At 43.6% G+C, this 134,348-nt stretch overlaps 1 protein-coding gene across 5 annotated transcripts; it reads left to right on the top strand.

The window, feature by feature from the left end:
• Positions 1-25,195: 25,195 nt before the first annotated feature.
• DIDO1 (death inducer-obliterator 1) lies at positions 25,196-134,103 on the top strand. 5 transcript variants are annotated; one of them, XM_084854369.1, is made up of 18 exons: positions 25,196-25,362; positions 59,048-59,230; positions 60,852-61,059; positions 62,730-62,828; positions 64,872-65,745; positions 68,522-68,840; positions 73,284-73,490; positions 80,761-80,986; positions 100,045-100,531; positions 101,379-101,538; positions 102,533-102,649; positions 102,894-103,001; positions 103,610-103,745; positions 104,511-105,054; positions 114,116-114,269; positions 117,066-117,155; positions 118,048-118,243; positions 128,830-134,103. In XM_084854369.1, exons 2-18 carry the CDS (start codon positions 59,063-59,065, stop codon positions 132,141-132,143), a joined length of 7,407 nt encoding a protein of 2,468 aa, XP_084710495.1. In that variant the 5' UTR covers positions 25,196-25,362; positions 59,048-59,062; the 3' UTR covers positions 132,144-134,103. The 5 variants fall into 5 exon arrangements, with proteins under 5 accessions (XP_084710495.1, XP_084710493.1, XP_084710496.1 ...); XM_084854367.1 differs by having other exon boundaries at positions 25,196-25,729; XM_084854370.1 differs by lacking the exon at positions 59,048-59,230.
• The last annotated feature ends 245 nt before the right edge of the window (positions 134,104-134,348 follow it).

The following is a 134,348-nucleotide window of genomic DNA, read 5'->3' as shown; positions in this document are numbered from 1 at the left end:
GGGGGGTGGCAGGCCCGCCACAGATTTCGGGGGCCGAATGCCCTGGCATTCGGCCTCACCGAGATCCATGGCAGAATTCTTTGACATCCCTAGCTAGAGGGTGTTGCTGGGTAATGTTGAGTAACAGTGTCATGACAACAAATTTTTGGAGGGAGGGGGCAGGTCACTGACAGCTTCTGGTGACTGTTTCTGCCTCTCTCTCATCCCATTACAAGCTCCAAGATCACCTTGAACACAGCAATGCTTACATCTGAGTAAACTCATCAGCTGTAAGGCTTTTCTTTCCTGGGAGTAAGTGCCATTGAAATCAGTGGGGCTTGCTTCTGAGTAGGCATGCATAGGAGCACATTGTATGTCTACTTACAATTACCTTAGCAGTCGTAAGGTCTCCCATCCCCTTCCATGCATTTACTTGGAACCTCCCCCTCCCATTGACTTCACTGACAGTTTCTTCTCCCTTTTGCTCACCAGACTGATGGGCTTTTTTCCTCCCAGAGTGGATGGGGGAGTCTCCCTTCTCAGCCATGCAGGACAAGGCTTAACAGTTAGGATTTCAATGGGTATTAAAAGTGCCTTTTCTCCTCCCCTGAATAAATTCGTCATGCAGAGCTTGGAATGGTCATTTTTAATAGTTTCCTTTTGGGGTGTAGAGTTGTTTTAGATAAGGCAGTAATGCTGAGGTGGTTTTCCATAGTACTCCCTCCCACCTAGCCAGCCACTATCTCTTCTCCTAGCCCACCTTGCAGTGTTGTTGGGAAGCCAGCATAAAGGGGAAGAGCAACAACAGCATGGGGGGTGGGGGGAAGCAAGCCTAGTCTAATGAAGAAGGTGTCCCTCATGAAGCGGTCGCCAGGGGGTGGGGCTGCTAGGGATGGCTTGGTGCATTGACTGTATACAAGTCCATTTGTGGATTTCTTACTTCTGTAGTTGGGAACCCAGAAATCAGCATACCCTTCAAACTCAGTAGTGCAAAAAGCATACTGCATTTAATTCCATCACACACTGACACATTTAGCTGAGGACTAGCAGCGCCAGCAGCCTTGGGGTAAGCCACCAAGAAGACTCTCTCTGCCTTGGAGGAAGGAGGGGACAAGCTCCCATAGCCTGCTATCCAGATCAGTGGAAGGGCTTGCGACTTCCCTCCCGCTGTGGAAGAGTGGAGGGATGGGGCAGAGCCATCAATCATGTTACAGGAACCAATGATCAGGGGAGGGGAGGGGGTATGGAGCCAGCAGCCCCCTTCTGTCCTGATTGTTCCGTGCAGCTTGGCCCAGCCATGAAAAGATATAATGTGGAGGGACACGCTATGAGAGATGCCTGTATACAGGGCCGGTGTAAATCCCAGAAAGGCTATGGAATCAAAAAGACTGGTTTGTAGTGGGATAAAATGCCAGATGTGAAGAGAGCTCTAGTACAGGAGGTGGAAAAGTGCCCCAAGGAACAAGCCATTTTCATAGGTCCACAGGTTTTTGACCATTGGTGCAGGATGCTATAGAGCAGAAGTGCAGAACCTCAGGCCTGCCCTCCGGAGCTCCCCAGAGGGCTACAGCCCTTCTCCTCCCCCTGCCTCAGATCGTGTGGTGGTTTCTTGGCTTTTGTGCAGTCCCCCCACCCTTCTCAAAGGTTGAAACACCTCTCCTAAGGTTTAGTTACTGGCAGCAAGTTCTGCCTTTGGCCCCACCCACCCCTGTAATGCAGCCCCCGAGACTTTCTCAAAAATAGAATCTGGCCCTTGTAAGTGCACTTAGGACTGCTGTCTTACACCGAAGAAGGCATAAGAGGAATGCAGTCTTGCAGCCTGATCCTATGCATTATTTGGAAGTAAGCCTAACTATGATCAGTGAAGCTTATGCCCATTGGGGGCAGACCATAGGTCAGTGGTAGGGCATGTGTCTTCAAGCAGAAGATCCCAGGTGCATATGTGTCTATATATATGTATCTGTGGCCCCCAAGCTACTATCACATACAGCCACTGGGGCCAAAAAGGTTGTACACCCCTGTGCTAGGCTTACTTATAGCCTGATCGCATGAACCGACCCGTACATTACGCTCAGCTTCCAAGGCCCTACTCCAAGGGAGGCGCAGAAGGTGCAACAAGGGAGAGGGCCTCCTTGGTGGTGGCCCCCCAGTTATGGAACAATCTCCGCGATGAGGACCGCCTGGTGCCAACATCGTTATCTTTTTGGTGCTGTTAGATAAAAAGTTCTTGCTTTCGGTTTAGAAGAAAAGGATGCCAGGCAGGCAGCAGTGGATCCAACACTATTTTATTGAACGTTTTGCAAAACGGGTGCAGAGCAGTCTGGACCCCGAGACACGTGTGCAAAAGCCTTTTATACCATATCACTTCTATTGTTCTTGCCAGCAACCAATGAAACAGTCAGCATCAGCTTACCAAGCCGTTAGTCATGAGCGCGTCAGTATGATTCCCTTTTTGCTCCGCCCACATTTTTCCCGCCACTCGGGCTCTTACGTAACTGAGGCGGCAACCGGTTATGGAGTCTCTTTTTCTAACAATTCCCTCCTTTAAGTCTTTACTCACGTCTTAAAGCATTTAAAACGGAGACTCTTTATTGATACAATAAAGCAAGAGCATCTGTTTTGACAGAGCAGTTTCAATTAATTGCTGGGATAAGCCTCTGACACAGGGGATAATGCAGCAACCAAATAATACCAAGACTCCGGCTGTTACTGCAAGCGAGATAAGGATCGAGGCCACTAGGTGTTTCCGTTTTCCAAACCATCTTTCCAGCCAGGCAGTCACGGGGTTGTTAATCCCTGAATTCTCGGCTAGCTCCTCGGATAAGGCGGTGGGGCCCCATAAGGCCCTCGTTACCGTACCATCTGGAGCAGTGTTGTTAGGGATGAAGGTGCAACATCGCCCACCTAGCATAACACATACCCCTCCTTTTTCTGCTAACACCATATCAAGAACATGCCGATTTTCCCAGGCCATCTGGCTAGTGGCATCTAGCTGCTCAGCCAATCCCTTTACAGCATCACGGGTGTAGTTTATAAACCTTTGTTGATTGTAATAAATGTAATTGATCCAATCTACATTCTTGTTAATTGTCACCACCAAAACAAGGTAGACTCAAATCCTGCAGCGATTTGATTCCTCCCTTTAAATTCATCTGGTACTCCCCGTGGCACCCCTATAGAGTCAATGTATATTTGATCATCAAAAGGGGTTACCAACCGCTTCCGTCGGGGTTGGTTAGTTCTCTCTACTGGATGATATGCAATTGAAAAGGGGACTGCCAATTGAACTAATCTACAAGCTCCGGACCAATTGGAGGGCAGCACTTCATATAACTCTAGACCCCCACATTACCACCAGAGATCAGCCCGTGGGATTGGAAGGGATTTATTCCTAAAGCGGGTGGAATTAACACATTTTATTTTGCTTGTCAGGTTCCCTAACTGCTCCCCCATCCCTGCAAGGTCCCGGTGTATGCATCCAGTATGATTTCTTTGTTGCAAAAAGACTATGGAGGGTCTAACGCGATTTTCTAATTTGAGAGGAGGGTATAACTTATTGAGAGTCTGGCACTCCTCTTCTCCCCACGCGTCAGGGTGTTGGAACAAGCGGATCATACAGGTGAGGAGGGAAGGAGTGTCCCATCCTAGAGGAAAAGGCATCACTTTCGCTACCGACCTTCCTGCGGCACAAACAAAACAGACTTATTTAAGGACTTGGCGGTATACTTTACACATTCTAACCACACATTATCAATTTCCTCTGTTATTGGGATTCCTAACCTGGCTTTCCAGGGACGCTTCTCTTCCTCGGGGATTTGCACCAGAGGTGGTTTGGGAGGCGCAAGTGTGGCACTTTGGGGTTTTACTTTAAAGCTGTCAAGCTTAAACCCTTGAGGTATCACCACCCATGTTAATATTTCTTTAACTAGCATTATTAACACCACCCACAATACTTGCTTCATATTACAAGTTTTTTGTAATTCAAACCTGAGCTTTTCCCAGATGTTGTGACTTGTATATTACAGGCGATTGTGGCTCCTGGATGGCTTCTTCGCCTGTGTCCCTGGCAGCTTCCGGGGGGGTGTCAGGGAGCAGAGGACCGTTGCCCGTGTTCTCCTGTTCTTTCTGGGTGACAGGAGGAAGCAGGGGTCGTCTAAATGGCTTCAACCGGCTGCAATGTGTCCATTTGCTAGAACCTACAAGTTTTACACATGAATGGCTGGTTGGTCCCACTAGGTAGAGTCCTTCCCACCCTTCCTTTAAAGCTTCTTTATTCCATTTTTTCAGCAATACTTCATCTCCCGGTTGGAAAAGATGGATGGGGGCATCTAGCGGCAATCTCTGGAATGGGACAGAGTAGGCTCGTAGCTGTGAAAGAACAGACTGTAGAGAAGTCAACTGGCCCCTTAACATTTGATCTCCCATTTCCCATTTGACCTCCTCCCTCCTTCCACAGTGTACCCGAGGCGGAAATCCAAACATTAGCTCCAAGGGGGACAGTTTTATGTCTTTTCTTGGCATTTTTCGAAGCTTTGTCAGGGCTACTGGCAGAGCCTCAACCCAAGTGAGTCTTGCCCCCTGCTGGAGCTTGGTTAGAGTCTCCTTGAGACTCCGATTGGTTCTTTCAACTTGCCCACTCGCCTGGGGTCTCCAGGGGCAGTGTAAGTGCCACTCTACCCGCAGGGCTCGTGCCAACCCTTGTGTAACAGCTGAGGTGAAATGTGAGCCCTGGTCAGATTCTATAACTTCAGGCAAGGAGAACCTGGGCACCACCTCCTGTAACAACTTAGCAACTACAGTTTTTGCTTGACAGTTTCTGCATGGGAACGCTTCTACCCAGCCCGTCATTTGACACACTATTACAAGCAAATACCTGTAACCCCTACACGGTGGCATTTCAGCAAAATCAATCTGTACCCTCTGGAAGGGATAGTACACCCATGGTCGCCCTCCTTTTGGTGGAGGGGGAGCCCTGGGGGAGTTAGTTTTCTGGCAGACCTCGCAGGTTGTGGCTAGTCAATGGGCGCATACAGTTAGGCCAGGAGAGACAAATAGCCTCTTGCAATAGGCAATCATGGCTGATGCCCCAGGGTGTCCAAGAGAATGATGCACTTGTTCCAGGATAGCTCCCTGTAGGGTCTGCGGGAGAAGCAGTCTTCCATCCGTCATCTGGATCCATCCATCATCGCAGGGACTCACTTTGTGTTCTTGTGCCATTTGCAACTCAGAGGGGGAGTATGTGGGGCGCTCTTCCCTTCTGGGTAAGACAAGGAATGTTCCTTGGATTCCTTCCCTGGCTGCTCTCTTTGCTGCCTCATCAGCTCTTTGATTTCCTTGCTTCCACTTTTCCTCCTTTTCCCTTCCATGGGCTCGGACGTGGATAACAGCCACTTGTAAGGGTAACTGGAGGGTATCTAGGAGGTCCACGATTAAGCCGCCGTTGGCAACTGGGGATCCATTTGCTGTAAGGAATCCCCTCTCCTTCCATAACTGTCCGGGAGCGTGCACAACGGCAAAAGCATTTTTACTGTCAGTGTAAATATTTACCCGTTTTCCTTTGCCTGCCTGCAAAACTCTTGTCAGGGCCACCAGTTCAGCGGATTGAGTGGAGAAATGAGGAGGCAGTCGTTCTTCATGGACACTCTCGCTTTGGGTGATGACAGCCGCCCCAGTGTAACGCTTCCCGTCTAGCATATAACTGGACCCGTCCACAAACAAATCTTCGGCCCCCTCTAATGGTTCATCTTCAAGATCTGGCCGACCCTTGGTGTCCAAGTCTAGTACTTCAAGACAATCATGATCTGGGAGCCCCGGCCCACGTGTGGCCTGTATTGCCGGTAACAGGGTGGCGATATTGAAGCTAGAGCAGGCTTTGAAAGTGAGGCTTTCGTTTGTTAGCAAGCCTATTTCATATTGGGAGTGCCGAGCCGGGTTGAGGAATTTGCTTCCTCCTCCTGACCCTAGGATTTGCGGCACCCCATGTGGCACCCAGACCTCGATGGTCCCTCCCATTGTCATTTTTTCAGCTTCAGTGCAAATTAAGGCTGTCGCCGCTACTGCTCTCAAGCAGCTCGGCCATCCTCGTGCTACAATATCAAGGACTTTGGAATAGTAGCCCACTGGCCTCCAGGAAGGGCCCGTCCGTTGGCAGAGTACTCCCGAGGCTACGCCCTTATTCTCATGCACGTAGAGTCTAAACGGTCGACTGGGATTTGGCATGGCGAGGGCCGGTGGTGACACAAGGGCAGCTTTAAGGCTGAGGAAAGACTTATTCATTTCTTTAGTCCATTTCCATTTGTCTAATTTATCCTTTTGCAGTGCCTCATATAATGGCCGTGCTATTTCCCCATAGTCGGCTATCCATAGCCTACAGAATCCAGTTAATCCCAGGTAGGCCCTTAGCTCATGGGGGGACATAGGGACAGGAGTGTCACGAATGACTTCAACTCTTTCTGACCCCAAGCTTCGGGTCCCCTTTGCTAAGTGGTAACCTAGGAATTTTACAGTTGGTCGAACTAGCTGCACCTTTTCCCTTGACACCTTATAGCCCCCTTCTGCTAGATGATTAAGGAGGGAAATTGTTCCATTAAGGCACATGTCCTTAGCCTTGGCTGAAATCAGGAGGTCGTCACAGTACTGGAGGAGATGCACCTCAGGGTGTTGATGGACCCAGGGCACGAGGTCCCTTTGAAGTTGCTGGCCAAAAACGACAGGTGAAAGATTAAGCCCCTGAGGGATCACTGTCCAAGTTAATTGAACCTTCGACTCACTCTCTGGGCTTTCCCACTCAAAGGCGAACAAAGGCCTCGAATCAGGGTGGAGTGGGATGCTAAAGAAAGCGTCTTTTAGGTCTATGACAGTGAACCACGCATGATCTTCTGGAATTCTTACGAGAAGGGTGTGTGGGTTAGGGACCACAGAGTGGGGGGCCTCGATTTGCTGGTTAATGAGGCGGAGGTCTTGCACAAGGCAAAACCCTTTGCCCCCTCTTTTGACACAGCGATAATGGGCGTGTTGTAAGGGGACATTGTTTCGATGAGTCGACCTTCCTCTCGGAGCTTCATTATTACTGGTTGTAGACCCAGCTTCCCTTGGCGGGAAAGAGGATATTGTTTCATATGAACTGGTTTCGCTCCTTCCTTGAGAGGAATTTTGTACGGTGTTGCCAATTCGGCATGAGAGGCCCCTCCAACCCCTGCCCAAACCAGCGGGTTGACTCTGTTTTCTATTAAGCACCAGTCTTCATTTGCCTCTGAGGTGGGTTCCTCTATGGCTTTAAAAAGGGCCATTTGATAGTTGCTGCTCTGTTGCTTGGGGAGTCATACTTCCATTCTTCCATCAGGGGTGAAAGTGATCTCAATTTGGAGCTTAGTCAATAAGTCCCTCCCTAACAGTGCCACCGGACAGGAGGAGGTACAGACAAATGTGTGTTCTAGGTGTGTTTCTCCAATTTTGGTAAACAAAGGGCGAGAAAGGGGCACTCTCGTTGCCCTTCCCTCGACCCCCATTATGGTGGTAGTTCCCCCACTTCCCGTTGGTGGCTTGTTAAGGGGGAGTATGGACAAGGCAGCCCCTGTGTCTACAAGGGCATCATAGGAGCGGCCCCCAACTTTAATTTTGACCATGGGTCCCATCTTGCCTCGGAGACAGCCAAGAGGGGCCGGGCCCCGGTCTGTCCTAATCTCTTTCTTGTTCATACAACACTCTTTGTTCTTCCCCCCTGCTTCCTTTCTCTTTCTGTTTTAGGGCTTCACAGTCCTGCTTCCAGTGTCCAATCTTTTTACAAAAAGCGCACTGATCCTTTCCTAAGGGAGGCCCTTTTCTGTTCCCTTTTCTGTTCCCTTTTCCACCCTTCTTAGTCCCTCCCTGCTCTGGCTTGAGAACGGCAGCAAGTAGTTTTGCCTGCCTCTTATCTTTTTCTTTTTCTTCTTCTTCCTCTCGTCTTTCATAGACCTTCTGGGCTACCTCAACCAGGACTCCCAAATCAGCCACCACTCCTCCTTCAACTTTTTGTAACTTCTTTCTAATATCTTGGCAGCTATTTCCTACAAACTGCGTTGTGAGAATTCGTAGGTTATTTGGGTCATTCAGGTCGATGCCAGTATATTTAGCAAAGGCTTCTCTCAGCCTTTGGAGGAAGACGGTGGGGGGTTCGTTTTTGTCTTGTTTTAATGTCAAGACTTTTTGCAGATTGGGGGCCCTTCGAGCGGCCTGTTTCATTCCCGCTAAGACAAGCCGAAAGTATTCGGCATGTAATTGCCTTTGCGCTGCTGTGGCCACTCCCCAGTCAGGCCTCCCAATGGGCAAAACCTCTGCCACCCGCTCTTCAGTCACCTGGGGGTTCTCCTCTCTAAATCTAGTTCGCGCCCCCGCAAGAATAGTCGGTTTCTGACTAAGGAAACAAGTGTTCAACAACATCTGTGTGTCGTCCCAGGTAGGATTGTGTGTAAGCCTCACATTTTCCATTAAGGACAACAGTGGACCAGGGTCCTCCTCAAAGGGAGGATTGAACTGTTTCCAATTGTACAAATCAGATGTCATAAAGGGGACGTAAACAAACATTGTCCCCTGAGGGTGTTGGGCGGTAGGATCGGGGACCTCTCTAATAGGGAAGGTCAATTTTACTAATGGTTGAGGGTCCTTTCGTAAATTATAATTAGGCCCTCCTTTGGTTTCCCCCTCTTTATCAGGCGCCTTTTCCTGGGTTCGAGGCCCCCAAGCACCCTTCATCTCTTTAAAATCTTTCTCGAGGGCGTCCAAACGATCTTGGAGAGTGTCCTCAAACTCAGTCATAGACCCAATCTCGGGAATTTTTAATGGTTGGAACTCTTGGGCAGGCTCCCTTGGGGGAAATGGAGGTTGGGGCGGGCGTGGTCCCCTCCCGACAGCCGTCCCATAGGGAGGAGGAAGCAACAGATCCTCGGGGGCCGTAGCTACCACCCTAGGTGTTCCCTTCCTCATCAGTTTTTTCTCAGTCATCACAGGGAGGGCTAAGGACATGCATTTAACTACCCACGGGGCGGGCCTGCCGCTGAGGGGTACGCAAGTTGCCCATGGATCAATATAGGGGAACTGATCCCAACTTCCCCTCTGTGTTACTATTATATGCACAGCAGATACCAGGGTTGGGTCAAAAGACCCCTCGGGTGGCCATTTGGGTTCTAGTACTGGCCATTCCTGGGCACAAAGAAGGACAAGTCTATCCTTCGTCATCTTAGTTCCATAATCTTGCTTAAAATGTGACCAGTTGCGCAAACAACACTCCAAGGGCGTATGGGACTCTTCCGTGGGCCTGGATTGGGACCCACCCATGACGGTGGGGTTTCACTCTACAAATCTCGCGCTTTGCCCTCCTCTGACCCAGCCCATCGCCGGGACAAGGAAATGCAGATTGGGGCTCCTCACTCGCTTCGCCCGTAGGCGTCTCACACAATCACAAACGTACCACTATCCCGCGTGTATCCCCTAAAGTAAGCTGTTTCACTTACCCCAAGGCCTCCTCTGTCCCGCCCGCAGCCGCGTCCAGCTGCCTATTGATCCACTGCCGGTGCCAAAAAGGAGTGATCACGTCTCCCTCTGGCGTTGGTCCCCAAGCGCCTTCGCCGACGACGACGTGAGGAGAAGGCAGTGTAAAACAACCGCCTGTGGCCTTTCCTTCTCCGCGGCCCCTCGGCTCAGCGCGTAGGGGACGCGCCCCGAAGCAGGATCCGAGTCACGGCACCAAATTGTTAGATAAAAAGTTCTTGCTTTCGGTTTAGAAGAAAAGGATGCCAGGCAGGCAGCAGTGGATCCAACACTATTTTATTGAACGTTTTGCAAAACGGGTGCAGAGCAGTCTGGACCCCGAGACACGTGTGCAAAAGCCTTTTATACCATATCACTTCTATTGTTCTTGCCAGCAACCAATGAAACAGTCAGTACATCAGCTTACCAAGTCAATAGCCAATAAACAGTCAGCATCAGCTTACCAAGCCGTTAGTCATGAGCGCGTCAGTATGGTTCCCTTTTTGCTCCGCCCACATCTTTCCCGCCACTCGGGCTCTTACATAACTGAGGCGCCAACCGGTTATGGAGTCTCTTTTTCTAACAGTGCCAGCTTAAACCTGCCCTCTTCTCTCAAGCATTTGGCAGAATATAATGAGTTTTAATTAGGTTCTGGATCGTCTTTGGCTGATTGCTTAACAAATTGCTTTTAGATATATGTTGTCTGTGTGTGTCTTATCTGTCCATATGGTTTTTATGTAAATAGTTTTTTTGTACCTCGTATAATGTGTTTTAATGGTTTTTAATTTTTGTGAACCACTCAGAGCTTCAGCTATGGGGTAGAATAGAAATATAATAAACGAAATGAAATGAATGATACTACGTAATTTAGTGGGAAGTAACACCCACTGATTTCAACAGGAGTTATTCCCATGTAAATTAGTATAGTATTGCAACCCTAGGTGTCTTCTTACTTACAATCAAGCAGCCCTTCGAACTCAGTAGAAAAAGTAAACATGCAAAGGAGAGGGCTGCAAAGGGAAAAATCTTACAAAAGGGTCGCTATAGATTCCAGGTTTCTGAACAAAACTCTGCAGATCTTCCATATGCTGGTTTCCGGTGACAGCAGTACACAGGAACATTGGATCATCCTTCCTTCCCCCTTCCCCCAAAAAGGACAAATAAGCCAAAAAATTTTTTAATCCCCCTAGACTTTTGGAGCATTGTGTCAGCTCTTTTCCACTATTGGTGCTGATAATGGTGCTTGAATTAGGGTGCAATCCTATCACTTGCGCCCTCAATGATCGGAAGCCTACAAAAATGGAGGCTTCTGATCATCCAATGCAGGGTGGGAGGAACAGTGGAGGCAATGTCCCCCCCCACACACACACACACCCTGCATTCTTTGCTAGATAGGCCTTTTTGCCTGTCTAGCACAAGGGCGCTTCACAGGGGAGAAAAGAAGGCTGAAGGAGCCTCAGGTTAGCTTGTATCCTGGGCTCTACTGTCTTCTCCCCTCCCTGCCCACCGAAACACCCCCCTTTCCCCCCTCCAAGGTAGTTTTCCCAACCTTGGAGGGCAACCAGTGTGGTTCTTTTCACACTGGCTGTGAGGTGTGTGTGGGGGGGTCGGATCTCAGGGGGAATCCCCAGTATTCTATAGCCCCTCAGACAAGGGCCATAGGATTGCTCCCTCCGTGATTTCTTATTTCTTCGCAATCATTTTATTCTCCTGATGGATTTATTTTATTGTGTGGAATAACTGAAAATAAAGACACTTTAAAAAAATTGTGTGGCATTTTTATTGTTGCAAGCTGCTATTAGGTTTTCAGTGAAAACTCAGGATAAAATGAAAACAAACAGATGTTGGTTTGGATATTTTTGGACTATTTTTTTTTTATTCTGGGGTGTGTTGTGAACAAGGAGAAGGTCCATGAAACCTAGACATCCTTTGAGCTGAAACATTGACTCACAAATGCCATGACATATTTTTCCTCCGCTTTGCTGGAAACAAGGGGAGACCAAGAAAAACTGAAGACAGGTCCTTGAGAAGGATATGCAGGGAATACCATGAGAAGGGCCTCAGTGCAATAAAGCATGGAAGTATGAAGGGTATGATAAAGCATGGATACTGCTTTCATCTGGGAGCCATGAAAGCTGCGAAGGCTAGTGATTCTTCCCAAAGGCAATGCAGCACCTGAAAAGTCCTCCCCCACCACCCCAATTAAAATAGGCATAAAAAGATTAAAGTTTATCTCTGAACTACCTTTGGGTGCTTCCAGATGAAGGGATCCTAGCACTACCAATTAGAAGACATTGTGCAGCTCTTCCATCTTTTTCCTTAACAGATTTTCTGTGTTAAGAGAAAAGACGGAAGCGGTGGGAAAACACAGGAGAGTTATGGATGGAAGATGATTTTGTGGATGAAGTAAGGCGGTGGTGCGATAAAAGCCTCGTCTGGAAGCACCCCAGGTCTGGTTATGGAATAATACAGATGCGAAGGGGCTTGCGTAACTGAGTGAAGCCATAAGCTATGCCGTGCAGGGCCACCCAAGACGGAAAGGTCATGGCGGGGGGTTCTGACAAAATGTGGTCCACTGGAGAAGGAAATGGCAACGCACCCCAGTATTCTTGCCAAGAAAACCCCATGGAACATATCACAAGGCTAAACAGGAAGGCCTCGTGTGCTATGGTCCAGGGGGTCACGAAGAGTCGGACACGACTTAACGACTGAACACACACACAATTAGAACTACTTAGCAAAGGAGCAAGCACAGTAGAGTCAAGAAATGATTTTTACAGTGGTTTTGGTTAAACACATTTAACTTTGATTTTTAAAACATATTTTACCTATGAACTTTTGAAAGTTAGTACTTAGTTTCTTAAGGGCACAATCCTCTGAACTCGGAGGCGACCATCTATCCAATGTGGGGCAGGAGCAGCGCAGAGGGGATCTTGTCCTCCACAATTCAGCTGCCCTGCATTTGTGGCTAGACAGCCAATTTTGGCTGTCTAGCCACGGGAAGTCAGAGTGGGGTGGGGGCGGAAGCCGGCGACGCCTAGGAAGCGTCAGAAAGGCACTTCCGCCCGCCCCGCCCCTCCCCCAGGAACATCCCATTTTCACTGTCCTGTGCTGTTCTTTCGAGCACGGGGCCAATCCGCGCTGCCTACAAGGCAGCGCGGGAGCGGGTGGAGGTCAGTTCCCGGGAGCTAGGGCTGGCACGGGCGCCCGATTCAGTCCAGGACTCCGGTGGACCTGCTCCTGCCCGCACCCCCGAGCCCTGCTCACGGAGCCCCTGCCCCTGCCTGTGCTCAGCGAATGGCCTGCACTCACCTTGGCAGCCTTGTCGAGCTTCACGGTTGTCATTTTCTGAGAAATAAAATAGCGATCACAAAAATGTGCAAATTGGGGTTATGATGAGGTTTTCTATTAGGGCAGTGATCTTCACTGTTTTTCAAGCAGGAGCCTTTCCTTCTCTGGGGGGCCTTTCCTGGGCTGTAGGAGGCCTCTCTCCTCCTCCCCCTCAATTAGTGATGCTGTGAGATCTCCTCTTCCCTATCCACCTCTATGTCATCCAAACAAGGCCTCGTCAGTCAGCCAGCCAGCAAGTCACCAGGCAGGCAAATCCCAACAGGTTCACTTGGTGTTGGTATCACTCTACTCTGTGCCGCCAAATCCTCCAGCACAAGTGCGTAGTTAACCTGTGGAATTCACCTCCACAAGACATAACGATGGCCACCAATTTGGATGGCTTTAAAAGGGTGTTAAACAAATTCCTGGAGGAGACGGCTATCAATGGCTACTAATCCTGATGGCCATATGCTACCTCCAGTATCAGAGGAATTATGCCTGTGCACAGCAGTTGCTGGGAAGCATGGGTGGGAGGGTGCTGTTGCACTCGTGTCTCGCTTGTGGGTTTCCTGTGGGCAGCTGGTTGGCCACTGTGTGAACAGAAGGCTGGACTAGATGGACCCGTGGTCTGATCCAACATGGCTCTTCTTATGTTCTGGAGTGTACATTGTGCTCTCGCTCTCTCGCTTTCCTCTGCACATTCAATTTCGCCTCCACCACCAATGCCTGTGCAATGCACCATTGCAGTGAGCCAGTCATGCCGCTCTTTGCCCCTGGGGCTCCCCTACCCACACAGCTAATTGGTGATGGCGCCTACATTCTCCTCTCCCTCGCCCCAGCCACCTTACAGCTGATGAGCAGCAGGTCTCCTGACTTCCCACTCCATGCTATTTGGGCTGATGGGAGGGCCACAAGTTGCCCAGCTCTGCTGGAATGTGAGCAGTACAATGAGGAAACCTAGCAAGAAACTCTTCAGAGAAGCAATGCAATGTAGTGTTTAGGCTGTGTTCGAGTTGGATCCAGCTCACATCCCTGCTCAGCCATGAAGCTCACTGGGTAACCTTGGGCAAGTCGCTAATCTCTCAGCCTAACCAACCTCACAGGGTTGTAGTGTGTGAGGGTAAATTGTGTGTTTGCGTTCATTTATATCACTGTGACATCCTTGAAGGGAGGCAAGATATATATACTTTCTCCAACTTGCAATTAAATTAATCATACTGCTCCATCTTACTGCTCCTTGTATTGCTCTGACTGTAATTGGAATGGTTTTAATACTGTATTTAAAATATGATTGTAATATTTATATGTAAACCACTTAGGGATGTTATTATATTTAACGGTATATAAATACCACAGATTAATTAATTAAATAAATGAAATCTAGACTAGCAACAGAGTAATTTCAAAATATATTTAGAGCTAAACGTTTCAGTCTATCCATTGTTAGTCTATCTATTTTTCTTATACATTTTAACTTAAGACTTACTGCATCCATAATGGATCCAGAGCCTCCTTGCTCCTTTGCTGTTGTGCCATTTTACACCCCTCTCTCTCTTTCTCTCATATAATAAATACACTCCCCCCATGAATCGAAAAACATGGCAGAAGCATAGAAGTCAGGATTATCTACCCAACGCCACCGTACGGGAAGTGTGCAATGAATGAACATGTACAGATCCCCACACACAGGCTGGGGGGGGGGGGTTAAATAGCTTAACCATTTCTCTGGCCATAACAGCCCCTAAACCTCACTCCTAACTCTGGTTGTTTATACTTTCAAGCTGTGAATCAGAACTTGAAATAACAGTTAACCAAGGGTCACTATACCTTAAAAAAAAGATATTGGAGAGCTGGAAAAAGGGCAGAAAAGGGCAACTAAAATGATCAAGGGGGCGGAACAACTCCCCATTGAGGGAAGGTTACAACAGCCAGGATTGTTTAGCTTGGAAAAAAGGAGGGTAAGGGGAGACAGAGGTGTACAAAATTATGCATCACGTGGAAAATGTGGATAGGGAGACACTTTTCTCCCTCTCTCAAAACACTAGAACCTCGGGCCATCCCATAAAGCTGATTGGTATTCAGGACAGACAGAAGGAAGGGCTTCTTCACACAGCACATTGTTAAACTATGGAATTCACTACCTCAAGATGGCCATCAGTTTGGATGGCTTTAAAAAGGGGTTAGATAAATACCTGGAGGAGACGACTGTCAATGGCTACTAGTCCTGATGGCTATGTGCTACCTCCACTACCAGAGGCAGTGAGCCTATGTACACCAGTTGCTGGGGAACATGGGCAGAAGGGTGCAGTTACACTCATGTCCTGCTTTGGGGTTTCCCATCTACAGCTGGTTGGCCACTGTGTGAACAGAATGCTGGACTAGATGGACCCTTGGTCTGATCCAGCAGGGCTCTTCTTATGTTCTTAAGAGGGCTCTTTGCACGCCTCTCTTTCATATCTTAATAAGTAATCAGTAATAGCTGCAGGGTTGTTTCTGATGGGTTGAGTTCAGAGGTCCATAGGAAATACAGTGTCCTTTGTGAATGACACAAAACAGTTCTGGCAGGCATCATCTCATCACTGCAGGATAGCACAGGGAATATTGCCCTCCTGCATCCTGCCCTCTGCTTTGCCCAGTCTTTCAGGGCCCAAGGATGGAAACCTGCCTAGACCCTGCTTTCTGGGCAATGGGGTATTTCAGGGATTCCTGTTTGTTTTTTTGTTTAATACTTTTTATTCTATTTTTATCTTTATAAATGAAATAAACGGTACCAACAACCTAATCAGTATCTAGAGTTTCCCAACAATACAGTATTCTTAGGAGGGCACAGCAATAATGAAAAAGAGGGGAAAAAATGAAAAAAGAAAACAGAAGGAGAAGGAAGAAGAAAGCAAGAAAGAAAATTAAAAAATATAAAGAAGTTACTTAAAAGGATTAAATTTAAACTCCATTACACACAAACTTCAAATACCATTCTACTTAAAAGTTATACCTATAACATTGCCAATATTACAATTCAGTACAGCATAGATAATCAACATTACATTTCAATATCATATCATCAGTCTTAAAACAAGGAAGCAGGCCTACAATTCATTTCCAATAACCATATATTGCCCTTCAGTTAACATATAATAGTAGAACTTAACAATTCAACCAGTCTAAAATATTACTAACCAGTCTCATAATAATGATAGTAATAATAAAAAAGGAAGGAAATTATAAAGGATAAATAATAACAAGTCACTAATAAATTTTATATTGTTGTAAAATAAAGCTTAAAATCAACCTTACAACAATCACTAATGTACTTTGTACTAGATATATAAATGAGTGTGCACATTTCTATACACCCTCAAACCGTAAATTTAAGCACAGTATTTCATATCCATTTAAAGAGAAGGATTTAAAAGAAAAGGGGGAAAAACAAGAGAAAAAAGATGACTATATACGAGCAATTATCTCTGGCCTAGCCTGGATCTTACAGACTAAACATAGCCAGTTGACAAAACATGTTTATCAATTCCAGTTCATGGGGCTAGAACAGAAGTCTTGCGTGTTTTTCCGATTAGCCATGCCTCCGGCATTTCGTGATTTAGAAACTTCTTCATCTGACCTTCAGAAAAAAATGCAAAATGTAGCAGGATATTTTAAATGATATTATAAGTTCATTTGTTTTGCCAGGTTTTTCACCTTGGTAAATTGCCTTCTTTTATCAGCTATTTCTTTGGTGTAATCTGGAATAACATGACTTTTTCTTGTTTTGATCCCCAAACAAGACTTCCGCCCCCTCTTGCCAGACGCAGGATATAATTTTTTGTGGCAATTCTTGCAAATTGGACTATACTCGTATAACCAGTCCCTTTGGCATTTGGCACCTGGAATGCCTGCTCAATGTCAAGTCAATAATCAGATGACACAGGGAGTATCTCATGCAGAAGCTAAAGGCCCTTGTCTGTCAAGGGATCAGGAGGGGGTGTCTTACAGTCACGCCTTCCCTTTTAAGCCGATGCAAAGGTGAAGAGCCTTTCCTAGGAACATCTCGTCTTCGTTGCCTGAAGCCTTCTCTGTTTGGATCCATCATTGTCTGGGCTTTCGAAGGCACACTGCACACACTCTGGAATTCTGGATTGTTAAGGACTTGCCATGAAAAGTAGTCTGAGGCTTTTCATAGACTTGAACTCTCGTTTGTTGTGGAAGGTGTGTCTATGTTTGGAGTCACCTCAGTGTACGGCAGGCTTGGATTACACCTACCAGTCTTTCTTTCTATGAACAGGTGTCCCTTTTGAATTTAAACTCTGGCTTAATAAAAGCTGCTTGAAATCTTGGCTGCCGAATGAACCTTCTGAATGTGACCTTAAGGTATTGTATTCTCATAGTGCACCTTCCATTCTCACTCACTCATTAAGAGCAGAAGCCTATACCTGTCTACTCAGACATAAGTGCCACTGTGTTCAATGGGACTTACTCCAGGAAAGTGGGTACAAGATTGCACTATAAGTGTCCTGAATGATCTCAACCTCTGTTTTGTAATGGGGGAAATAGTAGTACAGGTCTACTTTATTGAGGTTTTTCCAGGTGTAACCAAGATAATGTATGTGAGGTTCTTTGAATATTTGAAAAACGGGAAGAAGTATTAGCAATAAGATGTACATTTTTATTATCAAAGGCGGGAAACCCCAGCTACCCTTTACAGGCCCTTCAGGAAGGGCAGGAATGGACTGGAAACTTATATGCCTTTGTTTGTTTACAAATGTACATGTTGCAGGCATTATTGGGATGCAGAAGGAAGCCCACATGGCAGCCTCAAGCAGAATCCCAGAATCCTTAGCAACACTAGCAAGCAAACCTTTGCACCCCCTCCCCAACCCTATCCCACCATCAATTATCCAAGTGCATAAAATGCTCTGCTGCTTGCTCATTAATTAGCATCCACTGTTAATTACAAAACTGCACCAAAGATAATATGGAGAGGGGGCATTATAAGAAATTACCATAAGAACAGTGTTCTTATGTGTTTTGTAAAACTGTTACTGAAGATACTGTATATTATGTTACCCAATGTCCTCTTTATAAGGATCCACATGAAAAAATATTTATCTTAGGCTTAGGAATAATGTTGTTACATTTAATGAATATGTATGTTTTTTCTGTTTGGTTTGTTTGTATAATGAACATTATGTTACCTTGCATGTTTCCTTATTTGAGGGAAATTGAGAGGTATGGTTGTTGCTAAGCTCTGAACATTTCTTCTGTTTTTGTTATGGCTTTTAGCTAAACAAGACCATTATTACTACTAAAATTATAGGAGACTCTGACTAGTAGGGTTGCTTCCAGGATGTGCTTTTTCCTAGAATAACATTCCGCAGTTTGTTTCTTTAAAAACACACACACTGATATAATACTTTAAAGAATAAATAAATAAATTTGTTGTTGTTTATTCGGTCAGTCGCTTCCGACTCTTCGTGACTTCATGGACCAGCCCACACCAGAGCTTCCTGTCAGCCGTCGCCACCCCCAGCTCCCCCAAATTTGAGTCCGTCACCTCCAGAATATCATCCATCCATCTTGCCCTTGGTCAGCCCCTCTTCCTTTTGCCTTCCACTTTCCCTAGCATCAGCATCTTCTCCAGGGTATCCTGTCTTCTCATGATGTGGCCAAGGACTTCAGTTTTGCCTTTAATATCATTCCCTCAAGTGAGCAGTCTGGCTTTATTTCCTGGAGTATGGACTGGTTTGATCTTCTTGCCGTCCAAGGTACTCTCAGAATTTTCCTCCAGCACCACAGTTCAAAAGCATCTATCTTCATTCGCTCAGCCTTCCTTACGGTCCAGCTCTCGCAGCCATAGGTTACTACGGGGAATACCATTGCTTTAACTATGCAGACCTTTGTTGTCAGTGGGATGTCTCTGCTCTTCACTATTTTATCAAGATTTGTCATTGCTGTCCTCCCAAGAAGTCAACGTCTTCTGATTTCCTGGCTGCAGTCAGCGTCTGCAGTAATCTTTGTGCCTAGAAAGACAAAGTCTGTCACTGCCTCCACATTTTCTCCCTCTATTTGTTGTTGTTGTTGTTGTTCAGTCGTTCAGTCGTGTCCGACTCTTCGTGACCCCATGGACCATAGCACGCCAGGCCTTCCTGTCCTGCGCTCTCTCCCGGAGCGTGCTCAAGTTCATATTCATTGCATCCGTGATGCTATCTAGCCATCTCATCCTCTGCCGTCCCCTTATCAATCAAGCTGGTTGCCATAATCTTGATTTTTTTGAGGTTTAACTGCAACCCGGCTTTTGCACTTTCTTCTTTCACCTCAGCTCCTCCTCGCTTTCAGCCATCAGTGTGGTATCATCTGCATATCTGAGATTGTTAATGTTTCTTCCAGCGATTTTAACTCCAGCCTTGGCTTCATCAAGTACAACCCTGCCGTACTCCTTTCCCAATCTTAAACCAGTCCGTTGTTCAGTGGTCTGTTCTTACCATTGCTAGTTGGTTGTTATACAGATTCCTCAGGATGCAGACAAGATGACTTGGTATCCCCATACCACCAAGAACTTGGCACAGTTTGTTATGATCCACACAGTCAAAGGCTTTAGAATAGTCAATAAAACAGAAATAGATGCTTTTCTGAAACTCCCTGGCTTTCTCCATTATCCAGCGGATATTGGCAATTTGGTCTCTAGTTCCTCTGCCTTTTCTAAACCCAGCTTGTACATCTGGCAATTCTCGTTCCATGAATTGCTGGAGTCTACCTTGCAAGATCTTGAGCATTACCTTACTGGCATGTGAAATAAGTGCCACTGTTCGATAGTTTGAACATTCTTTGGTGCTTCCCTTTTTTGGTATGGGGATATAGGTTGATTTTTTCCAATCTGTTGGCCGTTCTTGTGTTTTCCAAATTTGCTGGCATATGGCATGCATCACCTTGACAGCATCATCTTGCAAGATTTTAAACAGTTCAGCTGGGATACCGTCATCTCCTGCTGCCTTGTTATTAGCAATGCTTCTTAAGGCCCATTCAACCTCACTCTTCAGGATGTCTGGCTCTAGCTCACTGACCACACCGTCAAATCTATCCCTGATATTATTATCCTTCCTATACAGACCTTCCGTATATTCTTGCCATCTTTTCTTGATCTCTTCTGCTTCTGTTAGGGCCTTGCCATCTTTGTTTTTGATCATACCCATTTTTGCCTGGAATTTACCTCCAATGTTGCTAATTTTCTGGAAGAGGTCTCTTGTCCTTCCTATTCTATTCTCTTCCAGGGCTCTTATAGGGTTTGCAACAAAGAGAACAAAGAGCTTAATGGCTCAGAGGCTGGACCCCAAAAGGTTAAAACAAAGGAAACAATAATGTGGTTCTGGCTACTGAATGGAAAGCTCAGGGGGGTTCCTTGCCTCTTGAATAATGTTCTATTCAGTTGGCTATACAGCCTAGCACAGCACAATCTCCAAAACAAAAGATGTAGTTAAAGGTACTCAGGTAGTGCTTGGCTGACCTGGCTCTGGCTGGGAGGTGGGGATGCCTCAGGACTGGACCATTTTTCCCACCAAGCCTTTTGACTGGCCAATTCAAAGGTACCACCAACCTGGGTTAGTTGGCTGGGTGCTGGTGTAGCAGTCAGGCAGGTGTTTGTGTGTTTTCCCTGGATACAGGGAACAACCTTGTTTTATATAACCATAGAATCATAGAATAGTAGGGTTGGAAGGGGCCTATAAGACCATTGCGTCCAACCCCTTGCTCAATGCAGGAATCCAAGTCAAAGCATCTCTGACAAGTGGCTGTCCAGCCTTGTCTTGAATGCCTCCAGTGCGGGAGAGTCCACCACCTCCCTAGTGACTTGGTTCTATTGTTGTATTGCGCTAACAGTCAGGAAGTTTTTCCTGATGTTCAGCCGGAATCTGGCTTACTGTAACTTGAGCCCATCATTCTGTGTCCTGCACTCTGGGATGATCGAGAAGAGATCCTGGCCTTCCTCTCTGTGACAACCTTTCAGGTACTTGAAAAGCGCTATCATGTCTCCCCTCAGTCTTCTCTTCTCAAGGCTAAACATGCCCAGTTCTTGCTGTCTCTCTTCATAGGGCTTTGTCCCCTGATCATCTTGGTTGCCCTCCTCTGAACCCTCTCCAGCTTGTCTGCATCCTTCTTAAAGTGTGGTGCCCAGAACTGGACACAGTACTCCAGATGAGGCCTAACCAGTACTGAGTAGAGGGGAACTAGTGCTTCCCGAGATTTGGAAGCTATGCTTCTATTAATGCAGCCCAAAACAGCATTTGCCTTTTTTGCAGCCATATTACATTGTTGCCTCATATTCAGTTTGTGATCGACAACAATTCCAAGATCCTTCTCGCTGGTAGTGTTGTTGAGCCACGTATCCCCCATCTTGGAACTGTGCATTTGGTTTCTTCTTCCTAGGTGCAGAACTTGGCATTTATCCCTATTAAATTTCATTCTGTTGTTTTCTGCCCAATGCTCCAGTCTATCCAGATCACTTTGAATTTTGTTTCTGTCTTCCAAGCTATTAGCTATCCTGCCCAATTTTGTGTCATCTGCAAATTTGATCAGCATTCCCTGCACCTCCTCCTCCAAGTCATTAATAAAAAAGCAAGGAAGCACATACATTGTATGGCTCCTTTGCATCTGCAGTGGTTATAAAGCCTTAGCAGCATTCCTGGCAGCTCCTGGAACAAAATGGATTCTTGAGCCAAGATGTCAGGACAAGGCCAGTTAAATACACAGCACAGGATACACTTGACATGCCAAGGACCAGTGCATCTGGAGCACAGCCCAATGAGGACTGAGCGTGCTCACTGGATACAGAATGCTGAGTGTCGAGGCGGGGACAATGAAACGAAAAACTGAGGGAGAGGAAATTGAATGGAGTATCCTGGAAGAAGGCATGGCTGGCTGACTGGAACACTTCACGCTGCAACATTTTGTTGCAGTTACTTGTGGAGATAATGCCGCCTGACCTTACATATTGATGTCAGAATGACAGCTAGTTAATGCTTGTGAAGCACTGTGACCACTAGTAGCATACATGTGTGTATATAAATATAATACTGATTTTTCTCCAGAATAACATCAGTGGACGAGGGCTACTTATTTATTTTATTTCATTTATTATTACATTTATATCCCACCTATTTCCTTCCAAGGAGTCCAAGGTGGCTCGCATGTTCCTCCTCCTCTTCATTTTTTCCCCTCCCAACAGCCCTGTGAAGTAGGGTATTTATTTTATTGCATTTTTATACTGCCCAATAGCCAAAGCCCTCTGGGCGGTTCACAACAATTAAAACCATAAAATACAAGACAATAAAATATAGATAATATACAGTACAAAAGTTTACATGTTTAAAACTACAATATAACAATAACCAAACAGAACCTTGCAGCAGTGCAAAAATTTAAAATACAATTTTAGGCTGAATCAATGACTAGCCCAAGGTCACTCCATGGCTGAGGGGGGACCTGAACCCAATTCTACCCAAGTCCGAGTCCAACACTCTAACTACTACACCACACTGGTTATGAGCCTTGTTACAGCCTCTCATCTTTTTGAAATAGGCCTCATGATTTGTGGCTGCACCTTTAAGCTAGTTTAAGTATGGTCTTTGGCTCTGTTGCCAGGCCAGTGCAGTTTTGACTTTGGAATATAGGAAACTGCCCTACACCAGATAATACTTTTGGTCCATGCAGCTCAGTCTTGCCCACCCAGCACTGGCTGGCAGCAGCGCACCAGGATTTGAAGCAGGTGCTTTGCCCAGCCCTACATGGAGATACTAGGGGTGGAACATGGGCACCTTTTTTATGCAACACATGTGCTCTGCTGAAGCACAGCCCTCCCCCAAAGATAAGGACAATCCATTCATATCCTCTGACTGACATCTTAAGAACATTAAGAAGAGCTATGCTGGAGCTATGCTCTTCTTACCTGGCCATGCTTTCTTTTCTTACTCTTTCACTTGCCCGACAGTTTGACTGTAGTTGCTAGGAAGAATGATCTCTTACCTTGAAATGCCCCAAGCTGCACTGATTATGCATATTGTGCATCATTTGACTTTGTCAACTGTATTAACAAAGCCAGTGTTACAAGTTGGTGCCAGTAGCTTCAAATCTGTAACATAGGGATCCATGTTTCCCCCTTCTTTCTGGGCTCTGGGAAAGAGTGCGTGTCTTCCATATGCAATATTCTGTTTTGGAGTACAGTAGGCCTCAAAGTCACCGCTTGCTCGTTTAGGGTGCAATCCTATGCACGTTTAGACAGAAAAAAGTCCTGCAGCTCCCAGCATGCCCCAGCCAGCCATGGCCCATGGCTGGCTGGGGCATGCTGGGAGCTGCAAGACTTTTTTCTGTCTAAACGTGCATAGGATTGCACCCTTAGAGAGGGAAGACAAGCAAGCAGCCACAGCAAGGCAGTCAGGGCCAGCGCAGCCAGGAGCTCCTTTGCATTGTCAGTGGCTCCTTTCCTGAGGCGTGAGCCTAACCAAATGCCTGACAATGCTGGGGTTTCATTTGAACCAATTTCCTACCAATTGGGGGTTAAACGTTAAAATTCTTTAAAGCATGGGTTTAAAGCAACTCGTGGCCCTCCAGATGTTTTGGCTTACAACTCCCATCAGCCCTAGCCAGCATAGTTCAGGATGATGGGAGCTGTGGTCCAAAACAAAGCCACAAGTTGCTTTCAACCCATGCTTTCAACTCTATTTCTTATAGGTCTTTCCTCCCTCCCTGTCCCAACACCTTTAGGTTGTATGAGGAGAATTTAGCTTGTATGAGGAGAAGCTCATACAAGCTGGGGTTCAAAGAGGCAGAGGAACTAGAGATCAAATCGCCAACATTTGCTGGATCATGGAGAAAGCAAGAGAATTCCAGAAAAAAGTCTATTTCTGCTTCATTGACTACGCTAAAGCCTTTGATTGTGTGGATCACAACAAACTGTGGCAAATTCTGAAAGAGATGGGGGTACCAGACCACCTTACCTGTCTCCTGAGAAACCTGTACGAGGGTCAAGAAGCAACAGTAAGAACCAGACATGGAACAACCGATTGGTTCCAAATTGGGAAAGGAGTACGACAAGGCGGCATATTGTCGCCCTGCTTATTTAACTTATATGCAGAGTACATCATGAGAAACACTGGGTTGGATGAATCACAGATCAAAATTAAGATTGCCGGGAGAATGATAAACAACCTCACATACGCAGATGATACCACCCTAATGGCAGAGAGCGAAGAGGATCTAAAGTGCCTCTTGTTGAGGGTGAAAGAGGAGAGTGCAAAAGCTGGTTTGAAACTCAACATGAAAAAAACGAAGATCATGGCATCTGGCCCCATCACTTCCTGGCATATGGAAGGGGAAGAAATGGAAGCAGTGACAGATTTTATTTTCTTGGGCTCCAAGATTACTGCAGACGGTGACTGTAGCCATGAAATTAAAAGACGCTTGCTCCTGGGGAGGAAAGCTATGGCAAACCTATACAGCATAGTAAGTAGCAGAGACATCACCTTGCCGACAAAGGTCCGTCTAATCAAAGCTATGGTTTTCCCAGTAGCAACATATGGCTGGGAGAGCTGGACTATAAGGAAGGCTGAGTGCCAAAGAATCGATGCTTTCAACCTGTGGTGCTGGAGAAGACTCTTATGAGTCCCCTGGACTGCAAGGAGGTCAAATCAGTCCATCCTAAAGGAAATCAACCCTGAGTGCTCATTGGAAGGACAGATCCTGAAGCTGAAGCTCAAATATTTTGGCCACCTAATGCGAAGAGAAAACTCCCTGGAAAAGACCCTGATGCTGGGAAAGACTGAAGGCAAAAGGAGAAGGGGACGGCAGAGGATGAGATGGCTGGATAGCATCACCGATGCAGTGAATATGGACTTGAGCACGCTCTGGGAGAGAGCGGAGGACAGGAAGGCCTGGCGTGCTATGGTCCATGGGGTCACGAAGAGTCGGACACGACTGAACAACAACAGTGAGGAGAAGAGGACCGGTTTGGGGACACCCAGGTGTTTCCTTCTTCTCGCTCCGTCATGGGCCTGAGCAAAGCCACTTCCTCCTCCCGTCCAGAGGGGGCGGGCGAGCGCCTAATACTCAGCGGAGGCGAGGTATTGCGCGGGCAGAGGGTCTCTCTGGCAGAGGAATGCACAGATTCTCTTCCCTCTGCCAGTGTTCTCTTCCCGCTCCCGTCAAGGGGGGAGGCGGAGCCCTCCCCAGTGCCAGTGTGCAGCTGGGAGAGAGCGGCCGCCTCCCGCGCTGCTGCTGCTGCTCCTCCTCCTCCTCGGCCGTCTCGCGGTCTCTCGCCCGCGCGCAGCCTCCTCAGGCGGCCATTTTGGCGACGGGTTTTCCAGCCTCGGCGCGGGCGGAGCAACAGGTTCCCCGCCCAAGCGCTGTGGCGAGGAGCCGTGAGGAGGAGAGAAGGAGGAAATGGCGGCCGCCGCCGCCGCCGCCGCGCGTCTCGGCTGAGGCGGCGAGGACAAAAGAGGCGGCGACACCGAGGCGGGAGCCCGCCCCCTCCCCCCAAGCCCCCCTCTGCGACCCCTCTTTCCCTCCTCTTCGGTGAGTGAGGGGAGCCGGCGAGCCCAGCGCGTCGGGCCTGGCTGGGCAACGGACGAGGCAGCGCGAGCGGGGGGGGGGGAGGAAGGAGCGGCCTGGAGGCCTCGAGGCCTCTGGCTGCCGCGTTTCTCCTGGCTCCCCGACATCCTGCAGGACTCGAGGCTTGAAACAATCACGCGCAAACCTGCGGTGATACCATAATCAGATGGCGTCAAAACGCTTCGTGACGTCGCTTTGGCCGCCCGTGAAAGTGTCTAAATTTCTGGGGAGGGCGCCCAGAACACCTTGGGGGCTCTTTGTGTAAGGCGCGAGGGGAGCGGAGAAAGAGGAAGTTAACGACTCCATCGGCCTTCCGGGCGATCGTTGTAGGGTACGTTAAAGTAGAATTAGGCCCCGGCCAGACCCTGCTATTTGTGGATTCTCCTGCCTTCCCCTCCGCCCTCTGTGCCGTAGAATAGGAAAGTACCTTGATTTAAACGCGCCTTCTTTTTCTGTAGTAGCAATCTGACCACGCCTTGGAGTTACTGATTTCTTCGATTTAGGTATATGACGTGATTGGTTGCTTGCTTACCACGATATTTCACTTTTTCTCCACGGTGATAGCTGGTTTCCTTCCTGGAACTGCGCCTGAATTTGTGGCTTTACTTATATGTTCAACTTACCATGTTCTAGAAAAATTTTTTAGAAAAACGTCTAGCATCCTATACACGTCTACCCAGAAGTAAACCCTATTGACTTTAGTGGGGCTTTTTGTTGTTGTTCAGTCGTTAAGTATATACTAAAGGTTACAATGCTCTATATACGCTTACCTGGGAGTAAACCTCATCGAATTAAATGGGACTTCTGAGTAGACAAAGGATTGTACTGTAAGTAGTTTAAACTAGCTGTACCAGTGATTTTGCCATCTTGCCTGTTGTCTATTTTTTAAAAAACCCATAAGGCTTATTCTGTCATCAGCAGTGCCCCCCCCCCCCTTACCCCATACCATCTATGCTTGGCTTTGCTAGTCACCATTGAAGCCTGTTTGTTTTTCAGTGGCTGAACATGCTTCTGTGTCACCCCCCCCCCCAATATTTGGCAGTTAATTCTTGGAGATTGGTAGTTCATGGGAAACCCACAAATGGCTTCTGTGCTCAGTCTCATTATTCTGTACATGGTTGGTGAAGGTTACAACTCTTACTTTGTCCCCAGCTCCATTGAATATTTAAAAATGAAAGACATATGCTATTTCAATAATAGCATGGATAAGGTGGAATGTATTGTATGTATAAAATGTTTGAAAGGGAAAAACCTTCACAGAAAATTGAACATGTTTGTAATATTAAAATACTTGAATATACTTGTGCAGCTAGGTCCAAGCTGTAAAATAGTATATCCTTTGTTCTTTATGTTTACAAGTGTAGAAGACTTTCATAGCTTACATACACAAATCTGTAAAGTGCCATCAATGTACATGGTACTTTGCAGAATTTTATAAGCCCCCCATGTCCCGCCTCCAAAGAGGTATGATCTCTTTGATCTTTTTTTAATTATAAAATGTTTAAAATGTTTTGTGCATAACAAAATCCAGGTTCTTCCTGAGTGCAGCTCATGGATTTGTTATATATGGAAAATTTCATATCCTACCTTTCTGTCTTTAAAAATGACCCCCAAGGCTGCTAACAAATTTTGTTTTAAAAGAAAATAAATCAGAATACAAAAAGTTGTCAAATTACAGGATATATAAGTATCTCATTGTTTTACAGCCCTCCCCCACAGTATTATGGGAAATGTGGTGGAAGGGCAGCAGCAATTGGGTCATATGGGCCTCCTTTTCAGGGGGCCGTTCCACAATTGTGGTCCCATTCTATAAGTGGCAAAGAGCCCTCCTCGGGTTTCAGTTTTCTATATGAATTAATTCATTGCTTAAGATGGAAAAAGTTTCTCTGGTAAACCAACTCACTAGTACTAGTACTCCTTGTAAGTGAGAACAGAACTACTTAGAGTGTAATCCTGTGGCTGCTAGACAGCCATTGGTTTGGTTGGTTCCCAGAGAACTGCCTCCCCCCCCCCCATAGGCAGCACACATCATCCCCGCACTTGGAAGAGCGGCACATAGTGGGGGGAAAGGGGGCGTTCCCGGGGGTGGTGCCAGGCACTTCCTATATGTTGTCTGGCCTCCTCACCCCATGCTCCGATGTCCCGTGGGTAGACAGCCAAAATTGGCTGTCTAGCTGCGAATGCAGGGCGGCTGGAATGCAGATGAGACGATCCCTTCTGCGGTCCTCCCACCAATCATTGGAGGCGGGCTGACTGTCCCCATAGGATTGCTCCCTTAATTTGTGATACGATTTTCTTTTCTTTGTAAGGGAAATTAATAGTGTAGACATAACTGATGCACAGTCTTGGTTATATTTAACTTTTGTGTGTTTAGAACGTCATACAATAATCAATCATATTGCAAGTCATAGTTGTGTGGAACACATTTTTAAAGAATCACAATACATGACAGAGTGACCTGGTTCACATCTAATTCCTGGGTTAAACAACTTGGGAATTTGCGTAGTGTTGCAGGAGCGAGCGCAGTGCCTCCTGCCAGCTCGCCACTTCTGCTTTGAATCAGCTTTCTGAAACAACCCCGGAACCAACCATGGGTTATTTATTTATTAATCGCCCATCTGGCTGGTCACCCAGCCACTCTGGGCGATGTACAACATATAATAAAACAGTTTAAAACAATAAAATTCTACAATAAAAACATTTTCTAAAATACCCTAACGCACCCCAAATGCTTGCCTGAACAACCACGTTTTTAATGCACGGCAGAAGCTCATTAAAGAGGGGGCATGGCAAGGGAGTTCCACAGAGTGGGGGCCACCACAGAAAAGGCCTCTCCCTCGTCCCCACCAGTCTAACTGTCCTGGCTGATGGGACAGAGAGAAGGCCATCCAAGGTTGATCTCGTTAAGAGGCCTGTCTGGTGTTGCTGGAGGTGCTCCTTGAGATAGGCTGGGTCAGAACCATATAGGGTTTTAAAGGTCAAAACCAACACCTTGAATTTGGCCCGGAAAACAACTGGTAACCAGTGCAACTCCTTCAGCACTGGAGTGATGTGATCTTGCCGGCGGCTGCCTTTAATCAGGCGAGCCGCCGTGTTCTGTACCAGCTGCAGCTTCCGAACCGTCTTCAAGGGTAACCCCATGCAGAGCGCATTACAGTAGTCTGAATGAGAGGAGAACAGGGCATGTACTACCGATGGGAGCAGATGGTCGGGAAGGAAGGGGCGCAGCCGCCGTATCAGGTGGAGTTGATACAGCGCTGTCTGGCTCACAGCTGACACCTGAGCCTCCATGGACAGCTGGGAGTCCAAAATGACCCCCAGGCTGCGGATCTGGTCTTTCAAGGGTAGCCGTACCCAATTCAACACCAGGTCAACATCCCCCAGCCTCGGTCTTGTCAGGTTAAAACTGGGTTGTTTAACCCTAAACAACCCAGAGTGCCTGGTTCACATGTCACAACAACAACCAAAGAAGGGGCATTCCTGGATTGTTTCACAAAGCAGAAGCAAGGAGGTGGGAGTCAGCTTGCACTAATGTGCGTGCTCACAAACAATGCATGGTTTGTTAAGCATTAAGCATCGGTTTGATGATGTGAACAGGGCAATGAGATATTGGTAGTAGAATCAAGCACTCTTGTCCTTGCAGAATCAGATTATTGTGTAAAATGCATCAGAAGTGGAGGTATTGTTCTATACAAGGAATATAAGAATAGGTATAGCGTTTAGAGTATTAGAGAAAGCCTTGTGGCATCGTTAAGGTCTTTAGCTTTCGATGTTTTTAGGCAGTTTCATCAACATAGCACAGTGACAACTCCTTTGCTTCAGTTTGGAGAAGACAAAGGATTGTTGGCCTTAAGAACATCTAGGGAGCAGTCCTATGCTACCTAGGAGGATGCCTCAGACCTCCCCGTCTACAGGCAGAGAGGGAAGTTTGAGACCTCCCCAGTGCAGACACCAAATGTCATTGCTTGGTATTCTGCAGGTGATAGGGGCCAAAGCAGTACATTCTAGGGCTGTGTTAGGAGAGGCCATCCTAAGGCCCCTTGTCCTCCAACGCACCCCAAAACTGTGCCAGACCTGGTATAGTTCATTCTTTCTCATCCATTATGAGGAGAGGGGAAAGCTTTCTGTTTTATGTTAATTCTGTCAAACTGCCCTCCCCACACGTCCCCGCCTAGTTGCTGTGAACTGGCAGGTGATGCATCAGTTGCTCCACTGTGATTCTCTCTCCCCCATCCCTCCACTTAGGATTGCTTAGTCTGGGAGTAATCCTTTGAGCTCAGTGGGACCTACCTATGAGTAGATGTGCAGAGGGTTTTTCTGTTTTATGGTTTCAGTAATGTGGGGGCAATTCTGAATTACATCAATGTTTTGCTCCCTGAAAAGAGGACTGGGACTTTAAACAGGGATAGGTATGCTCTTTAAACTTCATTTATCGCCAGTGGTAGATTTTGAGTGTTGGAACTCTTTTTAAAGGTAGATTTTAGAAAACTATAATTTCTTTTCTTGATTACAGAAGCAATGTAACACCCTGGATATCATGCTGCTTTGTAAATTGTAGATAGTATAAGACTTGAGTAAGGCTGAAACAGTCTCATCTTCTTTCTTTTTAGAAGTATTTTGAATTGCTAGTTCTGTAAGTTAAAAAGATGGCATATATTGTCTCACCAATGCACTCTTATGGTTGCTAATTCAGTTACAACATCTCTTGTGTTTTAATTTTAGAATCGGCTTTATTTTCACAAGTGCAACATATATTTCCCTTGAATGACAGACTTTGTTGCATTTTGATGGTAGTTATTCTCACCAATACTGTTTTATTTCTAATGAGATAATAAGGTTTAAAAAATAGTACCTGACATTAGGAGACATTGACATATAGCATAGAGATCAATAGTGCAATCCTATTCATATTTACTCCATAGTAAATCCCATTTGTGTTACTTACTCCCTATAAGTGTATTTAGGATTGTAGCCTAGGTGATTAGGATAAAATGTGAGAAATGGAAGAACTGGCCATTTTCCAGGAGCAAGAACTCTTATGTGGGATATGTCTTGATTAATATTGCACACCATCCCTTGTGAATGTGTAGTGTCTTTATATTTTAACTTTTACAGCTGTAAATATCTGACTCTGCTGTCCTACTGATGTCTGTAGTCTACTGCACTTTGCTTTGTGGTAATGGCACAGAAAAGCGTTGAGTTTCTGGTTTCCCTGTCATAATTTTTTTTTATCAGGGTAGTAAAATCTGGATGTTATTATTTTAACATTGTCTCAGTATAGAAGATGCCAAGCCTTGAATTTGGAAAAGAGAACAAATTAAGTTCAAGTCATCTAATTCCCATTGATAGAACTCCTATTCTGAGAAGTCCATTACTTTGTTTGCATGTAATAGTGACATTTGGTGGCAAATCGTGGGATAATCAACCCATAAATTATGGGAATGCATGCCATATATGAGCCATTTCCAGTTTGCAGAGACAATCTATGAATGCTGCATTGATAAGTTGTTATCATGACATCTGAATGTGGGTACTTTGGGTTATATGTGGGTTAACAAACCCAAAGTTAACCCAAACTGAACAACCCAAGAGTGCCCAGGAACAGATGTCATGGTAACATCCTATCAGTGTGGCATTCCCACAATTCATGGACTGATTAACCCACAATTTGCCACCAAATGCCGCCATTACATGTGAACAGCTCCCATCTGTTGCTTGTGTAAAATCTCACTCGCCCTTGAGTTTTCCTTCTATAGCAGATGGTACATTTCTATGTGACAATCTTGCAGTCCCTGGTATCATACGATATCCTGCCATGGTGTGATATGTCAGCATGAAATCAGAATTGTATAACAACGCATGTTTTATTCAGTTTGAGACTTTACCACAGAAACAGTACCAAAGTGCTTCTGAAGATACTCTTTTGAGTCAATGAGGATCTAGCTAGCAGTACATACAAGAGATACACACTTTGTTTTGAATGTAGTTTGGCAGATTGCAAGATAACACTTCGCCCAAATTCTGTCGTCTTGTAATTGATCAAAGTGGGAAATATGCTTCTTTTAACTTCTATACAAGTGCTAGCACAGTTCTGATAGTACAAACCTGTACAGTAGTATTGTTACTTAAATTTATATATTGATATTCACTTCCTTTTGATTACCTTGGTTGCTGATTTCAGAGATAGGGTTTACACTGAGGCAGCCTTCCCCAACATGGTGCCTTCAAATATTTTGGGCATCGACTTGCATCAGCTAGCATGATCAATGGTCAGTAATGCTGGCTGGAGTTGTAGTCTGAAACATTTGGCAAACACTAGGTTGGGAAAGGCTGCACTAAGGCATTCCCAGAAAGATTGACTGACCTTCTGGAAATAGTTGCAGTTTAGCAGAAGTGAAGAGAAACACATCTTATATGTATAGATTGTTGAGCTACTTAAGTTGGCATTTTATGAACTGGCTTACTGGTATGTGTTGGAGATGCATGGAGCATAACTGGAATTAATCCCAGGCATTTCTAGGTTCATAGGAATAAGTCTTCATAAAAGACTACATTCTGAATAATTATATGTTGAAGTGTAGGGATTTTAAATATTCCAACTTTGGTTAGTGACATATTGCAGAATTGAAGATTTGAGTGTACTCATACATAAATTGTCACTTCATTCTTAAAATTCAAAAACCATGTCTTACAAAAAGCATGGTCCTTAAAGACTCCCCAACCTGGTGCCCTGCAGATGTTTTTTCCTGCTCACACAAGACATCTTTGGGTCCAAGGCGATATGTAATGAATCAGAATAGTAGGGTTGGAAGGGGCCTACAAGGCCAATGGGTGGAGAACCTGATGGGGGGTGGGGGGATTGTCTTTCCACCAACCCCTCCACAGGGTGGCTGACATTAGGGTCCGGGCCATGCCCCTTGAAGTCATCCAGTCCCTGACTGAAATGGTGTCTGGAGCTGCTCCATATGGCAGTTTGGTTGGGGCTCTAGCTTCTCTGCATGTGGGCGTTCCTGTCCCGAAAGCACTCTTCCAGCTGACATCTTAGTTGGGCTGGTTTTGCCTGCCCTGAACCTTCCACCACTGGAGAGGATGTGGGGCAGGCAAAGCAGTTTGCTCACCCTCCCAGTTTGGATGGCGAGCAGTGCACGAAGTGGAATCTCCGCTGTTAACTCTGATCAGTGTAGTATATGTATTTATATAAAATCTGTATCTATATAAACTGTTAAATAAACAGTTAAATAGTGATAATCAGTTGAACGTCTCTTATACTGGATTGTTTAGTGATGATCAAGTGGCATATAGATTTATCAAGTGGCATATAAGAATTGGAGAATACGACCTTCCAAGAAACACGTATCACCCAGAATGGGGCTGAGATGAATGTTCTTCAGAGTATGTGTGGTGAAAAAAAGCAGCTTGGGAGCTAGAATGTAACCAGCAGGAGAAACTGTTCTGCAGCTGGGTTGAAAGTAGCATCTGTAGCATGAACATCAAATTCAAATGGGTTGAAGGGCCAAATTCCCCACCCAGCAGATGTCATTGGGCTACACTGTAAAATTTGCAATGGTATGACCTGAGCATTTAAAAAAATACCCTTCACCATCCAATCCCAGTGTACCACCCTTCTATATATTGGCTGTCCCCAGTCTTTTCACTGACACCGCTGTTTCTGCTTAGATTGCCAGCTGCCCTGCCATGCTTGAATATTTTCTTGCAGGTCCAAAGTCCTCACAGCCAAAGCCACCTTCCCACATGCCACTGCTTGCTTTCCAGATTCTTTCATTTGCCAAAACATCTCTCCCCCACTCCCATACTGCCAGATTGTACAATACTATCATTCAGATGTCCTTCACTGGTCACAGTTCACCATAACCCATTCCACACCATTCTTTTTTTTCCAGAATATTTTTAGTTTGTCCCTCCACTCCATAAGCACACAAGGAGATGCACAGTAAAATAGAGATTAAAATACATAATACAAAAACCTAAAACATATTTTTAAGACTGGAGATTAATGATAAAAAACAGTGGCATTAACTGTTAAAAGCTTGGTGGAACAATATTAGCGTTCCCCAGACATATCAAGGACATGAAGAAGGAGGCTAGCCTAACCTCTCTGGAGAGGGAGTTCAGCAACTGTGGTGCTGCTACACAAAAGGCCTTGTTATGAGTGCCAACCAACTTCACCTCTCAAAGAGCTGGGACATGTAACAAGGCCTCAGATGATAAGCACAAATTTTGGACAGGTTCACATGGTAGGAGGCAGTCTTTTAAATAACCTGACCCCAAGCCATTTGGGCTTTTATATGTAAGAACCAGCATCTTGAATTGAGCTTGGAAACAAAGTAGAAACCAGTGCAGCTCTTTCAAAACCAGTGATATATGGTTGGTCAAACACACAGCAGACAAAAGTCTGATCACTGCATTTTGCACTAGCTGAATTTTCTGGACATTCTTCAAGGGCAGCCTCATGTAGAGTGTGTTACAGTAATTTAAATGTGAGGCGATTAAGGCATGGTTCACTGTGAACAGATCCACCTTCCCCAGGAAGGGACACAACTGGTGTACCAGCTGAAGCTCGGCTGTGGCACCATCTCCCTTTTCTGCAAATACAGGGAAATCGCAAATTCCATGTTTTTCTCTGCAGTGTACTCTCTTTTACTCCACATTCCTTGATAAACTGCTGCTAATTAAAGGGAATGGCAATGGTCCCAAGAAGCTGATGTTATGGCAAGATCTTCCATTGCTGAGTTCGTTCCTCCACCTTTCTAAAGACTAGTTTTCTAGGTCTTATGATGGTTTAATAATTTCTTTGGCATATGGTTTTAGGGCAAGGGTCTCAAACCTTTTAGGGCTGGTGGGCACATCTAGAATTTTGAGAGTGTGTCATAGGCACCATTGCAAAATGGCTGCCATTGGGGAGTGTGCCCATTCCTAAAATGGTGGCCATGCTGGGCACAGGCAGTCACAAAACATCCATTACACAGAAGGCAAACCCATGATGCTAAAAGACAAGTAACTTTCCCCAGAATTCAAGTACAAGGCAGAGGTGTGGTCTGAGTACAAACACACAAAACCACTCCGTTAAACCCACTATTTTCTGCTCCAGTTGTATACCCAGTTCACAGAAAGCAAACTTTTTCCTCCCTCCCTCCCTCTCATTGTGCCATGCAATTCACTCCCCTCTTTATCTCCCTCTTGCTCTGGCCCCCCCAGACAGCCTTTCTCATCCTAAATAGTCATGCATACAGCCCACACACACCTGTTATCCATCCATTTGCAAAAGCACACACCCCGTGTGCTCCTAAAGCAAACATACATGTCTGCATGTACATGTCCCTCTCTTCTATCCCCACCACAAGCTTAGGTAGCAGCTGCAAAGTCCTCCCACCCCAACCCATAAGAACATTTTTACTGGGTGGCCAGAGCGCACTGCAGAGTGAAGCTGTGCACCACCATCTTCATTTTGTGAGAATGCTTCGGGAGTAAAGGTGATGGGCTGGAGGCTATTGTTTGTTCCAGTGAGCCCAGCCATCATGTTAAAAGATACATATTAAACCTTTTTTTAAAAAAAAGTTTTGTAGGGGCAGGGGGCCTTGGGCACTAGAGGAAGTGTCTGTGGGCACCATGTTGGGGACCCCAGTGTTAGGGACTTGAAAGACATGCTGTTTAGATAATTTATACTTTTTTATGACTAGTACCATTTAGCTAGTTCTGTTTCCTTTATGATCGATATGTGTATTTGTAGATGTATAGATATTATAAAGTTACTATATGTTTCCATGGTGCACTCTTACCACAAGAAAACTTCTTTTGCTGGAACTTCTTTTGCTGTCTGAAGCAAAACACTTTAAAAAGACTTGCTGCACTATTCAGACACAAATTCCTACCTTCACTGATGTCACCGCACATACGGGTGTGTGAAGCACATCACTTCATTCGGTTGCATGGCAGGGCCAGCTCCACTTTTTAAAACAGTCCAATTGAGTAGAAAATGGCTGAGAACACACTAAAATATAGAATACAGATTATATTACTTAAAAAACAGAAAGCTCTTATCTCCCTGTGACATCTGGATCAGTACCTAGATGCAGTAATGGGCTGGATGAGGGCCGGTAAACTGAAACTGAATCTTGGGAAGACAGAATTCCCGTGGGTGAGAGATACCCGCGTCCAGGAGATAGGCTCGTCGCCTGTCCCAGACAGGGTTGTGCTCCCTCTGAAAGATCAGGTTGATAGTCTGGGGGTACTCCTAGATTCATCACTGTTGCTGGAGGCCTAAGTGGCCATGGCGGCTCAGAGTGCCTTCTACCAGCTTCGACTGGTTTGCCAGCTATGTCCTGTCTTGGATAGGGATAGCTTGGCCACAGTGGTACAGGTGCTAGTAACCTCAAGACTAGATTACTGCAATTTGCTCTGGTTGGGGCTGCCCTTAAGGCTTCTCCGGAAGCTGGAGTTAGTGCAGAAAGCAGCAACTTGGCTGTTATCAGGAGCTGCCCCTTTTCAGTATGCAACTTCTTTGCTGAAGGAACTGCACTGGCTGCTTATTCACTACCGGGCCAGGTTTAAGATTTTGGTACTAGTGTACAAAGCCCTAAACAACTTGGGACCAGGATACCTGAGAGAATGCCTTCTCCCTTACCAACCTGCCTGATCACTGAGGTCATCAAAGGGCATGCTCTTGGTGGTTCCACATGGACCTATGTGGAGTGGGGCTGCGGCTGCGTCCCCGTTTAGAATGTGACCTGTGCCAGTCATACGTGGAGCTGTAGCTGGACAAGTGGGAGTGCAAGCGGGTGCGCCACTTGTGTTGGGCCCTTTCTCTGCATATGCTCATGTGGGAATGATCTTTGGGCCTAGTCCCCTTTTGTGGGGAGGCCCTATGCCTGATTTTGCAAATGGCCTCCTCTAGGAGTTGCAGCATGGATCTTTCCCCCTCATGGAGCTGGGGTAGAGGTTGGCCCTGCTGGGTTGGCCCTACCTGCACATCCCCATCTGGCCATCTCACTGCAAGTTCCTATGCTTTAGCTACGGAACAAAACAATTCCAATTCAAGGCCCTCCCCTTTGGCCTAGCCACATCTCCGAGAGTGTTCACAAAGTGTCAGGGTGGACACTGAGCCCGTAGAATCCCAGAGTAGTTCTGATGCTGAGGAAGAGCAGTCGCTCCTTCGGGAGAGGAGTGCGCTCCTTTTTTCCCCGGACCAACAGCTGACGGAGCTTCCTCCCACCCACATTCCTAGTTTAGAAAGCAGTCTAGGGAGTGACTCAGCACAGATAGCAGACTGGGGGGGATGCGCGGCGCAGACGCAGAGAGCGGTGCCAAATGGTTCACCCTCAAAGAACGGTTGCGCCCAGAGGATCCAAGGGTAAAGGGGAGGGATTCTCCCTAGTCCTTATATTCAGGGGTCTGCCAGTAATTGCCTTTCAAACGGGGACCAACTGTTCCAACTTAGGGCATAGGGATGCTGCTGCTCAGATCTAGTTGCTACCTGTAGAGTTGTTAAGTTGTAAAAGAAGAATAAAGCTTTGAAAATAATCCCTTTGTCTGCGTCTGGACTTGGCTAACTGAATTAGACTGAGAGAGCCCTCCAAGGAGCCCTTGACACAAAGGTCCTCGTGGCCCCAGTGGCCCACCTGAGGTTGAAGGGAATCCAATTGCACCCCTATCTGGATGACATCCTGATCTGCTCTCCATCATGAGAGCAGTGCATCCAGGACACCAACAAGACTCTTTCAACCCTACAGTCTCAGGTTTGTCATCAATGAGAAGAGCTCCCTGTCACCCTCACAGTCCCTGCTCCATCAGGAGGTGACTTTGGACACAACCAAAGACACTATGACTCTCACCAGACAGGCAGGCCGCAGTAAGCAGGCTGGCAGCCCGGATTCAGACTAAGAAGAAGCTCCATCTCAGGGAACTGGCAAAACTGCTGGGCATGATGGTTTCATGCCAAGAGACTGTCCAGCGGGGAAGATTCCACATAAGGTCTCTACAGTCGTTCCTCCTGGCCTTCCAGAGGAAATAGAGCACAAACACAACCCAGTGGTGACACTCCCAGTGGAAGTCCCTCACTCCCTGTCCTGGTGTTCACACCCGCCCAACCTGATGGAGGGTGTTCCCATCCAGACTCTGACGTTCACCATGCTAACCACAAACACTTCCCTCATGGGATGGGGTGCTGTCTGCAAGGACCAACACATCCAGGGCCTGTGGACCAAGGAGGAATCTCACCTCGGCATCAATTTCTTGAAACTGAGGGCCATCCATCTGGCATTGAGACACCTAGCCCCACAGCTAGTGTCACAAGATGTCCTAACACAGGTAGCGTGTTAGCGAAGGCGTACGTGAACAAACAAGGAGGAACCCGGTCCGAATCACTTCAGAGGGAGGCCATGATACTATTCAGGTGGGCGCAGCAGCCCCTCTGCTCTATGAAGGCGGAGCACCTAAAAGGTGTGTTGAACGTCCAGGCTGACTTGCTCAGCTGGACGTCCCTAGATCCAGGGGAATGGTCTTTTCACCCAGACTCATTCAAATGGCTAACGAGCCAATTGGGCCTGCCCTGCTTTTACCTCTTCGCCTCTCAGCAAAATGCCGAGCTCCCCAGGCTTGCCACCTGCTACCTCACGCGAGGCACCAAGTTACAGATGCCCTGGCCAGCAGATGGCCTGGGGGACTTCTTTACTCCTTGCCCCCCTTGCCTCTCATCCCAAAGGTGATCCAAAAGTTGAGGGACCATCGGGTGGAGCTAATCTGGATAGTGCCCTATTGGCCAAGGAGGCTGTGGTATGCCAACATTATAAACCTGTCTATAGACAAACCACTGATCCTCCCAGCCCAGCATGACCTGTTGACACAGGGGCCAATCAGATTCCTGAAACTGACCACCTGGAGATTCAGTGGGAACTGCCAGGGGTCTGGGGCTACTTGTTAAAAGGTTATCTCCACCCTCATGGCCTCTAGGAGGTCCTCCACTAACAGGTCATATGGGCGCACCTGAGGGCCTTCCTCAAATGGACTCAGGCAGCAGGGAGGGGCCACTAATATAGGCAACGTCCTGGAGTTCCTCCAGGAGGGCCTGTCAGCAGGACTCAAAACAAACACTTGAAAAGGCAGGTTTCTGCCTTGGGGTCCATCGTAGGAGAGTTAGACAGGTGGCCCTTGGGGATTCCCTGCCACGTTAAGAGATTCCTAAGGGCAGCCTCACTGATCAGGCCTCCCCCATTGTGAAGGTGCCCCACATGGAGCCTCAATGCTGTCCTCAAAGCACTAAGCAAAGCTCCATTTGAACCCCTTGGGGCAGCCACCCTTAAGGTGCTGACCCTCAAAATGATTTTCCTAGCCATCATGTTGGTCAAAAACGGAGCCCTTTTGGCAGAGCTGGGAGCTCATTTGGCAGAAAAGGAGCTTTGTGTTTTTCACAGAGACAAAGTGGTCCTGCACCCAGACCCTACCTTCATCCCCAAGATCAACTCAGACTTCCACAGAGCCCAGGAGCTAGTAATCCCATCCTTCTGCCCTCAACCTTCCAACCCCCAGGAGAGGGAGTGGCACTCTCTGGATGCTAGATGGGCACTCAAGTTCTACCTAGATAGGACCAGGCCCCACAGCCAATATAGCGTCCTATTCATGTCCCTTAGACCATCCTCCATGGGCAAGAAGGTGTCAGTAGCCTCTTTGGCACGTTGGCTACACAAGTGCATCGCGCTAGCATACGCATCCAGCAACCTAACAGTCCCAGAGGGAATAGTGTCCACTCAGTGAGAGGGATGGCCACATCAGCAGCCTTCTGGGGGGAGAGTTCTGCTAGAAGAGATCTGCAAGGCAGCCATATAGTCATCTATACATACATTAACAAGCCACTGCAAGATCAACCTATTTGCCTCTGTGGAGGGCGCCTTTGGCAGGCAGGTCCTCCAGAGAGGGTCTTACAGTCCTAACGGGGCTGGCCTGTGGGTTTGTTGGCACACCCGGGAATGAACTGCTTTTTTACATCTCTGCTGGCTGGCCTCCTGCGCTTAGTGGGAGAAATGGGAATTCTTTACTCACCAGTGAATTTCTGTTCTCATTGCGTGAAGGAGGCCCGCCCAGGCTGGCCTCCTTCTAGGTGACTCATAGGCTAGATAGGCGTCACCATTGTTGCTTCCTCAGCCTGATGGACAGTCAGGGTACCCAGTCGAGGGTCGTTGGGATTGGTGGCTTCCGAGGAGATACGACGACTTGGAAGACTCAACTGGCAGACTTGGGGGAGGCCCTGCCTCCTCTAGAAGATTATACTGGAGACTGCCTCTCCCCATACTGGCTGGCCTCCTTCACTTGATGAGAACAGAAATTCACCAGTGAGTAAAGCATTTCCCTTTCCACATGGACCCATGACCTGACTGGAGTCCACCTGGAAAAGAGCCTTCAGTGTGGTGGCTCCCTTCCTGTGGAATGCCCTGCCTCTGGAGGACAGGCAGGTGCCAACACTTGGTTGATTTCGGCACCTCCTAAGAACAGCTTTTTTCCAGGAAGCCTTCCTTAGTTAACCAGCCTTGGTTTTATTGGCACTCTGTTTTTAAAAATAATTTTAACATAATGTTTCCTTCTTGTTATATTTTGCTTATTTTATCTGTTGTTCACCTCTCCTGAATCTGTTTAGATGTGGAGTGATATACAAATGTTGTAAATAAATAATAAATAAATATTCAGGCATTTATATGGGAAATCTTGGTCTGGAGGTGGGGCTACAGAGCATGCATGGTGGCTACATATCACAGTTACGGTGTCTTCCATACAAGTCAGTGGTGCAGAATGGTGCTTGGTGGCTGTATCAAAAGACTCTGTGGCTGTATTTGAAAAGCATTCATTTAATGACATTTTTGTAGGAAATAAGTATAATTATCTTCTAGAATATAAAGACTTATCAGGAAGTTTCCTAAACAAGTGCCATCACCTTAGTCGGTTTAAGTGACAACTAAATATAGTCATAGTGAATATCATAGACCATAAAAATTGTGTTCTTAAATGTCTCCTATTACAGGTAACAAACTAACCTTGCTGTACCACTGAAAGGAGTCATGTACACTTTTATCTCGGAATATAAAACTTCACACTGAAAAAAATTCAAAGTAGTGTGTTATGGCGACCCAATGTCTTCATTTCTATTGAAATGTTCATACTTCCTGATGATGAAACCAGTTTGGTCTTTTGCTATTACCAGGATATTTGTGTCAGCTCTGAATAATTGCATGTATACATAACCAAAATCAGCAGATGAACTGGGGTAGGATAGATACAAAGTAATGTATAAGGCACGTTCCTTAAATGCCTTTCTATCAGCACGTTGTCAGGATGGCTGATGTACATGTATTTTGGGCAGCTAGTAAAAATTAGTTCAGTCTAATCAAGAGGATGGGATAATTCCATCTGGAAATTGTCACTAATATATTCTGCTTACGATGAAAAGTACTGGTGCAGCTTACCTTTGCAAAGAAGCAAGAAATGATGTAGGCCAGGTGCATACACCACAGGAATGAATAGCTCATAAATTCAACTAAGGGCACAATCCTATGCAGATAGGCAGCCACCTCCAAAGTCGGAGGCGACTGCCTATCCACTGCAGAGCAGGAGAAGCACGGAGGGGATTGTTCCCTCCGTGCTTCTGCCCTGCATGGCTAGATAGCTGATTTCGGCTGTCTAGCCGTGGGAGGGCGGAGCGGGGGAGGAAGCTACCGGACGACACAGAGGATGTGTTGTACCGGCATTTATGCCCCCCTCACCCTGGAACGCCCCCCAGAATGCCCCGTTTTGGTCGCTCTGTGCTCCTCTTGTGAGCGCGGAGCACAGGGCTGTTCCATGCTGCCTGCAAGGCAGCATGAAAGGGGGGAAAGGTCGGTTCTCCAGGTACCGACCTTGGAGCACAGGCCCCAAGGCCGGTTCCCAGGAAACCAGATACCTTGTGGCCGTCTAGCTGCTGACTAGCGGCCATAGGATTGTTCCCTCCAGTGTATGAAAACATATGAAAGAAATAGCTGAATTGGTATTTTAACTGAGAGAAAAGAGATTTTTTCATACAAGCTGCACGTTTGGATATAAGTTGCAAAGGCTACAAGATATATGGACAGAACTGAAATAAAAAGGACAATTCACCACAAAGAGGAAGTTAAATAAAGCTGAGGAAATGTGAGGCTTTTAGGCAGTAGTGGTTTTGATATATGAAGGGGCAATAACTTACTTTGCCTGTGTGAACCCGGCTTATTTATATTATTAGTATTATTATATCCATATCCCGCCTTTTCCCCTTCATGGATCACTGCCTTGTTGTGGCGAAGGGGCTTGCGTAACTCAGTGAAGCCATAAGCTATGCTGTGCAGGGCCACCCAAGATGGACAGGTCATGGCAGAGAGTTCTGACAAAATGTGGTCCACTGGAGAAGGAAATGGCAACCCACTCCAGTATTCTTGCCAAAAAAAACCCCATGGAACGTATCACAAGGCTAAAAGATATGACGCCAGAAGATGAGCCCCTCAGGTCGGAAGGTGTCCAATATACTACTGGGGAAGAGCAGAGGGAATTTCCAAGTAGCGCCAGAAAGAGTGAAGCGGCTGGGCCAAAGCCGAAAGGACACTCAGCTGTGGATGTGTCTGGCGGTGAAAAGAAAATCCGATGCTGTAAAGAACAATATTGTTTAGGACCCTGGAATGTCAGATCAATGAATCAAGGTAAGCTGGAGGTGGTCAAACATGAGATGGCAAGATTAAACATCGACATCTTGGGAATCAGCGAACTCAAATGGACAGGCATGGGCGAATTTAATTCAGGTGACCATCATATCTACTACTGTGAGCAAGAATCCCTTAGAAGAAATGGAATAGCACTCCTAGTCAACAAAAGGGTGGGAAAAGCAGTACTGGGGTACAATCTTAAAAACGATAAAATGATCTCAGTACGAATCCAAGGCAAACCATTCATCATCACAGTAATTCAAGTCTATGCCCCAACCACTGATGCCGAAGAAGCTGAGGTTGATTGGTTCTATGAAGACCTACAACACCTTCTAGAACTAATACCAAAAAAGATGTCCTCTTCATCATAGGGGATTGGAATGCTAAAGTAGGAAGTCAAGAAATCACCGGGATAACAGGCAAGCATGGCCTTGGTGTACAAAATGAAGCAGGACAAAGGCTAATAGAGTTTTGCCAAGAGAACACGCTGATCATAGCAAACACTCTTTTCCAACAGCACAAGAGGCGACTCTACACATGGACATCACCAGATGGTCAATATCGAAATCAGATTGATTATGTCCTTTGCAGCCAAAGATGGAGAAGCTCTATACAGTCAGTCAAAACAAGACCTGGAGCTGACTGTGGCTCAGATCATGAGCTTCTTGTTGCAGAATTTCGGCTTAAACCATTCCGGCATGACCTAAATCATATCCCTTATGAATATACAGTGGAGGTGAGGAATAGATTTCAGGGATTAGACCTGATAGACAGAGTGCCTGAGGAACTATGGACGGAGGTCCGTAACATTGTTCAGGAGGCAGCAACGAAATCCATCCCAAAGAAAAAGAAATGCAAGAAAGCCAAGTGGCTGTCTGATGAAGCTTTACAACTAGCTGAGGAAAGAAGGGAAGCGAAAAGCAAGGGAGAAAGGGGAAGATATATCCAACTGAATGCAGAGTTCCAGAGAACAGCAAGGAGAGACAAGAAGGCCTACTTAAATGAACAATGCAAAGAAATCAAGGAAAACAATAGAATGGGAAAGACTAGAGATATCTTCAAGAAAATCGGAGATCTCAAGGGAATGTTTTGTGCAAAGACAGGCATGATAAAGGACAAAGAAGGCAGGGACCTAACAGAAGCAGATGAGATTAAGAAGAGGTGGAAAGAATACACAGAAGAACTATACAGGAAAGATCTGAATGTCCCTGATAGCCATGATAGTGCGCTCACTGAACTTGAGCCGGACATCCTCGAGAGTGAAGTCAAGTGGGCCTTAGGAAGCATTAGTAACAGCAAAGCTAGCGGAGATGACAGTATTCCAGCGGAGCTATTTAAAATCCTAAAAGATGATGCTGTTAAAGTGCTGCATTCAATATGCCCACAGTTTTGGAACACTCAACAGTGGCCACAAGACTGGAAAAGGCCAGTTTATATTCCAATTCCAAAGAAGGGCAATGCCAAAGAGTGTTCAAACTACCGTACAGTTGCGCTCATTTCACATGCCAGCAAGGTTATGCTCAAAATCCTACAAGCTAGGTTTCAGCAGTATGTGAACCGAGAACTACCGGAAGTACAAGCTAGGTTTCGAAGAGGCAGAGGAACTAGAGATCAAATTGCCAACTTTCGCTGGATCATGGAGAAAGCAAGAGAATTCCAGAAAAATGTCTATTTCTGCTTCATTGACTACGCTAAAGCCTTTGATTGTGTGGATCACAACAAACTGTGGCAAATTCTTAAAGAGATGGGAGTACCAGACCACCTTACCTGTTTCCTGAGAAACGTGTACGAGGGTCAAGAAGCAACAGTAAGAACCGGACATGGAACAACCGATTGGTTCAAAATTGGGAAAGGAGTACGACAAGGCTGTATATTGTCGCCCTGCTTATTTAATTTATATGCAGAGTACATCATGAGAAACGCCGGGTTGGGTGAATCAGAGGTCGGAATGAAGATTGCCGGGAGAATTATCAACAACCTCAGATACGCAGATGATACCACCCTAATAGCAGAGAGCGAAGAGGATCTCAAGAGCCTCTAGTTGAGGGTGAAAGAGGAGAGTGCAAAAGCTGGTTTGAAACTCAACATTAAAAAAACTAAGATCATGGCATGTGGCCCCATTACTTCCTGGCATATAGAAGGGGAAGAAATGGAAGCAGTGACAGATTTTATTTTCTTGGGCTCCAAGATCACTGCAGACAGTGACTGTAGCCATGAAATTAAAAGACGCTTGCTCCTTGGGAGGAAAGCTATGGCAAACCTAGACAGCATAGTAAGAAGCAGAGACATCACCTTGCCGACAAAGGTCCGTCTGATCAAAGCTGTGGTTTTCCCAGTAGTAACGTATGGCTGTGAGAGCTGGGCTCTAAGGAAGGCTGAGTGCCGAAGAATTGCTGCTTTCGAATTGTGGTGCTGGAGAAGACTCTTACGAGTCCCCTGGACTGCAAGGAGGTCAAATCAGTCCATCCTAAAGGAAATCAACCCTGAGTGCTCATTGGAAGGACAGATCCTGAAGCTGAAGCTCCAATATTTTGGCCACCTAATGTGAGGAGAAAATTCTCTGGAAAAGACCCTGATGCTGGGAAAGACTGAAGGCAAAAGGAGAAGGGGACGGCAGAGGATGAGATGGCTAGATAGCATCTCTGATGCAATTAATATGGACTTGAGCACGCTCCAGGAGGGAGCGCAGGACAGGAAGGCCTGGCGTGCTATGGTCCATGGGGTTACGAAGAATCGGACACGACTGAACAACAACAATCCCACCTTTTTCCCAATACTGGGACTATAGCCTTAAATGACAACAACACACCTCTGTACTTGTATTCTTTGAAATGCATGTAGTCTCTGTGACATGCTGTGCTCAAATTGCATTATTTGATGTATCCTTCATCATGGCAAGGAGTTGTATGGGATAGTCTTATTGTCTCTTCCTCCTCTGACTCTGTAAACTGTTGGGCTTCAGTTAAGGAATTGCATGTATCATAATTGGGTAGACCCTATCTAAGATGTTGGAGAGCAGAGTTTGTTGTGGTTTTCTACAAGTCAGGTTTAACAGTGCTGACCTGGCTGGATTAGTGGTGCGACTCTGTATAAGGTAGATCAGTATAGCTCAATGTTCCTTGGGGGCAGTTTGGAAATGGAAATCTAGGCTAAACGTGCTGAATTGTTTACTTTTGTAGTTGTACAGAGCCAGTTGAAATGCCGCCAAACTTCTTTCTGAAATAGTTTATATTTATTATGAACTATGGATGTTTCAGAGATGGGTGTGACATTTTTTGTTTCTTCTGTGCTATACTTTGCATCCCTGACCAAAAGGCATTTTACACTGCTATGCACAGTCTTGGTTGCTAGCATCCTTTGTTATTCTCCAGTATGCCTCCTCCTTTTGTAATTAATTTGCTCTGGAAGCATTTATTTTTCTCTGGGAGCTCTTAGGAGAAAGCATACTCTGCTAGAGCAAGCAAGGAGTTGTTGAGAAAAAGTGTGTGTAAGCCAGGGGTGGGCAACTTCTAGGCATCATGGGGCAGATTATCTCCCCCCAGAACACACTGGGGGCTACACCCCTATCCACCGCTGAATTTGTTGCAGAAATTGTTGTAGCAGCAAAAAAGCGGTGATTTTGCTTGAAGACAAGGCGTGCAGGGAATGTGTGCCTTCTTTGGAAGCAAGATCATGCTCACAGGAGGTTTTAGGGAGCATGATTCTGCTTGAAAACAAAGCATGTGCTCTATGCATGCCTTTTTTTCAAGCAAAATTACCATTCCTTTGCCTTCGGGGTGGCATGTTGGTCAGGGGCATTGAAGGCCACAAAAAAGGTCATGGTGACCATGTGTTGCCCAGCCCTGGTGTAAGTAAATGGTGGTGGTAGAAGCAGGGACCATAGGTAGTAAATCCATCATGGCTGGGAGCACTGGGCACAGCAAAGAGATAGCTGTCAAAAGCAATGGCTGCTTATTTTGCTCACCAGTGGGAAATGACCCATCTCCCATCTGGAGGCCAGTACAGACAGAGATAGTTCAATAATATGATACCTCATTAAGAGGCAAATGTGTGAACTGAGCTTTATATTCTGCAGCTTTTGTAAAGTCTTTACAGGTTTTTTTCCCCCCTCGGGGCAATTTTTATCTGAGATTTTTTGGTACTCTTTCCTTTAAGTACCACAGTCATGACATCCCATCCCTTGCTTTTTGTATCGCCAAGCCTGATTAAGAGTTTTGGAGAACTTGAAAGCTTGTTTGCTGTTTTGTGACATTTTGGCAGGTCCTAATAAAGGTATTGCTTAACTGTAGATTATTGCACTTTCTCATGGAACAATATGGCTATCTTTGCTTTTATCCTTGCAAAGGTTTCCTTCATAAACAACTGATTCTTGAACTAGTCTGGTTTTGATTTGACTTAACTTTATATTTAAAAATGAACGCTTACTTCTGTTGAATTATATTTGCTCATTGGCAGATGTTTCTTACATGTTGCAGATAAAACAAGGGACCATAATTGTCTGACAGCCACTTTCTAGTGAATGTAGTCATAAAGCTAAACTCTCAGGTGATTTCGGAGAATATCTCTGACACTGATAAATTGTCATAGCCAGATATCTAAACTACAGGCAAGCTGCTTGGAATGTCCCTGTCAGTTTTGCATGTTTAATCCCATTAATTTAAAATGGAATAAGCATGCTAAACTAGATGCTTGAATTGGATGTGAATCCCTACACTACTTGCATGTTAAGAACAATAGGGTCTCATCCTAAATACTGCTTTGCTGGAATTCGCATAGGTTGTTGGCAGGAGGAACAGAATTCTTTAAGTAGACTTGTATGTGGAATTCATTGACAGATGTCTCTCCACCTATTCGCCTTTTCTTTGATTAAAGCCAATTCAAAGTGCAAAAAAGAATAATGAAAAATAAGTCATTCTGTATGTGGGTGGAGGCTTGCCTCGGCTCTCTGCTGGCCAAGCCTCCCGTCAGCTTTCCTGCCAAAGCCTGAATCCACCTTTCCCATCCAGCTCGGAAATGGAGGCATGCTGGATTGGCACAAGCCAGCCAGTGCAGAGCCAAGTCAAACCTCCAATGCCTTGAGCTGGATGGGGGGAAGCAATGATGTCTCGGCTTGGTTCTCCACTAGCTGAGTACTCTGAGCACCTGGCCAATGCAGAGCTACAGAAGGCCTTCACCCCCTCCATACCTCTGGTTTGGATAGTGCCAACGCTGACCTCCAGCTCCAAGCTGGAGGGAGGAGGCAGAAGCTTGTCAGCTTGGCTCTTCACTGGTCAAACATTTAGAGAGCTCAGCTAGTGCAGAGCCAAAATAAGCTTCTATCACCCTTTCAATCTTGGAATTTGATATGTGTATGTGGAAGCTTGCTTTGGTATTGTAAGTGCTCTCTCTAAAGCTGAAACCTTGGAGTTTGTGAAGGCAGCAGGAAATTGTCTCTGGCCTCTCATTGAGCATTGTGAAGTCAGGTATGGTCCTGGTTTTGTTGGCCAATACTATTTCTGCATTGGCCACCAAGAACAGAAAACATTTGTGGTCCCCAGGGATTTGGAATTCCTTTAGTGAATTGCAAGTTGAGATGGAATCACAACAATCCTACAAGCCATGCACTAGACCAATGCTTTTATATTTCATGTGTGAATACCTATAGAGCCTATCGTATAGGTAATAGGTATCTTCCTAATATTCAGAAGAATTTTAAACAGTAACTCAGGACACACACACAAATTACAGGCGTTTCTAATATGTTTATGAGACATCATAAGAGAAAAACTACCCAAACATGTGGTGGGGCATTGGTGACTGCTGTGGTATAGTATCAAAGAGAGAACATTAAAAATTGGATTATTAGAGCAATTTACATAATCTGATTTATTTTCATTGCTTGCCAAAGCTTCTATACATTGGCATTGTGTTTAAGTTATGTTGCACTTGATGAACAACATTAATAAGTTATAATTTCAACTTGATAGTCATTTTTCTAAGCAGATGAAAAAAAATTCTTGTGCACTCCCTGGTAAAAATTAGGATTTTGATAAGAAATGAGCATCTCTTTGCCCTTGATAACCTTTACATCTGCATTTCTTTTCTTTCCTCTTTCCCTCTTTGGGCTTTCGTTTTGCAAGGCTGTTTTTTCTGTTGTCTACTCAGGGCCTTCCAGTAAGCTACATTATTGCTTATCTTTTAATCTCTGTTCTACATACATTAACCCATCAACTGAAATTCTTATTTTTTATATTAACTTGGTAAATAATTTCTAGCTTTCCTAATTTGGAGAGAAACTTTGAAATGTCTGCTGATCTTTGATGTAGGTTCCACCACTGGTGAAACTTAGAGAGAGAGGTATGAGCTCAGCTGTGGACACACTCAGCTAACTGAAATGTTGAAATCTCGGGAATTTTTATCTTGATCCACTACCCTGTTGTTACTATACAGCAACAAAGGACTGATGGGTTGGGGTAGCTTAGGTTGTTGTTGTTTCTTAGAAACAGTGCTTTTCCAAAATCTTGCTTGGCTAGCATTAATATATTGCTGTACTTCATAGAAGTTGAGAGTATGGAAACTACCTTATCGTTGCTTAATATTGCCCCTTTCCTGTGATTCCCTTAGTGGCGCCATTTGAAATTCTTGGCTTATTCTGGCAGTTGCTTTCTTTTGAGATTTTCTTTGAAAATCCAGAAAAGTATTGAAGATGTTAGGATGTTTACTGCTTTACGTAAGATAGCCAGGCTAGATGTAGCAGAGTAGCAAATGATCTTACCTAATAGATTTGTAATGTTCCTGCTAGAAAATAGTCACTTTAATTATTTTCTTCAGAGATGTTACGAATACTAGATTAAGTGCAAGATTGTAATTATATGGTAACTTGATAAGTTTTGACGGTGATGCTAGTATCAACTGCTAGGCAATAAGCTGATGATGTTGCTGCTTAACATGATTCTCTTTTCTCCCTTTTTACATTGATAGATTTAATGGTCATGTGTGACAATCTAATATTTCTGTCTCATTACTTTTAAAAATAACAACTTTGTTGTAAAAAGTCCAGATTCCAAATAATTGCAACTATGTCAATTTGGCTAAGCTTTGGCCTTACGTTTCCTGAGCACGAACACACTCCATGCCATATGGCAAGCCACTGTTGTTAAAACCTAGGGGTGTGGGGTTCTTTTGTATTCTTAAAACCCGTTCTATTAGACAAGTTCTATTGTTGGATATACCGAAGGTAACTCTTTGGATCTCAGCCATGGTGTTTTTCACTTTCTGAAAAATGTACAATTCAAAGACTTCATATACATTTTACAGGATTAAAAAATGATTTTAAACATAAAGCCAAAAATAAGGTTTTTAAAATTTCAACTACAATTCACTCTAAAATTTAAATAGGTTTAAAATGAAATCAGCATTTAACACACATATGCAAAAACATACAATTATCTCCACCTTAATTCGTGGCCCTCTATAAAATATAGGAGTCTGAAAGCTTTTTTTAACCAAAAGAAGGAACTGTGGTGAAGTGAGAAAACATGTAACCTGACATCAGTATATTTATTGTTATGGACTTTGTACTGCTTACAGATTGACAGTCATCATAGGTGCTACTATCTAGGAGGTACTATCCTGTATCACAAGAGGATCACTGCTAAGCCCACCAGGGTGACCTTGTAGTCCTATATTTGCTATCATTCTGAGCTCTGCAAGGTGTTTGAGCTAAATCCAGCATTATGCATGGGCTTCTGCTCGGGCAACAAGTGTTTCCCTTTCCTTCGGCCCACCCCCCACACACATTCCCAGATCTGCTCTGGAAGGTCTCCCAACCCTCTGGAGTAGATTTGGGGCGCTGCAGGAGAGAAGGGGAGCTCGATCCACCAGTGGTGTCAGCTGGATACAACCCTTTGGCTAAAATGCAGTGTTGTGTGAGTGGATGTCCCCATCCTCTCTTCTCCCTGCAGCCCCCTGAAAGCCTCCACATCTGCTCTGGAGGCTTGGGTGACTTAAAAGTTTAACAGTAGCATGTAAAACCCAACAGCAGTTACAGCCCAGGGAAAACTTAGGTGAAAAGTTGTGTTTTTAGGAGGTATTTGAAAGATACCACCTTTTCTGCCTCCCGAACTGCAAAGGGAAGGGTTTTCCAGAGGTGGGTGCCGCTACAGAGTGTCTGGGTGACTGGCCAGATGGGCGATTAATAAATTTAATAATAAATAAAATAATAAATAAATGTGGGGTGCTGGAGGAGAAGGCTCCTGGAGTAGAAAGCTATCAATGTCTACTAGTCCTGATGGCTATATGCCACCTCCAGTATCAGAGGCATTATGCCTGCATACATCAGTTGATGGATAACATTTTTTAAAATTTATTTATTTATTACATGTTTATACTGCCCAACAGCTGAGACTCCCCGGGCAGTCCACAACAGTTAAAACCATAAAATACAACATGATATAATGTAATACAAAACTTAAAAGTTTAACAGTAGCATGTAAAACCCAACAACAGTTACAGCCCAGGGAAAACTTAGGTGAAAAGTTGTGTTTTTAGGAGGTATTTGAAAGATACCACCTTTTTTGCCTCCCGAACTGCAAGGGGAAGGGTTTTCCAGAGGTGGGTGCTGCTACAGAGAAGGTCTGCCGTCGGGGTTCTTCATGGCAACATTCCTTTTGTTTTGGAATAACCAGCAGTACCTCCTCTGATGATCTTAAATGTTGCCTGGGTATATATAAGGGAAGGTGGTCTGCTAGATATCCTGGTCCCAGGTTGTTTAGGGCTTTGTATGACAATAGTGTAATCTTCTATGTTGCTTGGTAGCTAATAGGCAGCCTGTGCTGTTCTTTTAACACAGGTGTTATGTGAGCATAGCTAGGTGTCCCAGTGAGCACCCTAGGTGCTACATTCTGCACTAGCTGCAGCTTCTGAACCACTCACAAAGGTAGCCCCACATAGAGCACATTGCAGTAGTGTAATTGTGAGGTTGCTAGTGCATGAATCACCATGGCTACGCTTTCCCTATCCAGGTGTACCAACCGAAGTTGGTAATGGGCGCTCTGGGCCACCGAGGCCACTTGGGCCTCCAGTGACACATCCAGGAGCACCCCCAAACTAGGACCTGCTCCTTCAGCAGGAGTACCCCATCCAGAAGGGGCCGTGGTGGCTTAGTGGTTAAGACGCTGAACTGCAGACTGGAAGGTCGGCAGGTCAGCAGTTCAAGACCCGAGTGCCGCGTTACAGAGTGAGCTCCCGTCTTCAGTCCCAGCTTCTGCCAACCTAGCTGTTCGAAAGCAAGAAATTGCAAGTAGATAAATAGGTACCGCCTCGGCAGGAAAGGTAACAGCGTTCCGTGCACCTCGGTGTTCAGTCATGCCAGCCACGTCACCACGGAAGCGTCTTCGGACAGCGCTGGCTCTTCAGCTTAGAAACGGGGATGAGCACTGCACCCTAGAGTTGGACACGACTGGTTGGGGATACCTTTACCTTTTTACCCCATCCAGAACAGGCAAACACCCCAATCTCTGGACCTGGGAACTGCCAACTCATAGGGTTTCTGTCTTACTGGGATTCAGCTTCAGTTTTTTGGCCCTCACCCACGCCATAACCGTATCTAGGCACCAGTTCAGAACATGCACATCCTGTCCCGTTTCAGATGCAACAGAGAAATAGAGCTGGGTGTCATCAGCATACTGGTGACACCTTGCCCCAAATCTCCTGAAGACTGCTCCCAATAGTTTCATATAGTTATTAAATAACATTGGGGCAAGATGGCGCCCTGTGGTACCCCACAGTTAAGCTGCCATGGAGCTGATGTGCAGTTGTCCAATGCTGTTCTCTCAAACTGGCCCTGCAAGTACGAGTTGAAGCACTGTAGAACAGTGCCTCTAACTCCCAACTCACGGAGGCAGCCCAGGAGGGTGCCATGGTTAACAGTATCAAAAGCTGCTGAGAGATCAAGAAGAAGTAACAGGGTTGCACTCCCCCATCCCTCTCCTGAAAAAGCTCATCCATCAGGGTGACCAAGGCCTGTTCCATCCCAAAACATGGACAGGAGGATGCTGTTGCACTCATGTCCTGCTTGTGGATTTCCTGTTGACAGCTGGTTGGCCACTGCATGAACAGAATGCTGGACTAGATGGACCCTTGGTCTGATCCAGCACGGTTCTTTTTATGTTCTTAGGCAGCAGGGAGGGTCCCCAGTGGTGGAACAGCTCTGTTAGATCCAAGGTTCTGTTCCTCAAATTTACGTTAAGACCATATCAACAAAAAAGCATGACATTTACTTTCTATCTCGTGGTGAAAGTGTTTTGTCCAATAAGCACTAGGCCTTGCTTCTGGAAAGTTTTAAGCACGTAGTCTTCCAGTAAATGACCTTGCTTAGAGTCCTTCTATATACATAGAGAGAGAAAGAAATCATTTAATTTCAAATTCCCTTTTCTTCTCTTCTCCTTTCCTTCCCCAGGCTCCACCCAGATATTTTATCTATTATTTATTTTATTTAATATAAGGATTTATCTATTATTTATTTTATTTAATATAAGGATTTATATCCCACCCTTTGAGTGCTTGCACAGTATTTAGGGTGGCTTTTAAGACCAATTATAAAGTAACATTCCATGACAACAACAAAATGTTGAAAAGCCAGATTCAGCAAATAGCAAAGACACAAAGTAGGAAATTATCTATCCAGTAAAACAAAGTCCTTCCAGAATAAAAAAAGTTATTACCATCTGAGGGAATGTGATGAGAGAAGGCCAACTGAGCCCTACCTGGTAAAGATTTCCACAATTTGGGTGCAACCAGTGAGAATGCTATCTCTTGTCCACATCAACTGGAACTAATTGGGGAGAATTTAGTACTAATTTTGTAGTGCAGAAGATCATGATGAAAGGTTTTGAAATACTTTGCAAAGCAGTACATTGGCATTGTTATGGAACATTTTAGTTTTAGTATTCTTGATTGTATTTTATGTCGCAAGTAGCCTTGGTGAACTTGTTGGAGTGAAAGATAGTTTCTCACATTTTATTAATGACCAAGAAAAATGCGAATTATACATAGATAACTAAAATCAATGGTTTAAATTGTTTATGGTAATTTTAAAACCAGTTGTTTTTCATCCCATATATTTTTTTTAAGCTTTTGTTGCTTGCCAGCTGCAGCAGAGGAGCTGACCTGGGAAGGGCAAGAGGGAAATATGGATTGGCCAAGGGCGCTAATCCCATCTGCATGATCCCTTCATAATTTGTTCCCATCCCATCCCGGAACTCTCAATGCTAAAGGTGCTGGGGCCCACTGGGGTTGTTGGTTCATGAGGGACACCCCCCCCCCCCGGAATCAGATTGCCATATGCATATAATTTTTGGAGCATTTATGAATGCAATAACGTATTCACAAATGTAAAAAAAAATACTCGGGGTCCTGCACAAGTCACAGGAGTGCAAGACTGCCTGTGAGCTATTTAGCTCAGCATATTCCCCTCTTGTCAGTGTCCTTGTCAATTTCATCCTCTACTTTGGTGCTTGCCTTGCTAGCAAACACCTATTTTTTAAAAGGCTGCTTCACAGACTACAGAAGCATTTATTTATTTATTTATTATTAAATTTATTAATCGCCCATCTGGCTGGTCACGCAGCCACTCTGGGCGATGTACAACATACAATAAAAACAGTTTAAAACAATAAAATTCTACAGTAAAAACATTTTCTAAAATACCCTAACCCACCCCAAATGCCTGCCTGAACAACAACATTTTTAACGCATGACGGAAGCTCATTAAAGAGGGGGCATGACGGAGTTCCCTAGGGAGGGAGTTCCACAGAGTGGGGGCCACCACAGAAAAGGCCCTCTCCCTCGTCCCCCCCAGTCTAACTGTCCTGGCTGATGGGACAGAGAGAAGGCCATCCGAGGCTGATCTTGTTGAGCGGCCTGTCTGGTGCTGCTGGAGGCGCTCCTTAAGATAGGCTGGGCCGGAACCATATAGGGTTTGAAAGGTCAAAAACAACACCTTGAATTTGGCCCGGAAAACAACTGGTAACCAGTGCAACTCCTTCAGCACTGGAGTGATGTGATCTTGCCGGCGGCTGCCTTTAATCAGGCAAGCCGCCGCGTTTTGTACCAGCTGCAGTTTCCGAACCGTCTTCAAGGGTAACCCCACGTAGAGCGCATTACAGTAGTCTAAACGAGAGGAGACCAGGGCATGTACTACCGATGGGAGCAGATGGTCGGGAAGGAAGGGGTGCAGCCGCCGTATCAGATGGAGTTGATACAGCGCTGTCCGGCTCACAGCTGACACCTGAGCCTCCATGGACAGCTGGGGGTCCAAAATGACCCCCAGGCTGCAGACCTGGTCTTTCAAGTGTAGCCGTACCCCATTCAACACCAGGTCAACATCCCCCAGCCTCCTCTTGTCTCCCACCAAAAGTACCTTGGTCTTGTCAGGGATCAGCTTCAGCCTATTCCTCCCCATCCAGCTACTCACCGTCTCCAGACATTTGGACAGGGATTCTACGGCCAACCTTGGTGAAGATTTAAACAAGAGGTAGAGCTGCGTGTCATCCGCATATTGATGACACTGCACCCCAAACCTCCTGATGATAGCCCCCAGCGGCTTCACATAGATGTTAAATAGCATCGGGGAGAGGATGGAACCCTGTGGCACCCCACAAGTAAGTGGCCACGGGTCCGAAACCTCCTCTCCCAGTGCTACCCTCTGGTACCTGCCGGAGAGGAAGGACCGGAACCACCGCAATACGGTGTCCCCAATGCCCAACCCCTCCAGGTGGTCCAGGAGGATACCATGGTCAACGGTATCGAAAGCCGTTGAGAGGTCGAGGAGAACAAGGAAGGAGCATTCACCCCTATCTAGAGCCCTCCTCATATCATCTACCAAGGCGACCAAGGCCGTTTCTGTCCCATGCCCAGGCCTGAAGCCCGACTGAAATGGGTCTAGATAATCACTTTCTTCCAAGTGTGCCTTCAACTGCACCGCCACCACCCGCTCAATCACCTTGCCCAAAAATGGCAGATTTGAGACTGGGCAAAAGTTGTTCAAAACTTGAGGATCCAAGGAGGGCTTCTTTAAGAGTGGTCTTATCACTGCCTCCTTGAGGGCTGATGGCATCACTCCCTCCTTAAGGGAGGCGTTCACCACCGCCTTGATCACCTCACCCAGTCTCTCTCTGCAGCTCATAATGAGCCAAGATGGGCAAGGATCAAGTAAGCAGGTGGTCGGCCGTACTGATGAAAGCACCTTGTCCACTTCATCAGGAGGAAGAAGCTGGAACCGATCCCACAAAACCGGTTTGCCACAGGCCGCCTCTTGCTCACTAACTGTATCCACAGCGTGCAGAGTAACACACCTAATCTGATCAATTTTATCTGCAAAGTGCCTTGCCAAGGCCTCACAGGAGGCCTTAGAATGCTGCAGTGGTTCCGGAGCCACAGGACCGACCAAGCTCTGGACCACTTGGAACAGCCTCCTGGGACAGCACTCTGCAGACGCGATGGAGGCAGCATAATATTCCTTTTTTGCTGCCTTCACCGCCACGTGATAGGCTGAAGATACAGCTCTAGCCCATGTCTGATCATCTTTGGAGCGAGACTTCCACCACCGGCGCTCTAGCCGTCTCACCTCCTGTTTCAGAGCTCGTAACTGCAGATTGAACCATGGTGCAGTCTGAGCCCTGTTCAGGGGGAGAGGGCGTTTCGGAGCCACCTGATCTAATGCCCCAGTGATTGCGGCATTCCACCCACCCACCAGGGTTTCGACCGAGTGGCCGTTGGCATGCCCCAGAGAATCCCCAAGCTCGTTCAGGAATTCATTTGGATCCATAAGACACCTGGGGCGGACCATTTTAATGGGTCCTCCACCCCTGCAGAGGGGTTGTGGAACCGAGAAGTCCAACGTCACCAGATAGTGATCTGACCATGACAAGGGGGTGGTGGATATACCCCCGACTTCCAGATCACTCCCCACTTCTCCAGAAACAAACACAAGGTCTAGTGCATGACTGGCTACATGGGTGTGCCCAGTTAGAATATGGTGCAGCTCCCAGAAGGCTATGGTCTCCATGAAGTCCCGAGGTGCTCCTGTGAGGATGGCCTCCGAATGTACGTTGAAGTCCCCCAACACCAGTAAGTTAGGGGACTGCACACGCACATCAGAGACCACCTCAAGCACCTTGGCCAGGGAGTCAGTCGTGCAGCGGGGTGGACGGTACACAAGCAGAATCCCCAGACTGCCCTTCGGGCCCAACCTCCAGTACATGCACTCAGCAACCTTGGTCTCCCGGAGAGGGGGTCTGGTGAAGACCAAGGACTCTTGGTAGATAACAGCCACTCCCCCTCCCCAATCCCCAGCCCTCAGCTGCTGTGCATACGAAAATCCAGCTGGACACATGGCTGCAAGGGTTGGAGCAGCAGCCTCGGCCAGCCAGGTCTCCGTAATACATGCCAGGTCTGCACCCTCATCCAGGATCATGTCATGGATGAGGGAGGTTTTCTGGGTAACAGACCTGGCATTGCAGAGCAGCAAACGAAGGCCAGAAGATGGGGTCACGCCTCCCCCAGCCATCCTTTGGCTCTGGACAGGCCCGGAGCAGGGGACAGATACTACACATCTCTCCCTTGTTCTCCTTACCTGGCATGGCCTCCCCCTAGCACTCTGCCAGCGCCTGCCGCCCAGCCTCGGTATCTTCTGGCCCCCAACACTCCCCCCACTGCCTCCATCAATTACACCCACCTGAAAAAATTTTCCTGCACCTGTCAGCTGCTTTCAGCGTACCCCACTCCACCCTTTGTGCTTGTTACTTACCTCCACTGGTCTCCCTTGTTAACTGCGATATACATATGGGTTACAGAGCAGTTACACGAATTGGTAGAAATAAGCAAATTTCAGGCAGACTTGAGGTGGATTGGTCAAGGTGGAGCAGGGACTTTTAAATATGTGCACTTGCTCTGGACTTTTTTTTTAAAGTTGCGAACGTGCTTGGGACCCTTTGGTCTTGATTTGTAGAAGGACATGGTGGAGGGCGCTGGCAGTGGCACTAGCGAGATTGCAAGGAGCGGCAGGGTTTTTTTGTCACTCTTGACTTGAGATGTAAAATTTCTGGAAATGTTGAGGCCATGGAGAAAAAAAACTTTTTTCCGGGGGGGGGGGGGGTCAGAAAAAATGGAAATTTTGGGAAAAATTGAAAAAAAAAAGCAATACTTTCAGCACTCTTTACAGATCTAAAGACGCTTTGTTGCTTTAAGACAGATTTCTCCAATCTGGTGCCCTCCAGACCCCGAGGCCAGTGGTCAGGAATGCTGGGCACTGTAGCCCTAAAACATCCGGAGGGCGCCAGGTTGGAGAGGGCTGCTTTAGGAACTTTAGCCTTTTTTCCTAAAGTTATTTTATATATAACTTGTGCTCATAAAATTTTCATTATATTTTAAAAGTTTTAAAAGTAAACTCAGATAGTACATTTGTAATTATTCTCTGAATAGATTAGAACTGCATTAAATGACTGCTACAGCTTCAGAAACAGGATGCCATAGAGCAAAATCCAAACTGTCAAGAATGCACATTGGTGACCCTAGTCACATGTTGGGAAACCAAGCATAACTGTCTCTCAGTAAAACATACTTTTGATCAATAATTTTAATAATGAATGAAAGAAATAACTGTCCTGGGAATCTTACAGATATTATTAATAACCATTTTTTTGCATGGCTTCATTATTTCCAGACATTTTACATCTCTAGTCTTTCTATTAAAGTGTGCTTATTATATAGTTTTTAGAAATCATTTTGGGGGATTAAAGGCTGGGTAACAATATATAAATACTTTATTTTAATTTCTAAAAGGAAATATTTCATAATCCAAAGTTGTTCGATTTTTCCTGTCTTTTGGAAAAAAACAAAAATGGTCCTTGGGGAAAAAAATGTTTTTTTCCAAATTTTTCTCCCCCCCCCCCCCCCCGGGCCTTCACATCTCTACGCTTGCCAGGCAGGTGTCTAGCCGTTCCTGACAACCCATGATGAAGACATCTTGCCAGGTTCGGACATCACAACAAGCCACCTTGAACAACCCAGCAACAAGCTATGGGATCTCAGGGTGGCCCATTCATGGAAAACAATCCACAATGAAAAAACGGCTCAGGGTTTGGACATCATGACACCCTACCCTGAAACAACCCATGGTGACAACTCACCATGGCTATTGTGTCATGCAAACCAGGTCATGAGTACAATACCTTCACGTCAAGGAGTTCCACAAGCCTGCTTTCTTTATTGTCCCAGCAGCTCAAGTACAGGCAAAGCAATGGAGCATTGCAGGGAGTTGAAAGTCTGTGCATGCCTCTCCTATTCTCATCCAGTCCTGTCTTTTTTCTCCTTCAAGTTGCTATGTTCTGAAAGTGTATAACTTGATGGGAGACACGTACAGACTTCACCTTTCCTTTCGGTGGCTTTGCGTGCTCCCCACTTTTGTGGGGAGATCAGAAAAGCCTGTTCTGAGCCGTGTGGACTTCTCCTCCCCATGTAGCAGCTGTGACTGCTCAACTAGATCAAGCTGATTGTATTTAATTTGTAATATATTAATTTGTTTTAGGGTAGAATAAAATTACAATCTATTCTCCAATTCTCCAATACAGTGGAGAATTTCAAGCAGAAGAAAGTAATCTAATTGTATGCTCAGTGCTCTTGATGATAGAGTAATGTCTGACTACATTTTCTTGAGATTGAGCATATTAGGAGTTTGAGTGTAAAATGTGCATGTTCCTTGGCATAAATAGTCCATGTTCTTCTGGGATTAATCTGATTGATGGAATATGGCTTTTAATGTTAATATATGTGTTTAGAAAGATGAGCTGCTGATTAGGCTTTTAGTTTTGCTTTAGAATTAAAAGGGATATTCTTTTTTTAGAATTGTACAACAAGTGATTAGCCGATTTTTCCCTCTTCTTCCCTCTTCCTTCTGGCAGATCTTTTAAAATTGCATGATGTGTGATGAGTTGGAGATTCTTAACAGGGAGATTGAGAGGTTATTACAAAGCAGCATCGTGGAACGAAGCTCTTTAAACTCAGAATATCTTCAGCCATCAAGCTCTGATTCCTGGGATGTAGCTACTGCTTCTGGAAATGAAGCACAAGGCAGTTTAGTGAAGGTATCAAATACCTTAATGTTACAGGACTCACAAGACCATCCTGTCTTTTCACTGTTGGCTTTATCTGCATAGTATTTAGAAAGCTATTTCGCATAAATGTTGACCCGTATTATCCATATGCAGTGCTGAATTTTAATATTGCTAAAGAGAGTCATTCAATTCAAGGAGGATTGTCATGACCACAAATGCCTTACTTAGCTGAGAAGGATACGTCTTAAATGGCTACATTAATTTAATTTCTCGTGAACTCTGAATTATAAATTCAGTCTTAAATTGGCAAGTTTAGATAACAAGCTTTTTGTAGCTGGCAAAATATTGGAGGATACAAATGAGATACAGATTTATTCGATGGGTTTTTATGTAATCATTTGAGTGGATTAAGATTTCAGTTGTGTGTAATAGTAACTTGAGGATGTTGCTCAGAAGCAAGTTTGGCAATGTTTAAGTAAAACCTAGTCTTCTCTGTAACGTGATTAGTTTCCTGCGTTTAACAAATGTCATTAACAGAACATTCCAAGTGTTGTCCCTTTAAATAAGATAGGTTAGAATCTTCAGGCTTTTGATTTGTGGTGGTTAGGATTTGTCTGTTAGGGAATACAGAATACAGGTTAGTGATGGATAGAGAGGAAACTGACAGATAGCAGAACAAGTAATGAAATGCTCGGAAACAAGGAATCCAACCAAATCAGAACAAGGGATTGTTGTTTGAATCACTAAGGGAGTAATCCTGTGTCCCCTAGATAGCATCCAGGGGACATAAGATATTTCGATTTCCTGCCTCTGCACTTGAAGACAGGGCTCAGAGCCAGGAAACTGTGCTCTCCCCCCCCCCCCAAGCTGGCTTGGAGAGAACTGCACTGGCTGCCTCTCCATGCTGGGTAAATGGAGCGCTGAGACAGGGGAAAGGTGGCATCCCTGGGGGAGGGGAAGAGGCCAGGGCAGCTGGTTTATGCCTTTTCCTATGGCTGTCCCAGCCTCCCTCTCCCTGAAGCCTCCACTAGACAGGGGACATCGCTTGGCTAGCCAAACTGCAGTGCGGGAGGCACTAGGCACCTCCCTCTCTGCACAGGATACTTGTAAGCCCCCGAGCTCAGAGGCTTACAAGTACCCAGGGCACAACCCATAGGATTACACCCTATAGCTCTTAAAATATCCTTAAAAACACATAATTTGTTCTTAAAATCATCTGTTAAACAGGAATATCCTACATTTTATGGGAGGGTGAACATGTGAGTTAATGTTATATGTAAGGAATATTTTTGTTTTGCAAATACTTGTTCTGTGACCCTCACAAAAACCTCTAAAGAAATCCAAGTTACTGTAAGGAATTGAAAGTAGGTAAATTAACTTGGAGCTACTTTTTATCTAAAAAGATACCTGTGCCCAATTAATTCCCTTCCTATACAATAATGACGAAGGGACAAAATGTGAAGGTTCTTGTCAAGTGTAGCATATAGAAATCATTAATACTTAATGAGTTCCACTTTGCCTATAATGTAATGAAATTATCCCTTTTAAAATTACCTTGATGGAATCTGTTAATCTGAATAGAACTATTTACCTGAAATGGTTAAGAGGTAATTCAATTGAACAAATATTTAAATACATTTTCCTGTAACAGGCAGCCATATCAAGTGGAGCATTGCTGGTTTCAGAGTCTTCAGGATGGCATCAAGATGAACACTGTGCTTCTGACTTCCCCAGAGCAGCCTGTGCTGTAGGGATTATGCTGAGTGATTCTGACTTACTTCTGACCTCCAGTGATTCTTCCTTTCGTTTGAGTCAACAGCAGGCAGAAAAAATCCCAGCAACCTCTAATACTGTGTCAGGTAAAAGCATTTAGAGGATATTGGAGAGTCTCCTATTTCTTTTGCTTTTTCTGGAAATTGGAATTCATCTGCTGTACTCTTAACCTATCTTCGCCTTCAAAGGTAAACACCTACATTAAGATGTTAATGTTGTGTTGTGTTGCAACCTCCTTTTCTTCAAAAATTCTAATGTTGAAAGGAGATCAGGGTCCTAAGTCACATTGGGAGCTTATTCAAGTAGAAAAGGTTTTCTGCTGCAGATATTCAGCCTCAGCATCTGAAAACCACCCCATAAGACGTGGGGGAGGGGCCACAGAGTTCATAGAATCATAGGTTTGGAAGGGCTGACCCTGGTTAGCTTCCAAGATCAGACGAGATCAGGCTCATCCATAGGCTTGTTCCTGCTTTCTCCCTTGTGCAATGGTAATTGTGTGGAAAGTGGGGGGAGAGCACCTGAATAGGGCTATTGCTCAAATAACATGTATGCAATTTGCTTCTCAAAGCAGAGGACTATGTAGATACATTCTGAAAAAGTGGAAGCCAAATCCTGTGGTTTGTTATGAACAGAATAAGTGATGGAACACCCTGTTATTATACCGTTTTATGTGGTTGCTACTTTCAGTGGTTGGTACTCCCAGTGTCTGATTGTGTAGGGCTGTTGGACCCATTTTCATACTGTAGCATAGGACAAAAATCATAGGCCAATCCAGTGAAGTTCTCCAAGAGAACTCTTGGGCAGGAGTCTTCCCAGTTTTTTCTACCTTGAGTCTTTAAATGGAAGGTTTCTGTGCTACTGTATGCAGTGACTGGTGAAAACTAAACTAATGTCAGAAGTCCTAATGGGCATGGATAGCAAGTCAAGTAGTCTTGGGATCGTATCTTGACTTCCGCCTGCCTAGATAGACACATTTGTGCAGCTGCTTATAATAATCTACTGGCTAATCTTCATGCATAATGAGCAGACGATGGGTGGGAGGCTACAGTACTGGTGGAGAGTGTGCATGGTAACAGTTCTCCATTGGGAGCAACAGAACTGAGGTCATAGGTAGAAAGCAGATTGGAAGCCAAACAGTTGGTGTCTGGTCCTTGTAGGTTTTTTCCTGTTAGAAGTTTTTCTAGCAAGGAGTACACCTGTGCAGTAACAGAGCAGAGGTGATCAGAAAGTGGCAAAGTAGGGAAGTAGTAAATATCTAGGCAACATGGAGTTCAGTCAGAGCCTTGAGAAGGGGGGACTAACAGTGGAAGTATGTTGTGATAAATTGCAGCATATCAGATACTGTTAACTCACTTTGAATGTTTCTGGAAGATACTTACTGTGGGGATGCGGGTGGGCATGCAAGTGTGGGGCTAAGTTTCAATAAGTGTCTGCTTTAATTGTGTATGTTGTCCGTTTCAAGATGTATTTGATGTAAAACACATCCTTCTCATTCTAGATATGGAAGATTAAGGTATGCCCCAAATTTTGGCTCATTAAGATTAAGCATAACAAATCATTCAAAACATGTAATAACTGTAGGACTGTTCTTTAAATATTGGTGTCAGCTTTTTAGTATTGATGATAAAATATCAGCCATTTCATATTTGACAAAAAACTATGTTGCTGCTGACAAAGCTTTTTCACTGATTATTAATTCATAGTGGATCTGCGTTATAAATCTGTATTTATTTTAATTATTTTGGTCTGTTTTCAGAGGTGACACTTGGGAGCAGTAGTATCTCTAGTATGGAAGAAGAGAATTTGGAATCTGTCACACTGGAGTCTGAATCTAATATGGAAAACACTTCTCTTGGTAAATTATTTATTTATACTACTTTTGTATCACTTGATATCCTAAGATCTCTAAGCAGCTCACAAAACACACACGTATAAAATACAGTATAAAACCAATATGCAAACAGTGACAGAATAAGAAAATAAATACATAAAAGCATTACAGCAAGACAATAATAAAACAGAGCAGTTTCATAATCCATTACAAGTCAAGGAAAGCCTGGGTAAAGAAATCTACATCTTCAAGGGACATTTCAAGCTTAACACTTTCTGCCTCTTGAACAAGTTGCAGGGTGTTCCAGAGGGTGCATGCCACTACAAGAAGACCTGCTTGTGTGCTGTTGCTTATTTTCACTCTGCTAGTTGTGGAACGACCAATAAGTTCTACTCAAGAGTTCTCAGGGGTTGAGATCTTCTGGGTGTATATAGGAGAAGGTGGTCAACTAGGTATCTTGATCCTGAGCGGTTTAGGGAAGTGAATAATTTAATAAAAACTTCTAATCATTCCCTCTATTTGCTGTGTCTAGGCTGTTAGTGCCATTGCTTATGTAACCAAAACTGCACTATTCACACACAAGTTACTGGCATGCTTGGGCGAACCCCAAGGTTTACAGAAGTACAAAAATCTTTAGAAAGAAGTGTTAGGAGGCAAAAAAAGCCCCAAATGTTTGAAAACAGTTTGGAAACCTTAGTTAGTTCAAAATAAAGCTGCTAGACTACTATCTGGGACTGGTAAATACAATCAGGTGAGACCAGTGCTTTTTCAGCTGCACTGGCTTCCAGTCGATTTCTGGGCTCAATTCAGAGTGTTGGTGTTGAGTGTTAAAGCCCTAAATGGCATGGGGCCAGAGTATCTGAAGGATTGTTTCTTCGCATATGTACGTGCTTGGATCATTAAGTCAGCTTTGGAGGCCTTCCACTGGGTGCCCTCCCCAAAGGAAGTTAGGTGGGTGGCTACAAGCGAGAGGGCCTTCTCAGTTGTGGCACCCTGTTTATGGAATGCCCTTTCCAAGGAGGCTTGCACCTACGCTGCAATGCCAGGCAAATAACTTGCGTTTCTCTCTAACATTTTAGGTTTTATGGCTATTTTTATATATATATTTCTTGACATTGCTTTTCCGGTGCTGTTTGTGGGGTTTTTGTATTGGATTTCATTCTTTTAGCTGTATGTAATCCGCTCAAAGAACATTTGTTACTGGGTAAATTTAAAGCGTAAATAAATAAATCTGCCCAGTGAGGACTGCGCATGGGCATGGAATGTGAACATAATGGAATAGAGTGGCTGGAACCCTGAACAGAAACACTCCTCACTGGAACGTTTTGTTGCAGGTCTTACTTGCAAATAATATTACTGATGTCAGTTTTCTTCAGTAACTTTGGCTTTTAAGAATCCAAATTCATATACTGCCATTACAGAAAGCAAATAGTAACTTCATCTAGGGCAGCTTTCCCTAGCATGATGGTGCCCTCCAGATGTTTTAGGCTACAACTCCTGATGAGAGGGGGGCGTTGTAGACCAAAACATCTGGAGGGTACAGTGTTGGGGATGACTAGTTGAGGTGAACACACATGGCTGTTTGCAGCTCTGAGTTCATAGCCCTTGAGCAGACTTCTACATAATAGAACAGGCAGCAGTTGCATGTCTTCTGTTCTGTTTATCTTACTGCTACCACCTATCCATTGCCTGGACAGGCAGTTGTCATAAAGGTGTTATAATGCAACTGCGCTGTCAGTTCCTCTTCACTTTAGGATCTAAAGCTGGAAAGGGGGCAGAGATGGGAAGCTGAACTTCAGAAACACATATTTCAGATGCAGAGGAAGAATGTGTAATTATCATCGTATACTCCAAGTTAAGTGGGAGATTTGCAGTATGCCTTATTTCTGTGATCTCCTTATATTCAGATTGGTGGGAATTTCAAGAAGAGATAAGTTTTTTCTTTTTGTTGTTCAAAGTCTTTACATACTATATTTTGCATTTCACCCTGTGTGTTACAGTTCGTGATAAGGAAATCAAAATATGTTTAAAATCTGAAAAAATAAAATTATTTCTCTTCAATATCAGCTTTGGATGACAAAGGTGAGCAAAGCAATGAGGATGAACAAAAAGCAATTAAACCCACTAGTAAGGAGTTCAAGAAAACGTGGGGGTTTAGGAGGACTACAATTGCAAAGCGTGAAGGCTTAGGGGATGCTGACATGGACATCACAGAGCAGTCATCTCCACAGCAGCAAAGCCTGGCTCTCAGGCGTAGTGGGCGACAGCCCAAACGCACTGAACGAGTGGAAGAATTTCTTACAACAGTAAGGCGCAGAGGAAGGAGAAATCTTCCTGCAGCTCTTGAGGACTTGAGCGAGCCAGCATCCTGCCATGTTACTGACATAGAAACTGCTTCTGAAGGCAGTGTAGAAAGCATACCAGATATAAAAACCATAACTCAGAAGTGTCGGTCCAAGGACAGTAAAGGCCAATCAGCTCGGAAATGTAGAACCACTAAAGAACATGAGGAAGAAGATGGGGAGGAGGATACATCTGACAGTGATAGTGATGGGTTAACATTGAAAGAATTACAGAACCGTCTAAGAAAGAAACGTGTTGAGGAGAAACCTACAGAACTAACACTGAAAGAGCTACAGAATCGCCTGAGGAAAAAACATCAAGAACAAAACCCCACTGAGATAGTTGATGTCCAAGCAGGCAACCAAATTAAGCATGAAATAGCTGTAAAGCAAGAACCAGAACGTACAGATAATACTGAGATTGGAGATCAAGTAACTGTCTCCAAGGAAATTACTGAAGCAGTTCAGGTTAAGAAAGAAATAAAATCTACTGTGCAGACCAGTGATGAACCTGAAGAATCTACAAAGAGCAAATCAGAATCTGAAGTTTATGATCCGAGTACTCTGTATTGTATTTGCCAACAGCCTCACAACAACAGGTATTCTTTACAAAAATATTCTCAAAATATTTCCCAAATTAACTGCACAAGTCATATACAGTTGTTATTTAGGAAGTTTGGCTCTTAAACATTGAATGGTCAAGTATGAATGTGAATTTGTCCATTAGCCATGAAAAATACAGTTTTCAGATTTGTGCTCTTAGCAGCAAAGTTTGTAATGTATGGGCATTTTTACAGAGGGTTGACACTATGCATGGACAGTGTTGAGGGAAGAGGGAGGTGAATTTAATGAGGTTCAAAAGCCATGCATATGAAACTGTTTAAAACAACTTTTTGTCGATTTACCTGTGATTTACATGTAATATGAAAATAACAGCGTAGAATTTGAAATGCTGCTATGCCACCAGAGGGCTGTTCTGCAACAGTTTCACATCCATCTACAACTGCTGTCATATCACAGTAGCCTGTGAGGAAACACTCAAGAATTCTGGGCAGAGAAGTCCACATGGTGAAAACGGTCAGAGGGAAGTTGTTGTTGTTGTTCAGTCGTTCAGTCATGTCCGACTCTTCGTGACCCCATGGACCATAGCACGCCAGGCCTTCCTGTCCTGCGCTCTCTCCCGGAGCGTGCTCAAGTTCATATTCATTGCATCCGTGATGCTATCTAGCCATCTCATCCTCTGCCGTCCCCTTCTCCTTTTGCCTTCAGTCTTTCCCAGCATCAGGGTCTTTTCCAGGGAGTTTTCTCTTCGCATTAGGTGGCCAAAATATTGGAGCTTCAGCTTCATTATCTGTCTTTCCAATGAGCACTCAGGGTTGATTTCCTTTAGGATGGACTGATTGGACCTCCTTGCAGTCCAGAGGACTCGTAAGAGTCTTCTCCAGCACCACAGTTCGAAAGCATCAATTCTTCGGCGCTCAGCCTTCCTTATAGTCCAGCTCTCACAGCCATACATTACTACTGGGAAAACCATAGCTTTGATTAGACGGACCTTTGTCGGCAAGGTGATGTCTCTGCTTCTTACTATGGTGTCTAGGTTGGCCATAGCTTTCCTCCCCAGGAGCAAGCGTCTTTTAATTTCATGGCTACAGTCACCGTCTGCGGTGATCTTGGAGCCCAAGAAAGTAAAATCTGTCACTGCTTCCATTTCTTCCCCTTCTATATGCCAGGAAGTGATGGGGCCAGATGCCATGATCTTCGTTTTTTTCATGTTGAGTTTCAAACCAGCTTTTGCACTCTCCTCTTTCACCCTCAACAAGAGGCTCTTGAGATCCTCTTCGCTTTCTGCCATTAGGGTGGTATCGTCTGCATATCGGAGGTTGTTGATAATTCTCCCGGCAATCTTAATTCCGACCTCTGATTCATCCAACCCGGCATTTCTCATGATGTACTCTGCATATAAGTTAAATAAGCAGGGTGACAATATGCAGCCTTATCGTACTCCTTTCCCAATTCTGAACCAATCGGTTGTTCCATGTCTGGTTCTTACTGTTGCTTCTTGACCCTCGTACAGGTTTCTCAGGAGACAGGTAAGGTGGTCTGGTACTCCCATCACTTTAAGAATTTGCCACAGTTTGTTGTAATCCACACAATCAAAGGCTTTAGCGTAGTCAATGAAGCAGAAATAGACGTTTTTCTGAAATTCTCTTGCTTTCTCCATGATGCAGCGAATGTTGGCAATTTGATCTCTAGTTCCTCTGCCTCTTCTAAACCCAGCTTGTACTTCCGGTAGTTCTCGGTTCGCATACTGCTGAAGCCTAGCTTGTAGGATTTTGAGCATCACCTTGCTGGCATGTGAAATGAGCGCAATGGTGCGGTAGTTTGACCACTCTTTGGCATTGCCCTTCTTTGGAATTGGAATGTAAACTGACCTTTTCCAGTCTTGTGGCCACTGTTGAGTGTTCCAGATTTGTTGGCATATTGAATGCAGCACTTTAACAGCATCATCTTTTAGGATTTTAAATAGCTCGGCTGGAATACTGTCATCTCCGCTAGCTTTGTTGTTAGTAATGCTTCCTAAGGCCCACTTGACTTCACTCTCGAGGATGTCCGGCTCAAGTTCAGTGACCGCACTATCATGGCTATCAGGGACATTCAGATCTTTCCTGTATAGTTCTTCTGTGTATTCTTGCCACCTCTTCTTAATCTCATCTGCTTCTGTTAGGTCCCTGCCTTCTTTGTCCTTTATCATGCCCGTCTTTGCACAAAACGTTCCCTTGAGATCTCCAATTTTCTTGAAGAGATCTCTAGTCTTTCCCATTCTGTTGTTTTCCTCGATTTCTTTGCATTGTTCATTTAAGAAGGCCTTCTTGTCTCTCCTTGCTATTCTCTGGAACTCTGCATTCAGTTGGCTATATCTTCCCCTTTCTCCCTTGCTTTTCGCTTCCCTTCTTTCGTGAGCTACTTGTAAAGCCTCATCAGACAGCCACTTTGCAGCGGGAAGTAGCTGCCTGGATCTGGAGGAAGGGGAAAGGCAGTCATGGGGAGGCTTGTTTCCATGTAGGCTATAGGGATACAAAGCTGGCAAAGTAAGACAGATACAGGTACTTTGGCACAGCAGCAGGAGTCATCTGAGAGGGTGAGGGCAATGTGGAATCACAACATTTACTGAGGCATTTCTGGAATGTAAGAGTAAGACTGGATAATGAGAAAGTTTAGTCTCATTCTGTGTAAATGTAGAAACTTCTATCTTGGTGGTAGTAGAATGTGATATAACTAATTTTATAAGCTACATTTGATTGCAGACATGCTGCATGTATAAGACAGTGGTAATATGTGTTACTAACATATTTTTGCGAACACTTTCCTTTTTAGGTTTATGATCTGTTGCGATAGATGTGAGGAGTGGTTTCATGGGAACTGCGTAGGGATTTCAGAGGCTCGTGGGCGACTGCTGGAAAGGAACGGGGAGGACTATATCTGCCCGAATTGCACTATTCTGCAGGTGCAAGATGAAACAGCTATGGAAACAGACCAACAAGAAACCATGTTGGGTCAGGTAACAGGTGATGGCACAGAGCTTACAAGCATAGGAACTGTTGAGCAAAAGTCCATTGAAGATCAAGGAATAAAAGGCCGGATTGAAAAAGCTGCAAATCCAAGCGGAAAGAAAAAGCTCAAAATATTTCAACCAGTGAGTATTCAAACTATTCAGTTTGAATTTATAGTAGTTAGGATATGTGTGTGTTTCTATAAAGACTCTGGTTAAAATGTAAGTAAATGAAGCTGTCATCTTAGATACAATCATTTTATATATATTTTTTGTGTTAGATATCTCATTAAGCACTAATTAGGTATTGATAATCTGTTACGCTTAGTGAATCAGGATACTAATATATTTTCTGAAAGGCTTGATTATGACATTTCAGAAAAGGAAATATGGAAAGTTTTAAAGTCATTCTTAACCTTATTTGCAGCTGCATCCTGGTCTGTCATTCCATCTCAGAGGCCCCCCCCCCCCCTTCTAGGTACATTTGCTAGGGCTATATTTTTATCTTTAAATTCTTTTAATTATTTAAATGTTACTGATTTTCCTAGACAAATCATTACCAGAGCTTCTTTGCCCCAGTGTCCTGTTCCCATAAGTGTCTCACGCCACAGTTGTCTGTCGTATTTATACTCTAATACAAAGAAAGGAAGGCTGAGGAGAGGCAGCAGCATGTTGCGTTTGTATGACATCTCTAGCCTTCTGCATAAACATGGTAACTCCAATTTTTCCCAATGCTGAACCACCCCAGCCACTATTATCGGTTTTGTCTTATGCTTCAAATATTTAAAAATGGGGACAAGATTCTTAGAATTGCGTGATGCTTCACAACGATTGTGAAAGCCACTCTGTCAGTGTTAGCTAATCTCAGTAGTTGCTAGTCTCTACCCAGGTTTCTATATGTGGAGAGGTTTATGTTTCAATTGCTGTGGGGCTATTTCTTAGAGAAGCTATTAGACATTAATAGGGAGTAGTTATGGCATTTATATTTACAATTGCTAATTCTGTGCCAAATTCTAAATCTAGAGCTTACCTCTTGTCTGAAAACGTCCACACTTGGCTCTTTATAAAGTAAGGTTTATAAAATTAACCATCATAAATGTTGGTTAATCTGGTCTTCCTAAAGCAGTTTTTGTCCATATTTGGTGGTATTTATGGAGGAAAAATCTTTATTATAGTAGACAAATGTGGGCATGTCTTGATTTCATTTGTCCTTCTGTGTCCTTTTGGGATATATCCACTCCATGCATAAAACTCACTATGACCTACTCTGGAGTTTGCAAGAAACTAGTTGCTAAATGTAAATGGCATGATTCAAGAGCTCCACTCCATTATAGAATAGATAACCAAAGTATGGAAAGTAGCAGAAATCTCAAAACTTGAAGAATACAGTTGAGAGAAAACAGACAATCCATGTATTGTTTTGGAGATCTGGCTGCCTTCCATTAGTATTTTGGAAAAGGGGTAGGAGATGAATACCTTTTAGTATGATGCCAGTTTTAGAATTATATGTACCAGTTAATGTTATTTATATTTTGATTATAGTTGATTATTATGTGAATATCAGTGTATAATTTTTTTCATCTGCTTTGTGTGTATTTCACTTATTTAATATCTCTTAATCAGGGCTCCTCATTTTTGGCTGGCCAAGCAAAAACTCTAGCTGCCCCCGCCCCCCTTCTGAATGGAAAGAGTGGGGGGAGGCTTCATGCCCTATTTGGCTTTACTGTCTAAAGGTGCTCCATGCACTTTTAGCCAGCAGAATGTAATGCTGTCTCTCCCTGGTCTTTCCTGAAGGAAAGGTGGGGTAAAGGAGTGTCCCCTGTTGAACTCTTCTTCCTAAAAAAAAATGCATAAAGCACTTATAGGCTGCAGAGCCCATTGCTCCCCCTGCCCTCCCAGAATAGGAAAGGCCAACTTGATGGCGGGGGATGGAGATGCTGAATAATCCCCAGCCTTCTTCCCAGTGTTGGAACTGGGGGGAGGGTGGGGATCACTAAACAATTGCCCAGGTGATTCCTGCCCACACCTCCAACTTAAAAGTTGGGAGAGGCAGGCCAGCTGCTTGACACTCTGGTAAGTGGTATTGGTAAGTGGTACCACTCTCACTCTCTGTGATGAGAGTGGGAAGTGGATTTATTGAAGCCTGTTAATAAGACACCAGAAACTTTGAATGGAGGGGGTAGGTTGTCCAACTCCCTGCAGTGTGGGCAGCGGGCAAATAAAATACCCAGTAGACTGCCACCACCCCTTTACATCCATCTCAGCCTGAGCCATGGGATTCGCAGACCTTTCAGGACACACGTGAGGCACAGAAATAAGGGTTCAAGCTGACATTCTCTGTTTCACACCCCAAGCCCAAAACTCTAAACAGTAGCAAGACCACACAGAAGGCTCTGAATTTAGTACTGAGGCTTAAGTGGAATAAAGCACACACAAACGTTGAAATAGATGTGAGGTTTATTTACAATAAGGAAGGGGGAAAGGGGGAAAAAAGTGTACAAATATCAAAGAAAATCAGAGGAAACCCAGTGAAATCCTTTGGAACAATGTTGCAGGCAAAAATAACAAGGAATACCTATCCTATCCTTTACCTAAGTAAGGATCTTCCAGTTTGACAGGGTGCAGTTCAGGATCCAAAAGCTCACAGCCCTGAAAGCCAGGTAGCACATGCAGACAAGGACTGAAGATCAGAATGAAAACTAAAATGAAGACCAAATGGCAATAGTACACCCCCCCCCAAGCCCTTGAAATGTGAGGTGAGCCTCAATAGCCAATCAGCATCAGGCTGAATAACTTCTTCAACTTTCAGGAAGTGGGGGGGAGTAAAACGCTCTCACGACAGCCCAGCTGACATTGTTCAGGCTAACTTGGCAAGAATTCCACTCTGGCCTTGACAAGCCTGGAGACTACAAAAACATACGATAACACACGCAGGTGGTTTAAGAAGTGCCATACCAGCCCCCCCTTCCAAACTGGAGCTTGTTACAAGCAATTGAATCTTAAAAAGAAGATGGATTTCTTGACACTTTGGAAGGACACCTGATCTTGGAGGATCAGGAAGCTTTCTTTCTGTAAACTTCCTTCTGTTCATTTACTTAGGATCCAAGCCTATTTATCTACACTGATTTGTATGAATAATAAAACAGGTCATGTGAACATTATAATGCGGGAGAGAGTTCCACACAGAAGACACATGCATACTCCACATCCCCATTGGCCTCTTGTGAAGGGTGACAATGACCTGGTTCACACAACACAGTGCCACTTTGCATATCCAACCCCAAAGCAGGGGGTTGTTGAGTCATACAGACCCAGCAAGCGTGGGTTATGCGAGGGTTAAACAACCCTTTCATAACCCATGGTCTGTTCTAGGGTTATGCAAGTGTTGTTTAACCCTTGCACAACTGATGCTTCCTGGGTTTGCACAACCAGACAACCCCCAAGTGGGGGTTGGATATACAAAATGGTGGCTGCACTCACCACAGGCTCTCCATGGGTTAAATAACCCACAGTGGGCTGTCACGTTGTGCAAACCAGCTCACTGTGTCAAGCCTTGTCTTATATATTACCCTGCTTAGTCAAGTAGACTGCTCTCTTGAGAAGTTCATGTAAACTGGATCAATTTATAACACATGAATAGGACCTTGTCATTTTTATATGTATTCTTTATGCCTTTGTGGTTGTTAATATTTTTGTATGTTTAGTGTAGAAAAATATAGGATTTGTGTGTATGCCCTCAAAAGTCAAAATCAGATAAATTTTAAAAAGTTGATACAGGCATTAGTTGAGAAGCAGGAAAAAGAAAGGAGCAAGAGGTTAACGATAGAGAGCTTGGTAGAAAGATTGACTTGGTTCGTATGTAATGACCAACCATGGGTTAAGCAGCCAGGGTTAGTCAGGGCCACATGAGAATGAGCATACTACTTCCAGACTGCGCACTACTTACGCTTACTTTCTGGATTTTCCTGGATTGTGCTCCGTGACATGTGAACCCAGAACTCTGGTTTTTTGCAGGAGAAACCGTGGGTTAAAACTCTGGGTTTGTTCCTCCCTCATGGGTTCATATGTCACAGACGTTTTATAATCCAGAAATGAAGCAGAAGCGGAGAGTGCTCCAGAGGCAGCACATGTGCTCGCTCCCACACGGCCCTGGCAACCCATTGGTTACACAGCTCATGGGTTGTTGTTACATCAATTGCAGGATATTTATTACTCTTACTTATTTCTAAAAATAGTCTTTCTAATTTATGTTGAGATGTACATCCAAAGCAACATACAGGCAGAAATTTTAAATAAAAACACTTGTAGGTTGCACTCTGAAAAGCTACTGGTGTGCATGAATGCATGTGATAGAGATAGAGACAGATCAAAAATACAAGCAAGGACATAGATCATGTATGACTCACCACTTTCAAAAGTGGGTATACTGAAATGCTAGCAAGCCAAACTTCAGAATATAATGTAGTTTTGTCAAATCACCAAATAAGAGAGCTTTGTGTTCATCATAGCTGTGTTGATTTTTTTCTCATATTGTGGAGGATAAATGCTTTTTCAAATGTTGTTTCTATTTCTTGTGCTATTCTTCAGGTTGTTGAAGAGCCTGAAGCAGCCAATTGCATTGGCCCAGGGTGTTCTAATGTGGCACAGCCAGGTTCTGTGTACTGTGGTCATGAATGCATTCTCAAACATGCTGCAGCCACCATGAAATTTCTAAGTGAAGGCAAAGAACAAAAACCAAAAGAGAAGACCAGACTAAAAGCTGAACGAACTGTTGTCCTAAAACCTCAGCCTCTGGTAAGTCTGAATTGGTTTTGAAGCAAATACTCCCTTACATGCCCAGATCTTCTTGGCTAGGAACAGGCTTGGTGAGTATTTGATTTAAAGAAGCAAAATATGTTTGCATGAAAAAAAGTATTCACATTATGCAACAAATAATTCTGCAGACTACTTTGCGTGTCTCTTCATTTTCTCTCTCTATGAATGTGCTGCTGTTTTGTGACCCTGGTTAAAAAGCAACAACCCGCATCTGTACTTTAAAGGTAGCCACATTCAAACAATAAGGTATAAAAAAACAACAACCCCAAAACAAAACTCAAAGCCGGTACTATTAAAGTGGAAAAGATTCTGACTGGGCTCAGACGACATGATAACCCACGATGGGTTAAATAAACTACCATGGCTTATTTAACCCATCATTGGTTATCATGTTGTCTGTCAGGAATATTTAAATCCATGATGGCTCATCTGGCCAAAATAAACCACTCTAATAACCCATGGTCTGCAGTAAGGGTTATTTAACCCACCATGGGTTACCGTGTTGTCTGGTGCTCAGCATGGCTTATTCTGATCGCCGATAGAGTCACCCAGCAAAAGCAGTCAAAACTGTTGTGGCTGCTCTTCTCCAGCCTGCAGAGCTCTTTTCCCAAGACCTGACAAGTAGCCAAGGGACAAACGCAGCCAAACAAGCACAGTCTTCCCTGATACTGTGCGACAGTTGCAAAATGACAGTACAGTAACAGCCTCACAGTACCCCGCGACAGCGAAGTTACGCAATTACAGGCTTTCTTGATCACTACTTTAAAACTGCGCAACTTGGGAAATAGGGGAATAGGGAAAGAACTGCTCCCTTTTCCATGAAGAAGCACAATTCTGCAATAATCCACTATAGCATCTGGAGGCTCCCCATGAAGGCACCCCACCTGTGCAATTTCACCCCAGTCCAGCAAAGTGTCAGGCAGTTATAGCTCCCACCCCCTTTTTCCTGTTATACACACTTTTCCATGAAGAAGCAAAATTGCACAATTATCCACTACAGCAGTGGTTCTCAACCTTCCTAATGCCGCAACCCTTTAATACAGTTCCTCATGTTGTGGTGACCCCCAACCATAAAATTATTTTCGTTGCTACTTCATAACTGTAATTTTGCTACTGTTATGAATCGTAATGTAAATATCTGATATGCAGGATGTATTTTCATTGTTACAAATTGAACATAATTAAAGCATAGTGATTAATCACAAAAACAATATGTAATTATATATTGTGAAATATTTATTTCTAATTACAAATAAATGAAATTTTGTCTTGAAGCATGGTGTAGCATGGGTAACAGTCTTAATATAACAACAGTAAACTACATTGCTACATTTTACGACAGTATGCGTAAAAAGCCAACGTCACTGTGAAGAATAGTTTAACGGGCAGGTTTTGTTTTGGAAATAGATCTCGGTACCATTTTTATTCATCTTGAAAGTTAATGGAGTAGGAAAATGGGCCATATAGCAGCATTATATCATGGTACAACCACACTTTTTATTTTTGTTCTTCTCCCACCATATAATGGCATTCAATTCTACTCTCATGATGTCAGCAGCACCTGCATTCCTTCCATTTCCTCTCCATGTTGTAATTTGCAAGATTAGTTTTTTTCCTATTAAAAATTCCAATCCAGATGTATTAGCACATGGCCATGCAGTAATGGCCAGGCCAGCAGGGAATGATGGGAGTTGCAGTCCAACACATCTGAAAGGCACCAGGTTGGGTTGGGGAAGGCTGTACTAGCTAAATATTTTCAATAGAACAGAATTACTCAGAACCCCAGAGTGACCACATCATCTCTTCAATGCTGGTTCTCTTAAGGGTTCCCTTGTCTCCTCGCGAACTCCTCAGGGCTGGCTTCGGCTGCACGGATCAGCCCTAGGCAGAGCACTCAACCTGGCGCCTCCAGAGGTGTTGAACTACAACTTCCAGCATCCCCAGCCATCTGGCTGGGGATGTTGGGAGTTGTAGTCCAACTCCTCTGGTTGGGGATGTGTTTCACCAGGTTGGGGAAGGTTTCACCAGGTTGGGGAAGACTGCTATACGTGTTTATTAGTAAAAGTAAGTTCTACTAGCTTGAGTTGGGCTTACTCCCAAACACATGTGAACATGGATGCTCCAGCCTCAAGCACATGAACACAGTATGGCTGGGAAGTCAAGTCCCCGCTGAACTCAACAGCAGGATTTCCTTCCAAGCAAACATGCTTAGGATCGGCTGCAAAAATAAGAAAGCAGATGCGCCTAAGAAATATTCGGTTACCTAGCAGCAGGAAGGAGAAGACCCATTGAAAGACAGCGGCGGTCTGCCCTCTCCTCGCCAGGGGAATGTTGAGTGGGGCAAATTCGACCTTCATGTTGCCTCTGCGCAACAAAGCAAAGGGCCACCAAGGCTTTACGAGAGAAGGTGCCGAAAGGGCAAAAGCAAACAGACCTTCTCGCCTCCCCCCTGGAGCAAGGTGGGGTCGTAGTGCTCCAGTGGGTCGCCAGCCCATTGCCCGACGCTGGAGAGGGCGAGAGCAGAGCGCGCTCCTTCCAAGTTTAGAGACATCCAGCCCCCAGAACAAGGTTTCAATCAAGTTGCTGAGAGGCTCTGGACCGCCCCTCCCACGCAGCTCGGTCATTGCGTCGCGCTTGCCTCCTCGCGAACTCCTCAGGGCCAGCTCCGGCCGCATGGATCAGCCCTGGGCAGAGCACTCAACGTGCGGGCTTCTTGCAAAGCGGCGAGGCGATCGTGGCCGCCTCCATGTGGAGGCGGCCACGCTAACTGAACCCCATACGTGGGTTTTTACAGGAGGCTGGGGGTGGGGGGCTTGGCTGAACGGAGCCGCTAGAGGAGAGATTGGCCAGGGCCCCGAGTCGGAGGGTAGCTGAGACGTGCAGGGGCGCCACTATATCTGGGGATATCTCGGTGTCTCTGGAGACGGATAGAGGAGCGGTGTCTCGGTTCCTAAGACCATCGGAAATATGTGTTTTCCGATGGTCTTAGGCGACCCCTGTGAAAGGGTCGTTCGACCCCCAAAGGGGTCGCGACCCACAGGTTGAGAACTGCTGCACTACAGCATCTGAACCCCATGAAGGCACACTACCTTTGCAGTTTCGCCTCATTCCATCAAACTCTCAGGGAATTATAGCTCCCACCCCCTTTTTCCTTCTCTGGTCACTTTTCCCTGAAGAAGCAAAATGGCTTTTGGGGGGTGGGGGTGGGGATGCGCTATAGTGAACAGAAGTGGCTCTGCCAGCAATCTGGGCTGTGTGTGTAAAATGTGCAGCTCCACTGTATTTTGAGACAATAAAGACAAAAGGCTTCCTGCGAGCAATGCGTATTGGGCAGGGCGGGCCTCTTGTGCAATTGTGCTTTAGAGCTAAAGTGAACAGAAATGGCTCTTCCAGTAATGCCTGGGAGGGGTGTGTGTGAGTGAAATGTGCAACTCCACTTTATTGTCGTTGATTTTGGACAATAAAACCATCTATGCCAGCAATGGCAATGGGAGGAAATGCACAATTGACGGTTTTGGCCTGATCCCCAAGGGTTTATTTGTGCCACCCCCTTTTTGTTGCACATGGGATTTTCCCTCCTCTGGGGTAATTGCTCAGGGTTTTCACAGTGCATTGAGTGCCTCCCAACTAGGAGAGGCTGCGTGTGAAGTTTGGTCTCAATCCTGCAAACCTCCAAGGTTTTATAGCCGCCATCTCCTTTTTGGTGCACATGTGATTTCCTCTCCTTTGTGAGTAATTGCGCAGGGTTTTAGATGATGCATCCGGTGTCTCCCGGGTAGTGGAGGCTGTGTATGAACTTTGGTCCCGCTCCCGCAAACTTCCAACGCTTTAGAGCCACCACTCCTTGTTGGAGTGATACTAGAAGTGTGGAATTAAGCCCCTGTACTTCACCCCACACCTCTCCCGTCTTATTGGAATATTGTGGAAAGTTAAAACAGGCTGCTGTGATGTTGTCAATGGATGAAACAGCGCCACTGCTCAGGCAGGAGGACTGCAGCGGGACAGGGGGATGACTCAGATTACATACAATAGCTTAATAAAGTACTCTCAGTATCTTATTAGCTTGGTCGTGTGGCAGGGCATCATGGACTATTTCAAAAATAAGCTACTGTGAGTAGCTTATTAAGCCGCTGTCAGGGTTCCCTTGCCCCCCCTTTCCTCCAGCACTCACAACACACACAAAGAGAGGCTTCAGTCTCAGCCCTTTAATTCATTATTCTCAGGTTCATTACTGATGCAAATACTCAAGACTCTCTGGCTACAAAGGAATGCCTCCAGGGAATTAAAATGTCTGACTAGGCTAACTTAGAGAGGGAGGTTCTGCCCCTCGCCTGCTGCTTCCCTGCGTAGCCTTCTCTGCGTAGCATTGCTAACCCGGTTCGAACGTCTAAGCTCCGCCCCTGACGTTTCCCTCTTAGCTCTGCATCTCTGCTTGGCGTCCCTTAGGTCACAGACCTCAAGCTCCTCCTCCTCCTGCTCGCTGTTTCTCACAGGGGGGCGTGCATGAGGTTTCGTGCCCGGCCATCTGGGAGCTGGTAAGCTGAGAAGCATGCCTACCCATATCTGAACTGGCCTGTGAAAAAGCCTCCCCCAGCTCTGGCTGCTCCTCTTCTGAATCTGAGCTGCTAACTATCTCCCTGCGCTCAGAATCAATCCTGATAGCCACCATGGCTTAAAATGACGTCCGAATGTAGCCAATCAGTACATCTCTGGCACAGACAAGCTCATAATTACAGATGAGTATCTCATTCGATTTTCTCATTGAGTCTCTATAATTCCCATAATTTGTTTTTAAAATCATTCTGTCTTGCACAATAGGGTGTTATGCTACCCTGGCTATGAATAGCACAAGTAATCGTATAGCAGTTATTATATTTTTAATATGCCCAGTAGCAAATTATTATTATTGGGTGTACTGCAAAGATCATCCAACTTAAAGTCAGGCACGATTTGCAGGCAGTTAAACTGAACCATGAACTCCTTAGGCTGTGTCTATCTTGCTATAGCACTGCAGTAACCAGACAGAAGCTGTAGCAAGCTTGAGTGGACCAATACAGTAGTAATTATACTTCGCGTATAGATAGCACTTCAGATTGTTGGAAAACCATTGACATAAGAACAAAGCAAGAGTAGCACTGGATCATATCAAGGGTCTATCTAGTGTGACATTCTGTTACCAGCAGTGGAAGAAGTCCACATTCAGGGCATGAAGGTGACAGCTCCCTTCTGCTGCTTGGCCTTCAACTAGTATTCACACACATAAGGCCTTTAAGTATAAAAGCATTATATCATGGCCAGTCAGCACTAATAGATCCCTGCTCCAGAAATATGAGAATATACCTTATCACGGTAACCTTAACAGCACTTTGAGGTAGGCTAATGTTAGCTTCCATAGTAGAGGTAAGAGGACTGAGGCTGAGAAAGGTTGGTATGCATAAAGTCACCTGCTGAGTTTATGGTAGAAGGGATGTTTGAACCAGGTTCCTGGTTCGCTGCATAATCCCTTAGCCACCACTGAAATATCTGCCCTCCCAGTTTTGTCAGTTATTTTTCTTCAACATCTTCATAGTATACTCCATTGTAAGTGGCGGAGGAACACTCCGGAATGGAAAGATCTTCAGAGGTTATAGCAGCAGCAGCAGTAGTAGTAGTAGTAAATTTAAGCAGTACTGAAGTGACTTGCACACCCAATACAGAAATCCATAATTAATATAACAGGAAAAACCCCAAAATCAATATAACCCATAATCAGCACAATAGAAAAAACACCATAAAACATAATCTAAAAACAATACAATATAGTGTTGTAAATACAAACAATATGGCCTTAGATTTCAGTTGAACTTCAATTAGTTTCCCTAATAGTGACCAGGGATGTGCAAATCGGCAAAATTTGAGCTTGGTTGAATTCTAATTCCATCTTGAAACTTGCTCCAACTTGAGCCCATATCAGATTGCAAGCTTTGATTTTTTTTTCTTTTCACATGAAAATCTATGTGCATTTTCATGCGTAACTTTCCAAATGTATGCCTCAGTTGTGTGCATCTTTGAAATGTACGTGTTCTTCTCCCATTGATTAAAGCACATTTCTGCACATTTTTCAAAAATAATGCATTTTTCAAATATACACATGATGTCGAATCCGTTGTTTTTGGTCTGTGAATCACATTGCAAGCTTGGAAATGTCCAGACTTTGACCACAGGTTGCATCTGACTCTATGTTTGTTTGTTTGTTTAATTTATATCCCGCCTTTTTTCCTCTTGCAAGGAACCCAAGGCGGCTTACCTTCTCCTCCTCCTCTCCATTTTAGCCTCACAACAACAACCTTGTGAGGTAGGTTGGGCTGAGAGTCTGTGACTGGCCCAAAGTCACCCAGTGAGCTTCCATGGCCGAGTGGGACTAGAACCCAGATCTCCCGACTCCCAGTCCAACTCTCACCACTATGCCACACTGGCTCTCTGGAAGGTGGGAACTGGGTAAATCCTGATCAAAACCAAACTGAAAGAAATTTCTCATATATCCCTAATAGTGACTCTTTAAAAGCTCAATTTGGTCAGAATTATAGCATTACAGAAGATTTGTCATAGGCAGCTAAATGGTAGCAAAACATTTTGACTTCAAAAAGCATTGACCTAACAACATAATGCCTGTCAGAAGCCACTTCAGACTGGCAGGTAAAATTGAATATAGTAGTTGTCAGCATAGTTAGTGTTAGGTTTTTAGAGAGGCTGTATAAGATTATTTTGGATCAAAACATTGATGAAAATGCGAACATAATTGGTAAGAAAGTCCTTCAGTACACAAACTTTAATATTAAAATCAGTTAAACTGATTTCAAAAACTGGCACATCCAGGTGGTGCTGTTTCAGAGACAGCTGAGGTTGTCTGCACCCATGTTAATTGTGGATTGGCTGAACATCAGCTGCACAGCCGTGCTTAAGCAAACTGTGTGACTTATACTCATTGCACCATAGTCATGTATTGGCTATGTAGTGAAGTACTGTTGAGCTTGGGAATCTCGATCTTAGGCTTGGTGTTAATAGATATAATCTTGCTGTTGGAATTTGCACAGAATCTGGGGGTCTGGCAGATGGTCCCAGTTGCAGAGGTATGCAGTATGAAACGTTGCATAATGAGATGTTTGCAATACTTTTGTAATACATAACAAACTGTTTACCCCTCTAAACCTGTGTTCTGATTACTTAATCATTGTAATATTTAGTGATTAAGGTTCTGCTGGTTATACAGGCAGGTACCAAACCTCTCTCCATGCAGAAGAGACCAGCTCCTGAGAAGAGAGAGATTACTGTGAAGAAAACAGTGGTGACAGCTGTTAAGACTGAAGCAAACACTCAGACAGTTGCTAAAGAGCCGCCCTCAGAAAGCAGCACACCATCCTGGGCAAGCGATCATAATTATAATGCAGTAAAGCCAGAAAAGACTCCAGCCATTTCATCATCACTGTTATTCAAATGTATGTATTTCACAGGGATATTCCTCTGCAATCATTTACATTTTCCTTGAGTCTCTTTCCACTTTTGACCCTGCAAAATTAGAAAGGAGTTTTAATGGCTCCCTTTTTCCATCTTCAAAGATTTGCACACATATTTCTCAAGGAGAGTTTGAAGGCTCATACATAGTATTGACAACTTGAGGTTTATCCTTGGGTTGTGTAAAAATGGCTTTTAACTTGCAAGTATATGTTTAACTTACCTTATATTCTTCATAGATGATAGCTATGTTTGTTCTAACAGAAGGTAGGTAATGAGAAACATTTATTTTTTTCTTAAGATTATGTAATGTACAGAGTAACTGTTGTATTCACTCTAATTTTGGTCCCTGTCTTGCTTTTGAATTTTGAATTAGATATATCAGGACTACAGGGCTTCTAAATGATTGAACAAATAATGTACATGTGTACACAAACACAGCTTTTACTATTAAGTTTTGGGGGAAATCCTCCTTCCAAGTATGTGACTTACATGAAATGATGTCAAGTCCATCTTAAATCAGAATGCTTGTTTTTTAATCTGTGTAAGCTGTGTGCCAGATAAGCTCTCATCAGGGCTGGACAGTAGGCAGAGAATTATCACCTTGTATATTATAATTTTTCAGTATTTGAAGAACATCCTTGGCATCTTGTTAGCTTAAAAAGGTAAGTAAATTAATGCTTTGTGATGGAAAAGTCATTGTTGTCTTAGGACCTTTTTACTGCCTTCATTTAAACATTGTTGCAGTGTAGGGTTTTATGTTCCTCATTTATAGCATGGCGGGGAGAACTGAGTCAAAATGCTAAAACATGTTTAAAAGCATATTTGTAAACCCTGATGTGAGGTTCTGGGCAGGTAACATTTGAAAAGGGCAAGATTATTAGGTCTACTGCTAAAATAACTCCATCCTTGTCTACAACCTCTCAATGCTTGCTTTTAATACATTTTAAGATTACTGTCGGAAGATGGCCTTGGTGAACCCCTGGAGGAATGGAGTTCCGAGGCTTGAGAAGCCACTGAGTACCTCTTTCAACCTGCCGGGGGGGGGGGGGGGGGTTGCCCACAAAGTGATGGTTCTTGCCTAAATGTAGTGGTGGAATGACTTTGTTTCTAAGGCGTGTAGGACCTCAAGACCTGATTAAAAAACCGGTGATAGGTTTGTTTCTCCTCGCTGCTTTAATTAATTCAGACACCCACTCAAAGAAGTATACAAGCGTTAGTAGTCCACCTGCCTGCACATACCATATTAGTCAATCATTTGTGGGACATCAACAGCCTGAAAGAAATGACCCGTTAACTTCCCACTTTACAAAAGCTTTCCTACCTTGTCACCTCAAAGCTATTTTACTTGCCAGGCAAGTGATTGAGAAACCTAATCTCAACAATTTAATTTTTATATAAATTGTACTTTAACTGGTGCAATATCAAAACATGGGCATTTTTATTCTAAAAGTTCATGACTATAGGGGAGATTCATAGTTGGATCTTTCTTATTGATATGATGCTTAAAAGTGAACATACTCAATTCAGTTTACATTTAGTGAAGAGCTTCCACCATTTCAAGGAGGCACTCCAGCTTGCTGTTAAGGTAAGTTTAATGGATGTCTCAAAGTTCTTTGTACTACTGCTAAACTCTCAAATATAAAATTTTATGTTAAAACGTCTCCTTTCTCCTTCAGTGGTGGAGGTTATTCAGGAGTGGATTATCCGTCCCAATTGCTTGGAGGGCAACGTTATGCAAGATTTGTATTTTTGACACTATGTGGGTTGGGCATGTACAGCAGAAGTCTGAGTAATTAATCATCACCTGATGGACTAGGACCAGATCTCACGTACATACATGGAATTCTTTATCATTCATACCCTTTCTGATCTCTGAAAGACACACTAATATTGTAGAGAGGGGTAAGCTCTACAGCAATTGGTATTGGAGACATGTCACCATACTAAGCTCCAACTGCTTTGCATCTCTTTTTACTCTTCACAAGTATTTAAAATAACATGCCGCCTCTTTCTGCTCTGTACCTAGGGTGGGTACTGATGACCCCATGCTGATGTGATGGTCTTTACGCTGTAGTGCCTGGGGATCATTTTCCTGAAAAACGACATTTAACCTCAACATAATCTTAACTAGATATTAGATATAGAGAACTTCTTACCAACTGCATTAGCTCTCTTGCAAAATAGTTCTTAGTTAACTCTAGAACAACGGCATACAATTTGGTCCACTCCAGAGTTCTGCTGAGTGACTTCAATCGACGTCTAGTGGGACATACTGCACTTCAAGCCAACACACAATACTGCTGTTCTGGGGGAATTTCAGATGGGAAAAATAAGGGAGAATCTTGATGGTACCATGTGTTGCTCTGAGCAAAACAAAAGCACTGGAGGGAGGAAGAGCCTCTTATGTTCAAGTACCAAGGAAGGCTGATCGTAGACCGGAGGGGAGAAGAGGGAGTAGCTTCAGGATTGTATCCTAATATGGTAGCAAAGTATCTTACTGTTACCACCAAATTGAATACATATATAATACACCTGGAAGTAGTACATATCTACAAACCTGTAGGAGAGAGCTGGGAAATTGGCAGGCCAGGTTCTGGATTTGGATCACCAGTCCATGGCTAATAAGCCATCAACCCAGTCACAGTTTCAAGGACACTATTGGAGTATACAGGAAGGCAGCCAGGTTCTGGTCCCCAACACTCCTGTCTCATCTTCAGTAATTGCTCACAAGTGCTTAAGTATTAGAGCCAAAGTTCTGTGAAGACAAAGGGTATCCTGCTCTCTTTCTCAAGGACCTGAAAGCAACTTATTTTGAGTTATCCCAGTTAAAATTTGCAGCAGCTCTGTGAGGCAGACCAGGATGAAAATGACTTTCTAGCTGAACAGGGTTTTGATCTGAGTACCCCACATCCAAACCCTAAAGTCTGCTTGAATTGATTTACTGCTTGAATTGATTTACTTCTCAGTTTATTAGCAAGCAGGTTTATGTAATCATACTCTAGTTTATGTGAGAAGTAGGATGGAAAGCAGAATGTCAAAATATTTAAAGATGTTCAAGGTACACAACTTCAACATCAAAACAAAGCCAACAAACCACAACTTGTCTTGCTGTAACTATGTATATATGTGTATTCTGTGTTAGAATTTCTGATGCAGCATTTTAATATGGATCATTGGTGAACTGGACAAGATGTTCTACCTAACTGTCATTCTGAAGGTACAATTGGTGCCATACGTCTTCCAGTTTTGAGATGGCCACAGGACAAATGTAGTTACAAAGATGGTGGTATTGAGAATCCAAATAATGCACAAGTGGTCTATGTGGGTGTAAGAAACTTTTTATTAGAAAGCCAATCCCAAAATGGACACCTACTGGACGAGAGAGAGAAAAATTTGGAATTTCTGTTGTCCTCATTACTTTGATTCTGACAGTCTGGAATCAAAACATAAACAATATGATTTAAAAGAAATGTATAATTTCAACATCCAACTGCTTTTCTTATATATCAGGGAACAGAGGAATTTGTAGAATTATAGGCTGCAATGAAAGATGTGATGTACTTCTGACTTTAAAATGCCATTTCATTGTGGCTTTTATTCCTCTTTGTAAAACTAGAAGTAAAGAGCAATTGGGGATTGAAAATGTATTAGTAGTAGAATAATCAGAGTTGTAAAAATGAAAAGCAGTAATGAAATATGCAATCCTATGCATGTTCAGACAGAAACATGTATAGAATTGCGCCCTAAGGGTAGGAAGTGAAGTACTTCACAGGAAAAAGCAGCATTCACAAAAATTATTTTTCAACGAAAGGGCCAAATTAATATGCAATTACTAATCCAGCACTTAGCTAAATTTATTTTCATCTTAAGTCAGGACAGTCTTTAGTGGAAAGGCAGGCGAGGGATTTGGGGAGAGAAGTGTGTCAGTTTGTTATATAATATTCAAGTTACTTTAGCATAGCTACATTGACTCCTAGGTAGATACAACATAGGTGTTTCTGGAGCTAACTTGTGATGTATAAAGGCAGTGAACACTAAAGATAATAGACAAGTTGCCAGATATTTGGAAAGATCTGGACCAACCAAGCATTATCTTGCCCTGTGTTTATTGCTATATGTATGCTAAAACTTTCTCAAGGAGCCTCAGTGGTCTTATTCAAATGTTATGCCCTTAACAGGGAGGATCATAATGTTTGAATGGTTCAGTTCTGGTTAAGGCAGATGTAGTTATGAGATAGGTGCCTTTTTAATTAAAAAAAGGTTGTAGCTTTGTACATAACCCAGACCTAAGAGTTACAGTAATTTCCTCCCCTAAAACAATTTAGGAACAGGTAGAATTCCTGTCCAATCTATACCGAGAGTCACTGGTAGTGAGTGCTGTCATAAACTGCATTTGTGAAAAGCAGAAGTAATGAATTAGCAGTGTTTGGAATTAGCTGGGAGAAGAAAGGAAGCAGCTGGCTAAGGTCTCAAGATGTAGCCAGACATTCTAAAGAGATACTAAGAAATTATATTCCCCGCATAGAAGAGGCATACCTTAAATCTGTATTTTCTCAAAAAATCAGTTGAACACTTTGAAGTTTAAGAAAGGCAAATCAGGATTTTCCAATCACACAGGGCTTGTTCAGATGAGTGGTATTAATAGGGAACAAAAGATTTTCTCTGGGAATGTTCTCTATCACTCAGGCTTTTGTTTTGATCTAAACACTTAGTGTTTTGCATTTTAGAGCACTCATGAGACTTTCTATCATGGGACAGGTGTAAGAAACTACAGATGGAGTACAGCATTTCAGGCATAGTCTGGGATTAGATAGAAATAAAAATCAAGGTATGCTACAGAATTCACAGAATCGGAGGTAAGTTCTCATCTGAGTGAGACTGCAAGGATGGAGGATGTGGGACTTGTGGCCCAGCACAGTTAGCAAGTTTAGCCTAATTGTTTTAGGCTGCTCTGTGCCTCCCTCTCCCAACTCTTGATTAATCAAAGAAGATAATGGAAGGGTAATTACATTACTAGGTATAATACTGTTTTGCATTTTTTAATCATTATTTCTTTAAGCTGGCTGAGTAACTAATTAGAACTCTTCCTCCTACCCCCCCCCCAAAATAAATGGGGTTCTCCATGCTGGTGTCTCATATTTCCAGTATTGGAGACAAAGGAGCAGATCCAGACTGCTGTGGTGGCTTCTGGCTGTGCCTGAAAACAGTGAATGGGAGCTGAAGATGCCCTTCGTGGAGCTACATCTTCAAGACCTATCCAAGAAGATTTAAGCGGTGGGATGCACTACATATTGCAGGGGAGGTGTATAAGCTGCAGAGTCACCCATTAATCTGGGTTGGGAAGGGAGTGTGTGTAGACTATTCTTATCCCACAGGCCAACTGCTGAGATTCTGAATGTCCAAGGAAGACATGCTAGTCGAAACTGCCCAAGATAAGTTTCCATAGATCTTCAACATCAGGGCCTGCCAGTTTGATGCCCCATTTGCCATCCTGGATGATTCAGAGGAAGAAAAGCAGTCTTGAAAAATGGGCATCCTTACCGACCTCTAGTAGGTCACTGGTGACATATCTGGTAAAAGTTCCACCACACAACACCTCACATTCATCCAGATGAGTTGAACACTGATGTTCATCACTCAGTATTTTAGAAAGGCTATAGCAAACACACAGACATAAAGCTATGCCTTATATCTACTTTCACACAACACTGTATCCCGCAGCCCCCTTTTTGAGAGGCTGGAAAAGAGGTTCTACTTCCCTAATGTCATGACTTACAGATGGCCATGGTTCAAAAAACAGAATTTGTTTTTATTTGCCTTTATTTCAGCTAGTAGCAGTGTGCTGGCACACGTTCTGTGAGTTTAAGTCCTGATTGTAGGCAGCAGCAAACGGTTGTGGCTCATGTTTGTTTCAAGTGGGGGTTAATACAACTGAAGCTGGTCTAACCCAGGAAGTGATCATGGGTGAGTTGAATTGGGCAAATACTTGTCTTATTCACTGTGTCTTTTATAACGAAATCCAGACACATAAATAGCTAGCCTCTCTCCAGAGTTGGTAGGTTTAAAGCAAGCCTTGCTTTCAAGTCTGATTTGATGGCTAGTGAGAGGAGTGGAGAGACAGATAGTGCAGTTGAGTTTTGGAAGGTGGATGCACCATAGACTATGGGAAATGGTCCAGATCATGAGAACGAAATCATAAAAGATATAGTTGTTACATACTACAAAACTGAAAGCATAGAAGGATCTTTTTTTCCTCCAAACAATTCCTTATCCAGCATAAGGAATCAAAGCAGATCTTGATGACATGTCTGGGAACCAAATGTTCAGGGCCACAGGAGGGTGCTTGAGTGCCTTTCAAGCATGCCTCTTCTAGGAACTTCTGGTGCTCTGCAGTGTTGCATGCATCTTCCAACAGTGTGACCATGCAGAGGCAACACTTGAAGAGGCACAGCTTGTGGTAAGTAACCTTGTGGAGTGTCTACAGCACCTGCTTGACTTTTTCTTATACAGTTTTTAGCTATGTGGGAGTGCATGGAATGGGTTTGCTTTTGTGGGTTTAAAATACCCATTCTACAAGAGTTCAATCCCATCTTTTAAATGGGCTTTAAGGCTTTGGGGATTCTTTGCCCCCCCTCCCCAAGTTAATACATTCTGCAGGGGTATCTTCACATTCCATCTAGGTAACAGGCTTCCATTGACTTGAGCGGGTTGAAAATTGCTAAAAGAGAAAGCATGGGACAATTCTGTAATGGGACTGTTACAGGATAGCCTCTAAATATTGTCAGTAAATAAATAATAAAAAGTTGTTGGAAATTAAGCGATACCAGGTTTAATTAGACATTCCTGCTCCTGCATGTGAAAGCAGCAGATGAGAATGTCAGCTTTGATCCAGGGATAGCCAGATGGACCATGCAGTAATGTTACGAAGGTTTGCCTCCACACATAGCTTCTAAAGGCATCTGCCTTCAATTGTAAACAATTAGTTCAGCCTTGCATTTCAGTTTGCCCGTACAACAAAGGGTGCAACCTTCAGTAAGGAGTGATGGTCCTGTCATTTTTTGAGATGAAGGTTGGGGATGAGATCAAATTCTCAGCACTGAGAAGCTGAAATGGTCTTAAGAGATTCTGGTCTGCTGCATATCTTTTTCAGTACTCCCAGCCTCGCACAAGGGACCACATGGGTATACACAAGATTCCCACAAACTACCTGTTGGGAGTTAATCAAATCATGTCAGATACGTAGCAGAAACGGCTTTACCAGAAATCTGCAATGTGGTGTCACTTGAGCTATGACAAACTAAAAAGAGGACAATATACAAATTCTCAGACAACCTTGGGTAGCTCACCGTGAAAATGCTTAAGATGTGCATCTATCAAGAGTAAGATTTAGTCCTGCTTCTCATATTACCAATGCAGTGTGGAAGCCCCCCCCCCCTTCTTGTGATTTCATTTACATGATCTTAGAAAAGCACAACCGTGAATTGTGGCATCACATTGCCCCTTTCCAGCTACTTGACACAGTTATAGAGACTGTAATGTGAGATCAAACTCTACAAGTGATTGGTTATGCAATGTTTACCACACCACTTCAGCCCTAGCAGCTAGCTTTGCCTTATTTTTGCCCTATTCCATGGGTGGCTATTTGTGCAAAGCAGCTCCCATGTGCCAGGAGCATTGTTACATAACCATGTCATCATAACTGCAAATAGTTGTGTGCCTTTGCTGAAATTAAAATCGTGGTATTTCAGCTAGGACCTGCTTTGTGTCCACAGCTCCCCACACAATTTGGGGTGGTTGCTATAGCCATATTGTAAAGAGAGCATTAGATTCATGCCTCATTGCAAAACTAAGATACTTTAGGGCCACTGGCTTGATCTGTGGCAGAAAACTTTAAGTTGCTTTACTCACTTCAAAAATAGCTTGGCGTACATTCCATTCAAAATTGTATCAGTAATTTAAAGTGCTGGATATATTTAGTAATTCGCTTTTTATTGCTTCAGATAACTGCACATTTTTTGTGAGCAAAGTAAATTACTCACATTCATGATGTAAAGTCAAATGTAAACTATGATCTGCAACAGTGGTAATAGTTCACTGAAGATGGTTCTACTTGGAGTAGGTTAGATGCTTTGCTATTGCAAAGCAGCAGGAGAGAAGATGAGGAGTCATAGGGTTGTAACCAATGAAATCCTTCAACTGGTGGAACAAATGCTGCTAAAGGATTGAATCCCCCCCCCCCTTTTGTTCCCTCCAAATCTGCTGCTCTGGAGGCTTGGGGAATTGTTCCAAAGCAGATTGTGGGGAGGGGGGTGGGGTTGCAAGGGAAGGGAAACTTCCGTTGCGCAGGCATATGTCTGCTCGCATGATGTGGTTAGCCCATGGTATATTTGCAGGCCTGTAGGTTATAAGTGACATAAGAGATGAACAATTGCTCTACAGAAATACTGCTTTTTAGAGCTTACCTTTAATCATGAGGACTAAAACTCTTATTAACAAATAAGCTGCAGTTCATTGAAATCTGAAAAATTAACTGGGTGTGGTGCTCACCCAAATTCTGTAGCTTTCAGCCATGCGGTAAGCTAATGTCCCTGTGTAAACTTGTATAATTACAATAATCCAAATCCTAAAGTGATGAATACTTCACTATATTATTGTATAATTACAATAATCCAAATCCTAAAGTGATGAATACTTATAAGAAACCATCTCTAATGAATAGGTATGCCAAGTTGTAGACAGGACAATTTAAGCTTTACAGCCTTCTTGTGAAGGCCCCAAATACTCAGCCCATGTCAATACTCTTCAAAGTGGGCATAATATTAAAATCTCTGCTGTTGTATGTGGGCTCATGCTTGTGCATTCACATAACAGTGCCGTACATCCATGGTGGTAACTGGGTTGGCAAACAAAATATGGGCTTTAATGTCTGCTTCATGGAGCATATGCATGGGTTGTGTGCTTAAGCCTATTTCAACATAGGAGACTGCAGTGTTAATCCATATATGGTATTCAGCATTTCATTGAGAAAAGAGCCGTGTGCTCTCCCTTTACTCATAAGAAATTGTTATTGATATGTTTAGAAGGGGAGATAGTGAAAAGAATGAGGCAGTCTCATGCTGCAGTTGCTAATACTACAACAAGTAATGTTTCATTTCATGTTGCTACTCGGTCTTCAGTTGCTGTCCACAGTAATTCAGAGTTACTTCTGTTCATGGCCCTTTTGTTAAGGCGAAAAGGAAGCTTATGAATGGAAGAAGACCCTGCCTTTCTTTTTTTTTAACAGCGTGCCCACCACTGTTGGATTTTCACCTGCCTTCTGACAGCTCAGTATGGCTAGCATCATCTTTAGCAAGGTTTCACAATGCAAATTAATAGTTTTTGGGAGAGAAGGCGGTGATCGCAACTACTTTCCCCTCTACTATCCAAAGCCAAATTGTGTTTTAAGATGATCTGTGTGCTGAATTAAAACGACGCTATGGAAGATGGCAGTGAGCCTGCTGATTGCTTACACCTTTCAACACAGTGACCATGTAAACAAATTCTGCAGCAGGAATATTGCACACGGTGTCACAGAACAGAATGGGAATTGCGGATGAGCACTAGAGGCTCCAGAACTGCAGTGCCAATGGGGGGGATTTTGGCCTGTGGGTGTGCCTCCTGCCCCATCCCTCTCAGGCCTGACTACACACTTACTGCGTGACAATAAGGAATTGGAAGCCATTTTCTGTTGAAAACACTTTGGAACTGATGGAAGCATGTTTGGAACCTGTGGATGCACAGATCAAATTTTAGCGCTAGCTGTTTTAACACAGAGGGTGAGATTCTCCTACCAAAATGCAACATGATGAGCAAATCTTAATATACACCCAACAAGTCTACACTGGAGGGGCTGAGCCCATTTTTTATATAAGACTCCGTTGTCTTTCCTCCTGCTTCCTTGTCAAATTCTCAGGGCGTGAAAAGTGATCACATAATCCAGGTGACCCATTTTTCAATGAGAGGTTGGTTTGTGTACCTTTCCAGGCTGGGCAAACCAGCAGCACGAGATTATGTGGGCATGCTGGTTTAATAGGGGAGTAAATGCATAACACTGCCTTTCAAAAAAGGACTAAAGGGATTCCCTCTAAATGAAGAGGCACAAGAATAAACTAATAAATAGGGTTGATTTGAAATACCACATTGCAAATATGTAGATTTGATTTAATATGCTCCAATTTGTGCATGCTTAATCTTTCTAAAGCAAGTAATTTAATGTGTCCTACATTAAATTAAACAATAGGCTAGAGGCTGTGCATACAAATATCTACAACAATCCTATATATGCCTTATGTGACAGCTAATAAGCAGACATAAGTATGTCATCATGATAAGAGATGGTACTGCATTTAAGAAATTCTTTGTACTGTATAAGCAAGCCCTATTTACTACATTTTGTTAGCTAGGCAGTATAGAACTTCTGCAACTCTTAAGATCCCCATCTGCCTGCAATTCTGAATATGAATTAAGTCAAAAGCTGCTTCCTGCAGAACTGATGGTGAGTGCATTACCTGTACAAAAGCCAAGAGTAAAATCCTGTCACTTTCCTATTTGACACTTCAGTAATCTAACTAGGAAACTGTAAAATTTAAGTGCTGTACATCCCAGTATCACCATCATGTTGAATAGCATGCATGTGCGCAAAGTATTAGTGGTTCCCTGGTCAAATGATAGCACTATACATTTCCTTTCTTTGGAAACGTGAGCAAGAAGCAATGGTGAAAAGCTGCTTTTCTAGAAAAAGTTAAGCTTCTAAGCTCAAAAATTCTAGACACAGCTCCATTGTATGGGCAAATCTCACTGCAGCTATGTTTCTTACAATCCAAACACTGTTGATTTATCAGAATATCTTCACACAGATATGGAAACTGGTGGCAGGGTAGAGGCTAAGTTCATCCTGCCTAAGGGCCACAAACTCCTCACATCTAAGCCAGGCACAACTGATGGCAATGAAATAGTGTGGAGAAATGCTGTATTTGTGAAGGCTCAAACTCCCCTTGATTTTAAGAAGTCTCGCTTTGTGAAAGTTTGAGAGCCCCAGTGCTTTTAGAGTCGCAATGAGTCTAAATAGAATTCTATCTTGGATGTAAGTAAGTTAAATTTAGTGGCCACTTCCCCTTAGGTTATATTTGCACCTACATCAGTGCTATGATGACAATTTCCCTGTATACAGGAGGGACTGCCAGATTTCTGATGGTAGATGCAAGCTTAGTCTGGACATTGTACTAAACTATGATTTAGCAAGACATGAAAGATCCTGGCCACCTCCCAGACTTGAGTGCTCCCCCTGCCCTTCCTCCACCCATGCACCTTTCATTTCCAATTTTGATTAACCATAACTTCCCTTGTCATATGAACATGGAACCGTGGTCAATCTCGACTCTGGTTTGTTTCAAACAAGCCAGTTTTGTAAGCCACAGTTTGAAGTTGACTTGTTTAGAACTACCCGTAATTAAGATTAACCACAGTTTGCTGGATTTGGATGGTGCAGGAAGCTGTGGTTAAAAGCAGAAGTGAAGGCTTTTGAACTCACAGCAACATAGCGAGGAGAAGGGGAAGGTATGAGCTGAGGAGCAGGCTCACTTAACCATAGTTTAGCATGATGTCTGGACAACCACAGACACACCTGATTTCCACCATGTTTTGGGGGCTAGTTCCATCTTGATACCAGCAACCCTAAGCTACATATGTGAAGCTGCACATATGTGGTTGAGCCTTGTGAAACGCTAAGTGTAGAGAAGCATTTCTATTGGCAGGAAGTCCTAGTGCAGGTATTGAATCCCAACCCATGCCTTTTGGCATCTGTGCCTACATTCTGCTTTGTGTAGGGGCTAATAGATGCATGCACAATTTTGTTCCCCTGGGATGTGGACTGTACTAAACCAACCCTCAGTACAGACATGGGGAGGGGAATGGGAATTGTACATCTAAAATAAATGCCTATATTTGCGTTCGTGTAGTGTAACATATCCTTAGCTACATAAAAAGCAAAGAGCTGTGTTAGTTCATGGGGGGGGGGGGAATCCAAAATCCATAGTTGAGTGATGTTATTGGGACCAACCAAAATGTTATTAAAGAGTGCAGTCTCCAGAATTATCAGGGAAGGTAGTACAAAAAAGCGGGGGATGGGGGTAATCCAAACATTAGACCAGATGTGGCCATGAGGTCTGCACTTTAGACGTTGTCTTGAGGTTGGGACAGATCATATTCTTAGACAGTGTTAGCTTTGTTACAATTTGTACCCAAGGAGATAAATTATGTTTAATCTTACTATGTCCAAAGCTTCGCTATCCTTCCATGTACTTAACAGATCCCAGATGGTAGGTGAACAACCTGAGCTCAGGTGCCATAAGTGGCATAAGCAAGTTCGTGGCATCCCTGGAGAGGGTATGGCTGTGCAAAAGGCTAGTCCTGCACTGCTTTCTTGTCTTGTGCAGTGCTGTTGCCTGCTTCTCAGCTCAGCAATCTACAGGTGAAAAACACCTTGCACAGTGGACTGCAGGATTACTGTAATGTGTGCTACAGTGACACTTTCAGACTGGATTTGTGGTCCACTTGCCTAAGATTAACCACCTCTGAATAAATATTAAAATTTCTGAAGACTGTAAGAACCAGTGCTGGTAGAAGGCATGAAGTTAATTTAAGGCCTTTCGCTACCATTTCCTGAGGCTTGATTCAACTGAATCTTTTTCAACTGATGCAGTATAACATTTCTCCATTTTATTTGACTTTCAAAGAAGAATCGAGTAATTCCTTCAGAAGATTGTACTCCTTCAGAAGTTTTTCATTGGGTGTATTTCTAGTAAACATAAAAACCCTCCTTCAAGAAATCATTGGCTAATGGCCACTATGAATTCATAACCCTTCCCACAATGAAGCAAGCCCTTCCTGTGCACATTTAATCCCCAAGTGATTTAATATAGGTCCCTGAAGCCTATATTTTTCCTGGACTGGGAAAACAGTTTTGAAAACTGCTCTTCTATGTTAGGGGTTAATTGGCAATGAGTAATCCTCTGAGATTCTTTCTCATAAAGTTGAGTTCTGCACACCAAGTTATTTGTAGTAAAGGTGGATTTGGTCTTTGTTTTGTAACACCTGTATTAGTCATTGGAATTGTCTGTTATTTTCTCAAGTCATTATTTTGCACATACAGGTACAAATCTGTAAACCTTTGCAAGCAAATACCTTAACCCACTTTCCCCCCATTGTCCAGATAAATGGAGTTGTTTACTCAGAATGGAGATGGTCCCATTATCTTGATCTGAACATTGGCTGGGACAAGTTGGAGTTTCTCTTATGGTCCTGGCTGGTCATGTCTCCCAGTAGCAGCTGCTTGGTGAGACACTTATACAGTGAGCCCTTGGGAGGCACAGCACTCTCAGCCTTATGCAACTACTGTGTCATCAAATCATTGATCTCGGCTCCCCCCCCCCCAAGCCTCAAAGCTTCCTGCCAACTGATCAGGGCTGACATCTGCTGCAGCTGCTCTTTGTGTTCACCTGCTCTGGGCAGCAGTTCTGCTATTAAACCCGTCTTACAATCTCCCTCCCCCTTTCCTGAATAGGAGTGCAACAAGCCTGCCAGCAATTTGAAACCCCATCTGCTTCAATGTTTTAAAAATTGTGCATGGTGCCTGAAGAGCGTGCCTGTTTTTCTTCTGCCCTGCTATTATCTTTCAAGACACAAGAAATGTGTGTGTGTATATCCTAGCACAACTATTTCTGAGGATTTGAGCTTGCTGTGGTAATGCATAAGGATGGGCAGCAGCAGAAGACTGCGGAAAAATCAAGAATGGTGCAGAATCAACACAGGATGCAGACAGCCCCTACTGTCTGTCATCTCTCCTATTGGGACTTTTATGTCTCGCTGACGACAGCCTGGTCTAGTGACATGTCTCCCTTTCCCAGTGTTTGCCCAGCTACTCCTCTTCAGGTTTTTCTTCTTGTCCCTTGTTTGAAATATGCATCTATTTAAAGCAGGAAATCTGGCTGTTGATCTCTTTCTTTAAACTTAAAAATGTATCCTGCCCTTAAATGGGGCCTTTGGCAGTCTCCTATCCAAGAGGCTGAATAGGTCTGTCTGCTTAGTTTCGGCAGTTCTACCTCATCTGGCGATTCCAAACTTTGCCATGCACCATCATTCTTAAAATGTAGCACATTTTATTTGCATTTTGGAGGAACTTTCAAGAGAAAAAGAGATTCCTGCAAATCTATTATATAAAGACCCCAATAAAACCTGCAAGTTTCCTTACCTTATATCCACATATGTCCCAGGAGTTACTCAGATGTTTGGGGACCTACTTTTGATAATGAACTAGAGATAATTTGGAACTGTAACACCAAACAACCTCACTTTGGCTTTGCGTACATAAACAGGAAAGGCCATTTTACACAGTGACAGTTGTGGATATTCAGATATTTCTCAAGCAAATGCAGATTTGATCCTGTTAAGTTTCAGGTGTAGAGACAACCACTTTTACTAAAGGCAAGTTTGGCTAGCAAAAATACACCCGTGCCACATGAAATTCATTAGTATCTTATTCCTGTATTTCTAGCATCTGCTGAGCGGGACCACTGCAGTCCCAGGAAGCCCCTTACCTTTGACTATTCTTTTTTTTAAGCCAAAAGGGTGTCTTAGGACTCCTTTTCTTAATATGTTTGTAGGAAGACAAAAACATGACTTTTAAATGTGGTCTAAAATTTTCTTGAGTACACCATATGCTTTAGAATTTTTGGAAAGTAGATTTAATAGAGTTCTGGTATTGGTGAGATACTGTACTACCCCACCCCACCCCGCACACACACACTGGACTTAAAAGATTTTGTCAGGCATGCATTGCCCATACAATTTCAGATCTAGTCAATTCTTTCAACAAGGAATATTTGAAAGTCAAAACAGCTTCTTGAATGCTATAATTTATGCCCAATATTACATTTAGAGCTTATACAGAATTCCTGTGTACATAAAGTTCTGTTTGCTCTATGCTATTATAATTCATCACAAAATTAGCAATGATCAGTAGTAGGGTGATAAGATCCTGTTGATGGAAGAGTACCAGCACAGAAAATTGGGAGAATGCTTAATGTTTTGAGTAGATTAGGACAAGCAACCACTTGGAATTCCAGTGGGACAGCAACAGCTTGTAAGTAAGTGTGTGTGTGTGTGTGTGTGTGTGTGTGTGTGTGTTGGGGGGGGTGTTAATTGGGGAACAGCATATTACATGCCAGTACCAAAAGGCATGGCTTCCATAGGTCCTGACCAGACTTGGCTGAGCACATTGGGGGTTGAGGTGCTGGACCTCTGATCTTAATAAGCCTAATGGGAAAGAGTTAAGAAGTGACCTGTTTCTGAATCGGCTAGTAAGCTAAGCAAAAATACTATGGGAACATAAAGATTAAAATATTTGCCATTTAACTTGGAACCATAGCAATCAGAATTCAATTTCTAGCTTTTATTGAATCACTGTTATAGCATATGGGTATTTAGGATGGGCTGCAATGATCAATATGTGCCAGCTCAGCATGAAAATTTGTGCTGCTGTCACAAACCAACCTTGGATGCTGTTATAGCAGTGGAGTTGGTATGACGACAACAGTTAGACAACAGTTACTGCCAGTGGACGGCTGAGTGCTGTTGTCAAGCAGTTGTGTGGCACAGAATTCAGTGGAGTGGGATCGATGGATGTTGAAGTGGGAAGCAATCCTAGTGCAGCATCGCTAGCAGTGGCCATGAACTGGTGCTGTGAGGTGGCCAAGATGTGACAGGGAAGGTAGCAGTTTGTGCAGATACAATGGCAATACCACCACCCTGTAGCATGCAGTTTAGCAGTTGTGTGGCAGAAGATTGTGCAGAGATATCTATAATAAAGGTATTTTACCTGCCACAGACTTGGGTGTATCTGGCAATTAAACATGCCTAACAATTGGTAGCAATCTTTTATAATGAAATTGCAACTGACAACATAACTAGATGGAGTTGGCAAGCATAGAAAAACACTTCACCCATAGCAGTACAACCCATTATGTGTGCTACCTTAAATTACAGATGTACAGATAGAGGGTAAATGGCTCCAATGTTTGACGTAATATTTGGCTTGTTGGGGAGGGGTAAGATATGCAGAATGCCAAACTTGCACAGTATCTTGACTTTCTTCCAGTACCTTAGATATGGGAAGTGATGTACATGTAGGTTCTAATTTATTCTTGCTTTGTGGTTTACTGGCATTTTGATAATTACCTGATAATTACCATTTTTTTTATCGCCACACAGAATTATACACACATTAATAGCAAACAACTAAGCAGATCTGCTGATGCATAAATGTCTGTAGAGTGTCATGTTTATAGTGAATTGCAAAATATAGACAGTCATATAAAGTAATGAGTGGAAAATGTTTTGGAGGCAAGGAAAAAGGTCACAAAAATATTAAATACATTATTCCATTTGTTTAGTACAGCCCTATGCATGTTTACTTAAAAATGTCCAATTTGTGTTCAGCTTACTGTCAAATAAATGTACATAGGATTGCAGCCTTAGCTCCAATTATGACTAGTGTGATGCATAATTACATCAACTTAAGGGGTGTGATATGTAAGATAAGTATGGAAATAAAGTAATGCTATTGTGGACTGTATAGTTGATAGCTGGCTATATATGTTTAAACTGTTTTCATTTTACAATCCCACAAGTAAGCATAGTCCCTCCCTACTATGTCCCTCCCTATATTCAGGTGGTGTTCAATTTGCTCTTAATTTAGGCCAGTTCTCCTTGAGGTGCTAAAACTTTATTGTCTATACCACTTCAGGTGACTGAATGTTCCTCTACCAAAACAAAAACAAATAAAAACTCCATGCCACAGGAAATTAACATTTCAAGGCAAGACTAGAAAGGTTCTCCCTGATACCTAGTTTTGGAGGAGCATTCAGTCATGAGGGCCTCCACCTTTACTCTTGAATGATACAGCTCAGACAGGTGCACCACCTCAAGTAAGAACAAGGAATTAGTTCATAGAGTTAAATGACTGCTAAAATGCAGATTGCAATAGTGTGTTTCTGCAGTTGGGAATAATTATTTCAGTTTATCAGAGTAACGGACATGGCTATATAACACCTTTTTGTTTCTACTAACTTTGGCTTTCCATGAGAGGGCCCAGCATAGTTTCCTAGTATTTAGGTAGACCCACAAATGGAAGAGAAACTTCTCAAGATGCTGGAAGAAATATTTGATTTGTAAAAAAAAAAAAAAAAAAAGCCCAAAGTGTTTCAGACTATTTTTATTTTAAGGCCTTCTTCAAGGGTTATAAAAAAAATCTGCAGAAATTCCTGTAATGTCTCTTAGTAAAATACACTGGTGACTTAGGTAGAGCAGTAAGGGAAATCCACACTGAGAAGAACTTGAGCAAATGGAACGAGAGTAATATTGAATGTATTTAGTGTCACTGAAAGCTGTTTTACACATGCAAACTGATTACTTTTTTCCATCAGTGCAGTCATGGACAAGCTTTAGTACAAGTGAAGCTCTAGATGGAGATAGCTCCATAGCCATTTTTGTGATTGCTGGAGCAGCAAAAAAAGTATTGCTGCAAGATCAGAAATGGCTGCAAGGTGTCTGTGTTTAGGCAGCTTCACACTGAAGTTTCTTCAAATGAAACTATTCACATGTTACAGACAAAATTCTGAAGTGCTGCTGGTAAAATTATACTCATTAAGAGACACAATATTTATTTAGATTTATAAAATTAATTTTGTTTAGCCTGGCGCTATTCTGACCTATTCTCTCTCAAGAATGTTAAATTAATCTGTATGGCCATTTTAGAACACTGATAATTTTGACATATTTGATACAGGTAAAACATGTGTTTAAATTAGGCTTCTCGAAGCTGGTGCCCTTCAGACGTTTTGGACTTCAACCCCCATCAGTCCTAACCCTCATAGCCAATAGTCAGGAATGCTGGAAATTGTGGTCCAAAACATCTGGAGGGCACCAGGCTGGGGAAAGCTGGTTTAAATAATTTAGAATGTGTGTATTCTCCCCTGTTCCTGCTCAAAAGCAGCTTGTGTGACTGGGAAAAGAATAGGACTATGGAGTAGTTTAAAACATTCTTGTAACCCTTTGGAAAGGAAACAGGAATAAGAAATGAACCCAATGGGCTTCTTTCTTTATATTCATTGTTTGTGTGTGTTATTGTAATGTTAACCCATGTGTGCAATCTTTGAAGATGGATCTATTTTTATTTTGAAAAATGTAATATATATATACACACACACACACACACATGCACGCGCGCGCGCGCACACACACACACATGAAATAGTTTCATTCTTGTATGTATGCGTGTTCTCTCCTTGCTGTACAATTATTGTCTTTTCTATTAATAAACATGGGGACAATCCACTTGCCCCAAAGAAGATTCCAGTAGGGCTCAGTAGATCCTTGTTTTCTGCCTCCTCCTCTTCCCAGCAATGGATGCAATCGAAGTGACAAGATGTTGGGGGGAATGAGAGGCATATCTGTGCAGCATGCATCTTCCCCCAGCCATCCCTCTCTACGGCTTCCAAGTTACTCGTCTAATAAGTGTATACAAAAATAATGCACTTTTAAAAAAACCAGTGCACATAATGCAACTTCAGAAATCTTATTAATCTTTAATTTTTGTGAACCGCCCAGAGAGCTTCGGCTATTGGGCGGTATAGAAATAAATAAATAAATTGTTTTGTGCTGTGCACAATAATAACCTTTATAGTTTACTACTGTATTTTTTATAAGATGGTGGTGAACTATACACGTTGTAGGGTAAGCCCAGGCAAAGCTGAGCTCCTTTAATCCCACTGATTTCATTAAGAGAGTTAAGCACACACTTAAATCTCTCCCATTCAAATCAGTGGGTCTAAATCATGCCCATCTGTTATTGGATCATGCCAATTGTTGTTAAATCTTTGTTACCTGTTGCCAAAATATCATAATTTAGATAGCACATTTTATTATGCTTTTGTTCCTTTAATAGCACAAAAAGAAGAGCGGAAGACTGAAGATAAACCAGCAGAATCTTCTATAGCATCGAAGAAAATGATTGTGTCAACTTCTGCAATTGAGAAACAGATGTCTTCCCAAACTAGAAATCTGCCTCAAAAGAAACCTGCTGCATTTACTAGTACTTCACTAACTAAGCATCCAGTTAAACACTCTGCTGCAGGTTTCAAAGGGGTAATACCTAAGAAGTCCTCACTTTCAACAGGTCCAGCTACATCAAGCAGTGTATCATCATCAAAGCCTTCACCTCTGTCTTATGGTACATCCTCAGTTTCCAAAAAAACAATTGCCTCTTCTAGCATGGTTGGAGGACTTAGGAAGTCCATGGTGTCTTCCACTTCTCTCTCAACAACTTCCTCAGCTTCACAAGCAAAATTAGCTGCAACTGCCAGTCAATCACAACCTAACTCCCAAATTCGTCAAAATATACGGAGATCCCTTAAAGAGATTTTGTGGAAAAGGTAGGAACTAAGCACACTCACTCTGCAAAATCATATATTTTAGGATAATCTTTATGTTGCCATATGAATAGTATAGAGTCATTAACATTTTAGATGAAGTATACAAAATAAGTTTCATGTTAAAATACATTTTTGAATTTTTACTGAGAAGCAAACATTCAGTGAATATTAATGTTTACGTTAAAGGTTTTAAATGTCATTTAAAAACCATCTTACATTTCTTTCTTGAAACTTTTTTTACACAAAAGCATTGTATTTCCAATATAGAGATAGACGTGTGCATTTCTATTGGTACCTTGCTGCTTTGACATTGCCAATCCCCACTTGTCTCAAATCATCAGCAGCAGAAGAGCAGTTCATTAAGAACATCAGAAGCTGCCTTATACTAACTAAATCAGACCCTTGGTCCATCTAGCCCACTATTGTTGACACTGACTGGCAGTAATGGCTGTCCAGGGTTTCAGGCAGGGGTATCTCCCAGCCCTATCTCAAGATGCTGGGGATTGAATTCTGCATGCAAAGCCAGTGCTCTACCTATAGCCCTTTAATTACATGATTTTCAGCTATAGTAATTTCAAACGTCCCAGAGGTTATGGCAGCAAAGGAGGGTGGTAATCAAATCGGAGAAGGAAAATTCCTCCTTGAATTCAGTAGACCACTAGTCATAGAAAACTCCATATCCCATTGCTGTGTTTAGATATAGTAATAGTGTAATCCTGTATATGTCTACTCAGAAGTAAGGCCCATTGAGTTCAATGGAAGTTACTCCCAGGTAAAGGGGTATAGGATTACAGCCTAAGTTATTCACTAGTACTCTAATTCAAGTCTTTTTTTCCTCTTTTGGCAGAGTAAATGACAGTGATGATCTGGTCATGACAGAAAGCGAAGTGGGAAAGATTGCACTGAATATTGAAAAAGAGATGTTTAATTTATTCCAAGCTACAGACAATCGGTATAAGAGTAAATATCGCAGCATTATGTTTAACCTCAAGGACCCAAAAAATCAGGTTTGTATGAAAGTGAGTGAAAACATCTTAACAACCCATTTTTATTTGACTGCGAGCAGACTTCGATCTGACCCCATTCTCAATATAGGTTACTGTATGTTGTTCTGGAAGCATGAAAGGCTAAAACTAAAAAGTTTGGGACGTTTTAGTTTAGCAAAAAGACAATTAAGAAGGAGCATGGTAGGTTTATAAAATTATGCATTATGTGGATAGAAGTTTTTTCTGTCAATACTACAACCTCTTGGTCATCTAGTGAAATTGGTTGGCAATAAATTCCAAACAAACAAAAGAAAGTACTTCTCACAATGTGTAGTTATTTTTTTAATCTGCTGCTGCAGGATATAGCATTTCCCACTAGCTTAGCACTTGGTTAAATGGCTTTAAAGCGGGGTAGACAAATTATTGGATGATAAGGCTATCAATGGCTATTAGTTATGATAGCTTTATAGAACTCCATATGAGACTGATTTCACACCACCTCCCACACTATTCCATTGTGTCCCCCCAATCCGCTGGCACAGATTTTCAAGGTGGGAGAAAGAGCCAAGAGTATATTGCTCCATAAGCTCCGTTCTTGGCTCGTGGATTTTGGGATCAAAACCGATGTTTTTGGCCATTCCAGATACATGTAATGCTACACGGTACAGGGGTAGGCAACCTGTTGCCTTCCACATTTTTCAACTACAACTCCCATATACCCCAGGTAGCATGGCCAGTGGTCAGGGATTATGAGATTTGTGGTCCAAACCATTTGGAAGCCAACAGGTTGCCTACCCCTGTTCTAGTCTCTTCACTATACAAAATCAACCAATTGTTCAAGAAATTTTTTTAACCTATTAATAGGCACAATTTTTCATTCTACTTACAATTAAGATGTTTTAGAAGTAATCAATAAACTAGATGACACCATTTACTACATAGAAGATGCTCTTTTTGCTAGTTGCATAAGTAGGTAGTCATTACCCTGATAATAAAAACAATCCTCTCTTTCCAGGGGCTTTTCCATCGTGTTCTTCGAGAAGACCTTCCTTTGTCAAAGTTAGTAAGAATGAAGCCAGAAGAACTTCTATCCAAAGAGCTATCTATGTGGAAAGAAAAACCAGCCAAATCAGTAAGTAATACAATTCTGTGATAATAAGTAAGTATTGTTGATGATGTTGTCAATTGGCATATAGAAATACTTTATTGCTATACAAAAATTGGTTCAAAAAACTTGGTAGGGAATTGAATTGTATGAATTAGTTGTCCTTTTACATAGTAGTAATTACAGCTAGTTTGGTAAATGGCTGCAGATTGTGATTTAAAACCCATAGATTTTGTATATGCATGTACAAATAATGTTATGGTTTTCATAGATAATGGCATCTAGACGCAAAACATTTGAAAATAAGAAATTGGCTGTAAAACAAGAACCCATCCCAGATGTTAACATGGAAGATTCTCCACCAGTGTCTGACTCTGATGTAAGTATAAATCACTGAGGTACTGGTTTACAACTAATTTTATGCATCATTCTCCTTAAGTTCTTGTTACTACAGGGGAACATACCATATAGTATAAAATGGCATGCTTTAAATTATTGGAAAATATATTAACATCTAAAGAAGAAAAAAATATGTTTAAAAAGAAAGGGCACAATCTGGCAGTGACAACAGCTGAACATGTCTTGCAGGATTCCCAGTGGAGCCTCATTTTGGAGTGCAAATACACAGTTACACCTTGGCCATTAGCTGGAATGTTGCTTTGGGCATGGTTCATTTTCAAAAGGGACTAACGATATGCATTAATTAATTCACCCAGTACACTTCCTATGCCCCTATTCAGCCCTTTCTCCCTTTAACCCAAAGTTCCAGTGGGGAATTTACACAAGATGATTCCTCTCTGTAGCAGCTGTACTTGTTGCAAGGCCAGGTCATGTCCAGACTTTAGTAATAATGAATGCTTTAATAAACAACAACAACAACAGTTGTGTGTGTTTTGTTTTTAATTGGTGCAAGCTCACTGGATTCTGTTATTTGAATATATAGTTGAAATGAATGAAAAACCAGAAAGTCATATCATTGTGTTCTAGGAGCAACAAGAGTCAGATCGAGCAGCCCCTGAGAAAAGCAGTGTTCCTCTTCTGGATGTTTTCAGCAGTATGTTACAGGACACAACAAGTCAGCATCGAGCCCATCTTTTTGATCTGAACTGCAAAATCTGTACAGGTATTCACATGGATTGATAACACTGCTCAAATACCCATGTGGTAGAAATATGGAGCAGAAATCTAAGCCATGCTGTGTAAATCTGGTCAGAGACTTAATGTAAAAACGGGCAGTTCAAAAACATTAATGGGCAAGTTTTCAAGTAACTCATTGCATTCACAGTGCTATTCCCACATCTGTAATTTCCTTTCTGTTTATTGAATCTATAGAAGCAAGGTATCTTATTTTACTGCAAGCTCCCTTTCTGAAAAGAAGGATGCAAAGTATTGGGTTTTGTTGCCTAATGTTATTTGCTACACAATTGTGATTTTTTTTTGTTCTTTATTATAATTTATATAAAACATTCAAAGGGGTTTCTGTCTTGCTTTTCTCACAAACCTGTAAGATGCATTGTTTATTTATACAGGCATGTCTGTACTGCCTTTCAGCCTTAAAAAGGACCTCCAATGCAGTTTACAAAACAAAATACCACAAAGCAAACAATAACATAATTAAAGAATTAAAACCAAGCAGAGTTAAACATAAATTAAAAGCCAGGCAGAATAAAAATCTGCCAGCCCTGCCAGAATTCCCTGCCAGCTCAAATATCTAACCTTCCTTTGGAAGGAATTCCATAATCGGGTGCTGCCACAGAAAAGGCCCTGTCCTTGTTATTCTGACTTTATAGACAGTGGCTTTCCCAGTCTCTAAGATTCAAGTGCAGCACTCTGTCCATCAAACCACACTGGCTCAGAGTGATGTATGTTGATTTTGTCTATCGTATAGGTCAGATTTCAGCATCTGATGATGAACCAGCCTCAAAGAAACCCAAAGCATCATCTTCTAAAAAGGCAGAACCAAAGCCAGAAGTGAAGTCAAAATTCGAAAGCTCGGCACCAACAGATGATGTGGAGGCTGCAAAAGAAGAATTGAAGAATGCTCCAGAACCTGTTGCTGAATCTGAAACTGAAGCACTTCTGCAGCCAAGCTTGGAAAGAACTTACATTCCTTTAACACAAGGACAAACTAATCCAGAACCTTCTCTGCCTAATGAGAGCTCTCTCTATCCCACATCTTATGCTGGTGGAGTTATCACCACTGTGACAGTCTCTGGCAAGGATCCCAGAACTGCCATGAGCACTTTGTCAGCCTCTGTTTCTGCTGGGACGTCTGCAATGCATCCCATCCCCACACCTGACAAAGTGACTATAGAGGAAAGTAAGCCAGAAGTACCACGATCTGTTTTATCAGCTCCAAAATCAATATTAACAAAGCCATCATCCTCATCGGACCCAAGATACATAGCAGTTTCACCTTCACTAAATGTTGGGTACGTATGTCCTGAGAAGTTTGGTAAGCCTGTAGGTTGCTGTTTCCCGCCTCCCAGCTGAGCAGAGCAGAGCAGAGCAGAGCAAGCTGCTCCAGCTGGTCCAGGGACTACAGAAGCAGGCAAGCTCCCAGAGAGCGAGCGAACAGAGCGAGCGAACAGGGGGAGCAAACAGGAGTTGGCCAGGGGAGTTGCAGTGGTTGAAGAGACAAAGGAGACAAAGGAGACAGAGGCTAAGAGGTAAGTGGGTTGCAGGAAGCCCAGGGCGCTGCCCTTTATCCTTCTGACTGGCTGTGAGCTCACCAGGAGCTTCTGAGAGCTCCAACTGAATTGGAGGGGTGTGGCCTGAGTACTCCCAGCAGCTGACTGGGCGGGAAGCTTCAGTCTGTTTCCCGCCTCCCAGCTGAGCAGAGCAGAGCAGAGCAGAGCAAGCTGCTCCAGCTGGTCCAGGGACTACAGAAGCAGGCAAGCTCCCAGAGAGCGAGCGAACAGAGCGAGCGAACAGGGGGAGCAAACAGGAGTTGGCCAGGGGAGTTGCAGTGGTTGAAGAGACAAAGGAGACAAAGGAGACAGAGGCTAAGAGGTAAGTGGGTTGCAGGAAGCCCAGGGCGCTGCCCTTTATCCTTCTGACTGGCTGTGAGCTCACCAGGAGCTTCTGAGAGCTCCAACTGAATTGGAGGGGTGTGGCCTGAGTACTCCCAGCAGCTGACTGGGCGGGAAGCTTCAGTCTGTTTCCCGCCTCCCAGCTGAGCAGAGCAGAGCAGAGCAGAGCAAGCTGCTCCAGCTGGTCCAGGGACTACAGAAGCAGGCAAGCTCCCAGAGAGCGAGCGAACAGAGCGAGCGAACAGGGGGAGCAAACAGGAGTTGGCCAGGGGAGTTGCAGTGGTTGAAGAGACAAAGGAGACAAAGGAGACAGAGGCTAAGAGGTAAGTGGGTTGCAGGAAGCCCAGGGCGCTGCCCTTTATCCTTCTGACTGGCTGTGAGCTCACCAGGAGCTTCTGAGAGCTCCAACTGAATTGGAGGGGTGTGGCCTGAGTACTCCCAGCAGCTGACTGGGCGGGAAGCTTCAGTCTGTTTCCCGCCTCCCAGCTGAGCAGAGCAGAGCAGAGCAAGCTGCTCCAGCTGGTCCAGGGACTACAGAAGCAGGCAAGCTCCCAGAGAGCGAGCGAACAGAGCGAGCGAACAGGGGGAGCAAACAGGAGTTGGCCAGGGGAGTTGCAGTGGTTGAAGAGACAAAGGAGACAAAGGAGACAGAGGCTAAGAGGTAAGTGGGTTGCAGGAAGCCCAGGGCGCTGCCCTTTATCCTTCTGACTGGCTGTGAGCTCACCAGGAGCTTCTGAGAGCTCCAACTGAATTGGAGGGGTGTGGCCTGAGTACTCCCAGCAGCTGACTGGGCGGGAAGCTTCAGTCTGTTTCCCGCCTCCCAGCTGAGCAGAGCAGAGCAGAGCAGAGCAAGCTGCTCCAGCTGGTCCAGGGACTACAGAAGCAGGCAAGCTCCCAGAGAGCGAGCGAACAGAGCGAGCGAACAGGGGGAGCAAACAGGAGTTGGCCAGGGGAGTTGCAGTGGTTGAAGAGACAAAGGAGACAAAGGAGACAGAGGCTAAGAGGTAAGTGGGTTGCAGGAAGCCCAGGGCGCTGCCCTTTATCCTTCTGACTGGCTGTGAGCTCACCAGGAGCTTCTGAGAGCTCCAACTGAATTGGAGGGGTGTGGCCTGAGTACTCCCAGCAGCTGACTGGGCGGGAAGCTTCAGTCTGTTTCCCGCCTCCCAGCTGAGCAGAGCAGAGCAGAGCAGAGCAAGCTGCTCCAGCTGGTCCAGGGACTACAGAAGCAGGCAAGCTCCCAGAGAGCGAGCGAACAGAGCGAGCGAACAGGGGGAGCAAACAGGAGTTGGCCAGGGGAGTTGCAGTGGTTGAAGAGACAAAGGAGACAAAGGAGACAGAGGCTAAGAGGTAAGTGGGTTGCAGGAAGCCCAGGGCGCTGCCCTTTATCCTTCTGACTGGCTGTGAGCTCACCAGGAGCTTCTGAGAGCTCCAACTGAATTGGAGGGGTGTGGCCTGAGTACTCCCAGCAGCTGACTGGGCGGGAAGCTTCAGTCTGTTTCCCGCCTCCCAGCTGAGCAGAGCAGAGCAGAGCAGAGCAAGCTGCTCCAGCTGGTCCAGGGACTACAGAAGCAGGCAAGCTCCCAGAGAGCGAGCGAACAGAGCGAGCGAACAGGGGGAGCAAACAGGAGTTGGCCAGGGGAGTTGCAGTGGTTGAAGAGACAAAGGAGACAAAGGAGACAGAGGCTAAGAGGTAAGTGGGTTGCAGGAAGCCCAGGGCGCTGCCCTTTATCCTTCTGACTGGCTGTGAGCTCACCAGGAGCTTCTGAGAGCTCCAACTGAATTGGAGGGGTGTGGCCTGAGTACTCCCAGCAGCTGACTGGGCGGGAAGCTTCAGTCTGTTTCCCGCCTCCCAGCTGAGCAGAGCAGAGCAGAGTAGAGCAAGCTGCTCCAGCTGGTCCAGGGACTACAGAAGCAGGCAAGCTCCCAGAGAGCGAGCGAACAGAGCGAGCGAACAGGGGGAGCAATCAGGAGTTGGCCAGGGGAGTTGCAGTGGTTGAAGAGACAAAGGAGACAAAGGAGACAGAGGCTAAGAGGTAAGTGGGTTGCAGGAAGCCCAGGGCGCTGCCCTTTATCCTTCTGACTGGCTGTGAGCTCACCAGGAGCTTCTGAGAGCTCCAACTGAATTGGAGGGGTGTGGCCTGAGTACTCCCAGCAGCTGACTGGGCGGGAAGCTTCAGTCTGTTTCCCGCCTCCCAGCTGAGCAGAGCAGAGCAGAGCAGAGCAAGCTGCTCCAGCTGGTCCAGGGACTACAGAAGCAGGCAAGCTCCCAGAGAGCGAGCGAACAGAGCGAGCGAACAGGGGGAGCAAACAGGAGTTGGCCAGGGGAGTTGCAGTGGTTGAAGAGACAAAGGAGACAAAGGAGACAGAGGCTAAGAGGTAAGTGGGTTGCAGGAAGCCCAGGGCGCTGCCCTTTATCCTTCTGACTGGCTGTGAGCTCACCAGGAGCTTCTGAGAGCTCCAACTGAATTGGAGGGGTGTGGCCTGAGTACTCCCAGCAGCTGACTGGGCGGGAAGCTTCAGTCTGTTTCCCGCCTCCCAGCTGAGCAGAGCAGAGCAGAGCAGAGCAAGCTGCTCCAGCTGGTCCAGGGACTACAGAAGCAGGCAAGCTCCCAGAGAGCGAGCGAACAGAGCGAGCGAACAGGGGGAGCAAACAGGAGTTGGCCAGGGGAGTTGCAGTGGTTGAAGAGACAAAGGAGACAAAGGAGACAGAGGCTAAGAGGTAAGTGGGTTGCAGGAAGCCCAGGGCGCTGCCCTTTATCCTTCTGACTGGCTGTGAGCTCACCAGGAGCTTCTGAGAGCTCCAACTGAATTGGAGGGGTGTGGCCTGAGTACTCCCAGCAGCTGACTGGGCGGGAAGCTTCAGTCTGTTTCCCGCCTCCCAGCTGAGCAGAGCAGAGCAGAGCAGAGCAAGCTGCTCCAGCTGGTCCAGGGACTACAGAAGCAGGCAAGCTCCCAGAGAGCGAGCGAACAGAGCGAGCGAACAGGGGGAGCAAACAGGAGTTGGCCAGGGGAGTTGCAGTGGTTGAAGAGACAAAGGAGACAAAGGAGACAGAGGCTAAGAGGTAAGTGGGTTGCAGGAAGCCCAGGGCGCTGCCCTTTATCCTTCTGACTGGCTGTGAGCTCACCAGGAGCTTCTGAGAGCTCCAACTGAATTGGAGGGGTGTGGCCTGAGTACTCCCAGCAGCTGACTGGGCGGGAAGCTTCAGTCTGTTTCCCGCCTCCCAGCTGAGCAGAGCAGAGCAGAGCAAGCTGCTCCAGCTGGTCCAGGGACTACAGAAGCAGGCAAGCTCCCAGAGAGCGAGCGAACAGAGCGAGCGGTCAGGGGGAGCAAACAGGAGTTGGCCAGGGGAGTTCGGCAGGGGAGGTCAAGGGGGAGGCCCCTAACATTTTTTTTTTATTTTTCTTTACTAACTTTTTTCCATTTATTTGTCTTGTAACACACACTTCCACACCAGTGGGACTCTGCTTTTAACCTCTACTGAGTAGAGGAGCAGGCACAGGCTAGTCTAGAACAATCACAAAGCTAGACACAAAAAGGGAAAAGAGGCAATGGAAGGACAAGACTCTCCAGTGGTGGTGACCTGCAAGGTGTGTGCAATGTTTGTTTTCTTGCCTGAGAACAACATGGCCTACACCTGCAACAAGTGCAAGTTGATCACGCTGCTGGAGGAAAAAGTAAGTGGACTGGAGCGGCGACTGTCAACCCTCCGGGGAATAAGAGAACACGAAGAGTTCTTGAACAGAATGGGGGAACTACAGCAGCAAAGGGCAGACCAGAAGCTTGAAGAGCAACAGCAAGATGAGGCAGTGGGAAATGCTGAGGTGAAGAAAAATGGAGTAGAGGATACTCCTTGGAAAACGGTGACAGTTAGGAGAAGAAGAACTAGACGCCACTCTGCACCAGTGGAAGCGGTGGAGCTGTGGAACCGATTCCAGGTACTTGCAGATGAGACTGGAGGACAGCCTGCAGAGGAAGAATCACAGGGGAACCTGCATGAGAGTGAGCAAGAGGCTAAAGGTCAGTCAAACAGAGGCGATGAAACCCAGGCCTACAAGAAGAAGAAGAGAAGAGTGGTAGTAGTGGGAGACTCCTTGCTGCGTGGGATCGAGACCCAAGTATGTCGCGAAGACCCATGGACTCGCCAGGTATGTTGTCTCCCGGGAGGACAGATTAGAGACGTGACTGAAAGGTTGCCTGCACTCATAAAGCCCACTGACAGGTATCCCTTTCTTCTCATCCATGTGGGAACAAATGATACCGCCAAGCGGAGCTACGAAGAGATCACGTCAGACTTTGAAGCTTTGGGAAGGAAACTCAAGAACTTTGGGGCCCAGATAGTTTTCTCATCCATCCTTCCAGTAGTTAGAAGAGGGATAGAAAGGGAACGAAAAATACTCCGGGTGAATGACTGGCTACGAAGGTGGTGCCGACAAGAGAGATTTGGATTCTGGGACCACGGGCTATACTTCCTGGAAGATGGGCTGTTGGCTAGGGATGGGTTGCACCTCACAAAGGCTGGGAAGAACGTGTTTGGCCACAGCATGAAGAACTTCATCAGGAGGGCTTTAAACTGAATCCTACGGGGAAGGGAGATGTAATGTTGGGGGTAACAATGGACGTAGGCGCATGCACTGCAATGGAGAGAACAGCGCTGATAGCGCCCAATAATAGTCTTCAGACACATGTAGGAAGAAAGCCAGACTATGAAGCACATAGTCTTCGATGTCTATATACTAATGCCCAGAGTATGGGAAACAAACAGAACGAACTTGAACTCTTAATACAGGAGGGAAATTATGACTTGATAGGTATAACTGAGACTTGGTGGGATGACTCTCATGACTGGAATACAGCAGTTGAAGGATATAACTTGTTCAAAAAGAACAGGAGGAACAGAAAGGGAGGCGGGGTTGCACTGTATGTGAAAAATACATATCTCTGCACAGAAATACAGGAGGAGGAGCTTGGTAGCCCCATCGAGAGCATCTGGGTTGAAATAAATGGAGCAAAGAATAAAAGGAACCTGGTGGTCGGAGTCTACTACCGGCCACCCAATCAAGGAGAAGCCAAGGATGAAACTTTTGAAAAGCAAATAGCCAATGTTTTAAGGAAGCATGATGTAGTAGTAATGGGGGACTTCAATTTCCCCGATATTTGTTGGGAGACAAATTCTGCAAAACATGGCCCCTCCAGGAAATTCCTGACTTGTGTGGCGGATCACTTCCTCCTACAGAAAGTAGAGGAAGGAACTAGAGGATCGGCTATCCTTGACTTGATCCTAACCAACAGAGATGACTTAGTGGATAAAGTAGCAGTTACAGGAACTCTGGGGGAAAGCGACCATGTTGTACTTGAGTTCTTGGTTCTAAGGGAAGCAAAAGCCGAGTGTACTCAAACGCGTACCCTGGATTTTAGGAAAGCTGATTTTAATAAACTCAGAACAATGATCAGTAAGGTCCCATGGCAAGCAATGCTAGCGAGAAAAGGAGTCCAAGATGGGTGGGAACTTTTAAAAAAGGAAATTCTCAAGGCACAATCACAAACAATTCCAACAAGAAGAAAAGGTGGAAGACAACAGAAGAAGCCAATGTGGCTTCACAAAAAGCTTAGGGATGACCTGAAAACAAAAAAGGACACATATAGGAAGTGGAAAGAAGGCCAAGTAACAAAGGAAGAGTACAGGCAGGTAGCACAGAATTGCAGGGATGGCGTCAGGAAGGCTAAAGCGGAGAACGAGGTGAGGTTAGCGAGGGATGCTAAAAACAACAAAAAGGCTTTCTTCAGCTACGTGCATAGTAAAAGGCAGAGGAAAGAAATGGTTGTTCAGCTATTAAATAAGGATGGCAAAATGATAACAGAGGACATAGAAAAGGCAGAGGTGCTCAATTCCTACTTTGGCTCAGTCTTCTCCCAAAAGAGGGTCTATGACCCCCCTGGCAAAGGCGAAGTACAGGCTGAAGGGGCAGGATTGCAGCTTGAGATCGACAGGCATATGGTCAAGGAACACCTCATTACTTTGAATGAGTTCAAATCTCCAGGGCCAGATGAACTGCATCCTAGAGTCATAAAGGAACTGGCAGAAGAGCTCTCAGAACCGCTGTCTATTCTCTTTGAGAAATCATGGAGGACCGGGGAAGTGCCAGATGACTGGAGGAGGGCTAACGTTGTCCCTATCTTCAAAAAGGGTAAAAAGGAGGAACCTGGGAACTACAGACCAGTCAGTCTGACATCAATCCCTGGGAAAATTCTGGAGCAGATCATAAAGCAATCCATCTGGAAGCACCTTGACAACAATGCAGTGATTACTCGAAGCCAACATGGATTTGTCAAAAACAAGTCCTGCCAGACAAATCTGATCTCATTTTTTGATCAAGTCACCTCCCTTGTAGACCGTGGGAATGCTGTAGACATCATATACCTCGACTTCAGCAAAGCTTTCGACAAAGTGCCCCATGATATCCTGATGAGCAAACTAGCTCGAAGTGGGCTAGATGAAACAACGATCCAGTGGATCCACAGTTGGCTACAGAATCGGACTCAAAGAGTGCTTATCAATGGGACCTTCTCAAGCTGGGGAGAGGTAACGAGTGGGGTACCGCAGGGCTCAGTCCTGGGCCCAGTGCTCTTCAATATTTTTATTAATGACTTGGAGGAGGAGGTGCAGGGAATGCTGATCAAATTTGCAGATGACACAAAATTGGGAGGGATAGCTAATACTTTGGAAGACAGAAACAAAATTCAAAGTGATCTGGATAGACTGGAGTGCTGGGCAGAAAACAACAGAATGGCATTTAATAGGGACAAATGCCAAGTTCTGCACCTAGGAAAAAGAAACCAAATGCACAGTTACAAGATGGGGGATACGTGGCTCAACCACACTACGAGCGAGAAGGATCTTGGAATTGTCGTCGATCACAAGCTGAATATGAGCCAACAATGTGATGTGGCTGCAAAAAAGGCAAATGCTATTTTGGGCTGCATTCATAGAAGCATCGCTTCCAAATCCCGGGAAGTACTAGTTCCCCTCTACTCAGCACTGGTTAGGCCTCATCTGGAGTACTGTGTCCAGTTCTGGGCACCACACTTTAAGAAGGATGCAGACAAGCTGGAGAGGGTTCAAAGGAGGGCAACAAAGATGATCAGGGGACTGGAAACAAAGCCCTATGAAGAGAGACTGAAAGAACTGGGCATGTTTAGCCTTGAGAAGAGAAGACTGAGGGGAGATATGATAGCGCTCTTCAAGTACTTGAAAGGTTGTCACAGAGAAGAAGGCCAGGATCTCTTCTTGATCATCCCAGAGTGCAGGACACGGAATAATGGGCTCAAGTTACAGGAAGCCAGATTCCGACTGAACATCAGGAAAAACTTCCTGAGTGTCAGAGCAATACGGCAATGGAACCAATTACCTGGGGAGGTGGTGGGCTCTCCCACACTGGAGGCCTTCAAGACGAGGCTGGACAGCCATTTGTCAGGGATGCTCTGACTTGGATTCCTGCATTGAGCAGGGGGTTGGACTCGATAGCCTTGTAGGCCCCTTCCAACCCTACTATTCTATGATTCTATGATTCCTTTATTATAAAGCTTGGCTTCCATTGTTTAAGAGCATTAGAAAAGCCATGCTGGATCAGGACATGAGCGCAACAGCACCCTCCTGCCCAAGTTACCCAGAAACTTATTACATAGGCATACTGCCTCTGTTACTGGCGGTAGCATATAACCAATCAGGACTAGTAGCCATTGATAGTCTTATCCTCCAGGAATTTGTCCAATCCCCTTTTAAAGCCATCCAAATTGGTGGCAATCACTACAACTTGTGGAAGTGAATTCTGTAGTTTTATAATTATGTGCTTTGTGAAGAAGTGCTTCCCTGTATTTGTCCCGAATCTCCCACCAGTTTCATGGGATGACTCTGGGCTCTAGTATTACAAGATCTGCACTTTTTCCAACTCTATCCTTTTTTTAAGTGTGGTGACCAGAATTGTACATGGTATTCTAAGTGTGGTTGCACAATAGGTTGATATAAGGGAAGTATGATCGGGGCAGTTTTATTTTCAATTCCTATTGAATTGAAAATAAAATTATTTTCTGCACCCAAAGCAGGATCATAACTTCACTCTCCCTTCATGCCTGACATACTCTTCTTTTTGCAAGAGCGAAGCAGCCATAGCTCTAAGAATTCTTAAGAGTAATAGGAATTATATATAAATTAAATCAGTAAATTAATTGCTCATAGTTTGTGATCACAACCTTACATTGAATATACATTGATGAGTCTAACATTACAGTTCAGTTCTGACCTATTAATTTAACTTACTAAATATACTTTATAAAATCTAGCTGCATTGGATGTGTAATTAAAAAAACTCATTGGAAATTCTTGGGATGGAGAGATAGTTGTGGGGAGAGCAAGAGAGATTTCTACCTGACCCAGTTTTTCTTCCTTGGTTTTCTCTTTTGCAGTATGTCAGAGATACGGTCACCTCAAGAAGGAGATACTTCCCTCTTTCTTTCTCGTCTCAACACTATTTGGAAAGGCTTCATCAACATGCAAAACGTGGCAAAGTTTGTCACCAAAGCATACCCTGTCTCTGGGTCCTTTGATTATCTCAGTGAGGTGGGACTTTGAAGTGCTTTGCTTTGTGTGAGAACTATAGCTAAAGATTCTTCTTATTAAATATGCTTTAAGGATTTATGTGAGCCATATAATACTTTAATTATCATTCAAGTTTACGCAAGTATACGCATTAACCTGAGAGCTAAACAAATCAACCAGTTAAGGTTTTCATAATTCATTCTGGTCTCAGTTGTATTAAACTACTGTTCAGATATTTGAACTTACTAAGTGGAGGCAACTGCAGTTAAATTAATATATAGGGGTTTAAATGTTTCTGCCTGAATACAGGTCTGTTTTAGAGCAAGATAAGTTTCAACCAACAGCCCATTCAGAAGAGCGAGATGTAATTTCCTGTTACTTGATTCTTGGTGCAAACTCCCCATTCAGCATCAGTTTGCCAGCCATGCTGGGATCAATATGTTGTCCTTATTGCAAATAGTGCTGTAGAGTATTGTTACGTTACTTGAGTATTGTACATCCTAAAAACAAAGTAGTATTGGTGGGATAATAAGTAAGGTAATGCTGCTAACCCCAGTGATGTTCCATTTTTAAGTGTTCCACATCCCAAATCACCACATGGTAAATCAGTGTAGATCATTATCATTTAATCATAAACGATTTGACTTCCAATTTGGGGTATTTGCTTGAAATGGTAAGAAACTGGTGATCCGTAATAAGTCAGTGCTTGGTGACCAATAACCTGAAGGTGTGATACTCTTAATGGGGTGCAACCAGTGACGTAATGGAGCCAGGGCTTGTTGGAATGCAGTGCTGGCACTTTTTTATTAGCAAAGATGCTGATTTCATCAGCCATTCTCTCAGAATTTCCTGTTCCCTCTGAGTTTAGCTGCAATTCTCACAATAGTTGGGGGGAAATTAATTATCCTGTTGTAATGCAAAGTATTTTGCGATGGCTTGGTCTTGAATTGGCAGTTAAGTCCCATTAGCTTTACAAAAGATCTGTTCCTGGTGAAGATGAAAACTGGATCAACACTGCTGCCTGAAATTGTGTCTCTGGGGGCGGGCGCATGGGAATGGGGACTGTCATGATTGGTGCCTGCACTTCAAAATATACCACCACACCCCTGAGTCCAACTACCATGAGATGATTGTAATATCAAACTAGTGCTCAGGCTGCTGTATCGGACAAAATATAGGAAGAGTATTGTGGGTTACCACTTGATAATCACAAATTATTTTAAAAAAAAACCTTAATGCTGTGATGAAAAGCCTCCCCTGTCGCTTGCACAAACCCTTTACAGTGTTTGATATCTTTACATTTTGAACTCTATGTTGTGTCAATAAATTATGACACAGGAATCAATGTAAACGTCTTATATCTTCATATGTTTTGAAGCGGAAGCATAGAGACCCCCAAACTTACTTGTGGATAAGAGAATAACATTTTTTGTTCTAGTTTGGAAAATAAATGTGTTTTGACAGTGAGTTTAGCAGACCATGAACTTGATTATGTGTTAGTTCCGATTTGCTGAATTTTGAGAGAAACTGATTAATGAAAACAAATAGAAATACATTTGGACTCCTGTAACAACCATTTTTTCCTGATTATTTGTTTTAGATATGATATACTTACAAAGCAAGTTGTGTTTCAACAGCAAGTTTAAGTGACTGAGGGAGCAATCCTATTGGGACAGGTGGCCGCCTCTGAACACAGAGGTGACCGCCTCTCCGATGCAGGGCAGGCGGAGTGCAGAGGGGATCTTCTCCACTGTGCTTCAGCCACCCTGCATTCGTGGCTAGACGGCCGGTTTCGGCTGTCTAGCTGTGGGACTTCAGAGCGTGGGGTGGGGAGGCCAGACGACTCATAGGAAGCACACTTCATCACTCCCCACCCCTGGGAATGCCCCCTTTTGCCCTGCAGAGCCCGGGGACGATCCACGCCACCTACAAGGTGGCGGGGGAGGCAGTTTTCTGGGAACTGACCTTGGAGTGCGGGTTCCAAGGTCGGTTGCTGGAAACTGAACAATCGTATGGTCGTCTAGCTGCTGTCTTAGCGGCCACAGGATTACGCCCTTACTTTAAATAAATGTTTACTCCTTATGGAAGTAGACCGGGAATATTTTATCACAACTTTAATTACATACTTAAAGATGGACAGCGAGTTGTGGGTGGGTTTTTTTGATTTTTGTTTTGCTATGTGCCAAAATAATATTTGTTTACATAAAACCTGTGTGTTTCTCAGAGTTACACGCAAAGAGCCTGGCCAAATGTTGAATTATGAGCCTTCTGTGTGAGGGAGTGAGCCTCAGGCTCATACCCTTCGATACCCTGCATTACCAGCCCATTTTCCCTGTATAAAAAAGTAATATTTGACCTGGCCAAATTCTGTGTACACCTGTTCCCAAGATTTTCTAGACCCTATTCTCTAAAAGAGGAACAGAAGGTGGGGTCAAGACAACCTGTATATAGATGCAAGCCATGTTCTATACAGTCAGATGTTACTCCCAGTTCCCAGATAGGAAGTACAGCATGGTTGCAGACATTTGAGAAGCACTCCCTCTCATACCAGATTCAGAAATTATAACATTTAACCAACCCGAAAGTTTGAGCATCTGTGGTTTGTGGGATCAGCTAGGCAATTGTTTTGTGCTAAATGTTGAGATGTGAAGGGGAAGGATAGAATTATGAACTACCCTGGCTATAGTAAAAAACAACAACAACAACACAATATAGCTTCTATTTGTAAGTATAAATGTATTTATATTGTAGTAAAGAAAGTATACTTTGCCATCACATTATGCCCTCTTCTCACACCATGTAATACTTCTTATTTAGGATTTACCAGATACAATTCATATTGGAGGAAGAATCTCACCGAAGACAGTGTGGGATTATATTGGCAAACTTAAATCTTCTGTGTCAAAGGTATTCATTTAAACAAAAAGTCTGATAAAGCTGAAGGAATTCGTACTTTATTTGAAATAATGATAATGGATGGGATCCAATGAACCATACAACTAGTTCTTTTGCCCAAGAGAAGGGGAAAGATTGGGCTTGAGTTTCTTGTACAGCAACTCCCAATGCTTTGCACTGGATACCTTTTAAAATGGAGGGGACTTCAAAAAGTTTCTCGAAATATGGCATACAGATTCACTCTTTAAAATAAAAAGTTAAAATTACTACTGGATCCCCCCCTCGATAGCTTTTTGGATCCCAGCCAATAAGTTGTATATAAAATTTTTCAAGGGCATAATCTTATGCATGTTTACATAGATAAAAGCCTTACAACTCCCAGCATTCTCGAGACATCATGGGGGATGCATAGGATTGCACCCTAAGTCAAGCAAAAGAATATAACAGCTTGCCCTGCTGGCTGTTCCACCCGTACACTCTTTTTCTCCTCATTCTTTCTACCCCTGTGGACCTCTGCTAGTGACTTTGTAATTTCCAGCACAGTTTGAATTATCAGTGATTTCATAGCGACCATCACAGTAACACTGATGTTAAGGCTTCTGTTGTAGATGAAGCTCTGGAGATATTTAATTTTTTAAAAACTTGAATCATTGTGAAGTAAAATCACATTGAGAACGATCTAATTTTACAATACCTTGAATTATTTGATAAGGTGATGCAAAAAATAATAACTAAAATATGATGTTTAAAAATATTATACAACCTTTGAGATTAGCACCATAATTCTGGGATTATTTTTTCCTAAAATAAAAATGTTAGCTGCATTAATGCCATATTGCCCTTATTTGCTCTTTTATTTATTACTGATAGGTCAATGTTTTACCTTTATATTTTTGTATTGTAGGAACTATGCTTGATCCGTTTCCACCCTGCAACAGAAGAGGAGGAGGTTGCCTATATTTCGCTCTACTCCTATTTTAGCAGTCGTGGCCGATTTGGTGTTGTAGCTAATAACAACAGACATGTCAAGGACCTCTATTTGATACCTCTCAGTGCTAAGGATCCTATTCCATCCAAACTTTTGCCCTTTGAGGGACCAGGTAAGCAATGAATTGTAGGAAACCCCAAATACTTCCAACCTCCTAAGTTACAACTTAGGATGTTATACCAGACGTCATGCATAACACATGCTTCAGTTAGATAAACATGGAAAAATAAGGGATGATATACAAACAACAGTTTTGGAAGTTGAGTAATGTAACTGCAAGAATTTTAACTCTCTGCTCCAAAGCTCATATAAGATGTGAATACCATATATAATATAGTATAGTATAGTATAACATAATATAAATCATATAATATATAAATGAAGCCTTTTATTCCATAGGATTACAAATTATTTTGTTCTTTTAAAAAGTCATAGCTAGGATAGTCCTATTTTAAGATATTGATACACAACATGACATACTCCAGAATACAAGTGGGCAGCATCTTCAAATAGTGGCAAGCACAGAAGCTCACAAAACGTCATTTAGGTTGAAAGGTAAGATCTACATGCTGGTTATTGAACATTGTGATGTGCGAACAACTGTATTCAAGGTGTACTCAGTCTCTCACATTAAAAACCTACAACATCTTCAGGTTTGGGCACTGACATCTCCTAGTAGAGGGAGGGAGGAGCAGGCTCAGAGACCAAGATTTTATAACTGAAAATCACACACACACACTAAGCTGCCATACAAGTAGTGTGACGTGAGCTTAATCAGGTGCCCTAACAATCTGGGATAAATCACACAGAAGCAGAAAATCATTACGAAGTTCATGCCTTTTTTCTTGAGGACTTTTTCCTACCTAAAAAATAGTTTTAATTAAACAAGTGTTGCATACTAACAAGTCACAATAGAAATAACTTGATTTGTTTAAGTCTCTACTTCTGAGCTTCTGCACTCCTCAAGAGTGCCGAAGCTCTCCCAGCATTCCTGACCATTGGCCATGTTGGCTGGAGCTGATGGGAGTTGTAGCCAAAACATCTGGAGGGCATGTGTTGGGGAAGACTAGTCTAAGTCAGGGGTGGGCAACCTGAGAGCAACACGCATCACTTGGCCTAATTTCAAAAGCGCTCTGTAAGCAATCAGTTCAAACCTCTAATGATGTTTACTTCCCCAGCAGCCACTGGCTGGTTGAAAGAGGCAAGAGAGAAAATGAGGTGCAGAAAGAGAGAGAACAGGGGTGACCTCACGCACTTCTGGCTTTGACCCCGCTCACCATGGGCATGCAGTCCCTTGACAGATTACTTCTGAGGAAATAATTCATTTTAAATAACTTAGCCCATGTGAACTGAGTCTACACCTTAAAAGTTACATCACATCCAACACTACCCTGCAGTTGTTCATTTCAAGGGAAGACCAATAATCATGAGCAAACTATATTTCAAGGAAGCTTGTTTGCCATTACCAATCTTATAAACTCCTGATAAATTTATTCAAACCCAGGCATCCCTGAAATACAATTTGATAACGGTGACCTAAAGGCACATTCTAAATCAGTAAAAAAAATCTGTAGGCAAAGAACCTGATTTTAAAATACCGACTATCAAAAGATTACCTTGGACTGCATATTTCTCTGTGATCTGAAGGCCATCTCAGGGAGAGGGAGGGAGATATGGTGCAATCTTCTAATGGGACTGTGCCTGCTCAGAAGGTGTGTGAGGTTTGTTGCAAAACACCACCACATCGTTCCCCTGCTGTTGGAAGTTTACATATACATCAAGTTGTTGTTGTTGTTCAGTCGTGTCCGACTCTTCGTGACCCCATGGACCATAGCACGCCAGGCCTTCCTGTCCTCCGCTCTCTCCCGGAGTGTGTTCAAGTCCATATTCATTGCATCGGTGATGCTATCTAGCCATCTCATCCTCTGCCGTCCCCTTCTCCTTTTGCCTTCAATCTTTCCCAGCATCAGGGTCTTTTCCAGGGAGTTTTCTCTTCACATTAGGTGGCCAAAATATTTGAGCTTCAGCTTCAGTATCTGTCCTTCCAGTGAGCAGTTAGGGTTGATTTCCTTTAGGACTGACTGATTTGATCTCCTTGCAGTCCAGGGGACTTGTAAGAATCTTCTCCAGCACCACAGTTCGAAAACATCAATTCTTCGGCGCTCAGCCTTCCTTATAGTCCAGCTCTCACAGCCATACCTGCAGGATTGTTTAAATGTGAGGATAGTATCCAAACCATGATATCCCATGTGTGTTTTGAGATGATAATCTCGTATAAAGTGTCCTATTTACAGTACAATCTTGTGCATGTCTACTCAGAAGTAAGTCTATTAAGGTTAATGGGACTTATTCCCAAGTAAATGTGCATAGGATTTCAGCTTAATGCTTGAATTGGCTTTAATTTATATAAAAGAAGAGATGGTATCTTAGTAAAGGGTATTTTACAATTTGGAGAAATGCAAACTACATTTCCATTATTTCTGTAACAAGAAATAATCCCTCAGAGATATTGAACTGTCTCCCCCATGACTACTATTAATAGAAATGTAATTTTGAAGGGGAAAGGAGGGAATTCACTGGCTTTGCAAAATACATTGGCCATTTTTGGTTGTCTCCTAAATGAAGAGGGTGAAATCTATTAAGCTGACTATGTCTGTCAGAGGTACCAGGGAGGGGGGGGGGGTGATTCCCCCTCCCTCTGCACCCCCCCCCCCCACACACACCCTCAAAAACTGCTCCACAAGGTTGGGGACCTTCTGGAGCAGATTTTGAGGGTGTCGCAGGGTTAGAAGAGAGGAGGAGGAAGTCCTGATATGCAACACTGGATTCCGACCAGAATATTGAAGACTACAACAGACAAAACCTTGAAACTTTGTTCATATCACAGAAAGTGGACAAAATAAATGGCAGGTACTGCAGATTTATGAAAGGGTTGTGGATTATAGGATTGATCAACTCAAGACCATGGGTTTAGGCTTCAGAGTCCACACCTTTTTAGAAAGTAATGCTACTTTACATTTGTATATTAATCACTTTTTATAATAGGGCTATTAGGATCTTTTCAGACAAGGCATTATCTCAGTTCTTTGGTGTATGCATAAATGTATGGGGAAAGGTATAAAATATGCAATCCTCACTTTTCAAGTAATGCCAAATGAAATTTACTGCTTCCGTTACGTAATCTCAATAAAATATTTTATGCAAAGTGGTCATTGTCTCTTTCAGTTTAAATCTTATCATAAGTTTAATAATACATTTTACTCTTTCTAGTTTGTGAATATATATCTCCCAATTTAAATAGACAGTGATACCTAATAGAGTGCTAGAGTGCTATTCTACAAGCATGGTTGAGGCATGTATATTACGTATCATAGGATTCCTTCTGGATTTCAGACTATTGCTTTACTTCCATTCTAAGGCAAAATATTTTTTTTAAAAACCAAATAAATATATAAATGCTGTTAGAATGTCTCAAAGATTAAATATCCATTAAATCCATTTCAATTGGGCTTCAGGCCTGGGCATGGGACAGAAACGGCCTTGGTCGCCTTGGTGGATGATATGAGGAGGGCTTTGGATAGGGGCAAATGCTCCTTCCTTGTTCTCCTCGACCTCTCAGTGGCTTTTGATACCGTTGACCATGGTATCCTCCTGGACCGCCTGGAGAGGATGGGCATTGGAGACGACATCATTACTGTGGTTCCGGTCCTTCCTCTTGGGCAGATACCAGAGGGTAGCACTGGGAGAGGAGGTGTCAGACCCGTGGCTGCTCACGTGTGGGGTGCCACAGGGTTCCATCCTCTCCCCGATGCTATTTAACATCTATGTGAAGCCGCTGGGGACTATCGTCAGGATGTTTGGGGCGCGGTGTCATCAATATGTGGATGACATGCAGCTCTGTCATTCAAATCTTCATCAGGGTTGGCCGTAGAATCCCTGTCCAAATGTCTGGAGACGGTGAGTGGCTGGATGGGGAGGAATAAGCTGAAGCTGAACCCTGACAAGACTGAGGTACTTTTGGTGGGATACAAGAGGAGGTTGGGGGATGTTGACCTGGTGTTGAATGAGGTACGGCTACCCTTGAAAGACCAGGACCACAGCATGTGGGTCATTTTAGACTCCCAGCTGTCCTTGGAGGCTCAGGTGTCAGCCGTGAGCTGGACAGCATTGTACCAACTCCATCTGATACGGCGGCTGCTCCCCTACCTTCCCGACCATCTGCTCCCATCGGTAGTACATGCCCCGGTCTCTTCTCATCTAGACTACTGTAGTGTGCTCTATATGGGGTTACCCTTGAAGATGGTTCGGAAGCTGCAGCTGCTGCAGAACGCAGCGGCTTGCCTGATTAAAGGCAGCCACCGGTGTGATCACATCACTCCGGTGCTGAAGGAGTTGCACTGGTTACCAGTTGTTTTCCAGGCCAAATTCAAGGTGATGGTTTTGACCTTTAAAACCATATGCAGTTCTGGCCCAGCCTATCTCAAGGAGCTCCTCCAGCAACACCAGACATGCCGCTTAACAAGATCAGCCTCAGATGGCCGCCTCTCTGTCCCATCAGCCAGGACAGCTAGGCTGGTGAGGACGAAGAAGGCCTTCTTTGTGGTGGCCCCCACTCTGTGGAACTCCCTCCCTAGGGAACTCCACCATGCCCCCTCTTAATGAGCTTCCGCCATGCACTGAAAACTTGGTTATTCAGGCAGGCATTCAGGGTTGGTTAGGGTATTTTTAAATGTTTTAATGTATAATGTTACTGTTTTAAATCGTACCATCGCCCAGAGTGGCCGCGTAACCAGCCAAATGGGCGATTAAGGAATTTAATAAATAAAATAAAATAAAAAACACTGGCTATAATAACATTTAAGATGGAGACTGCATAGTGCTTAACAGCGTAATTCTGTGCATGTCTACTCTGCAGTAAGCCCCACTGAATTCCATGGGATCTGCTCCCAGGTAAGTGTGTAGTTTTGCAGCCTTAGACAAAAAGAGAAAGTAAAGTAGTTTCATTTTATAAGGAGAAAGGTTATGGGCCAAATAGTTGTGACATAAAAGTTTCGGTGGCATCAGTTATTTGTTTTCATTTCTCTTCTGAATTGTTAATGGGAAATGGAAAAGTAGACCAGAATAACTGTTCCCAACCTCACTAAGGAATTCTGTTCCTACATAGGTAAATGATCACAGCTCCTCTATCAACACTCCCACAACAAAGTGACCTAGGAGCAATTGTATCTTCTCTATTTCTACTCATTTCCCTCCCCACCTGCAACCAATGCAGAGGGAGGGTGGGATAACCTATGTGGATTCTTCAGGTATACAATTGTCCACCAACCACTGTTGCTACAAGTATGTTTTCTTGGGCTTGATTTCAGTTCACCAAAAGTCTTTCCAGCACTTCCAGACATTTTTCCTGGAACTTCATGATTAGTATTTTCCCTATTCTTCCACAGACACTTTGACTTCTGTGTTCTCAAACAGTGGCAGTATGTATCTTTTTTTGGGAAACTTGGCATACTCTTTAACCACCAAGGAAATAGTGTATATCTGCAAAACTCATCTCCATGCACAACTTCCACAAATTTCCAACAACAGAGGATCAGTATTATTTTAGAAAACTGGTGTTCTCTAGTCCACATCTTTGCTTTAAATATTTTCTTTCTGCTATTGTAGTAACTGAAAGAAGGATCTTCTCAATGAAAAAGCAGCAGGATCTGTGCCTGTTATTCATTACCTATATTTATAATGTATTTATATATTATGTAGGGTAGCAATATTTGCTGGGGACCACATTCTTCCTACAGCCCCTTTTTTGCTGTTCATTCACATCTGTTTTCCCATTCCCTCAAAAGCAAGCAAGATAATCCACACTGCTGATAAGTGCAACTCATTGAGGGATGGTTCAGGACTGGTTCAGCAGTTCTGAACCAGTCTCAGGACTGCTAATGTCAGTGATGAATAAGGGATATGACTGCAGCAAAGTGACTGGAGCTGCTGCTGCTCAATGAATAGCACTGGATTGCACTTCAATCAGTGATTTTTTTGTGTGAATAAGAAATCCATTTTTAAAATAAAATGTCTTGCTTTTATATCCAGAAAAAAGTATATTAAAATCTTTGAGTAGGTACAACCTTTAAAAAAAACTTATGGTGATTATACAAATGTGCAACGTTTAGTTCCTATTTAGAAGCAGGAAGCCTCCATACAGTTTTCTGAACACATAGTAAGCCCTATCCCAATCTTTTGGCCTGGGCAGCAACGGTTGCACATAAATTGGTCCACATGGACCCATGGCCCAGTTGGAACCCACCAGGAAAAGAGCCTGCAGTGTGGTGGGCCCCTTCCTGTGGAACTCCCTGCTTTTGGAGGTCAGGCAGGTGCCAACATTGTGTTCCTTCCGGCTCCTCCTGTGAAGACATTGTTATTTCAGGAAGCCTTCCCTGAGTGACCAGCTGCGGTTTATTAAAATTGGTCTTATCAGAACTTGTTTCTTTTTAAAATGTTATAATTGTTTTAACATGGTGTTTTATTTTATCTTCGCTGTTCAGCGCTCTGAAATCTTTTGATGTGGAGCAGTATATAAATATTGTAAATAAATAAATACATTTCCTTTAGAGACAGGGACTCATGTCCTTAGATAATTTCAATTTTCATTATGAAATAAGCCTCTAACTCATATTCTGATAAATGCTGTCTAGAAAAATAGAAAATGTACAATGAACACACTTAGCCATGTTTTAAAAAGAGGAACGTTTTAGTTCTAGTCCTTCCATTTCAATGTCCTTAAGCTTCGTCCAGAAACAAATTTTGATATTAGTTCTTGTAGTTTTCTTTTACTAAGATTGCCATTGGAAATTGTCTTTGAGGTTGCTAGCTATTCCTTCATAAAGAAATAACTTCTTATGTCACATTGTGCCATAAACTATTGCTTGTAACCTGGTTTGCTTCAGAAAATTCCCATTACCCACTGCTGAGTCCAAACTACCATTTGGAAATTACTTTTTTTTTAAAGCAGTGATTTTAAATTCTACAGGGTTTCTATTTATAAGCTTCTTCAACTGTTGGCTAAAAAGCATTTCAGCTCACCCTTTCGAAATTATTAGGTTAGTTATTTAAAACCAATTTATTTTACACCTACCTGTACGCAGGAGGTTTTAGCTAGCAAGCTCAAAATAATTTTGATTTTCATGCAATTTCACCTACATTCTCAAGCCACTGCTCTTGAATTTAAACTGCATTGGTCACATTAAAGTCACTTAAACATAGTTGGTTTAAATCCCTTGCTATCCTAACTTGATGCTATTCAAGATTTGTTGAATTCCAAAATTGCAGTAGGCCCTGTACAGGACACAGAACTGATAGTTCATGCCCACAGTGGAACAAAGGTGATGGAGAGAGAATAGGGATTGATGGAGAAGTAGTGAAGACGGGGGAAATGGATGGAGAGTTAAGCTTGTTCAGACAACAAAGGTTATGCAGAGTAACACCGACCACCTGATAATAGGAAAAATCTGAAGAAATTGTTGATGACAGTGCACTCCTATACATGTCTACTCAGAAGTAAGCCCCATTGAATTCAATGGCATTTCCAGGTAAGTGTGTATAGGACTGCTGTCTAAAATTCCTGGAAAAGTATTTTATCAGAACTAAAAGGTGCAAATTACAGCTATATTGGGAATCACAATAGAAGTTCCTTTTTGAAATGTTACATAAGCATTTTAATTTTTTTTCAAAATCAGTTTAAAAGTTATCATAATCAGATTACCATACTAACAGCTGTGTCATTACGCTTAAATCCCACATTGATTCATTACTGTTCTAAAACATGTTGTCTTTTCAAAGTACTTATCCACTTCATACAATACATTGATTCAGCAATTGGTTTTCATCCTCACTAAGCATACACTCGTAAGCACATGTTAGATTTTAAGTATGTAAAAAATTATACCTTCAACTGAAATGCAAGCATGCTTAATCGTAAAGGAAATCAAGTGCAGTAGTTTCCTATCAAATATATTTAGGACAATTTAAGTTTAAAAAAATATACACCAGCTTTAGGATTAAAACATTAATGAGAAATAGCGGCAATTGAAATGTAAATTATTGTTACTCCCAAATTACTTAAGACACACAGAATTAAAACACAAGTGGCTATATAACAACAAAATGAAAGCTGAAATGCATTAATAACAGTGGCAGCCAGCCCAGTAACTATTGTAGTATACTGTGGTAAACAGATTATAGGTTAGATCATTGGACTGCTAGATGAAAGTATTGGAAATAATGCAGTATTAGGGATTCAAGGTGAAGAGGATGATTTTCAGGAAGGAGATGAGATCAACTGGTTTGCAGAGGCAAAATTATATTGGTAGGACCCTTTACAAATGTGGAAATGATGGATCCAGGGCCAGATTAAGACATGCTGAGGCCCTAAACCATGTCAGGATTCAGAGGCCCCATACCATAAAAAATAAAAGAGAAAAACGTGTATTACATTATAATAGAAAGGTAAACCATTATATTTGCATATATACATAGGTAATAATGCAGTGAGGAAAAACTAAATAAAAGATACTTCATGCAATAAGCTTTATTTGTATTATCAATACTTTATGATTTCTTAGTTACCATATACGAAACTGGAGACTTTTAATTTATAGAAACACAAGAGCAACTGCAGAGATCAGACTTAATGGATGTAGCAATATAGCTTGTAATGAAAAATTAATACTGGTATTCTAAACAAAACATATACAGACTTGCAGTAATCCTAGCTCCCATTCTCTCCTCTGAGGTCTGAGGTGAGACTGGGCAATCTGTAGATGATGCAAGTCATCCAGCAGCCCTGGAAGGGAAGTTGATGGGGTTGGGATGGAGAGGTCAGAGTTCAGAATTTGGGTGGTGGATTTTATATGAAAAGGTATTTAAGCCAAATTATAATAAGTCCTTATTATCTCCAAAGTATTTAGAGGCCCCTTTTAATATGAGGCCCTAAGCCATGGCTTACTAGGCTAGCACCTAAATCTGGCACTTGATGGATCAGTTGAATGCTGCACTTAGCCAGATCCCTCTCCAAATTATAATCAAGTTTATGCTCATTAGAAATATTCTTAGAATAAAAATTTGATCCTGAACATTAGATTATTTGATCCACAACATATTAGACTGCTTTGTCCTCTGTGTAGCACTCTTTTTTATGGTGAAATTAAACAAGAAAATAAAACATTTCATTTGTTTTACTACAACATATTAGCAGAGTGCAAAGGACAATATTCTGATACTGATTTAAATGTTATTTTTAAAGTCTATAACATTCATATATTTATTTGCTGAATGTTTGTACAGGTTCAGTGGGGAGAATTAATAGCAAAATTGATCATTTTTTAGGGCTGGACCCTTTATTATTTACAGATTTATGTAACAGAACCACAAAAGTTTCCAAAGGCATAGCTATACCATTAATTTTCCATGTGTACATTAACAGTGCATGTTTATACATTGAATTCAATGGGATTTATTCCGAGGTAATTGAGTATAGGAATGCAGTAGAAGCCTAGTTCATTTCACTTAGAGGGATTGGACCCATTGCATTCCATAGGATGTTCAGTCCAGTTCTTTCAACTGAAATGTATAAGATATTTCCTGGGTCAAGGAGTATGTGTGCCTGTAAATAATTACTGGGTTTTGGGATCTGAATCAAATCATAGAATCATAGAATAGTAGGGATGGAAGGGGCCTACAAGGCCATCGAGTCCAACCCCCTGCTCAATGCAGGAATATTATATATTATATTATATTATAAATAAAATATTAACTTCAAATGCAAGTCCCACCACACTGTTACATCACAAATGACATTATTAAAACACAACATAATTAACACTTGATATTAACAGACATGAATTGCAACCTTTGTGGTGAATTGGTAGTACATTGTAGTACATTTTTAATGTTCTACCAGGAGTTTCAGTCTCTTATGCTTGTAATATTTTCTATAGTTTAGAGCCAGTGTAGTGTAGTGGTGAGAGTGACGGACTGGGAGCCGGGAGATCCGGGTTCTAGTCCCCACTTGGCCATGGAAGCTCACTGGGTGACTTTGGGCCAGTCACAGACTCTCAGCCCAACCTACCTCACAGGGTTGTTGTTGTGAGGATACAACGGTGAGGAGGAGGATAATGTAAGCCGCCTTGAGTTCCTTGCGAGAGGGAGAAAGGCGGGGTATAAATGCAATAAATAAATAAATAAATAAATAATAGTTTATAATAAAGACCACCTGACTTGGTATCAGCATTTTTCCTTTATTAAACTTATTTGAATTAAGGGTGTGAAAATTACTTAACAGTTCTGTCACATAAAACATATATAGGGTTCTCAGTAACTTATAAGGAAGATGATACACTGATGACAATTGGGCACTTGTAATTATGGCATGGGCTTCTTCACTAAATTATGATTATTATGTTTATTAATCTTAAAATGAAATTTGGATACACTTGTAACTTTTTCATGTTTCTTGGTTTTTATTAATATTTTAGTCACACCAAAATACTTACTTTTATAATTTATTCTTTTAGTAGCAAAATATTTTGGCTATAATAAAATACGAACAATATGCTTGAAATAGAGATCATTCCTTGGCAGTTTTAGTAGTTCTACCTAATGCTAAAAATTTAAAATAACATGCAGTATTCTTCTTTTGTCTTACAGGTCTTGAATCAACACGTCCAAACTTAATTCTTGGATTAGTGATTTGTCAAAAAGCTAAGCGTCCTGCAACTGTATTAGAATCTGAAAAGACTGATGAAAAGAGAAGCAGAATTCAGATACAGGAAGAAACTGAAATATCTGGATATCCTAAAAGCAGTACACTTTCACAGCAAGAGAAGAAATCTCCAAAATTCTCTATTTATTCTGGAGAAACAACTGTCAGTACAACACCACCTGGATCTCCACCACCTCCCCCCCCAAATCCACCTTCAGAGCCACCTCCAACAGTAACGCCTTCTGTGTTAAAAATGTTGTCATCAGTTAAAGCAGGGAATTTAACCACTGTTGCACCATCAAATCTTTCAATGTCAGGAACTAACACGACTACTGCATCTTCCACTGCTTCCTCATCTTCAAAATCATCCACGCCACTTGACCACATCCTGCAAACCCTCTTTGGGAAAAAGAAATCTTTTGACCCTGTTACCAAGGAATCTGAAGGTGCTCATGCTTCAAAGCCTGAAGGACAAACTATTATTGATGAAGGGCTACCAGCTGCTCCCTTACTAGATCCCATTGTGCAGCAATTTGGGCAGATGTCAAAAGATAAATCTATAGAAGAGGAGGAAGATGACAGACCTTATGACCCTGAGGAAGAGTATGCCCCAGAGAGAGCTTTTGAAATGCAGAGTAGTGAAAGTGGATTTGAAAAACAATGTGAAACTTCAGAGCAAGAAGATGAGGCTTATGACCCAGAAGATGAAACTATTTTAGAAGAGGCAAAGGTTACTGTTGATGATTTACCTAATAAAATGTATTCAGAACCCAAAAACAACTTGACATCTGCTCCATTCGCTCCTGACATATCTACACCACCATCCTTGGTAGAGCAACAGAAAATGTTAGAGGAATTAAACAAACAAATAGAAGAACAGAAAAGACAACTGGAAGAACAAGAAGAAGCCCTCAGGCAACAGAGAGCAGCTGTTGGTGTATCAATGGCTCACTTTTCAGTGTCTGATGCTTTAATGTCACCACCCCCAAAAACATCCATAGCAAAAACTGAGTTATTCCAACATGAAAAACAAACTCCTGAAAAATCTGAGTTGCCTACATCCTCAGGTCAAACTCAAGTATTCAGTCAGGCAAGTGACCCCAGACAAAGTCGAGATCCCCGACAAGCTAGAAGGATTCTAACTGAATGTAATGAAAGTACTGACTCTAATGTACAGCATGTGAATCAGGGAGAAACCTCTGCAGGACAAATTCTCCCACCCAGCTATTCAGGTCCATTACAAACTTCACTTGACAAAGAAGATAAAACACTGATTTCTGTTAGTCAGTCTAGTCATAATGATACATGGGTCACAATTGAAAAAGGTTCTGCTCTCACTGAACAAGATGTTCCTATCAAGTTTGAAAATGTTCCACATGTTCACCAGGAAACTATACATAAACCTGCTTCTATTGAAACATCTACAACTGCACCTATTCGTAAAGTACTGTTGCCCACACCTCCCAACCCATGTTTCATCCCCACTTTCTCTGCACCTAACAATGCTCAGACAGTAGGTTGGTCAAATGAATCTCAGGACAATAATGCTCCAGGAGGAGTAAGAGATTCTTTTTCAAGCCCATCATTCACATCTCAGGAGAAAATTCCTGGTCACTTTGAAGCAGAAAGAGGTTCATCACATTATGAAGACCAAAGAAATCCTCAGTCTTCCCACTTTTATGAACAAATGGAATCTTCCGGAATTCAAAGTGAGGAAGTAAGAGGTGGGCCCCCATTTTCCTCTCTTGGGCAAAAAGGTGGGCCTCCACCAATGTGTGGTGCTCCTGACTTCCATGGGCAGAGGGGTCCAGCACAACAGTTTACTGAGGGCCATAATCCTCCCCCAAATAATGATGGACAAAGGGGGGCTCCACCAAACAGGTTTGGAGCCCCAAGAGCACCTATTCCTTCATTATTTTCTGCACAGCATGGACCACCTCTTTTTGGTGACAACAGGGGCCCTTCACCATCATTTCATGGTGGGCCAAGAGAAAAAGCACCCTCACAGTTTGAAGATCATCGGGAACCTCACATGGAACATAGGGAGTTTCCAGATTCTCAGTATCATGAGATGAGTGGGCCTCCTGCACCTCAAGGACCTGAGCCTCCCCAGTTTATGGGAAATAGAGGGCCTTCACCCTTTCCTTTTGGGGGCCAAAGAAGGCCTCCACCAAATCAATTTAAAGGTCAAAGAGGAGGCCCATCAGCTCAGTTTGGAGGGCCAAGAGGTCCACCACCTAATCATTTCGGAGGTTCAAGAGGTCCTCCTCCAAGTCAATTTGAAGGACAAAGAGGACCTGCTCCAGGTCACATGCCAGCACCAAGGGGACTTTTACCACCACCATTTGAAGAACGAAGAGGGAGCCCTCCACCCAGATTTCCAAACCAGAGAGGTCCAGGACCTCATCAGTTTGGAGGACCAAGGGGGCCTGCAACTGGCCCATTTCCAGAACAAAATGAGCCTCCCCCTAGTAGACTTAATTTTCCAGGACAGTCTCAGCAAGGTATGAAACCAGCCCCCAGACCACTTCTGGATCTCCCAAGTCATCCACTGCAGCACAGGAAAGAGTTGTGGGATGAAACTGGACCACCTGCCTCTCATCCTAATGTTTCAGGGCAGAGTTCTGAGTCAGAAGCACAGTGGCCAGCAACTGATTTTCGAGAGAGTCGAAGTAATGACTATAGAGCTCAGACATTTGAAGGGAGACAGAGAGAAAGATTTGAGGGAGGTAATAAGGAAAAAACAGAGCAGCCTGATCAGTCAGATAATCGATCAAATAGAGGAACCGATGATAGACGAAGAGATCGTGACCATAATTGGGCTTGGGAAAGGGACCGTGGCAGAAACTGGAATAGGGCTAGGGAAAGAGACTGGGAGAGACACAAAGAAAAAGACTGGGATAAAAACAGAGATAGAAACTATAACAAAGACAGGGAAAGAGATTCAGAACGGGGTAAAGACTGGGAACGAAACAGAGAGAGACCCAGAAACAGAGAAGGGGATACTTACAGAAGACGAGACAGATCAAGAAGCAGAGATCGTGATTATGACAAATTCAGGGACAGAGATCGAGCTCGAAGTAGGGAGAGAGAAAAAGATAGAGAAAGGGATAGGGATCGTGACAAAGACAGAGCAAGAGATCGCAAGGACCGGAGCAAAAGTAAGGAATGTGATAAAGACTCTAAGCCAGAAACACAAATAGGTGGCCAAAGACCATCACAGCCAGAAGCTGCTCCTTCATCCTCTAAGCAGACATAAAAAAAGCAATGACCCTTCAATAATGAGTCACTGAGAAGAAAAATAATTGTAAAAAAGGACTGTGTACTACTTGTACATACTGTATATTCTGTTTGTTAGAGAATACTTTGGTAAAACCTGTTTCACAAAAATGAGATAAATTTTGAATTGTAAATGCCTATATTCAGATATTAAGCAGGTACATACTGGACTTGCTACATTTTGTTCATAATGTTTTCTTACAAAATACAGAAGTCATAATTCTTCCCTGCATTGGCATAGAACCTGTATATAGACAGATTCTGATAGATCTTAAGAGAGCCTTGTTCCCCGCCTCTCCTTGGGCCAGTGCATTACCTGCTAGGGTGGGGCTCTGGAGACAGGGATCTGCTGAGCCTGTATGCAGGTACTGCACCAACACATGGAAGGATCATGGCTATAGCATATTTCTAAAAAGTTTTGTTTCCTGCCACTTCCTTTATCTTGAAATTTCCATTTACAGAAGTAAAAGATGGGAACTGTCTTCAAAGAGCACATTGCTTTTTAAGGATATACAGTTAATTTTTCCAGTAACTTGAATTCTAATTTTATGAGAATTTAAGCAAGATCTTAGAAGCCATACCTTTACAACTCAAATATATAGTATTTGGTGTCTCGCATAGTTCTGACATACAAGAGAACTCAATATTTCTGTCCTGAGTGAATCAAATTATGGATGGGTTTGATGTATTTAAGAAATGACTGCTAAGGAGCAGTGTTACTACTTGCAGAGTATTTGAATAAGAAATATTAAGCTTCTAAGTTCATTATCTTTTTACCCAAGGGCATTTTGAGTTACAGACTTCAACTGGTAAGAGTTCAAACAAGAAATGAGTATGTCTAAATAGCTACCTTTCATGTGAGTAAAAGGTTTTAAATGTTGCATTTTTACAAAAGATATAATAGATGAAAATTAATTACATCTGTATACAATACATCTAAGCTTTTAAAACATGCTTATTGGAAAACGTTTTATAAATTGACCGAACAAAGGGGAAACAGCTACCAGAACTAATACTTCATGCAGAGGTGAATATTTAAAATTTAAGCAGCTTGGCTTTTCCTGTAATTTTCAGTCAAGAAAGACCCATAAATTAAAATATCTGAAGATACTCTAGCCAAGGTTCAGCACTTTTAAGTCCTATTGATTTTAATGGGAGAGATTTAAGCCTGTAATTAACTGTCCCATTGACATCAGTGGAATTTTAAAAGTGCTTGATTTTGACTGGAATATGACCTCAGTCCTGTTCTTGTCAAACTTATGGCTATCTTGATAATTTTGGAAGTAAATATTTGTGTAAAGATGGGACTAATAAAGCGGATATTAACAATTCTGTGCTTTAAAGGGGAGAGTTTTTCACTGTGAAATGCAGTATACTATTAGTTTTCCTGTATTCTTCAATTTCATAATTCTTAACAATGCATAGGAAAAATAACAGTTCAACTGGATTTATACATTTACAGATAAGCAGTTACTTTGATATTTTTATAAACTTTTTTCAAATGTAAAATTAGATTCATAACATCTGCATTTTGAAATCTGCATTACAAGTAGCACTACTCCGTAAATAAATCACTACAGATTTACACTTTATATTGGTACATCTTAGTCTTTAAACATCAAGGACATTCTGATTTAAAAATGGCCTGTATACAAAACCTTTTGCAAAACATTAAAGAGGTGGTGTAGAACAAAAATATGTACTATGATGTAATTTTTTATTCAAAATGTTTCTAACTTAAAGACATACATGTACGTATGCAAAATCAAGTGTTTGTTTAGGTTTACTTGACAGAGGTTTCTGTAAATTGTATTTTATATTTCAGAATATATCATTGTACAGTAAATGTGGAACTTCATAGGTTTTTGTTACTGTAAGTCAAATAAACATCTACAGAAAGCCTTTGTATGGATATTATCATAAGAACTTATTACAGCATCTACCAGATAATCTATTACTCTATTTTTCCAGTTTACTTGGAAGCGTCATCAGAGGCTACCTTGCAAAACAAGTAATACTTCACTCAAAGGTTTTTCTAAAAAGCAAATATTGTCATTTTGTTTCGCATTAACCAAACAATCTTGTAAATAAGATGCTCCATGATTTGTCCACATTTTTCAGTATGGAAGCAGCAAAGTCTGGACACATACACTATGGACCCAGATCTGGATTTAGCCAGCAGTTG

The sequence above is a fragment of the Heloderma suspectum genome, chromosome 4, assembly GCF_057233095.1.
Source record: "Heloderma suspectum isolate Gila_16-S chromosome 4, 16-S_ref, whole genome shotgun sequence".
In the NCBI taxonomy this organism is placed as follows: Eukaryota; Metazoa; Chordata; class Lepidosauria; order Squamata; family Helodermatidae; genus Heloderma; species Heloderma suspectum.
This window is presented reverse-complemented; position numbering and strand designations above follow the sequence as displayed.

Bases quoted from the DNA above. Each gene is read 5' to 3' on its own strand.
- DIDO1 (XM_084854369.1), top strand. From the start codon at position 59,063: ATGATGTGTGATGAGTTGGAGATTCTTAACAGGGAGATTGAGAGGTTA. The intron at 65,746-68,521 runs GTATTCTTTACA...TTTCCTTTTTAG, and splicing joins CAACAGCCTCACAACAACAG to GTTTATGATCTGTTGCGATA. The intron at 114,270-117,065 runs GTGGGACTTTGA...CTTCTTATTTAG, and splicing joins CCTTTGATTATCTCAGTGAG to GATTTACCAGATACAATTCA.